Source organism: Numenius arquata, chromosome 5 (genome assembly GCF_964106895.1).
Source record: "Numenius arquata chromosome 5, bNumArq3.hap1.1, whole genome shotgun sequence".
NCBI classification, from domain to species: Eukaryota; Metazoa; Chordata; class Aves; order Charadriiformes; family Scolopacidae; genus Numenius; species Numenius arquata.
The window spans coordinates 51287165-51398241 of record NC_133580.1 but is presented as its reverse complement, the minus strand read 5'-3'; the positions used below and the strand labels follow the sequence as shown (position 1 = coordinate 51398241).

At 44.4% G+C, this 111077-nt stretch overlaps 5 protein-coding genes across 6 annotated transcripts; 2 read left to right on the top strand and 3 right to left on the bottom strand.

Moving 5' to 3' along the window:
* Nucleotides 1-2924: 2924 nt before the first annotated feature.
* On the bottom strand, nucleotides 2925-20409 carry RNF103 (ring finger protein 103). Its single transcript, XM_074147145.1, has 4 exons — nucleotides 20184-20409; nucleotides 17791-17930; nucleotides 7151-7266; nucleotides 2925-5037 (listed from the first exon to the last, which is right to left on the bottom strand). The coding sequence occupies exons 1-4, from the start codon at nucleotides 20407-20409 to the stop codon at nucleotides 3459-3461; spliced, it is 2061 nt and encodes a 686-aa protein (XP_074003246.1). The 3' UTR covers nucleotides 2925-3458.
* A 5607-nt stretch (nucleotides 20410-26016) lies between these two features.
* Nucleotides 26017-54314, top strand: RMND5A (required for meiotic nuclear division 5 homolog A). Of its 2 annotated transcripts, XM_074147425.1 has the most exons (11): nucleotides 26219-26360; nucleotides 26965-26995; nucleotides 28199-28212; nucleotides 30882-31024; nucleotides 38065-38199; nucleotides 38371-38471; nucleotides 43731-43897; nucleotides 45769-45934; nucleotides 48574-48676; nucleotides 51197-51351; nucleotides 52584-54314. In XM_074147425.1, exons 1-11 carry the CDS (start codon nucleotides 26219-26221, stop codon nucleotides 52645-52647), a joined length of 1221 nt encoding a protein of 406 aa, XP_074003526.1. In that variant the 3' UTR covers nucleotides 52648-54314. The 2 variants fall into 2 exon arrangements, with proteins under 2 accessions (XP_074003527.1, XP_074003526.1); XM_074147426.1 differs by lacking the exons at nucleotides 26965-26995; nucleotides 28199-28212 and having other exon boundaries at nucleotides 26017-26360.
* A 7602-nt stretch (nucleotides 54315-61916) lies between these two features.
* Nucleotides 61917-67973, bottom strand: CD8A (CD8 subunit alpha). Its single transcript, XM_074147097.1, has 5 exons — nucleotides 67598-67973; nucleotides 66905-66994; nucleotides 66200-66316; nucleotides 64559-64589; nucleotides 61917-62846 (listed from the first exon to the last, which is right to left on the bottom strand). The coding sequence occupies exons 1-5, from the start codon at nucleotides 67932-67934 to the stop codon at nucleotides 62792-62794; spliced, it is 630 nt and encodes a 209-aa protein (XP_074003198.1). The 5' UTR covers nucleotides 67935-67973; the 3' UTR covers nucleotides 61917-62791.
* Nucleotides 67974-82810: 14837 nt separating this feature from the next.
* On the bottom strand, nucleotides 82811-88853 carry CD8B (CD8 subunit beta). Its single transcript, XM_074148168.1, has 5 exons — nucleotides 88668-88853; nucleotides 85546-85896; nucleotides 83628-83723; nucleotides 82969-83058; nucleotides 82811-82851 (listed from the first exon to the last, which is right to left on the bottom strand). The coding sequence occupies exons 1-5, from the start codon at nucleotides 88711-88713 to the stop codon at nucleotides 82811-82813; spliced, it is 624 nt and encodes a 207-aa protein (XP_074004269.1). The 5' UTR covers nucleotides 88714-88853.
* Nucleotides 88854-98354: 9501 nt separating this feature from the next.
* On the top strand, nucleotides 98355-100976 carry LOC141465107 (uncharacterized). Its single transcript, XM_074148326.1, has one exon. The coding sequence runs from the start codon at nucleotides 98355-98357 to the stop codon at nucleotides 100974-100976; it is 2622 nt and encodes an 873-aa protein (XP_074004427.1).
* Nucleotides 100977-111077: the final 10101 nt, after the last annotated feature.

The following is a 111077-nucleotide window of genomic DNA, read 5'->3' as shown; positions in this document are numbered from 1 at the left end:
CAGGAAAGCACAGTGAAGAGTATTTATCAAATCTAGTCATGCAAGGTGTGACTCTAACTATGCTAAATTATCTTTCCCTTGCAGCCCAGGGAAGACCCGCAGGAGACTCAAAGAGAAAGAGAAGCAGCAGCTGCCAGCACTGATGATGACAGGGCCTGCCTCATCTTCAGCTGCCAGGGCTCTTTTGGAAGTGCCCCACCGGCAAGGCCTAGATCATCTCCATCCTCCACCGTCCCTCTCTGCAGCCAAGGGCACGTAAGCTGGCCAAAATTAAGGGACAGCTTGGAGCCACCCTGCTGGGTGCTGTGGGGTGAGCTCCAGCAAGTCCCTCCATCTCCTTGTGCCCCGATGCACAAACCGAGATGCAGAGGACTGGAAATAATCACCAATGCACAGAAAGAGTGCAAAAGCTTAGGAAGAAAAAAGGTGCTACTAGCTTAATCTAACTCTAATACCTTACAATTATACTTAGCCTCATTATTTAATTCCCAGAGAAAGACATTTTAATAACAGTTACAAAAATGTACAGTTCACCTTTGTCTTTTTTTCCTTCCAAGAGCTAGTGCAGAATAAAAACAGGTCTAAATACACTCTCATTTTGGACTGGGTACCAGCAGTGGGAGAGTCAGCATAACAAAACAGTAATTGTTCAGACTGGCAAAGACCTTCCGAGATGATCTAAATCCACCCTCTCTTACTAGCAGAACAAAAGACCAATTGCCTTAATTAAACCTACTGACATAAGTAACCTCAGATCAATCATCTGATATTTTCTATTTACAGTTGGCCGCCAGCGTTCAGGCACACAGAGAATAAAACACTGTGCTTCAAGAATGTTCAGCATCTCCACTAACTCAAGACACTTTACAAGTGCTCGCACAACCCAGCCCAGCGAGGCAAAACGAGCAGCAAAACTGCTGACCTCGTTACAGGCACGGTCTTTGCTCTGTTTTCCGGATTTTAAACTGTCAACGCGTTGGGTAAGGGCTGTCTGAGAATCTGCGTTCCGTAGAAAACAATCCTACTTGGATGCTTCTGCGTCTACTGACACGACCATTTCATAAAATAAATACATCCAACTGCTTTTCCTTTCCTGCTGGGACTAGCCATACACTACACCAGCTGCTGTAGATTTTGAAACAGATGCATCGCCAGGAACTGGATCACAACAATTTATATAACCCAGGCTAACAGACACAAGGGGACTGAACCTTCAACTCACAGCTATCTACTGGTCATAATTACCTGCTCATATGGATGTGCCCTCTGTGGCTCTCCTGCTAATTAAACAGCAGTTTGTGTCATTCATCAAAAGAATTGGACTAGTAAAGCAACTGAGGTCATTAACACAAGTCTTCAGCTGAAAACAGGTGTGTGCAATGGTTTGCAAATAAGGCAGCTCACGTGCCCAGGAGCTGCTGGGGCCCAGGCTTTGTATGAGGAGGTCAGCCTTCAGGAGCAGAGCTGTGCTCCAGGAGCACACAGTGCCCTGAGGACATGGTGCTGCTTGAAATTACTGCTTGCAGTGTCTGGCAAAATGCCGAGGTCCCAGCAAAAGGCTACGCTGGACTCTGATACAGCAGTTCATTTGTGTACTTCAGTGCATCAATTACTTATTTACATTCAAGGGTACTTATTTACGAACAGTTCTCCGTTTCTCCTTTTGAGATGGCAAGGCCTCAGTTCAGTGTGGGTTTCAAGACAGTCCTGGAACAATGTGGATTTCAGCCCCAGCTGCTTATGCTAAGCACATAGGCTAAATGTCACACTGCGGCACAAACTGGAAGCAGAAATGCTCTTTGCCCTCATTATGCCTCTCCACTGCTCTGCCACGGCTGTAATGACAGAAAAAGGGCATGTACTGACAGGCCTCAACTGGAATAAAAATTACTTTCCAGACCACAGGAGAGTTGGTGATATTATGCCCCTTCTACCTCCCTGCTTCAGTACTGCAATAGGAAAAAGGAAACGAGAGGAAAAAGTACTCACAATTAAAAACAGCTCTTCTGATAATTAGGAGAATATCCTCTCAGGAGGATGCCTGGTGACTGGAGGCATGAAACATTTGTTATTAAAAAAAGATAGTGCCCAGGTACCCTGGACAGATAAACCAGTGCCAGAACAGCTTTGCTTTGTGAGCACCAGCCTCCCAGCTCTCTGTGAAGACACAGAGAGATGGATCGTAACTGCAAGAGGGACCCGTGTTTACATTTTCTATTATCATCTTCATTTAATTATCCTCCTTTTATACCACACGGGCAAGAACGAGGAGAGAAATAAAACAATGAATGAGACTGTTGCTTCTACTGTGACACATAAAGCAACTGAAAACACCTTTCTAGTTTAGCCTTTTCTTCTACTTACACGTCACGTGCTTTTTTTTTCTTTTGCCTTTTTTTTTTTCCTTCCCAACCAACATTTGCTCTCTGGATTTTCAGCCAGATAATTTCTGAAAGGCACAACCAAAACAACAGTTTCATATTGAAATATAAAGAAAACAATAAACTTTTTTTTTTTATGGCATTGAACAACTATCACTTTTTTCCAAGAAATCAGAAACCACTTCAAAATACCAGCAGTTGGAGTCTGGCAATTTTTACCTTTACAAGCCACTTTTGTCACTGCATGACAATATTCTGCTACTTCACGATGGGTTATGTTGAGGCTGTAGGGAGGCTACCCAAAAGTCTTCCTAGATGTCTGCAGATGAGGGTGCTGGAGAGACGGCTGGTCTGATAAAGCAGTTTGTAATCAATGGAAAACCAGTGGTCAAGCAAAGACGCGCCTCAAGGCAGAGGACTTAAGAAGCAGGAAGTTCCCAGTGAAACACCATCACCTTCCACATGGGTTTACACTGGAGCAGTGAATTCCTGCATCACTAGGAGATGATTTATTAGTCACAAAAGTTGTGTTATATTTTTATTGTCTTCACAGATAAATCAGACCAGCAAGACATCCGTAACCATACACACAAAATATTTATCAAAACAATTAACATTACAAATCTCTTTTTAAAATAATTTATTTCACTGATTTCTTTTTAAATGGTACTGTCTTACAACATACATTATTCAACAAAGATGTGCTGAACAGACTCTAAAATAAGAAACACTTAAATTAAGCAATTGTCTCCGATTAGAATTTCAATTTCACCCATATCCTAACTTGTAAACGTTTGCTGGAATACGCTTCTGTTGTAGGCTTGATTTTTGTGCTTACAAAAACAGCATCAAGTTTCCAGATGTTGAAAAGAAGAAGTTATTGTACGATAAGTATGCGTTCAGTTCAACATACAAGGCAACCAAATGATTCTGTCGTTAACGTTAGCATCATGTATATTTTAGTTCACTGCACTAACATTTAAACTAAAACTTCAAACCACATAATCTTTTAAGTGACTAACATTTAAAAGGCAAGCAGTAATATCCTGAAAGCTTACAAAGGACGTCAGCACACAGCTAAGATGGGGTATCACTCGACAAAGGCTGCGGATGTGTATATGGCTGCTTTTTTTTGTACGAAGCCCACCTGCAGACAGGGCAGCAGTGTCGCCCGCCGGCCAGCCACATCACGATGCAATTCTGGTGGAACACATGGCCGCAGGGCAAGCCCATGAGCAGGCAACCGTTTGCAAAATTTTCTAGACACACCACACATTCTGTACAGTGCAACATCTCGGAGGGCCAGGCTGACCAATCCGGCTCCATGTCACCTGCGGTGCTGTAGGAGCCGTAGGATCTCGCCTTCCGTTCATATGGCTCGTGATGACAATATTTATTGGCACACGAACAGGTCTCAGCACCGCACCGAGGCTCTCCGGCACTGCGCCTATGAAATGTGTTTAGGTCATCGTCCTCCGAGACTTCTTTTTCATTGCTGATGACCTCTTTGTTTTCACTGTCAGAGTCACTTTCGCTGTCTTGAAAGGTTTCCAGCATTTCCTCATCAGAATGGACACCAACACATTTAAACCTCCACATCGGTAAGTTTTTGATGTAATCAGTTGGTATCAGAGGGTGAAGCCAGAGGTCGGGGAAGGCCAACCGCTCTAAGAACAAATCCGGGTCTTCATCCCAATCCGAGTCAAAAGGAAAGTGTTGAAAAGAAGCAATAGGATGAAACAAGTAGCTGGTGTACCAGTCCCACAGGCTTGACAGCCACTCCAGGTTATTAGCGTTTACTTCATCGGTGTTGTTATTGCGTCTTCTTTTCTTCTCAAAGTAATCAATTAGTAAGCCATGACCAAGGTACGTGCTGAGGAAGAGGGCTGGATGCGAAGAGTAGAACATCCAATCGGCTCTTACCCAAGAAGCCAAAGTAGTTGTGTTAGAGTACCTGAAGAGTTTTAAACTGTATTCATAAAAGCTGTCTAAGTAAGGTAGTTGCAAAAAACCTAACACAGGTAGCCAAGAAATAATTAATAGTGAATTATACGTCCCTAAAGTGCTTATGAGAACGACAAAACGCTTTATAGTAGCGCCTTGTGTAATAAACAGGTCCATCCAAGCCATCAGATTAACCAAAACTAAGCTTAAAACAAATAAATCGTTAACTTCTGGTTGTAACGAACGCAAAAATGAATCCATGGCACGTAGTGATATAAATTCACCAGTGTTATTCCCATACCTGTAAATCCCCTCGGGAGTCCTAAGTATGTACGAGGGTGTCTTGTAGACACCAATTTCTGCCATGTAACTTTTATTGTCCCAGTTTTCCACGTTCACAAAAATAAACTCTACTCTTCCAGTAAACTTTACACTCAGTGCAGAGAAGAACGCCGGAGGCTGGTCAAGGTTGGCAAACAGGTATATTTTCACACGGTACTGGTCACTTTTGTTCCATTCGTCTTTTAAATGTTCAGAGTTGTAGATGGTTTTGATCCGAGAAGCAGCATGGGCTGTGATCCATTTGAAAATGTGCTCCACTTCGATTTTGCGCCCGCTGTATTCCTTAAGCATTACTTTTCCCTTGGAGGTACTGGTCTGCGGAACGGACATAATGAGGGTGGATTTCAGCCAGCCCCTCCTCCTGCAGTACCTACAAAGAAAATGGCAAGTTAGATTACAGAGTTTCATACCACTGGAGCTGCAGTCCTTAAATTTCTGTTCCGAGCCTGAAAATCAGACACGCTGAGCACCTGGGAATCTCTACATATAATAGTAGGAAATATGGGCACCCAATATTCTCTGGCGAAGTGGATTTATTCTTACAATATATCTGTTATCTATCTTACAGACACATAGAGAGATGTATTCATAAGACAGAAAGAGGAACAGTGTTAATTTTCATGGGTTGTTATAGTAAACAAGGCCATACACTAGAGTCCCTCATGCTTTATAACTGGATTTTTAAAATACGCAAGCTGACTCTTCAGTATAAAGCGTTTGTAATTGAAGCTATTTTTCCACGGCCTTCCAGCCAAGAAGAAAACCAGTACAACGTAATTCAATGTGCCACAGCTTTCCCGAGCCTGCAGGTAAATTTCCCCGTGGTTCCTTTCATCCTAGTTTTGCCAAGCAGCAGTGAGGTGAAGTCAACAAGACATTAGTCTGTTTGCCGTTGCTTTAATGCAGCTGACAAGCGTCCACTTCCTTCTGGGGCCATTTTGGAAGGATGCAGACAGGCTAAGAGGTGTGGTGAGAGAGCTCGCCACAAATCTGGTGGAGGAGGAAGCAGAAACATGCTGCTGGAGGATCTGGGCTAATAGAATACCCCACTGCCTGAGATGGGATGAACTCCAAATCCGTATCTATAAGAAGAGGCTCTTCAAGGCTGAACCCTGAGTTATGGTCCAGACCCCAGTAACTATGAGATGAGAGCGTGGTGACTCTTCTCTTGGGCATCTTTTGTATCAGCATCACTATGCCACCCAGTTTATCTAGTCCTCCTTTTAGCAAATGTCTGGCAAGTTTCAACCATCAAAACATTACAGAGCCAACAGGCATGCAAACTGTCTCTGAGAACCCTGCACACGAAATAGAGGCCACTAGCGTCATTCACTAGCCATCTGACCTATGTCCTCCCTGGTTTTGGTCTATCAACATACATTTAGACAATTACAACTCACCGTCTCAGGAATCTGAATGTAACATTTTTAGAAGGAGCCGTAAGATATTACCCTACTAATAAAGGTATCCTGACTACTGTAGCATGCAGTGTTCTTCTGAATTTCAGCTGCAACCTGATGAAAACTATTCACAAGGGTTTACTCAACAAAACACTTCTTGTATTAGGTAAAAATTAATGAATCTAAAACATAGTGTTTGATCACAACATTATGACTAGTCAGGAACTATGCAAAGAGAAACACTGCCACGTTTTTAAGATGTTCAAATACCAGTGTTTTGATTACACAAGATTATTTTGCATAAGCACTGCAAAGTCTAAGAATTTTCTCTTATGATTAACTTTGAGATTTCTGTAAACATTTAGGACTTAAGCTGTGTAAGACACGTGCATATCCATACAAGCCACTGGAATTCTAGACAAAGTTTCCTGTCATGTGAAGCAAATGCTTCCAACAAAATGTTACAAAAGAATTATTTTTACAGCAGCACTGAATTATTAATAGCTTCTTTGGCTCCGCTCTTCTTCCTTGTTCGAAATTATATGCAAACAACAGTGAATGTTGCACAGCACACTGTATGTTGTCAAAGGGTGTGTGCAAGTTTATGTATAAACATACAGACATTTGCCAGGGAACAGGATTTGTCAGTAACCCTGAGAAGCTGGCACTGTTTGCAAGGTTCACGCTAACCTGCGTTTCTCCTTTCCAGATGGCAATAAAACAACTCTACAACTGATATACTTCTCTTACATGGGCTATATATATTCAGCTTTGTACTAAGCAAGCACAGTTCTTGTCCCCAAATGCCTGGACTCTTCTATTCATTCCCTTCCGTTGCCGTATTATGCTCCACGTAGTCTAATCATGTATTTCGCACATGATGCTTTAGGAAGCTGCAGATCTGTGGTTATGGTGCGGATAAATAGTGTAATGAAGAATTCTGAACAGCCTTCAGTAGAAATAAAAACATTAATAAAGCCACCTTCTGTCACAGCTACTTTTACAACACAGCAAGCCCTGCTGCCAGAACACAGCTGAGCCTTAAGATATTCTTGGGATTTAGATAATCCTTTAAGAATATACCTGGGGTCACTGGAACAGTTAAAAGTGCCAGTACGTATGCCGAATCTTGAAACTTTCTTCACCATTTTCTCCCAGTGGACTTTACCCACCAGTGGGCTTCTGTCGTTTGCTATGACCTATTGCCAAAAGGAAATAATAATTCAGTAAGTTTGCTTCCTGAAATAGAGCAAGTTTCATGAAAAACAGAGATCTAGTCACCCTTGACACTGGTTTCCCTTTCTCTTAGAACACAGAGTAGGTATATACAACTGGCAATCACACTATATGTCTTTGGAGAGTGAAGCTCTAAAACAGAAATACAGTTTCTGCAGAAAGACAAAAGTGTATCATCATTTTAAGTACCTGTTAAGATACTAAAATCACTGGTAGTTAACAAAAACTTGGGGCAAATAACAAAACTATCATTAACCAGTTCATAGTAAGGGAGAAAGGAAGAGGGTACCGCGGGTTCCTCTTCTTTGTAGTAAAAAAGACCATTATTTTATTACAATGCTCCATGAAAAGTTACATCACACCAAAAAAAGGTCTCAGAGGAAGTACAATGAGTTGGAATGCATGTACCTGGTACCAGATTAGACTGTCAACAACCATTTCTAAGCGGTGGAAACCAGTGATTAAACTCCCGGATAATGCCTAAAAATCTTGACTCCTTCAAGCTCTGCCAGTGACTCACTCTGTAACTTTACGTGACTGTTCCACCAACTCCAATGTCCCATCTGCCATTTCAGGATGATAATTCACTGTGATATATCCCAAGGTCTAATTTGTTCTAACCTAGTATATTAAAGTAGTACTTCAGGTTACTGAGACGTAAGCTTCTGCAGAACGAATGGCAAAGAATAAGCGCTCATCCTCTGACTAGTAATTGTACAGGAAAGAAAAAGGGGGGAAAAAAAAGGAAAAAAAAAAAAAAGGGAAACCTGCCTGCCTGCAGTTGACAGGTAATTTTGAATGACATGACTGATCATGCGTTGTTCCGTGAGCTGTCGCAGTTTCTATTTTAGAAATGCCTCACATGCTTCTGCAGGCTGACTGGCAACCACTTAAAATACATTTTTAAATTAAGTTTTGAAACTTCCATTTGTTAGGTATTTGTTTACCCACCATTAAACTTCTCCCAATCATTTTCTGACTTAATAACCTGAAATGTCAGCTTTCCTCTGGAAGTTAGGTTGTCACCATGATTAACAGTTCTCCACGTACAGGCTGAGACGCAGAGCTGGAAAGCATGTCTGGCCTTTGAGACTCAAAAATATTATCGGCTTTGTAGTTAAGTAGCATCCTCTCAGAAACTTAAAGTAAGAGAATTCACTAAGCAGACATTCCATATAGGGAAACAAATTTAAAGTGAAGTTATAGATTATAATCCCATCCCACTGAGGCCAACATGTTTAAATAAAAGCAGAGGTGAACATCTAGGTAAGAATCCCTCAAGTTATTCTCAAAACACACACAATCACAGAGAAAAGCCTTTTTGATTAGCTAAACGTAACCTTCAAGCACCGAGACAACCACCTGGGGAAATCTGTCATATTATTGAGGCTTCTTTACATCACCCAATGTAACTGAAGCAATTACTTTGAATATTTTAAACTTCCTTTCATTCACTTCAACTAAGAGAGACCACATTCCTAAAGACACCTTAACGCCCATATATCCTCAGACCTACTGTGGTATGATAAACACATCCAACATAGTAAAGAATCACCATGTTTTATTAGCAAGTATAAAACCAAAACGTTGGTAACTGGATTAGTCTTTGGTACAACTACTCGGAGATCGGTTGCTTCCAAAATTCTACGTGCCTGTTCTGAAAAAGCCTAGTACAGTTGTTGAGAATATGCTAATGTCTGATATTGAAATATTCACTTTAAGTGTCAAGAGAAGGAGAGTTGTCGCAAACACAGTCACCACTATGTCTTACTGTCATCTGACTGTTTGTACTGGCACATCTTTTAATATCAGTTTAATTCCCTTCCTATGAAAAAGTCTTTCCACTTGGAGAAAGTTATTTATGCTGTGGGACAACAACAGAACTTGCAGTTCTAGAGAACCCTACTATGGTTTGCACACTGAAGCTTTGTAAAATTTCTTGGGCTCATACTTTTTTATGTCATTATGGCAAAAAAAAAACCCAAATAAACATGCCCACTGCAGCTGCTCCTTGCAGACAACACCCACTTACGACATTGGGAATTTACCACATAGAGGCAAGGGTTTGTATTTTGGAAAGTAGTCATCATCTCCGGGGATGAGGGAGCCTGAGAAAATACCGCAGGTTAAGCAATCACCCTGTAATTCAGTATAAATTAAAGATAACTTGCAAACACTTGCAACAGATTTTATTTAAGAACTGTGAATTTTGATAAGCTAAGAAATCTAGTTTAAAAACCTGTGACTGAGGAGACCAGGAATATCAATGTGGAAGAGGCCTGAAATTCTTCAAGTCCAAGGTGTTAAAGCTATCAGGATTTTCTATTTCAAGCAAGGGGGGAAAAAAAGTTGTCAAGTCCTGCTCTTCTTCCTAGCAAGCGCTTCCAAGATGATGTTAGAAATAGCTTTAGAATCTACAAGGAATGAAAAAAGGTCAAAACAAAGAGCTAGCAAAGAAAGATAAGTGGAAAATCAAAAAAACATAAGGAAAAACGAGCAATTCAAGTTAGACCATTCAAAGAGTACTGCAAGCTGCCCCAAAAGGTTTTTCAGTCATACAAATAAGAATAGAACAGGGTGAAAAGGCGCAGGATCACCACACAATGAAGAGAGGATAGAAATGTAAGATAATTTTCTTTTTAAAATGAAATGAGTGCTCTGACTCAGTTTTCAATGAAGAGGAGCTGGCCACAGAGAGGTTATCGAGTTTCTGGGAAAAGACTGTATCACCTAAAGATGGAAACAAAACTCAAATAATTTCATGCGCTTAAACCAGAGTAATCTCCACCCCAGCACTATAATACAACAAGCACACAAAATTACACATAAACCTGCAAAGATTTCATAATAAAGATCCTTTCAGAGTAATTTACATTTTGGCAGGAGAATAACAAGCTAAGAACTATATTTAAGAGCAAATGAAATAAAGTCCCACCAGTTTGATCTCAACAGTATGCAAAACTGTAGAACAAATTTTCAAGGTGCAGAGATGGCTGAATTTTCCACCCCTTTCCAGCACGGAATTACTAAAGATGTTTAAAACCTGATTATGTTGAGAGCTAAAAGTCCATCTTTTCCTGGAGGAAAAGAACCGAGTTTCAAGAAAAGGGAATGTATTACCCATTCTGTACTTTGGTAGGGTATCTAGTACTGTGCCACAGGGAAAATTTTCAGGAGAACTGGAGATAAGTTTCTATAGTGAGTTAATAAAAAAAAAATTTAAAGTGACTAAGAAATTGGCTAAGGCAAAAAAACATCCAAATGCCAGAAAAGTGCTAACAGATAATAGATTTACCTTAGAGCTCAGTTCAGCATGTATTCCTATTAATGCCCTTCCTGAAAAAACCTGAATTCTCCCAAAGCCATTTGCAGATGACATAAAATTGGGAAGCACATCTATGTACAAAAGAGGATTATAACACTGTACAGGAAGAGCTGCACAAATCTTGTAATGCAGAGTGTCAGAAATGAAATTGAATTCAGTAATGAACTGGATGCTCGGGGAGTTCATCTCAGTTAGAAACAGCAATGAGAGGAAAAGCTTGGGTCTATTAGTTGATCCAAAAGAAACTATGAGCCATCAATATTAACTGGTTGTGAAATAAGCAAAGCCCAGGATATATTACGCCTGACAAAACAAACTGGTTGATTGATCTCATGTACTGGGAGTAGTGGGGTAGACATCAGGAGTCCAGGAAACTAAAGGGCGATGTCAATTTAAGCGCAATAGGAACAAATTAGCCATGAATACACTTAGGGCAGAAGTCAGACACATGTTTCCAAGAAAAGAACAGTCAATAAAAGTATTACAATCAGACAACTTATGATTTAAGAGAGACAGCAAGATATTTCATAAAAGCATACTCCACAGTCTAGCAGAGCGCTGAACTCGCTCATCAAGAAGGTCCCTTCCAGTCATATGCTCTATCTTATTTTAAAGAAATAAAGACAAAGCTCATCGAAGCAGGTTCTTTTACGAGATCAGCTAGAACAGCTGGGAAACAAACACCACATTTAGAGGAACACAAACCCTTAGCTCTTCTTTTTATTAGCTATGTTCACAGTCTGCATCACATCATATCATATGTCAGAGTGACAATAAGACAATGAAGATAACCCTATTAATCCATTAATCATCTTAATGGGCTGAGAGAATCCAATAGGATCAAAATAACCCTGCCATTTAACAATCCCACATCACGGAATAGATCTGCTCCCTGATCTACACCTAACCCAGGCCAGAGGACTGGCTCCGACTGCAGGGTCTGAATTACCATCTCTATCTATGAATTACCAGCTGCTTCAGCAGAAGAAGATGCTAGAGAGAAGGCCAGGCCCTCACTGAGCATCCATCCACAAACTTCCTCTGAAGTCTCAGACACTATTTTTTTCCTACTCCATCTGTGAATTTGGGAGGACCACACCATATCCCAAAAGGTCAGGAAATTCTCAGCCAACGACTGTGAAATACTGCAGGTAAGTCATGGCACTAAGATGTGCAAAGAAAAAAATGGAAAGACGGGGGTTTGGAAATCTCCTTTATTTCTACATTTCTGATTGAGTTTTCTTGTTTAGTTTCCATAAACACCTAAAAAGGCAGCTTCCAGAGAAAACAAAGTTAAAACAGAATTCATCTAGGGACATATAATACTGATATAATCAAAATCCTGGTGATTTCAACAGGCATTTGCATAGATAGCTTAGACAGAAAGATATAAACACTTGGAAAAATAGGACAATGTCAGCAAGACACTTTGCCTCTCTTGCTTAATCCAAACCAAAAGTGTCTCAGGTAGATGCCTAGATACTGCAATACCTACTTCATAACTGTCACTGATGCAGTTCCTTCTTAATTTCCCAGTTACTATTAAGGATTTTTAAAAATTATTTTATTAAACATACATACTTAAAATACCAGAAAAGATGGAACAAAAATTGAAGTGGCTTAAGGAAACACCACTGCTGTTAAAGAGTTTGCTGTAGCAATGTGATATGCAAAGAGAGATTCCTGCTCTGGTACTCAGCAGTACTTGAGCACAACATGATGGTAGCCTTATTTGAGCATTCTCCTATTTTCTGTTCATTTAAACCAGGTGTTGTTCCATCCCTTTTAGATTGCTATGCAGAGATTTCGAAACAGGTCACTAACAAGATTTAGTCTCAGTTTTTAAACTCACAACTAAAAATGTTCAAATATCACAAGGCATGAGAACGAGTCAGAGATTGACAAATGCAGAACAAACAACACTTCATGGTATTTCAACTCTCAGTATTTTAACCAATTCTAGCTGCTTCAGTTATTTTCTCTGCTTTCTCCTTTAGTTAAGGCATACACAGGAAAGAAACATTAACCATTTGATGCATAAGAAGAAATACAGCATGATGGAGGAAAGATCTTACACATATCCTGACAGCAAAGGTACTACAATAAGATTAACCAGTATTTTTTTAATGGTGAATAATCTCTAGAGTGTACCGTGCCCAAGACCAGGTAGACCGACTGGAATGGAAACGACACTCTTCACAAGTTGCCTCCACTCCAACAACTCGCAGCAACCCGAGGACTTCGCGGGCCACAGTATACACAAGGATAACTTCCCACAGAACCTGAACACCCTTGACAGCTTTTTTAAAGAGGACATTTTAGAAATTGGCCCTTTTAACTAGTTATTACCGCCTCTAACGGCCTCAGGAACCTGGAGCAACCTCAGTAACACTAAAGGGAAAAACACCCTGATGAATCATCTACTTTGCACGCTCGACAGCCCTTGTGCCTTGCTACTTTGATTAAGAGTCATTCCATTTGTGTTTGATACATCGCGCCAGAGATGGGAACAACACTAAAAAAAGAAAGCAAAGCAGAAAGGCAAAATTGTGAGATCATCACAATACAGCAGAAGCTCCAAGCTAAGTGATGCACGTGTTTTTTATATATATATATTTTTTTGTGATGGAAAAATATTCACATTGGCAGCATCTCTCAGCCTTCATGAGTTAGGAGTATGTACCATGAAAGGAAGAGAAAACAGTATCCAAATGAAAGCGCCAAGGGAAGCTCAGGCATTATCTAAGCTGGAATTCAGCCAGAACACCAGGTGTCAGGCACACCTGCTCATACCAAGAACACACAGTTTGGAATATGCACAAATAGTCAAAACTCGGTTTACAGATTAGCCACAAAGACACCACCACCAAGTGCTCATCAGCTCTGGGCACTAGGGCACTGTGACAGGCTTTAAACCATCAGGAAGAACAAGATCTATTAAATAAGAGACACCATGTTGTGCTGCACACACACACACGTACAGGTGGTTCTCTCGGGACACAGTCAATCCTCGCCCAGCCTCAGCAAATCAGTCTCCGCACCAAGAAGTACTGACATTTGAATCGGAAAAAAATGTGTGATTTTACCAAAGGCAAAATGGATTTCTAACTTATTTAATGAACTGGTAAGGTAGTATCTATGTGAGAATTCTAAGTCTGGTTTGGCAGTTTCCAGTTTGAGATATCCAGACCCCACAGTGCCCGCAAAGGAAGCCTCATACTAGTGTAAAGGGTCCATGCACTCGCTGGAAGATTTTCAAGAATCCACAAAGATGCAAAGGTTCAAAAACCCTGGTCTGTTAATTAAGCTTCTCATGTGCTTTTATAGAACTCTATAATCAACAGCTATGTTGCAAACTATCCTCCCACAGAAGTAAAAATATTTGGACAATTCTCAATTGTAGAAATACAATTAATTATAAATGGACTGGTGAGTTATTTATTAGAAGCATGGAAAAAAGCTCACTTATTCCAGTTAACGTCAATAAGTTTCTACATGACTATCTGTACTTTTATTAATTCTGAGACATCTTACTCTGTTTATTATTCGGCATTGTGCTGATGAAACTGAATTTCCGCATAGTGGCTCCTTCCTAAGAACTCACAACTGGTGCAGAATCCATCCACATGGATTAAAGATGTCTGGAGATTTTTTTTTTGTGCTTTTCTTTTCCAAGAAAGAGACTGTGAGAAATTAGATCAAAATAGGCAAAGACAGAAGACTACATCTAACATAGCATGCAAAAATTAACCACTTCAAACTTTACATGTAGTTTCTCAAGGGAGGTGAGGTGATCTACGCACCAATCTGAACAGCTCGGTTAAGCTGCCAGTTAAGTTAGAGGCTGAGAATAAACAAGCTTCAGTAATGAATTAATACAGATTTGCAGGCAATATGAGAACTATTACATTCTAGTTGATGGTATTCTGCACCCTTGACTGGATATGAAGACTCTCAAGAAGGATACTAAAAGTTAAAATCAGGTATCCTATGGTAAATGATCCTGAAGGGCTACTGGAAAAGACAAATATACTGAAAAACGTATTTTAAAAGAATTTTATGTTCTTACTTAATTTCCTTGTAGCGACAACAACTGATCACCTGGCAAAATTAAAAATGCAAATGTGAAAATTACTCATCCTGTATGCAAGAGAAAGCAAGAAAGAGAAAGAAAAAGAGAGAAGGAAAGAACCACCACCAAAATCCTGTAGGCACATCCCTTGCTCTGTGACTACACCACCTGAACAAGAAGCTGATATAGAATAGACTGTAACATTTCATATCCATAAAAATGCCCTTTGCACCTCTACCACACACGATCAAAGTGTTTGCTCTCCTGCTTCAATGCTAGGAAGAAAGTTCCCTTTACTTCTCTCTACTGCTATGTTACTGTAGGGACTTTTAAAATAAAAATATACATTAATGTAGACTTTTACTTCATTCAAAGAGGATTTTTATCTGTAGACCATTTACTGTATGCTTTTAAAAAGTCATAATGACTACAATATTGTTGGATATGACAGGCTTCTAGAGACTAACCAGAGAGCATGAGCAATAGCAGAGTTTGGAAAAGCAAGAACATTACGTGTTACTCCCCTACCAACAAGAGAAGCAGCTCTAGAAACTGCCACACATCCTCCTTGCCAGCCAAAGAAGTGCATGACAGCAACTGGCAAGCAAGAAGAAAGTCATAAAAGGAAAGGTGATGAGATCATGAGCTAATAGGAGAGAGAACATGCTGCCATCTGTGGCTTTACGGAAGCTCCATGTAGGAGCAGAGGGCACCTGTGAACAGCTACACTGGTAAACAATTTAACTCTGAACCTGGATGCTTTGCATGTGGATTTCCAGAAAATAAAGAAACAAAGCCACAAAACACTGTTTCCTTGTGTGTGGACTTTGGCTTTTCTTCAAGGAACTCATCTTGCTGGCTCCATGTGATAAATTCACATCTGAATTTGTGTCAAACATATCAAGAAATAATAATTGTTTCCTCTTTTTCCTTCAATTTCTCTGCATACAGTGATGGTTATCACATTACCAGTCTGTGCCACCCCAGAAATTTCATTTACATGCACTGGAAAATAAAAATCATTTTCAGAGTCCCCATCCTGCCATACATCATCATAAAGTCTTCAAAACCAACTCAACCAGCAGCCACTGTGCTAGCTGAGCCAGAACTGTTCCTTTCCCTCTACTGTTTTCCAGCAGCCACTGTGGAACAGAGCTTCATGGTCAGGATCCTGACAAGGATCTGGAGATGCCTTCTGCTTCACAGCCAGTAGCCATAACAGAGCAGGGAAATCCTCTGACCTTGTCTGTGGTCACCAAACCCACCCATGAGGCGTCCTCAGTCTCCTCCTGTCCCCTAAGCATCAAGCTGATTAATTAGCTGTAAAGTTTCCACAGGATGCCTAACGGTGGAGAAGAATGTACAAGGGAGAGTAACAAAGAATTAGAACGGGGAAGCAATGATAAAAAGCACCTTTGGAGGGATGAGGTCTAAGAAAAGAACACAGGAAAAACCTGAGAAAGGATATGAAGAATCCAGCACAGGACTTATCCAGGCAGGAATTATGGTGAGGAAGGGAGCGAATCAAAACTCAAAGTGATGAAAACTCAAAAGGCAAGAGTGAAAAAAAGAAATTTGACTTGTCTAGTGGTTTTTATTATAGAGAAACAGACAAATAGCATTCAGCAAGTAAATTATTCAGTAAATTCCACTAATTTTTTTTTTCCACAGCTATTGTGACCAATTGAATAGCTGTGCAAATATTCCCAGAACGATGACAACATTCATCACACTAGAGATACCAAAACACAGCCCATCTGATCTGCTATTATGAAGCTAGCTGAAAATATATTACAGTTAAAATTCTGCAAGCAATAGACAACAAAGAACTACCATATTTTACGCTCTTGAGCTGCATGGGGAGGAGGGAAGGTTTTTCATAGCATTTTCATGCTTGTATTTGTCAACTAGCTTGGAAACGTGTAAACTTCCTTTCAACGCTTGCTCTCTGCTTAAAGAATCGCTTTCTGTGTGATTTAAACCTGAAACTTACATTCAACAAACTCCAAATACATCTTTCCCAAAACACAAATGCCATTTCGATGGTGAAGGTAATCTGTCCTCTCATTGTCTATTTTAGGGTGAGATCTGATGTGGTGACAGTTCAGGTCTAATAACAAGAAATCATTAGATCTCGATAAGCTATTTAACTAGAAAACATGAAGTGAGGAGACCAGACAAACCAGGGAGGAGAGCTGTCAACTGAACAATTAATTGTCTGGTGGAAAATTTTGATTGCCCGATGCGGCTGTTAGCAGAGAACATAAGCCTAAAAAAAAAATTTAAAAAATCTCTCTTCTCAATAGAGATGTTGATGCAGAAGGGCATTTTTAGTCTAGATTACTTAACATTCTCAAGAGTGATGATAAATTGTTTCAGAATCCTATTTGCACAAGTCTTTCTTTTCCTAAACGTTCTCTTATTCTCATGCAGCCCTGGGGAAGCAGGCTCTAAAATCGGTGGGCCCACAAGTTTTAGAGGAAAGTTAACTTTAAGCTACCAGAATATGTTGTAGAAGCAGCCTGCTAGCCTGGGAAGTAGCACACTGAGATCTTGCCTTTGTGAAGAGGCAACAGAGCTTTAAAAAATGATCTAAGCCTCTTAGATAAACAAAAACTTAAAACTGGTTGGGTCTGAGCATGTAATGCAACCAAAAGGAAGAGCAACACCAGAGCCACCTCTCCTGTGCCAGCTGGGAGCATCTACGCTTAAGGCACCTACTTCACACATTACACAAACTCTTACAATACCAGGGCCAAGTACTTGTACAGTCTGTGTACTTAAGTGTGTGCTACTTAGCTTGTTTTCTGGTTCTAAAGTACCTAGTTTTGAAAAAGCAATCCACAGAATAACAGGGTAGGTTTTTTTCCTTCTTTTCTGTATAGGAACTCTCACTTCCAGCCTTTCATCTTTTTTTTTTTTTTTTTTTTTTTAACAGATTTATTCTTTATGATCTCCCTGATGTAGTTTATCTTTGTCACTATCTCTGTTACACACTTTTACTACTAGTTAACTACCCTCATAAACTCCTCCTTTGAAACACATTTTGGATGTGATAATATATAAAAATATATAATCAAATTTCTATACCTGTACCAGCCAGATCCCATCTTTTGTGTCTTCTACAAGCTCATAGAAGTGCATTTCACCACTAAAGTTTGTACTGGAAACCGATTCGGAAGCCTCTTCCTCCTTGAGAGCAGAATAAAGCTCTCCTTCCATGAGGTCTCCTGAAAAAGAGACAAATGGAGAAATTCAATTACAATGGCAGTTCAGAAAAATTGCTTCATAAATTCTAGTAACAGTTTCACTAACTATATTTTACATGGTTGCTCAGAGAACCTTTTCAGTATGAAGGTAGCTAATCTAAAGAGTTATTATAATTCTATCTATAGTGACACGACTATGAACAATTTGACGTCAGCTGTCAGGCCACAGAAGAGATGAACGTTATGCTTCTGATTACACAGATGTACCACGCATACAACCGAGCACACAAAAGAATAAATGAACTTCTCCTAAGCCTCACTCTCTGAAAATAACAATATTCTGTGGCTGAGAGCAATTTTAATTCCCGTATCTTTGCTTTCATTTCGCAGGATAGTAATTTTACAGCAACTAACTTCTTAACACTGATAATTCAAACAGACTTCCAGAATTTCCATCAATAATTTTGTACCAAAAAAACATGTTGACTGTCCCACTGCAAGTAAAAATCCCAGGCAGAATAATTTAGCTGCTGGCTTCTGTTTGCAAAGTTGGAAAAAGTTCCCATGAACTCCAATCCTGGTGACGTAAGGAGCTCACAGTAGAATCATCTGATAATGTTTCCTTTGTAATCTCATTTCCTTCTCAGGTTTTGTTTCACAATCATTACAAACGCAGTTAATGACAACTAGCATTCTAGTAACTAATCTATTAAGCTTGAAGAAATTAAGTCTTGTCCAAAAAGGCTGTTTCCTTCAAAATATAAAATAATAATTTAAAAAAGTGTTACAGCTGAAACCTTTTCCGAAAGTATTCATAGAATTTAGAAAATATGGAAAAATGCTGCAGAGCCTGCTGCTATGAGAAGTGTTTCCATGACATTTGAAGAAGTTGGTTAATACAGTTTGTTTGGAGTTAAACACTTCCCTGCAGCATTTGCAACCCAAACATCATGACATCATGGAAGTACCTAACAGCCAAGGAGTGAAAGTGATTGGAAACAAAAGTGAAATCGCCTAATGCTTTTTACTGTTGGAGCAGCACAGCAAATAAACAACATAAATAAACAATGAACAATAAAAGTAAATTAGATTTAAATGCCCAGCATTAATATCAATTATTTAAACAAGTTAGCATTTTTAAGATTATTGCACTCACTGTATTCATCCAAATCCTTCTCTTTTTCTGTTCAGACATTTAAACCCCTCACAGCCTATCCCGGTCACTGGGATTTCTCTCTCTCTCCTGTATCAGACGCCCTTTGATCATCAATATAAAAGCAGCCACTCACATTTTCCTGCTTGGCGGGCACCACAGCTATTACATCAGCCCCATCTCCCAGTCCTTGGGGCCAGCTCCCTCCGACTGCTCCAGGCCAGCATCCTTACTGCCAAGACACTTCCACCATTCCTTACACCTCCATTGCTCTTCACTCTTCATCGCCCCCCAAAATTCCAACTCTTTCACCTGGTCTTCCCTACTTCTGAAGCGCCACCCTGCCTTTTTCCAAGCTGTTTTTGGCATGTAGGATCTACTTCTGCTCCTCTTGTATAAAACCACTGCTCCCCTCGGTACCCATCCCCTCTGCTCCTCGGCTATAAAAACCACTGCTCCCCTCCGTGCCCATCCCCTCTGCTCCTCGGCTATAAAAACCACTGCTCCCCTCCGTGCCCATCCCCTCTGCTCCTCGGCTATAAAAACCACTACTTCCCTCAGAACCTCTCCAGGTAGCAGTAACTGCGATAAAATCAGCCACCGGGTAGGGAGAGGAATACACAGGAAAAGCTGGCCCCAGCTGTAAATATTAACTCACTGCATGTATTTGGATTTCTTCCTTCTCGTTTTTCACGGCCGACGACGTTCGCTCTCGTCTGTGCAACCGCCACCTCGCCACCCTGACCCCGGCCGCCCGCAGCGGCCCGGCGGAACTCACGGGGCAGAGCCATTTCTCGGTGACCCGTCTCACCGAGGCCTTTCCCTCCGCCCAGCCTGTTCGGGCTTAAAACGCCGCGGAGGTTTTTCACGTCACCATCCCCGAGCTTCCCCCTGCCTTCCTCCATTTAACCGCTCCGGCGTCTCCGTCCCTAGTGGGGGAAACCAGCTCGCTCCCCACATTCACCCCGCGAAGGCGAGCGTGGGAAGCGGCGCCCCAATCTCCATCCCAAGGGCGGCGGGAGCCCATGCAGGGGTCACCGGGGGAGCCACCTCCCCACGCGGGGGTGGCAAGGGATCGCCCTCCCTCCCCGCGCGTGGGTCGCCGGGGATGCTCCGCGTACCTGACTTCTCCACCAGCTCCCGCACATCCTTCTTCTCGGGCAGCCCCGAGTATCCCAGCCCCCGGCACTCCAGAATGGTCCGCAGCTTCCTGAAGCTCAGGGCCACCGGGTCCACCAGCTGCGTGGCGAGGAAGCCGCTCTCGTACCACGCCACGGCCTCGAACACCCTGGCCAGGACGAAGAGCGCCAGGAAGTAGAGCAGCAAACAGCACAGCTTCACCCACATCTTCCCGCCGGGGGCTGCCCGCCGAGGGGCCGGGGAGAGCCGCGCCGGAGGCCGGGCTGCCGCGGGGCGGGGCGGGCAGAGGGAAGGGAAGAGGAGAGAGGGGGGGGCTGTCAGCGACGCGGGGCCGCGGCCCCCCCGCCTCCCTCCCGCCGCTGTCCCCGCCCCGGCGGAGCCGCGGCCGCCGGCGGAGACATAACAAGTGACGTGGGCAGGCGGGGACGGGGGCGGGGGGAAGGACGGATGGAACGAACGGAGGGGGGGGGCCCCGGTGGTGCCCCGCCGACCGGCACCGCCTCCACTCCCCCCTCCACCACCACCCCCGGCGGTGATTCAGCACCGCGGCCCGAGCCCGCATCACCGGGCTGGGGTGTCCCTGCCCCCGGTGTCAACTTTGGACCCAGCGCTTGCTGAAATAAAAAAAAACCACTATACATATATATATATAAAAGAATAAAATACCTCGGATATCAGTTTCTGGGACGAGCCAAAACCCCAATCGACGTTTTTCCTGAGAAGAAGAAAAATATTTATCCAGCAGGAATGGAGTCACTGTGTTTGGGCAGCGCTAAGAGGGTTTAATGGACAAAGGCTGGCGTTTGGGGCCAGCGGTTGGGTGTAGGGATGATCCCTCCGCTCCCATTCCCTCCCACTGAAGCCAATAATAAAGTGAAATCCCTGGGATTCTGCAGTTCCGCCTTGGCACCTGAGCACCTGGAGCTTGTCGTGCTAAACCGACGGTAAAAGGCAACCAGCTGGCCAGAGGCACCACAACTTCTGACAAAAGGTTGGAATTGGGGCTGTTCTTCCCATGGGAAGCATTTGGAGCGCAGCGGGGATCCTCGTTTCAGTGGATCCACAACTAATCATCCCAGACCGTACAAGAAGTGTCAGGCTGCAAAGACAGGATGTAATTTGCTACGAAAAACCATACGAAACCCAGGCTTCGTCTTTGAGACGACGGCTTTCCTTCTTCTCTGAAGGAAACTCAACTTTTTTTTTTTTGTATGTTTAGTTATTTTAAGAATCCGTAATTTGCATGAAAATTGCCAACTCATACAGATGTGCGCAAAAATAGCACAGCTTAATTTTAAAAACACTGACAATCCCCCGGAGTGTACACGCTGAAGGAACTCTGTACTATCGAATTTCAAGAAGACACATTAAGATTGACCTGTAGAAAGCATTTAAACGGCCGTACTCCTCAGAGCCCTTAAAACACATTTAGGGGGTTCTCGATGCGCTGATAGGATTTAGAAAGGAAAAAAAACACAAACCCCAGGTTCAGCCCATTTTGTCACGCAGCCACCACAGCCCCTTAGAGAGGAAAAATCACTGTTTTCTTCAGCAATGGGTTCGTTTAGTGTCTTGAAAAGGGACGAGCAGAGGGGTTACAGAAGGAGCTGCTCACAAACGAGGCCCTTATGGGCTGGTAAACGTTGTGCCTCACACTGGGAGTCGTATAAACCTTTATTCTTCAGAATTTTTGTGTGGTAAAGATTAGAGGTGGACTGCAAACCCCAGCTGTGCTGATGCTGCTGGATTAAACACAAAGGGATTCCAGCAGCTCGGTTGGGTTTGCAGCGAGCCTGGGGTGGGAGGCCCAGCTGGGACAGAACGTACCGGGGGCACAGTCCAGCGAAGGGGCTCACGGGAGGCCGGGCTGAGGTGCTGCTCGCTCCTTCGCTGCCACTGCACGTCAGGAAAATCCCCCTTCAACAGAGCCAGGGCCCACCTCCCTAAAGAGAAAGTGGTAAAGCATCAATAAGACGAATCCTTTCCCCTTGGCAAAAAAGGAGAGAGCTGTTATCGCAGCTGGCAGAGCCAAGGGCCTTCCTCTCAAGAGAACACACACTTAACATCACCCCCAAGCCCAGAAAACACACCCCAGGAACACAGTTCCTTTTTTCAAAAGCTTGCTGAAGGCCCATTTCTTTTGTCACATGTACAAGAAGTTGCCTGATTTCTCTACCTTTTATTTCAAATGAGCAGCTCGAGCATATGTGAAGTGATGGGTGGGAGGAAGAGACGGGAGTCAGGTGTTTGAAGAGGAACCTCATATATTTACCTTTAGTTAGAAAACATATCCTTGGGGAGTTTTGTTGTTGTTTTGTTTGTTTTTAATGAGCGCCACAGACCCCACTCCACCCGATCCCTGTGTTTCTCCCCTGTAACTCATCCAGGGATGCCCTGGCTTCCTGCGGCAAGAAAGCACCTTAGCAGCAATTACACTGCTACGCTCACAGCCAAACTATTTGCAACACCAACTGCTGGGGAGGCTGTCACCAGTATGTCATTTCCTAATGCTCATGGGCTGAGTTAAATCAATTCTTAGCATTCCCCAGTGGTAACTGATGACGAGTTCCCCGCAGAGACAGAGCTAATCATCTGCCAAAACTCAAAACCCTGGAGTTGTTTCAAGAAAGTAAAAACCATGTTTCAACCACCACTCGGAAACCCCCACAACAACCGAAAGCAAAGCAGCTTCCAAGACAGAAGCACCCAGACAAGGAGACGGGGCAGGGGCAGAGCTGCACGTGAAGACCAGGGACAGGTACAACCAAGAACTGCAGGTGATGAGCTGACCAAAGGCCTTGCGGAAAAAACCTAAACCGATTCAGTTCCTCTCCGGGGCTCTCTGGTCCCGTCTTTCCCCCTTACCTTTACACCACGGACTTACTGAGCTGCCCCTACCAGGAAACGTTATACTTTTTAGATACAGTCGTCATTTGTTGGTTTCCAATTGCATCTCAGAACATTTTTTATGTGTCACCTGCAAAGAATTTTTCAGGGAGTTTTAATTATCTGGAAAATGTAACTATCTTAACAGTCAATTAAAATGTATTTGGACTGAAGACAAAGACAACACACATTGACACTTTTAAAGACCTCTACCTAATTAACAACATTAAACAGTCATCAGACAGTCAGTTCTGTGCTCATAGAGCAAATATTACAAACGTGAAGAGAATGAAGATCAGAAATTCCACCTTTAAACAAAAACCCGAAGCAGGGATCTGCTTTTAAACCATTTGGGCAGCAAAAATATTTCACTATGATTTACGAGAGAATGAGACCAAATCTTGAGAATTGGGATAGCCACCTTTTCCTGTCAGAGAGCCAAACCTGCAGCCTCTGCTGCCGCTGATAAATGGCAAGGATTCCCTCTCCTCCCTCATCCTCTCCTAGGAGCAGTTGCTGACTGCACAGCCTGGGAACACAGACAATAATCCACTTTGCAGACTCCTACAGGGAACATCAAGAAAAGTATTGTCATTTTGAAGGCACTAAAAATGAGGACTGAAAATCTTAATTCAATCCCATATTATCATACTTATGGACAGTTTTAATATTGCCATATGTCAAGATAAATTTCAGCAAACTACTACTTAAACAACCTGAAACTTAGCTTTCTGAAGAGTCAGCCAACTCTGTAAATACAGTTGTTAGGAGTTCACTAACAAGAGTCCTTTGATGTACTTTTAAAGCAATATAGGTGCATCTCAACACATTTTTATGTGTGGTATGAAACTGTGACTACTTGTAATTATCTGATCTTTATTAAGTAAACCATCAAGCCTGTACGAGAGTCTCAAAGCAAGATGACAGCAGCCCAGACATTATTTTGTTGTATATAGAGGAATTTTAAATCAGGTGTTTCCTACAATCTACAAACAGTCACACAGCAGTAGATTTAATATGTAGATGTTATTTTTGCACTACAATGGCCAGTACTTGACACCTCAGCTAAAGCACCAGCTTTTGGGGTGAGGCAATCCCGACGTGATCCGGTAGTGATTCAGACAGTAATTCAGGTTGGACAGGAGCTCAGGAGGTTATGAAGTCCAATCTCCTGCTCAGCACAGGGGCAGCTGCGATGCCAGAGCAGGTTGCTCAGGACTTTATACAGTCTAGAGTTTTACTAGTTCTATCTAATAGTCATCCCTTCCTCTCCTGTGGCAATTTTCCTTGCCTACGAACATGCAGTGCTTAACAGCCCAGAAATGTACATCAATCAAGGCCAAACCAACTTACAGGAACCAAATACATTAATTAAAGCTTGAAATGTAAGTCACTTTTTTCCTATGCAGTTGGTTTGGTGGGGGTTTTTTGGTTGGTTTTTTTTTTTTTGTAACAGTGAAAAACTATTTGTTGCCCCTTGGAGAAGACAGACTCTATTTAATGACAAAAAAAATATTAATAAAACAATCAGGAGACCTTTTTTGAATGTGCTAAGAGATGATAAAGGAGACCACAGTGGTAAATAACAAATTAAACCAGTGTGCTAATGACATAAGAAATCAGAAGATATTTGAGTGCCTTTAAACATCATTTATGATTATCTAAAGAGAAAGAATACAAACAAAAGCAGCAGTTTGGGCTTAAATCTGACAGAACAAGGGTCACTTGTAATCATCTACACAAGTCACATATTCCTCTGAGAATACAGATTTTGTTATTTTCTTGTCCTGTTCCAGCAGTATGGATGCAGATGAAGCAACATTGTCCCAGACTCAGACAAAATGCTGTTTTTGCAGTCAACTTTGTCCAAGTTTCTTAGACACTTCAATGGTGCTGTGCTCCAGAAAACAGAGTTGTATCTGGCTTGTGCTGGTGCTTCCAAATACTGAAGTTGGAATGAGTATGGTACACAAGTGTTATTCAAGCTGAGGCATTTATTTCAAGCCCACTTTTACAAGATGCTTGCCAGCGAGATGCAGGACTTCAGTCTGTAAGTCAACATAAAACTCAAGAGGAAGTTTACTGACCATGGTAACAACTTAATGACAGACTAAATGTTCTGTTTCCGGCACGCCAGGCTTCTTAATGCAGCTCTGACTGTTTAAAGCTGCTCTTCAGTTTGTACTTGTAAAATGTTTGGGGCGGATGCGAGATGCGTTCCCCACAGCCCAACTGGAAAACCCCCTTCTGGCCCTGGTGCCACACTACTGCCCTAAGCCCCGCCGCCGCGCTTTCCCGCCGCCCGGGGTTACCTCAGCGCTGACACTACACCCACCCACATCGGCCCTAGCGCAGGCTTCGGCCTGACGCCTCACAGCTGCCGAACCAAGGGGTCCCGCAGCCCGGCCCTGAGAGCGAGAGGAACCGTCCCGGCCCTCTGAGGCCTCCTGCGGGGCTAGAGCGGCCGGGGGAACCGGCAGGCCCGGGCAGGCCCGAGCCGAGCCGGGCTGGGCCCGCCGCCTCCCCCGCGGCCCCCACCGGCCTCCGCGTCGCCATGGCTACAGCGCCACCCAGGCCCCCCCCTTTAGCTGCCTACCTTCCTGCCTGAGCTCCAACACCTCAAGGATCCCCTCTCCCCAGGCTGATCTCCTCATCGCCTGCCCCACGGGCCACCTAACCGAAAAACCTAAAGCCCAGCGCCGCCCCGGACCTCCGAGGCCGCCCCGGAGAGCGGGGCACCGGTGGAAGTAACCCCCACCTCCGCCCCCAGCCCCGTCCCGCCGGCAGGAGAGGGCTGTCCACCGCGCTGCCTGCGCAATAATCGCTGCTCCTCCCCTCGAGGGCTGCTAGGAGGTCCCCGGCCAAGGTGTCCGCCGCGCTGCCTGTGTCGACCGCGGTTGAGGTCCCCGCCTGTCCGCCGCGCTGCCTGCGCACAAGTGCGGCAGCCTGAGGAGACGGGGAAGTTGGGACCGAGCGGCGCTCCGGGCCGGACCGGGCCGGGCTGGGCCGCGCCGGCGGGACGGTGCTGGCGGAGGGTAGCGAGGGTGGGGCGGGCGGAGAGGGGGGCCCGGGCGGAGAGGGGGGCCCAGTGGCGGCGACGGAGGAGGAGCGCGGCCCGGTGCCGGCCGCTATGGACCAGTGCGTGACGGTGGAACGGGAGCTGGAGAAGGTGCTGCAGAAGTTCTCGGGCTACGGGCAGCTCTGCGAGCGCAGCCTGGAAGAGCTCATCCAGTACGCGGGCGGACTGCGCCGGGAGATCCTCCAGACCGAGAGTACGTGGAGACACTCCCCACCCTCCCCCCCCCCCCTCCTCCCGGTTCCCCCTACCCCGTCCCCGGGAAGGCGGGGGTCAGGCTCCTTTCTCCGGGGTTAAAAGGCCCAAAACTTCGTGCCTTCGTGGGCTGCGGGACTCCGACAGGGAGAACCCCCCTCCTCAGCCTCGGGGCTGAGCAACGTTCCCCGCTCCCAGTGGGTTCCATCCCCGCTTACGGCCGGCCCCGAGGAAGGTCTCTGCTAGGGGGTTGCTGAGCTGGAGGTCTACCCTGACTTATGCCTTAGAATCGGAGCTTTTTGTGCGTTTCTGTCAGGGAGAAGTTAAAGGTAGGAACCAGGTATCGGCCCTCCCGGGCCTTGCCTGCCTTGGGTGAGCTGCTGAAGAGGAGTGTTTGTTCCTGATCAGCAGGTACGGCCTGACCCTGGTCAGCTTGTCCATACCTTCTGCGCCTTTATGTGGAGTTACAATGGGGTTAGTCCCCCCAGGGGAAATAAACAGCAGGGCTGCCCTGTTTACTTTTCTCCCCCTCTTATTTCTTTTCCTTTCCCCCCCCGCTCCTAAGTCACTAAGTTGTTTTCTTTTGATGTGGCTAGGTTTGGAAGTGTTTAGGGTAAAGCCACTCTTAAGCAGGAAGTAAACATGGCCTTCTAAGTCTTGTTTGTGTTTTACAGCTGATGTTGAGCCCTTGCGCAGGCGGGTTAGATGGCCAAAGCGCGCTATAAACACGAGACATTTAAACCTTGCGAAATCCCTGAGATGGAGGTAATGCAGTGTTTATTGATGGAGTGGGAGGGGATGGTGAGACAGCTGAAGTGATTTACCCAAGGCCATGCAGGAAGCGAGTGATGGCTCGGGGATTAAAAATGGGAACTTGCAGGCTCCTGAACCCAAACTTGAAAACAAACTGTGCTGTTTCACTGTGTTGCAGAATCTGCTTTTGTTTGGTTCAGAGAAAAATGTGTTTGCTGCAGTGTTGTACAAATACAGGTGCAAAGCTCGCTTACAAGTGCGTATAATTCCAGGAACATAAACACAAGTGTATTAGAGCTGCTGTGTGTACACAGCAATTTCCACAGAGAGCAAACATGAAACTCCGGTTCTGAGGCACTTATTTCTGGTGAAGTAACGTTTGGTCTTTTTGGCATTGTTTTGAGCTATGTTTCAATAGATGTATTTTGCGCTGTTCGAAACAGCTTGGGCTCGCGCATTAAGGACAGGTGATAAAATGCCTGTCTTCACAAACTGAGATGGTGACCTAGCCTGGAAAGCTGTGTGGCATAACCCTTACGCTTGTATTGATTTTTGTAGGACTCTGTGGGGCTGTAAAGATTTGTCAGTGAGAATCTTGTTGCAGGTCCAGAGCTTTTACTCTCCTCGTAATAAAATTAAAAGGTTCCAGTGTGAAGTTCCTTCAGGATCCTCATTGGGTTTTCCATCCAGACTTGGATTAAGAGTTTTGGGACTGTTCTGTGAAGGCCCCTAGACATGTTTTAAGCACTTAAGAAATAAGTTGTGATGCCGTCCCAGCAGAGTGCATCCCAAATAAAGCTTTCCTTTAGTAAGTACTGTAGAATAAAGCCGGTGTGTTACTAGTGTACCCTGAAATGTCTGGGGACTCTGTTCAGTTTTGGCATCTGAATGTAACCTGTCTTCATAGGTGGCAAAAAATATTTTTTTTTCTTTAACATGTTATTTAGAACTTTCTAATAAGAACAGGTATTTGCAGCTTTTACATAGTGTATCCTGAATATTTTTGAAAATTGATGGAAGTAGCCAGACATCTTAATGTGAAGCTCTGCAGTTCAGGGGTAGGAACTGCAGAAATAAAACATGCAGAGAAGAAAACCCTCGTGGCAGAAGAAGAAATTAATGCTGTAGGACAACATTGTAGAGCAAAGATACATGAAAAGACCTTAAATAGGCAGTGGATATAAAAAGGAAGTGGGTGGAGAAAAAGAAACCATTAAAAACTGCTTCAGCCTCTAAACTGGTTTTCTTTTTCCCTATTCATACAGTCTTTTAAAATTGCTTGAGCTGTCTTCATATTAAAGCCTAAGTACACAACAGCCCTATGATACGGCCTGTGAATAGGAAGACAAAGTTTGTTGTTCTTCTCTTCCCCTAATACATCTCACCTCCTAGAGTAGCCAAGACAGGATATTGCATATTCTTGGATGGTATAAATGTGTCTGGCTGAGTAAACTTGGCTTTGGACTCTACTCTGTGCCTAGTGTCTGCTTGCTAATGTTTGGGGTTTTTTTGTTTTTTGTTTTTTAAGTTGTGACATAGTACAGAATACAGAGAGAAGCTGTCAGTCTGTAGTGTTCTGTGAACACTGAATTACTGGGAGGACTGTGTGCAGGCTTTCTTCTCCTGATTTATTAGAAGTAGCTCATAGTTTAATTAAAGCTAAAAGAGATGGGTACAGAGGGGAAGTCTTTTCTCTTATGGCTCTGATGGCTTTTCCTGCGTAGATGCTTTCATTGCTTTACTGTAGCTGGTTTCTGCTACAGTGAGCGTTAGGGGCCAGTAATTCACTTATTTGCTTGGGGTAAAAACAGTTACACATGTAAGTTGTTTGGGTTTTAGCTTAATGGCTTTTCTTGCAAAAAATGGCTATTAGAGTGTATTTTAACCCTTCTGTTTATTGGGCAATTAATATTTCCATCTTGCTTGTTGCATAATCTCTGACTGATTGTTTTGTCTTGGCAAAAGTCATGAGTTAATTAAGAACCTTCACGTGATTTTAAATGTATATCATAAAAATTAAGTAGTAACTGAGAAATAATAATTATTCCTGAAATAATTTTAGGGGGCAAATTTTATGTAATAGTTGAGTGAAATTTTTGTTTTTAATTCAGGATGCATAGAGTTAAGTTAGTGAACACACACTGAAGAGCCTGTTTCAATCCTATTACTCCCCGCTCATTCACTAGAAAAGAGCATAGAGCCCTATTAGCTGTTTGCCCATGAGGTGATTGTTAATTTCATGGGACTGGAGGGAGGGCAAAAGTTAAAGCTTTTTTTTATTTTCTTAAAAGCTATAGCTGTTGCAAAAATGCTGTTAAAACTTCCTTAGCTGGGGCTTGTGGGACTGAACAGAAGCTATTTACTTCTCTAGAAATGAGCTAGTTTTAGGGTGTAGCACCAGAAGGTTGTTTTTGCTGTTGACATCAGCAGCAGGGTGGAGAGTTAGGATGCATAAAAGAAGGTCTTTAGAATAAGTGGCTGGTAAATTATTACATACCCCCTATGATTACAGACTTTTTTCTGGATTTCCTTTGCTCTCTCTGAGACATTACTAACGGTACGTTGTAAGAGTTAAAGTTCGTTTCTGTTGTTCTCATGTTGCCCGTCCTGCAGCAACAGTTCGATGCGCCTGCGTTTTGCTCTCCATGAAGTACCAGAAACTGGACTCTAATGTGCTGCTGAAACCAAAGGCGTGTTAAAATACGAAATGAGAAAGGAATAAACTTTATGGAAAACATGGTTCCTTTTTAAATCCTGCTTCTGAAGAGATATTTTTGGGGATTTTATTTTTTCATATGAAGGGTTTGGATACGGAGTGTTAGGGAAGCGTTTCTGGGCTGCTCTCCTGCTTAAATTAGCCTTCCCATGCAGTTGAAGGCTGCTAAGTCTGTGTGCCTAAAGAAAAAATTCTTCATGTAGAATGAACTTTGAGGAAGGAGAGAGACCTGTGGTAAGACTGGAAAAGAGATTCTCTTTGTATTTTGAAAGTGTAAACTGTTAGGTGTGATGATGTTGTCAGGGGCTTGTAAACCTTTCATATTTATTATTTTGCCCACAGAGTGGGTCATATAGCATTGCACCTGTTGATTGAACATCAGTTTAAAAATGTCACAGTTTCTAGAGAATAAATCTTATAACAAGGAAGAGTGGATCTGGTGTTCACAGTCAGGTCCTTTATGGGCTGTTTCTCATCCATTGAGCAGAATTGGAGACTGGTTGGCTGTACTATTAGGAGCTATTTCTGCAAGGCAGGAAGCACAAGTTTCATACAGCTCAAATGCAAACAGATTCTGATATAGCTGGCTAGCTTGCAGGGCAAGAGTGAATTGGGCCCAGTTAATCCAAATTTTGCTTATACCTTGTTGAAGTGAAACATGACGTACTGATGTATCTTCAGGAAACTGTCTAAAAGAAAACTGATCCTGTAGTAGGTTCAGTAGCTTCCTATGAGATCGGTGGGTTGGTGTGTTTCTTTGAGATGTGTTTATTAATCTACTGTGGCTTAGACACATGAGAACTTTACATTAATTTTTTAAACTGTTGCACTTGTTCGATGTTACTGTGTACCCGACTGGATTCCTAATTCCATGCGTCAGCTGTGTCCTGCACATCTTCCTTCATTTAAACTGTTATTGCTTTGCAAATACTCTCTAATTGCATTTCTTTCTTTTAATACCGTTTCTTGTCATTATGTGTTACTGCATATTAAGAGATTTAACGTTATCATTTGTTTGGAACAAAGTTAGTAATTTTCCTCTCTTTCGTCTAGATCAAGATGGAGATTTGTCGGGGACAATTTCGCTTGTTATGACACAGTGTTGTAAAAGAATAAAAGACACAGTTCAAAAACTGGCCTCCGATCATAAAGACATTCACAGCAGCGTATCCCGAGTTGGAAAAGCCATTGATAAGGTATTTATATTGTGGTTTGACTGTGGTGTCGCATATATTCTGTGATGCGTATCCCGCTTTACAGAATTTGGATTTATACTACAATTAATCTTAAATAAATCTTCCTGTCAACTACAGAAGCAGAGGCAAGACAGTGGGGTGTACAGTACTTGCTTTCAGAACTTGCTGTATACAGAGTAGTCCTCCTGGGGCAGCTCAAATCTCTTAATTTCCAAGAGAACATGCCCTGTAAATATTACTAGACGTAGTATTAGTGTGTGTTATATGAGTTTAGCAAAATGTTTGCTTCAGCATCAGTCTCAATAAGAAATACTTTTTTTTAATATATATTGCATTTCTATTTAATTGTCAGTAGCAAATAACTCAAAAGTGGCATTCTGTTCTAGAAGGCAGCTTAAAAACTGAGAGAAATTTTTAAGAGACATCTTGTACATGTTTCAGGTGTGTTGTCGGTTCTTAGGGCTTAATTTTGTAACACAGTGTTCTTAATATGAGTAGAGTAGATTCGACTTCTTGTAGTATCTGTGTCTGTGCCATTAATAATAAGGTAGGGCAGCTTATCTTTGAAGCTTTGCATATGGGGTTTTCTTATATGAATTCTAAGTTCAAGAATAACTGGGATCTGAATATATTTTTGTAGGTAGATTTAACAATTCTTTTAAGTTACTGCAAAACCCAGAGTTTTAGTATAACTGGTGCTATATGTATACTTTCAGGTGGTGCTTTTCTTCATATGCGTGTGTTTTGTATAAAGTAGTTCTGTATAGAAGGAATCTTTTACTTGCTTTTTTGGATGTTCTTATGTGATAGTTTCACAGCACAGTTATGTTGATACGGCCTGAACATTTGGTGTGGGGTGCACCTTATAATCTTACTAAGGAACATGCTAGTAAATGAGTCTTCATCTGGACAAAGACATTAGCAGCATTACAGAATACTCATTCATCCTTCGGGAAGCTCATTTGAACTTTTGTTAGTAGCAATGAACTGTTAAATCATATAACAGTACTGTGATGAAGAGACAAAGTGCATAATGCTGCCTTATCGGGCAGAATGTCTGTGCAACTATTATCTTTTTGTTTATATCTGATTGACAATTATGGAGAGCTCAAACTTGGTACTAATAGCTTTAATCCAAGCGTCACTGTTATCAAAAGCTTAAGGATGCATCTGTCTCTAATCCTTGCTGCAGTATCTAAACCAATTAACTAGAGTAAAATTCTATCCTTATTACTGGCTTGAAGCCTTGAAATAAATCTCTGTAATCTTTTCCTAAGTTTGAAACTTTCCTATTCTGCTTTAGCAAGTGGACTTTGTACAAATAAGCTTTCAGGTTTGTCTATGCCCTTTTAATTTAAATACTCTGAGGTAGAACAACCCTGGGTCATATATAGAGGGTATGAATATAGAATGGAAATCGGTGATAATATTTCTTAGAAGCCAAGAAAACAACACTTGCAAGCTTAACAAAGTTTAGAATTGAGTCCAATCTCCGAATAGCTGTTTCAATTGTCCTGTGCATAGTTTTTCCAGTGCTGTTTTAAGTTTACTACTATTTTTATTTGAAAAAGGATAGCTGTAAATAAAAACTCTTTTCAAGTGTCAAGTGTGTGTTTTTGCAAAATAGTAGAAAGGATACCAATAATCGGCTGAGTGTCCGAAGGGCTGTTTCAGTGAGGTGCTCAAAAATGAGCTCAACTTGTTGTATTCAGTGTGCTTCTTCCTCTGGCTTTTCAATCTTGCTTAGTCTCTGTGGTGTTTACATCAAAACACGGGGAACTGCATGAGCCCCCAGTTCTGCTAGTAATAAAGGATGTGTTTTTATGAAGTTCCGTATCAGTTAGGATTGTCTCCTTAAGTATGAACTTTAACTTTTTTTAATGCGAGTAGTCTGGATTTTATTAGTTTTCCCTGATTGTAATATCTTAAGGGAACTACTTTAAAATGTACCCTGAAGCCTTTGCCTGTTTGTCAGATGAATATGTGTAATGTTTAAATCCAGGTAGAATTTAATGATTCCCTGGACAGTGCCATTTGAAGGAAATCTTCCGTATGTATTTTATGTGGTTTCCCTGTCCTGCTGGAAAATACGCTTGAAACCTACCAGCAAAGTCTATTTTGGCAACGGAGTCCCATAGCGTATTGAAACTGCCCTTCCCCCATTCCTTCCCCATAATATACTTAAGCTTAAACCGATAGAAGTAATTAAGTGTAATTGATGTAGTGAATTGATTCTTAGCACATTCTGGGCAAAATACTACTGCTTCCTACATAAAATGCTTGTTAGAATTTAAAGAAGCGCAGCCCTTGCCTTGATTCATGAGATCTGAGTTTTGTTTCTGTCACATGTAAAGCCTCATTCCAGCATTTTTCCTGGTTTATTTTATAGACAGATTGACACCCCTAGAACACTGCTTATGGTCTTTCTAGCGGTATATGTTCAGGCACAGATAGATGTAACTCATTATTTTATTGCCTGATTTGAGATTGGGAAACATGCTAATACTGGTACCAATTTTACGTGACGCATCCGAATGACAACTGTTGTTACGTGTAGAATCACCAAACTTCCTACTTAACAAGCTTGGATTTTGAAAGAACCTGCTCTATTATCTGCTTGTGGCAAATCTCAGGTTAAATTTCTTTCTTCCGATGTTGAGGCAGGCTTATACCAACACATAAAAAACCGACTAAACTAAACTTTAAGTTAGTGTAGTCATTGCTTATTAACTTGGATGGGATCTGATTTGTCTACCTGCAGAGTTCACTCTGAGAACAAAAGCTCCTAAGCATTTGACAAATGAAATGTAAATTTGGCATCAAATATGAACCATGTGCTGAAGTACAAAATGCCAAAACTTTGTGTGGAAAGTTTATGTAATAAGCTAGACCTTTTTTGCGTTGTAGTTTTCCATGGATTGCATGCTTCTGATCCATGAAGGGTTACCATTTCTTCCAGAGCATTTTCTCCTTTGAAAGCAAATGTTTGCATCCAGTTTTTTCTTTATTGTACTAGCATTTGCTCTGCTTCCAGAACTAAATCATGTCACTGTTGTTTAGCAAGTTGTTATCAGGTATCTCACTCATCAGTCTCCCTGTAAATCAGTCGCTCTTCTGGAATGATTTGAATTCATCTCAAAGCATGTTTGGTGGGGCTAGTATATGTTTTCCCTCTGGCAGCGATCTGTCTGAGTAGTCGTTAAATGCCTTCAGGAAAGCAAGTGGAGTAAATAGTAGCTCCTTGCATTTTTTCCCTGAACTTAAAGCCTGTTTTTAAATGGCAAACATTTAAATCCAATCTTTGTTTTGGAAAAGCAAGCTTTTACCAAAGTTAGTGTTTGTTGCATGTGAAAACTTATATACAAACAAACTAAAAAACTTTACTGAGCAAGATTTAATTATGTTGCTGTGAAGAATATGGCTAGATAAATACAGGGTTTTTGCAAGTTGAGCTGTATCTTATGAACCAACAAACTGAACAGACAAGGTAAACAAATGTATTTTATTTGTAATTTGGGTCAGAATTTAGAAGAAGGAAGGAATGCACAAAGTAATCTCAACTTCGAAACTAAGGAATAAGACTGTCCTTAATCATCATCCTTCTTTATATCATGTTATTACTAATAACATGGAAGGTTAAAAAGTCAATATTTTATGTGTGTGCATCTTGAAATCCTTCTCACATTTCAACAATTATCAGTAATGTACTTTACATTGTATCATTTGTATATTTAACACATAATATTCTACATTTTAGTCTTAGGCTTACTAGTTAGGCTCTTAAAAAAAGGCTTGTTTCTCAGGAATATTAACCGACACTCTTCTAAGCTTAAAGCCTGAAAAGCACAAAATAACCTTTCTGGAGTTTGTAACTTAAGGAATTTCTTTCAACTTTTGACATCTTGTTAAAGCCCACATGCTATCAGTTAGCATACTGTTAGCATTTAGAAAACAAAACTGAGAGCAGTGTAGTCACCAGCATATCATGCGTGTGTGACAGTTATGAAATGTGTAAGCCAAAGGCAAGCAGTAATTTGTTCTGACATGTGACAGTCACTCACTGTAATACGTGCAGTCAGTTCTTGAAGCTCCGCAGGACCCAGTGGAGGCAGAGCTGTAGAACCCTACATCCTATATTCCTATAATAAAGACCTCAGAAATTGTTTAGAAGAAAAGGTACTTACTGAAATAAGAACCTGTTCAAGACTGGGTTGATTGGGGAATGGATGAGTGGGAGAAAAAAAATTGAGGTACTTGGGTTTTATGATGTGACTTGAATCTACAGCATATCTAGGTTAATATGACTCATTGTTACCATCTTTTATGGGTTTAAAAAAAATTTAATTTATGTTGGGGTTTTGAAAAGGTTCTCAAGGCTCATAAGTTTGTTGTTTCAGAACAAACTGGATTTTGTGAAGGAACTGGGGTAAGTGGCTCTACCACCTCTGCCCCCAAGCAATGAGAAGGATGTGATGATGTTTAAGGCAAAGGTTCAGCTCTAATGGTTGGTAACTGCCCAGAAGAATACAGTTTCTTATTATGGGGTTATACATTCATTTGGACTTGAAATTGCGTGAAAAGTAATTTAGTCGACTATTTTCAGATCACTGATGATTCCTCCCTGTCTTCCCCCAAACCTAAGTAACAAAAGCAGGCTTGTGTGTTCTTGCTGTTGTCTCTTCTATTTCTCTAATGCATTATTGTTGATGGATTTATGTTACCTGCTAGTGGTGCTTGGACAGTGGTACCAGAATCAGCAGTGGTGGTGCACCTTAAAGGCTTCGAAGGATTGGCACACATAAGAACAGTATTATTTAGTCTTCGAGATGCTTAAGTTTTTTCAAGATGCAGCTTAAAGACGAGCAGTGTGACAAGGAGCTTGCAGGTTAAGTGAAAATGTTGTTAAATGTGAGACTTAATCAATGGTAATAATTTAGATGCTCATCTTGCTCCACTGTCTCTGAAAGATGAAGAGACAATTTGCTAGCCTAAGGTTAATGTTTTCCTGAAAGTCTGCTAAGGGATCTGAAGGGAGTGGTGGTTTTGAAGCCATGCATGGTGGGATTGAGATGGATGCCCCTTTTTCACAATGACACAGGGCAGCATCAGAGGAGATGTGGAGGTGGCTGATGAAGGAACTAATAAGTGGCAAATAAAGGGAAGGTGGATTGTAAAGCTGAGCAGAGTGCTTGAAGGAAGAATGAGAAGCTTTACAGATTTATGTTACTGTGCCCCCTTTAACTTCTCCCTTGCCATTTAAGAGGTGGACATGTTAACTGTTGGTAAGGCTGCCCCTGAAGGGCTGATCCTCTCTTTATGGGAGGTGCCAACATGCATCTGCCTTTACTGTAGCTAATCACTGTGTGCTACTCCGGTCCTCTCTAGCCAGCCTATAAAGGCAATAGCTTCAGTCTTTTAGGCTGACATCTGAATTGTGGTTAGATACTTGATACCTCCTGAGGAAAAAGCAAAGAGGCATAACTGTGAATGGGAGACTTGTGCGAGGCAAAAGTGACCCCTTGGTCTGAAAGACTGAAGCTGCCATGATGTTCTCTACTTTTTTTTTTTATTATTATTTTTTATTTAAGAATCTCCTTCCAACTCGACTTAGCTTCTGCAACAGGTTAATAGTAGGCTCCCAAATGCTTTTGGCAATGTTGCTCTGCAAATGTCTGTTGCCTGGCATGTGTTTTGACAAAACAACATATGACTCTTTGGGCTCCTACTGAAGGTCAGCGATGTCGTGTCCCTGGGATGCAAAGTGCCAGTCTAACATAAACCAATCTCTCTCACTCGGATCTGTTCTGAAGTTGGTTATCCAGCTTTGCCCTGGCAGACCTTACAGCAGGTCGGGTATCGGCTAACCTGCCGCTCCAGCATTGTGCTGGCTGATGGGGAACTGAAAATATGTGGTTGGCAGATAGCTTGAACCAACTTTGTGGTGGTTGCTCTGCCTGCTTTGACAGAAGCGTGAGCTTATGCTAGGTAGGTGTTCCCATATTGTGCGGGACTGTCGATCATCACAGAGCTGCCGCTGAAGCACTGCTATTTTCACCAAACTTCTGATTTCTAATGTTCCTTCCTGGAAGAGAGCTGTAGTTACTAGGCCATCAGGTTGGGGAGCAAGCAATGCACTGACTTCTAGACTCTGTTTCTTTTGCAAGAGTTTTCTTTTAGGCGAGGATTTTTATTCAAATAAACCCGCATACCCTGACTGTAAAACATGTTAGCAGTTAAAATCCTGGTTTGTATCTTGGGTTAGAATAAGTGTTGCTCTCCTGCTGCCAAGAGGCGCGGTGCCAAGTGTTACTAAAGAGTCACTGTGACAATATTTTTACTTATTCTTGGAATATGTCCGTAGGCCACTGGCCTAAAAATACACATCAGTAGGATCATCGGGGTTAGATCTGTAAAAGATCTCTCAGATCTTCAAAGCTCATCCTGTTGCCTGGTATTTTAAGGTCTTCAGAGATTTGAATTTCATTGTCGTTTGGGGGTGGGAAGAAGTGACATTTTCTTTTTTCAGCGTTGTCTACCCTTCCAGCTATGTAAAAAAAAAAAAAAAAAATCATGAGTTGAAGCTTTTACTTCTAATTTGGTGCGTTATAGTGACAATGATGCATTGATAACGCTATTGTGATTTTTGTGTAGGCAATTTTGTTTTCCCTTCCTTAAACATATTCAGTTTTCACATATGGAAAAAGCCTATTCCGCAGATACTTCCTTCAAAAACGCATGATGATCTGGAAACCCCTTTATTAGTTAACTAGACTTCTAATTTGCTAGCTAGACCTGTAATTTGTTTGTGTAATTCCTTATAGTGGATAACATTCAGACTTGAAACAAGCAAGCAAAAGGATTTCTTCTGTACACAGGGGATAATGAAGCAGCTGACACATACTTCACTTTGAACAGGAGATAATTGAGGGCCAACTGAGTAATAGGCAGAAAGCATCAGGGTGGAGACATAGATGCCCTGCATAATTAAAGAAAAATGGCAATTTGTTCCATCCTATTAACTGTTAATTTGTACGTTTCAGAATTTTGACTCCGACATCAGCAGCGTGGGGATAGATGGGTGCTGGCAGACTGACAGCCAGCGAATCCTCAACGAGGTGATGGTGGAGCACTTCTTCCGGCAGGGGATGTTGGATGTAGCTGAGGAACTTTGTCAGGTAACGATAAGAGTGGATGTTGAATGTTATCAACCATGGAAAATTATGCTTTGTGTTAGTGTCCTTACTTGAATGTTAATGTTCCAGGTGAATATTTAAACTGCCAGAAAAACAGCAGTTTAATCCCATGTTTTCTTATGATTCAACTGAAAACTACCTTTGTTTTTTCAGGAATCTGGTCTATCAATAGACCAAAGTCAAAAAGAACCGTTTGTGGAGTTGAATCGAATATTGGAAGCATTAAAAGTTAGAGTTCTGAGACCTGCATTAGAGTAAGTCTACTCAGGTTTTTTCCTCCCCTTTTTTTTTTTGAATGCTTTTAACAAATCCTTAATTTTTCACTTTACATATTGTTTTTAGTAAATTTTGATGTGTCCCTATTTATCCTTTGAGAGGTCTAGTTACTGAGTGAATCCCTGCCCTCTCCTTTTGTCCCCTCTGTGTCCTACTCCTGGGCAGTGCTTACCTAAGGGTCTCTTTCTTAGATTGAGGATTCATTTGAATCATTTGTGATGCTGATTTAGGGTTCGGGGAAGAAACATTACTTGGAGAAACAGTTGTCTGCCATGATGGTACTTAGCCTTATAGTGAATCATTAACAAACCTTATTTTAAAAGATCCAATTATGAAGAATACTGGGACTTATTAAAGGTGTTGGGTACCACCAAATCTTTTGGCTTCACTAAGCCTTTGGGATGAGCAGAACTTGACTTGGGAATCAAAGTTCTCACTTTTCTTCAAGTCACTTTCTCTTCCCAGATAAGGGACCACAGGGTGGGAGGAGGAAGTGAAGGGATAGGTGTGTACTTTGCAGGCGGCTGCTGCTGCTGGATAGGTGCTTATTAATAATGCTGGGTGAGAGGTGTGTCCCTTTCCTTGGCAGGAAACACCTCTGCGGTAAGTGAGCTGCAAGCCTGGACTGACTGAGATCTGTTAGTGAGATTTCTTCTGAACAAAACGGTTCTTTTCACAGAAGCCAGTTGAGAATGCTGAACACTCAGAGGAGGATCAAATCTCGGAATATCTGAGGTCTAGCAACCAGCCTTAGACCAGGATATTTTCTTGACCTACTAAGGTCAAGACTTTGCAGCCATTAGATATGTATGCTGATGCTAAAAGTGACAGTGAAGAGGGAAATTTAATGAAATGTCTCCTGGGCTGCTGTTTTGATTTTCAGTAGTGGATATGTGACTGTGCTGTACCATTTCAGAACAGCTTTTATTTTGAAAACAAGAAAACCTCAGACGAATCCTTGGCCTATGTTTCTAGGGCTTTTTTGGTTAGGTGTTTTTTTTTGTCGTTTTTTTAGATTGCAAGAGCTTCGGTAAGCTTAGTTTGGTCTTAAAAGTAAAAAAAAATAAAATAGCTTTAAAAGTAGAAACAATGAAACAAAGCAAATTAAAAATTTCTGTTTAATTCCAGAGCACAATTCATGCATTCAAAATACCTTTTTTGCATTAGTCACTTAAATACATTTTCATATCAATGAATGTTTTCTCTTCCCTTTAACATGATCCAACATGGGTATGTCAATTCAGAGGTCATTGGCATCTAAACTAAGTGCAGGGATACTCTGCTCTTCAAATGTGGTGTTAAGAAACTAAATCTTGGATTATGCCTCTGGGTCATGCAAAGTTTGACCTAAATAGTTGATCTTTGAATCTGGTTACACAGGTGGAAAGCTCAGGTAGCTTATTGCTGTTGAATCGGCCAGTTGAGGGGAAGCAACGCTGAAATGCCTTATGTTACAACTGAAACAGGATTTACTGTCAGCTGTGCTGCTGTTTGAACTACAAGAAATGATAACATAGCTGTTGTGCAGGATGCTCTCTGTGGAACAATAACGTGCTGTTACATCCATCCATTGGAAGTCACTAAATTCATTTTAGCTCCAGTTAGCTAAGCCTTCTGCCTTACTCGTTGATACTTAGTTCTATCTTGTAGTTCCTGTAATGTGTTAAATGTTTTTCAAACAAAGGAGAAGGCGTGGTCCTTCTTGAAAGGAACACTTATTTCCAAGACAGCTGAATGGATGGAGAATAGGGTGTATTGTCAGCACAGTTTGTATGCTGGTCTCCCTCCCCCACCCTGTCTCATTTCTGTTTATAATGTTTGTTCTGTTTAAACTCTTCAGTGCAAAAGCTATCTGCTTCTCTTTTCCTGCTGCTGGGCACAGAGGGTCCTTGTTTATAGTGATGCTTAGTTAAAAACCATGGTTGCTAATGAGGACAATCAAAACATGACAGAACTATACAGTTTAGGAGGTAACTGGTGTCTTAAATGCCCAGTTATTCTGTAGATCTGCTAGTGCTAGTGAATGTATTTCCCATATTATTTCCCAGGAGTTGTGGGTGTTCAGGAGGAGGGATAGAAACCGCTTCTGAAGGGACAACCTCTATGAGAGAGGAGCTTTGAGGGGTGGAATTGTGCTCTTTGGACAAAATGCTAATAAATGGCTAAAATTGGCATCAGTAAATACAGTTTCAGGGTGCACAAAAGCCAGTCCCAAACTGGCCCGTTCTAGCATTAGGCTACTGACAGTGGTGTTGAAGCAGAAGCAGGTGTTACACAAGGATAATGAATTACAGTATCGTGAACCAGGAAGGGGAGCATAGCAGGGTTTACCCATGCAAAACTGCAGAAGGATGGGATGAAAACAATAACCAGTCTCTCTGGCTCTGCCAGTGCTCTGCAGTTGGTGCTTGGCTTAACTCCGTGTTGGAAACAAAGCAAACATGGGTGTCTCCTGGTCACTGCTATGGAAAGGGAGTTGTCAGATTAATGACTTTGTGAAAACACATTCAAAGCCCTGCTGTGGTGATAGAGAAAAGTTAGTGTTCCTATCTGATTAACAAAAAAAACCCCAACAAACCATCACAAAACTCTATTTATTATTTTTTTTTCAGATTTTCTTACTAATACAAATTTCAACACTTAAAAATACTACATTTCAGAATTAAATTTAGTATGACTGGCTATAACATTTCTGGGTTGTTTTTTTGTGGGATATGCCACTTTGTAGCTGCCCACTCTGGCCCTGCATCCTAAGCTGTGTAATATCTATACCTCTGCAGGATCCCATTAATGACTTTTTTTCATTGTAATTTGGTGGTGGGGGAGGGAAATCCATCTGGGCAGATTCTGGCCCTTCTGAGCCAGGTCTCCATGGGAAGGTCTGGTGGGGAATGACATGCAGTCTGGTGGGGAATGAGATGCAGATTCAAAGCTTTTGACTGTAATCTCCTGGGGAAGAGATACTGTCTTCTCTTCTGTCTGTAAAGCAGCAAGGTGCACAAGTCCTGGTATTTGCTGGGACCTTTGGGGTATGGTTTAAACTTAATTTAATCTTTGCTAGGCTTTGTGAACTTCTTTTTAACTAAATCCCGTGTGGGAACTAGAACAGAGCTCTGTGTGCCTATGGTTTGAATAGTATACTGTAAACTTTAAAAAAATTCAGATGGATTTGAGTCTCGGAAGTGAAAACACTCTGAAAGTATCATTTTGAGAGGAGGCAGGAAGACAGGTATTGTGATTACTAATGATTTTGGACGGTGGTAGAGAGTATGCGGGTTGAATGCTTTAAACCTCACTTGTTGGTTTTTTTGTTTTTCCATTAGAAATAGGAACAGCACATCCCAGACCAAACACCTCAGGCCTTGCTTCTGTGGCTGCTTTCTTCTGATACAAATCTCTGCTGCCACTCAAAGAGCTAAAAATGGAAAGCCTGCCTAAAAGATAATCTGGAAAAATAGACTCCATCACAGCAAAATGAAGTACCGTATCATATGGTTGTGAATATTGGCAGGGAGAGGATGGAGGCTCTTTTGATGAAATACAAATTAATATCTCATTAATGGGACCATGGACTAGTCTTATTGTTTATTGATAATAGTTTTTTGTCTTTGAGCTGCTTATTGGTTTACAGCTGTTAACTTCAGGCTCATGTTTTCTTAGTTGGGAGTGACCTTTATTGCTGTTGTACCCAGTTCAAACTGTGGATACTGGTCATAAAAAAAAAAAAAAAAAACCAAAAAAAAAACCCAAAAAAAACCCCAAAAAAAACCACAAACAAAAAAACCCACAAAAAACAAAACACCACACCAAAAAAAATCCCACCAAACTACAACAAAATGACCAAAGCAACCAAATGACCCCACAAACACCCTGTGGTTAGTGTGCCCTTCCCACCTGATGGGGATTAGTTTTGACAGTCTTCTGAGGCTGCTCATCTGAAACTGCTTGAAATTAGGGACAGTGGGCCTTGTTCTTAGCTGAAAAGCTACATTTTTCACCATTTCCCACTGAACGGTTACTGCTGTCATTACAAAGCCTTGCCAGTAAAGTCAGACTCCTTACACTTTCGTCACAACATATTGAAAGTAGATACTTGCTCATTAACGCTACGTCTTAATGCAGAAGGCTAACTTGCATTGAAAGCTTTAAAAGTACTGTAAGAATGCTTAATTTTCTTATTTTAGTGTTGGTTGAAAAGAACAGAAGGCTCACATACCCTTTCTTTTTAAGGAACAGAGACTACCTCACTGCTGAAAAGTGAAAAGCTCTTTGCTTAATGGGGCCCCCACAGTGAAAATAGTATAACTAATTAACACTAATGAGAAACAGATGCACTAAAGAACATTGAAACTTGAAGTTCTTAAGAGAAAGATTGGATTGATTTAGGCCTGACTTAATTGAATTAAGGCAAAAAAACCCCACCAAAACAAACAACAACAAAAAAAACCACCCAAGAAAAGGATGGATAAAATTTAAATAATAAAATAATTTTTTATGAAATGCTTTGAAAATTCCAGTTCATTTTACTTGGTGTGTGTTTAAGAATTATTCCATGCTATTTGGGAGCCAAACATTAGTGTTGTCATGGTGATGAGACCCAGAAAGTGAGAAATATTTTTATTGCCCAAGTTGAAAATAACACAGAAAGCAAAGTTTAAGCAGGGTAAAGTATGATATTTAAACTGATTTCCCTTACCCCCCCCCCCCATTGTAATGTCTTGATAGTGTCTATCTTCAGGGCCCCAGTAGACGCACTTCCTCTCTCCAGGGCAACATACACATGCGTATAAACATAGTGGCTTAGAGGAAATGTTTGGCAAATGAGCAAGTTGAAAAATATGTTCTTGAAAGGCTTGGTCAGACTTCTTCAAAATGCCACTGAAGACTATCTGTTAAGATTCAGAGTGGTATTAATCCAAATACAATAGGTTCTAGCTATTTCTACCTTATATTGTGCCTGATTCAGTCTTACCTTCCAGCCAGCGCCTGTTGAATTTTGCAGAGGTTAACATGTACAGCAGCACCAGGAGTACCATCATTCACGTGTTGTATGCTGTGTGTAGCTCCATTACTTGTAAAGGGTCTTGCCATTTTCTGTGCTGCGTATAGACTCATAGAAGCTCAGGGAACAGTCATATTCTCCTTGAAATAGGTGGTTAATTGTAATCATTTCACATGCTGTAGGCTGATGCTTAATTACTCATGTCGTGTCCCATTGTACCTCTTCGTTTCTCTAGGTGGGCGGTATCCAACAGAGAAATGCTTATGGCACAGAATAGTTCGTTGGAATTTAAGCTACACAGACTATATTTCATTAGTTTATTGATGGGTGGAACGGCAAATCAAAGAGAAGCACTTCAGTATGCGAAAAACTTCCAGCCATTTGCCCTAAATCATCAGAAAGGTAAGTTTTTTAAGGGGATTAAAGCGACATTAAGGGGATTTAAAGCATTTGGATGTGGCACCTCATAGTAAAATATAAATCATGTTCCAAATGTATTTTACTCCATTATATTCATTTTGTTAGAGGCTTCTTATTTTTGTATTTAACATGTATAACCTGAATCCTTACAATTTGAATTAACTTTTTTTTAGAGGGTACAAAATTATATTTTAATACGCCTACATATTTGCTTAAATTTGAGGTTTTTGACTCTTTAATGTGTAGATTACATCTACAGTAGGCCTACTGCCAGGATAAAGCGTTAAAAATGCACAGAAATATTCTTGGAATAGTCATATGCTATTTTCTACTGCGTGGGGTAATACAAAGAGAAACGAAACTTTTGAAAAATGAGGAATCATAGAATGGTTTGAGTTGGAAGGGACCTTAAAGATCATCTACTTCCAGGCCCCCTGCCCTGGGACCAGATTGCTCAAAGCCCCATCCAGCCTGGTCTTGAACATTTCCAGGGATGGGGCATCCACAACTTCTCTGGGCAACCTGTTCCAGTGTCTCACCACCCTCACAGTAAAGAATTTCTTCCTAATATCTAATTTAAATCTCCCCTCTTTCAGTTTAAAACTGTTATCCCTTGTCTTATCGCTACACTTCCTCATAAACAGTCTTTCCCCATCTCTCCTGTAGGCCCCGTTTAGGTACTGGAAGCCTGCTATAAGGTCTTCCCGGAGCCTTCTCTTCTCCAGGCTGAACAACCTCAAGTCTCTTAGCCTGTCTTCATAGGAGAGGTACTCCAGCCCTCCGATCATCTTTGTGGCCCTCCTCTGGACTCACTCCAACATGCCCATGTTCTTTTTATGTTGGAGGCCCCAGAGCTGGACATAGTACTCCAGGTGGAGTACTATGAGAGCAGATTAGAGGGGCAAAATCACCCTTGACCTGCTTCTTTTGATGCAGCCCAGGATGCTGTTGGCTTTCTGGATTGCGGGCTTGCATTGCTGACTCATGTTCAGCTTCCCATCAGCCAATGCCCCCAAGTCCTTCTCCTCAGGGCTGCTCACAATCTGTTCACTGCCCAACCTGTATTTGTACCTGGGATTGCTGTGACCCACATGCAGGACTTTGCACTTGGTCTTGTTGGACTTCATGAGGATTGCATGGGCTCACCTCTCAAGCCTGTACAGGTCCCTCTGGATGGCATCCCTTCCCTCCAGCGTGTTGACCACGCCACACAGCTTGGTGTCGTCTGCAAACTTGCTGTGGGTGCACTCAATCCCACTGTCCGTGTCACTGATAAAGATGTTAAACCACACCAGTCCCAGTACTGACCCCTGAGGAACGCCAGTTGTCACTGGTTGCCCCTTGGACATTGAGCCATTGACCACAACTCTTTGAGTGCAGCCATCTAGCCAATTCCTTATCCACCAAGTGGTCCATCTGTCAAATCCGTGTCTCTCAAATTTAGAGACGAGGATGTCATGCAGGACAGTGTCAGATGATCTGCAGGAGTCCAGGTAGGTGATGTCAGTCGCTCAATATGCGAGTTAGGCGAACTATATCAAACTGAATTGAGTAAAGCCTAACTTGTAGTGTACTCTGTGTGTCAGCTTACAAAAAACTAAACCTGTTTGAAGCAAACGAATAGGCAGCATGCTGTCCCTGTAGAGGGGCAGACGATCAGTCTGTCCGCAGTGGACTGGAGGTCTCGTAGCTGTAGACATCTGTTCTGTGATGGCTGTAATTGTACTTTGTGTAGGTGAGGATGTGTAATATTGATTTGGTGTGTCAGCCTATTTTCCACGTAAAAGTTAAAACTGTAGACGCTAGCTTTTATTTGCAGTATAAAATAACTAACTGTTCCTGCTCCCTCACAGATATTCAGGTTTTGATGGGCAGTCTGGTGTATCTGCGGCAAGGTATAGAGAACTCACCGTACGTTCATCTATTAGATGCCAACCAGTGGGCGGACATCTGTGACATCTTTACAAGAGACGCCTGTGCCCTTCTGGGTCTCTCAGTTGAATCACCTCTCAGTGTTAGGTATGCTCATTTTCACTTGCTTTTAACCAGGTACATAATGTTTTGGTTTCTCTTTCTTGTAAAGGATGAAAGAAACGGCTTTTGAGAAGTAGCCTCATTTAGCTTGTATTAAATAAAGAGTATGGTTACAATTAGATCTAAGAAGATTTGCAAAGATTAGAAATCAGGGGTTGCTTTGTGCTGTGCTTTACCCTGCACCTTTGCAGCTCAAGAGGAAGCATGCATGGATGTGGAGTTTGGCGTCTGTAGTTTAGACATCAGTGATGAAGATCAGCCAATTATTCGCACAGCAAGTGTGTGAAAACTGTTAAAACTGCTGTTTTAACTACAAAAAAAAACCCCTCAAACTGTGGCCATTCTGTCAGCATTTGATCATCTTGATTTTTAATCCACACGTTACTTTACCTGTCTTCTCCTTAGAAGAAAGTTTAAGAGTTATGTTGTGATTTCAGCTGCTAAAATTCCCAAATTGTTTGCTGGACCTCATTTGCAAAGAAGAAAGAGGCAATTTCAAGCTCAGTAGCTAATCTGACAAAATGCAAATCTGTAGGAGGCTGTTGGAAATGTGAAGCAAATACAATCTAATCTCCTTCTAGTTTCTCTGAAGATAAAACAGATTAGCTGCTATTTAGCCTTTGGATGTCAATTTCCCTGATATACTCGCCTGATGTTCTCATTTTCATTTCAGACATTAAATAGAAACCAAATTATATGTATCTTTCTGGGCTAGATTTGGTACTTAGCAGAAGCTTCACTACCTCTTTTTTTGGCTTTTTTTAATGTTTGCATGTTACTGTTATTAGACTTCTCTGCTTAGTTTAGAGCTCTTAAAATTGTCAGGCTGCCTACTTCTCTTTGCACCTCTGTCACAAAATGCAACAGAAGCAACAAAGGAGGCACTTTCAGATTAATTGTCTTTTGCGATTTAACTATGAGTTTCAGTTTAAGGGTTTTATAGATATCTAAAACTTCTCTGGTTTTTGGTTCTTCATCTTTTTCCTATTTCGGTCAAGTTAACAGCAGTCCTTTATATTTTAATTGCTCATGCTCTGATGCTATAATATGTTTTTCAGTGTGAGTGGCCAAGAGTGAAGTGGAAAATCCCTGTTATTGATGTTTGGATTGGTTGGACGCTTGCTTTGTGCCTGGTGTGAGATTGATTGCACTGAAAAGTATTTACTGTATAGGTGGTATCAATACTGTTGTTATAAACAAGACTGTTCTAAACTGACGTGACCTTTGAGCACTACAAATCCTGTAGAAATTAAACTATCTTGAAGTTAAATCCCTGCTATAAAATGTATTGCTTTCTAGAACACGGGTAGCAGTCACTTCTTTTCTTTTTTTTTTTTTTTAAGGCTGACTGATTTCTCAAGTGTTTATCTAATCCTGTACAGACCTCATGGTCTGAGTTACTGTGTGGAATCAGTGGAAAACTCTCATTATAAAAGAGGCTGTGATTCAGGGTCTTGAAAGACTAGGACACCACTTTAATTTATTTGAGTTGTTATACTCTTAAAAAAGCAGTGATGCTTTTATTTCTACAGATACTATTTATCTAAACTTTCTGCAAGGTTAGCACAAGTAATGTTCAGTAATGAAATAACCAAAAAGCAAAGTGTTAAGGAATAAAATGGCTGGTCAGAGGTGAGGTGTATGTTTGGTTTGGGGTGGGTTTTTTTTTTTGGTGTTTTGTTTTTTAGCTTAGGCAAGAGATCCATAGAATTCAGGCACATCCCTTCCACATAAACTAGCCAGAATATTGCTGCAGAAACATAAAAACAAGTATCTGGAGGGGCAGAGTGGAGAAGGAAGACTGTGACAATAAAACTTGCACAAATAATAAAAAAATAATCAGCCAAAGAAGCAGAGCAGGCTGATACCAAGGTCAAGTCCTGTTTCTGTTGCTGCTGATCTCCAGGCCTGTGGTACTGTCATTAGACCTAAGTCCATCAAAACATCTGTTAATTTGTGGAAACTCAGTGTCACACTTTCTTTTGTAACATAGTGAAATATTTCAAAATAATACGTTAAGTTCTGGTAATGGGTAGCTCTCAGAGCAGGCTGGACTGTTGGGACACTGAATTTGTTCAGTTGCGTGCTGCCATTCTTGTTACAGGTTGTGATATCCTTCCTTCACTTGCCTTCCTATGTGTTTTTTTTTCTACATTTGTTTTCTTGATTTAAGGTGAAGATGGAAAGATGTGTTTCTTCATGTGGTAATTACATGTAATTAAAGGGTTATGGGTTGTATGTACATGTGGGTTATGTGGAAACTCTTAGGCTGCGTGTGCTCTTCCATGGTTAAGAGAGCAACTACCTATATATGCTAACGTTACATCTTCCTCCTCTACAGCTCAAAATCAAAGTAGGCGGTATAGAAAATCAATTAATTATAAGATTAACTGTTGTTTTCAGTCCAGAATACAGTCCGTGAGGGTCCTAGCCTAAGATGCAGGGTAACTGATCACCTGCCCCAAAACTCTTGCTTGTTATACCTGAAGGGAACTTAGACGTACAGACAAGAACTGAATGAAGTAGTACAACACTCTTGTGTCCCAGGCAACCTTTAAAGTAAAAATATGAGAAATGCTGGTTTTCTAACAGGCACCTTGTGTTAACATTTACTTTTTCTGCAGTTTTTCAGCAGGTTGTGTAGCATTACCAGCTCTAATTAATATCAAGGCAGTTATTGAACAAAGGCAGTGCACAGGTGTTTGGAACCAGAAGGATGAATTACCGGTGAGTTGATGCTGAGCTATCTCAGGGCAGATTTCTAATGGTGGTTGCTGTTTTGGGGTTTTTTGTGCTGAACGTTAATGGATGTTATATATGGCTACCACCTCCAGCAGTCTGGGGCTTGGGGCTTCCTATTGTACAGAGACCTGGGGCTCTCCGTCCCAGGTTAGTGGAGGTACCTGCTGCTTTCCCGGTTGTTGGTTCAGCCAGTAGCAAAGCTGAGCATGAATTACAGACACCCACCCATGCACACACACAAAGGACACTGATACGACCGGCTACACAGGCTGCCACAGACAAGGCGCTGCCTTCAACAGCACCCACATACAGGACTTGCATAAAACATAAGTAGAGACAGTCAAGATCCCTTCCTCTTTGTCTGGTGAAGATGGAAATTCACTGGCAAAAGCACACATGCACCACTCTGGATTGCTAGAATCATAGAATAGTTTGGGTTGGAAGGGACCTTTAAAGTCATCGAGTCTCACCCCCCTGCCATAAGCAAGGACATCTTCAACTAGAGCAGGTTGCTCAGAGCCCCACCCAACCTGACCTTGAATGTTTCCAGGGATGCGGCATCTACCACCTCTCTAGGCAATATGTTCCAGGGTTTCACCACCCTCATTGTAAAACATTTCTTCCTTATATCTAGTTTAAATCTACCCTCTTTTAGTTTAAAACCATTGCCCCTTGTCCCATTGCCACAGGTCCTGCTAAATGCATGTTCATGGACCCTCAAATACTGGCATAGCCCTTCTGACCCCTTTTATACCCCTTCTGGCCATTCTTCCCCCTTCCCCTCCATGTTCCTCCTGCAGTTTGTATAGTTCTACTGACCGCTTCTCATCTGAGACCCTCAGGTTTGCATTTTCATCTGTTGCAAAGTCCAGGTTTGGTTGCAGTTTCTTGATGACCTACCAATTAGCATGACTGACAAGGTTGTTTCTTAGTACTGTCGCGATTATGTTTGTCTGTCAGGTTTGTACCTCTTTGTTTTATTTGTTGCTCCCTCCTTCATTTGTTATCCTCTTTTTGAATTGAAAAGGTCTTTGATCAAATTACCTTAACAAAACAGGTGCTCTCACCTGCTACTTATCCTTACACTGAACCTATGAGATGTTTCTCTGTAACTGGAAAGGAAATGCAGTTTAAAACGTTAACTTAAAAACGTTAACTTCCTCTAGCTAGGCTTGAGCTCTGTCCTCGTGTTGCTTTGCGCTGACTCTTCATCAGGCAGATAGGACGTGAAAGAATTAGTGCTACAGCTGGGGACATGGGAATGGAATTGGGATCCTGTGTGTTATGCTTCCAGCACAACTCATTTGTGTCAGTTGAAATGAAGTTCAGTTGTTGTGAAACCCCAGTTTCCTGTTATAGCTCTTACTGGGTGTGTGCAGCTCTCTAGTGGCCTGCTCCTGATTTGGAAAGAAAACCCATTTAGTGCAAACTGGGCATGAACTGAGTTAGCCTCGTTGATTGTAGCTGGAAGAGATTAATTTACAGTGTAAGTATGTGTGGTGAGTTTCTCCCAGCTGTGTTTTCTGTAACACTGAGCGTGTAACCTCCGAGTGTGGCAGATTCATGCCCTGCCGTCCAGACTGGAATGATTAGCTAAGGAGCATTTGGGAAAAGATTGCTGTCAGGTGCAGATCACTTAATAATACATATATGCCTCCTTGCATTTTCTGAACCTAAGTGTCTCTTAGGTCTCAGTACATGCTAAGAGTCTCTAGCATGTATTGCTAAGGCAGTACGGGGATGGGAAGCCTTATTTTCATCGTGCAAATACTGTGACAAGGTTATATTGTCAGATTTTGCTGAAGGTTAAACCTGTCAGAACTGAGGACTGATCAGAGCCAGGAGCTTCAGGTACAGAAGCTGTGATTTTTGCAGTTCTTAATTGGTTCCTGAAGTCACAAACTCATTCTTCTCTGTGAGATACTCCTTTCTGAAATCATTTGGTCCTGATGGCAAGAGTTGTGCTGTACCAGTGTCTTCTGTGTTGGTAGTGAAAAATGATTCTGATACACTGCATTATTGACAGGACATGTAGCTGTAGGGAGAGTCTTTCAAGAAGCTGTAGACCATTAATATAACAAATCCAAGGGGTTTTCTCCTTTTTTTTTTTCTTTTTTTTTTTTCCTTCCCTGCCCCCCCCCCCCCCCCCCCCCCCAAATGAGATCTATTATCTAAACCATTTTGGAAATCACTGGGTAGGAAATAAAGTCTTGTTGGGTCATCAGCTCAGTTTTCTTGCCAGGGCATAAATCTATGCTAAAATATGCACTTTTCCTTTGGCAGAATACTCTGCTTTGTTGGGGATGGGAAGAAGCAACATAAATCACCATTTTAAGATCACAATTAAGTATTTTTGGCTGGGAAATTGTCAGGCGTTCACGCGATGGCTTTTGCTCCCTCACAGCTGAATTGTGAAATCCGTTAAGTAAGGGACATGACCTAAAAGGGGTAGTTGCTGGAAATGTAGTTTCCCAAGATAAACTGTTATATTAATTTCTTTCACAGATTGAAGTGGACCTTGGTAAAAAGTGCTGGTATCATTCAATATTTGCTTGTCCTATTCTTCGTCAGCAAACAACAGATAATAATCCACCTATGAAGTTAGTTTGTGGTCATATTATATCAAGAGATGCTTTGAATAAAATGTTTAATGGCAGCAAGTAAGTACAATTTTTTTATTTCGAGCAACTTACAGACAAAGACAAATCTTAAGAATAGAATTGTGTGTTTTGGGAAAACATAATTGGTGGGAGCTTGTTAATCTTAGAGAATGACTTAGAAACCAGATAAGCCAGGTTGGTGCACTGGAGAAAAGCATAACAAACCCTCTGATCTTGTAAAAACTGAGGTTACGTGAAGGCATGCAATGAACAGAGTAATTTTCCAAGTTGTAAGTACCATTGTGTTGTCATAATTCAAAATAGAGGCTTTCTCTATTCAAAGAGGCTTAATTCAAAATCAGCGGGGTGCCTACAGGCTTTTGGGAAGGAGGAAATAGGAGGGAGAGTGAGCTATACAGATTTTCTTGAAGAAGAACCAGCAGTAATTTGAATTGAATATATGTAGCATCCATGGAGGCTGTCAGCTTAATTTAGAGCCATAAGTTGTTTTGCAAAATCCGGTGTGAAAATAAGTGATGCTCTAAATGTTGAGTGATGTTTGCATTCTTTGCCCTGCTAGAAAAGCCCCAAGGTATGTCTTCGTGGGTGACTTTTAGCCATTTTAAGCCAGCAAACTTGCAGCTATACTATTCCTGTCCCCAGTCACTCATTCCTGATGCTTTCATTGATCAGCTTTAGCGACAGCAGAGCTCTGACAATATTAACTTGAGGGGTGGGGGTTGAAAGGCCCCAACTTAGAGATGGGGAAAAATGGATCAATGCTAACGAGGTGGAATTGGATCAGTGCAGACCTCAGTGGGGAGGCCAGGCTGACCTCTTTAGCCATAGCCTGCAGGAGCCGATCTAAGCGGCTTGTACAACCACAGCATTTTGGGAACCAGAGAATAAAACTCCCTGGATGGTGAGGAAGTCAAAGTGAAAGCTACCAGCCTATTTAAAATGACTGAAATGCAACAACCTAATCCAGAAGTAGAAATAATAGATTAATCATGAAGAGTAATTTCTTGGTATTTAATAATTCAGGAATGTGTGGGCGAAAGGTGAGAGAATATAATTAGAAGAAAAAGCGTGATAATGTCTCTCTCAGCTAAAGGTGACTTTTAATGGAGCCAAGTAAAGCGTTATGCCTTAAAAGTACATTTGTTTCATGCTGGGGGGGGGGAAGAGGAAGGATTATTACTGCAAACTTGATACCTTTGTAACCGATGAAGAAGCGTAATGCTCAGTTGTTGCACATTGCCATGATTCTAATGCCTTGTCTTTGTCCTCAGATTAAAATGCCCCTATTGTCCAATGGAACAGAGCCCCGGAGATGCCAAACAGATATTTTTCTGAAGAAAAGTTTCATTATGCAGTTTGTAAGTGACACTCTGGATTTCAGGTGCATTTCAGGAGAATTAAAACACACTTGTTCCATTTTATGCAGCAGACTGAGGACTCCTATGTTTGTATAAGCTAATGCTACAGAAACTTTGCCAACATTTAGTATATACATACCAAGTGGAAATGCTACAGAAATATTATTACCATAGGGCTTTACTATACTCTTGGTCTCCATACCTGATCAAGTTACTACACCAGCAGTTGTCATTCAATGCAGGTTTTTGTACTTAATTATACGGTGACTTTTTACTTTTTAAAAGCAGAAATTTATCACCCCCATTGGTTTCATATTATTCCCGCTATTATTCTATCATTCTATTGATAACTGTCACCTTAGAGAATGTTTGTGGAAAAAGTTTTATTTCCTGTAATGTGTACATAATTAAAGGTAAATACTTCAGAAAAAAAAAAAGTTTGATAAATTGAATAGTGGTTACAAAACTAATTTGTATTTTTTTTGCTGAAAAAGCTGTGATATATTCTGAGTTTTTCTTTCAAACATTTTTTCAACTTTTACATAGAATTCAAAGTAAATGTGCATATATATAAAGTATATAAAATATATAGCCCCAAGGGGCTACCTGTTAAAATCCACCACTAATTTATAAGGGTGATGTGTGGCTAAATTACTACTGGAGCAGAGAAGGAATAGGAAATCCTGTTCCTTTGATTTCATGATCGAGAAGTGTCTGTGTAAGAGAACATTCAATAAATTCTGAAGTGGAAATGCTTTTAGTCGATGACATTTGCTCTCTGGCCTTTGTAGTCATGTTCTTTGAACTTTGTATTCAGGATTAGGCTATAAATGTCATGTTGCTGTATAGTTTAATAGTCATTATAGTGTGCTATTTATAAACAGTTATCAAAACCAAATAAATTGTAGAAGTATTCATTGTTAAATGGGGAAAAGCATGTTCTGATGCAACCTACTGATCACGACTCTGCACTTGGCGGAACTGGGCCCTACATCATATATTAGGAGGTAGCAAATTTTCTGTAGCTTGAGAACACTGCTTCTAGCCTTGTTTTTTGTAGTAGACTATTACTGCCATTGCCACTTTTTCTGCTAAATTTGTCATATTGTTGACTAGGTTAATTTGTACTCATAAACGAGATGTAGATCATGGCAGTTAAATCTTTTCTAGTGTGCATATATTTGTATTTATTGCACTGTCCTATAGTAGGGCAAGCAGCCATAAGGCATGCAAAGCTACATGTAAAATTATATTTCTGTATTGTGTAGTTTAAAAAAAACCAACAGCCCAAGCTTATATGGTTGAATACTGACACACTGGTTGAATGCACTAGCACAATGCACTACTACAGAGAAGACCGTCTTTGAGAAATCTACACCTTTTGAATTTCTATGTCACCTGACTTGAGAGACTGAGTTGGACTCTATCGGATCAGTGACAGTGGACATCCCTAAAGAGACATTAAAAGGAGCAAGTCAAGGCACACAAATTTTAAATTTTAAATGTGTTTGATACATGTGAAAAATGCAGGTGTGTAATTTTTCTGCAAAACTTGTATTCACACTGAGTTCAAAACAACCGCGTTACCAAGTGGTAAAATCAACAATAAACGGGTGAGGATATTATTTTCCATGTAGGTTTCCTAGTCTTACTGAAATTGCTTTTAATATTTTCTTTTGAGTGGAATTGCGTAATACTTTGGATTTAAATGAAAAGGCATATGGACTATTTAAAAACAATAATAACAAAAAAAGCCCCAAACCACCCTGAGGTGTAATTGCTACATCTCTTTGCTGTTACACTGCTGGTATTTTGGCATTGGTATGAACACTGGTTAGTGTTATAGTGCCTCTGATACAGTTGCTTAGAGTACAAAAATGGCACAGTTAGTAAACGGCAGCAGAGTACCAATTCAACTTACCTACTAGAATGTTTTTAATACAGTGGTCCTGTTTTCCCTTTTAAATGGTGCATATTATAGATCCACAGCTGTTTTCACCAGATAATTGCAATTCTTTTCCTAGCTTTCTGTATGTTTACTTAAAAATAATTGCTTGCAGTTTTGTAGCTCCACCAACAGATGATGCTAGCATTCTATAATAGAATGCTTATGTGCTTACAGTAATGGGATATTGTGCTGGGCGCTTGTGAAACATATCTGCGTTTTGGTTGTTAAAGCTATCCAGTTTGCCCTTTGAGGCGATGCAAGTTACCTTCTACTAATGCCTGATACACTTCTCGTAACTAGAGAAAGCGCTTGCATGGGTGAAAGTGAATAATACTCTGAGTTTTCATATTTAAAATACAGTTAGCTGCTATGCATACGTTTTCTCTAACAGGGTTTGGGAATATCCATAGTAAAAAAAAAAAAAAAAAGTATTTGATTTTAAAGCTATAGCATTGTCTGAGGTCTGGCTCTGTTACATTTTCGGACCAGCTTGTGAAGCCTTTAACTAGTCCCTTTGTGCAGCCAGTGCCTTTTAATGAGATTGCTGCATAATGAAAGTAAAGAGACTCAGCACATTTATATTTGTATCGAGATCACTGTGTCACTCCTGGGTGCTGCATTGGGCTTGCGACTGCTGCTTCCCCCCCACCCCACCCCCCTTCGCAAAATGTGTCAGAGCAGCAGCTCTGCAGCAGCAAGCACGCTAGCTAGTAATGTCGGTGGGCCTAAGCCAAGAGTTTTTTTGACCGTGCTCATATAAAACGTTTAGCTTATAGGTGCCACGAAAGTAATGGATGGTTATAAATACAATTTCCATAGCAGTGGCTTGTTAGTAGTGTTATTTCTATGTCTATTAATAGACATATTACCTTAATTCTATCTAAATAATAATAGAGTTTGAATTTTAGTAAATGTCTTTAATGGGAAGTCTGTTGTGATATGTTCTTGTGGGGTTTCAAGTCTGACTTGTGGTATAAAGCATAATCAAACCTTAAAAACAGATAGTAGGAAACGAAAATAGTACGCAGCCTTTTTGATCTCAAAAAGTGGTGATCACTTTTGTAGTGCTATGACTGTCATTAACACAGAGCTCATGTCCTCACCTCCTGTTAGTACTCTCGATGATCAGCTGCTTTGTGAAGTATTTTTGAATTGGGGAAAGTCTCTTCCTGCGATGACTACACATTGTGAGTATAGTATACATGGCTGAAAAACAAATCTTCCCCATTAAAAATCAGTTTTTCTCTACTGAAATACTGTATTGATTTCAGTCTTCTATCTGTAAGTCAGCTTAATTAATGTGTGTAGAAGCTGCAGTGAAAGCTATGTGTTACCAGTTACTTTCTCCCTAACATTTTACAGGGTGGCTGCTGCTAAAATTTAAGGCTGAAGTTAGTTATGACTACTGAGAGCCAACTCGCCAAGCTTAACATAGTAAGTTTGGGTTTGATATTCCTTGCAAGGTTTGTTTGCCTGCTGCCAGAGACTGTTTTTCTTTCTCTGCTTGTCACTGCAGAGGTTAATTTATCTCTAGGGGGTGGAAATTCATGCTCTTTAATCCATCCCAACTCTTGCACTTTTCTTTTTGTAAATAAGAAACTGCAGTGTAGGGAAAAGTGCTTTGAGAATAGAAGAAAAAAAAAATCAGTGGAAGCAATGATCTGTAGTGAGTAAAGCTGTAATGTAGTGTTACATTACTATGCTGATTTAATTCAAGCCCATATATATATATATATATATAAAGGAAGTGGTTTACAAAAGTGTATATATGTGAAAGAAGTGTGACTTAATATTCCTTTATGACTTCATGTTTGCATTAAATGAGGAGTCCTGTAGGGAAATATGGAAACTGGAGTTGTTTAGAGCCTACTGTAAGCTCTTACTGAATCCTGCTGGGTTTATATACAGGAACTGGTGTTTTCAGATCACACTGACTTGTAGTGGTTTTTACAGGTCAGCTGTATCTGTGTATTCAAATACAAAATCCCTGGTAGCGTTGCCCAGGTCCTATTTCACTTTAGAACTAAGAGTTTTTTACACTTTCTAGAGGGTTGTTTTAAATGTAGCTGAACAGCACAGTTCCAGTGCAGACTGGAACAAAGACTCAGTGCTGAAGCTGGTGGGTTCTGTGACCTGGACTGGAGTGAGCAAAGCTCACCTGAATTTAGCCTTTGAAATGGATATCCTCTTTTCTCCTGCGTTTCCTCTAACTTGTGTTTATTTTCAGACTTAGTGACACTGCTATTGGTCTCTTCCTTCTTACTAAGTGTCAAGGTATCGCTGTGGGTTTTTCTTTACTTTGGCTAAAGAAACAAAGGGATGGGGAAGATGCAAATAGTGTCTCAGTTCAAGTCTTAAGCATCGTCCTTGAGACATTTGCACGTGGGGGGAGGAACTAAATACACAAACACAGCTATTTTGACTGACAATTTTTCCTTCAGAACTGATGGTTAATTCCAGTATTTTCCAAGGTTTCTAAATTATGCAGGAGGTTTCCAGGAATGTGGAGCACAAGCAGATGTGATAGTTCTCCCATGACAAAAGTGGTACTTACCAGTTTATTCAGCACAGCTCAGGATGGGAATCCAGTGATGGATAGGTCATGCTGACCCTGCACATCAAACAGATTTGATTTCAGATGAATCAGAAGGAAGAAACCTAGTTACAAGAAGGTCATGTTTCACTATTTACTGTTCTTCCAGAAATTTCTGTAACTCTTTCCTCACCTTTATTCTGCTTTTCTGCCTTGAATGGTGCAGAAACAGCAGTAAGGGTATGGTTTCTGTGGGGTGGCTTCCAAGCACTTGCACAACATGCACCACAGCTTTAGTCTGAGGAGTCTGGGTTGAGCTTAGGTCTACCTTCACTGTGACAGGTCGTCTGTCAAATACTTGTGACAGTCACAAAAAGTGACTTTAACTGACCAGTCCAGTTACTGGCCCTTCTAGGGTCATCTTGGCTGTATTATTTATCTGGGGCTTGTTTAACTCATCAAAACCCTTTATCACTCTGAAAATATTTCAGAATAAGTGAAGCACTGGATGGGGGAGAAGCAGGTGTCTAACAAAGGCAACAAATGTGGGGGCATCTGAAGCCTCCCTCAGCTTCACAGGGCTTTCGCTGACCATCTTTTACCCTTTTTTCTTTATTAGTTGAGGTTATGCTTAAATTGTAAATCAGCTCTTACTCTTTCCACTATTAAGTGTTAACTCCTAGGTTGTTTGCCTTTAGCCCGTCAGCTACTGAGAGTTTTAAGCTACTTCCCTATTAGTTTTGAGCAATTCCACAATTGGGTAACCCTCAACCTCTGAACAAATTTATTCCTTCCACTTCTCTTTGAAAGTCATTCTATGTCAGACTCTTGTTTGCCTCGTATTAACCCAAAACAGCTTCCAGGCTTTGTCTCTGCACCCAGTGCAGTCGCCTCACCATGTAACCTAGAGCCTCCTCCACACCCTGTTAGCAAAGAGCTGTCAGGTCTGTAGAGCCTGGCCAGCAGCAGCTTCCTGTGTGGAGAAACAAGCACCCTTGAGCTGCTTCTCTAGACTCCAGCTCAACTGGTCCTTCTCTTTTTATAGGTGCAAGCACCAGGCCAGGGTTCTTGCCCAGTCATTGCTGCTCTACATCCACAAACTCAGCCAGTTTGCTCTGAACTTGCTTGATTTGTTGGAGGCATCTACATGCCTTCATGTTGTGTCAGTCATTCACCTCTACTGCAGGGCTGGGGTTGCTCTCAGCTCCTTCCCTTCTCACTGCTGCACTGATATTTGCATCTGGTTATTAAGGTTTTGGTGCAAGAGATGTGGTTTGGGTGTCACCTTCTATTGGTTGCTTATTAGTAGGAACGCAGAGGTACACGTTTGTCTTGTGAAGAAAATTTCAGGTCTTACTAAGCTGATTATAAAGAATATTGTTCCTCAGCAGTACATGTAAATAAAAAACTTAGCAGGCTTTCTTGAGCTACAGGTTTGAATCTGAGACGCAGTGGTGGCTACAGCTGACCTGAACTAGAAGATGAATCAATCATGGGACTGTGTGGGAGGAAGCTCAGTCTTGCTTTGGAGAGCTGTGCTGCATCACCGCCTCTGCTGGAGGGTTCCTTGGTGAAGTCAGTCTGGTGGTCTGCAGCAGACTTCTTGTGGATATGTCTGCCTGTGAGGTGTTCCTCATTTTGGGGTTATTCAACATGAAACTTGGGGTAGTGACTAAAGAAGAGTGAGCGCTTACTCTGGTACGTGCCCCAAGCTGCCTCCTCTTGTTCCCTCAGCTGTCTGTCCTTCTGCAGAGGTGATTTTGCTGGTTGTGTAGCAAATGCTGAATCACAGCAGTTCTGTCCAGTGCATCTGATGTATTTTGAAAACATATTTAAATTGCAGTGGTTCACAAATAGAAAAGCCCATGGAAAAAGAGGCAGATGAACAAGTTTTACTCCTCGGTATCCTGAGATGGACAACAGTCCATGGACATGTACTTGTAGTATCTTCCATAAAGTCCACAGGTGGAGGGTTGGAAATGCTTTTAAAATCAATTTCTTAATAGGTTTTTGTTAACTCAAGATATCTGTTACAGTGGTACAGAAGGATAATATTTCCACTGATACTTCATATGCATTTTACAGCCAAGCTTAATATGCAGTTTGGAGGGTACATCTCTGGTCACCTACAGATCTAAGAACCAAAATGAGACCAGTATGGTCTGTGTTTTAAAGAGATGCAAGGACATGAACAGAAGTAAAGAATTGAAGATGATGCCTGATTGATAACAAGGAAGAAGCTGAAAGCTGCTAATAGAGTTCAGTGAGCAGTCATGTATTTTTAATAGCTTGATTATACCCGGTAAAAAGCCTTGCCCTCGTAGCTTACAGCTGTGATGACATTGCCCAGAAATTGACAGGCAGGATTTGTAATGTATCTGTTAACTGGGCTTTCTTTTATGTGAAAGGTACCCTCTAAAGAGGGAATGTGCTATATAGACAGCAATATTGACATCAAAGTCCTTTCTTCAGAGCGTCGAAACTGCTGGAAACTTGCTAAGTTCATGAATTTATGAACGAAGTCTCTGATTATCTTCAAGGATGAGGTTTCCTCTTTGGTTTGTTTTAAGGCATCTGGCTGTGGAACCAGAGCTTGAACCGGTAGACCCTAGTTGCCACAGGCCTAGTTGTGTGATGGTCAGTGTTTATCTGGGATTGTGATACCTGGATGCTGGGTCCTGAGCAGGGTGTAGCCTAGGGCACTAGGTGAACTGTGGCCTGCAGAGTGTGTAGAAGGAGACGGGAGGCATCCCAGTGCCTCCTCAGTTTGGCGTTGGGGTTAAAAGAGATCGATGGTGCTCAGTGATTCTGAACTAGAGGTCAAAAGTCTGTAGCCTCCACTGTGCTGTGGATTTTGTGCTGTATTCAGAAGGTTAATTGCAACTGTCGGTGCTGTAATTTTTTTTTTCTAGATGTTGATTTCCTGTGCAAATGAAGACTACTGAAAAAAAAACAAAACAAACCAAAACCCGAACATACGCTGCTTCCAGTTCTTCACTAACTTCATCTGTGGTGTCAGGAGGGCTTTGGCTGCATCGATCTTGCTGCAGGATGGGGGTTCTCAGTGCAGCACTGCGGAGTGGAGCATCGCTATTAGTAACGCCAGTAGCTACTAATGCCCAAATAGATGTATTTTACATTGCTTAGGGTATTACTTTTCTCTGTTTATCCTGCATTAGGATTCCATGCAGTTTCTGTGGTGAGGAAATTGTTGTACATGTGTTCATCTTACTGAAATGCTTTTTGATTTTTAAATACCCATATCCTGTTTTACACTATAGGATTGACCTCTGTAGGCTCTCATAGCAGTAGAACTAGCAATAAATATTTAACCTGCGGATCATGAAATAATATTTCATTTGAAAGAATAGCATAGCTTACAGGGAGCAAAATACAGAAAAACACTTCTGCTAGGTTTTCTGTTCAATGTTTGACACTATGCGTTTAATCTTGGTGTGTGTCACATGCCACGTTCAACTATTGTGCTAGAGAAAATGCATTTTCAAGGAAATGCTTCTCGTGTATAATATGTGGCCTTTTGTGGGGAAACAACAATAGACATACGAAGTCAGATCATTTCACCACCTTTCTACAAAGCCATTCAAAAGAGCTGTAAGGTCACTGTGGAAGCGTGGAGACAATCTGTTGGAAGAGGATTTAGGCTTGGGGGGGGGTTAGTACCAGATCAGCAGGAGCATTGCCTGGCAGCCTGGGTTACAGGAACGTGGCATGATGTAGACCAGATTGAGAACAGTGAGGAAAGAGCTGTAGAGAATCCTACCAGTGAGGTAGTGATGTTCCTACCTCTTGTAAACTGTTTTGCAGAAATGCTTTTGAGTTAAGGCTTTATTAGTGAAAACTTTTAGCTCAAACTAAGTCAACAAGAGACTCTGGGACAAGCTAATGGTAAAATTAACGCTCTCACAAGAGAGAGAAAAGGTATGAGTTAGAGGTGACTGTAGGATGAGATCAAACTGATTTAGGTAACCATAACACATTAAAATGGGGCTAAAGGTTGGACATAGTGTGCCTCAAAACAGGTTGGTGAGTAGATCTGCTTCATGTTGTGAAAATGCAGCTGCACATTGGTGACGGCTGTGATGGGGCAGAGTCTGGCGCTGCAGGTGTGGCAAGACCCTCGCTTCTCCCCAGCTTTGCACCTGGCGGTTGAACGAGGCCACCCTTAATAGATTGGATGTGTCTTAAAGTCTGAATTCACAGACATTTCAATGTTAAGGCTTTTTTGTTAATTTTTTTCCTTATAGTGTGTGTAGATATATATAGTTGTCATTCAGTATTTGCTTGCTGTTGTTTAGATACACTTCTCTAGTCTTTTTTTTTTTTTAAGAATTACAAAAAGCTAAGTTTGGAAGAACTTTGTTTCTCTCTGAATTTCTCTCCTTCCCAGTTTGCAGAGGAAGAGACTAGCAAAGGGTTTCTTTCATTCCTTTTTTCCCAGGTTTTTATCAGCCCCTTGCCAAGAATACTGGAATACCTTCTGAGTCTTTATCTCATCCACCTTCTCACCCCCTTAGGACGGGGGAGTGTTATGGGGCCCATCTTGCAAGTCCCTGGGAAAATAATTTTAGATCATTTTAGGCAGTGGTAAGCTGGAAGCTGAGCTTTGGCATCTTAAAGCTCAGGCTGGTATGTGAATCACTGCCTTTTCCCTTACCCAAGACTTCCTTAGACCCTCATTTATTATTTGCATGAAGGATTTTAGTGTTTTTGAGTCTAGGAACTGAATAAAGAAATAAAACTTAGTAAGTCAAACTAAAACCATTGTTTTATTTTTTTTTTTCTCAGGTCATGATGTGCAAGTGTAGTAAGGAAATATTTACATCAAATACAGAGCAGAAAAAACAGAACTCATTGTAGTCAATGAACATGTCGCAGGAAGGTAGGCTGAAAGTCTTGCTTAAACAAAGCAAGTGACAAAGACTTTTTTTTCACTACTCAACCCTTTCTTCCAGAAAGAAAGAAAATCCCACCTTCCTTGCTCAGGCAAAACCTCTGAAATCTGTGGAAGTGGGGCTAGCAGCAGAACAAGGATAGCAAGAGGGAAACAGTAAACCTTAGCCCCCCGGGCCGTAAGAACTTTAAAAGCAAGGCCCTTTAATCAGTATTTACCTTCTCCGTGCAGCTTTGTGTTATATTAGATGAACCAGTAAAACTCCTAGCAGATACGAGGCACCAAGAAAAGAGGGTCTGTTAGGTGAGGGGTTTTATTTCTGAGTAATCTTGTAGCAAATTGAACATTTAGCTGCATTTTAGGAAGAATTACACACTCCTGAGGAAAGATCTGGCTAACATCCTTATTTCTCATCAGCTTATCGCTGGTACATGTCAGCGTCGAGATGGACCTGTTTCTTTTGCCTGAACCACAGAGCTCTGTCATTGGAAACAGAAGTGGCATTTGGCCTGGGGAATTAATTTGCAAAAACTGAGATTTTGGAAGGAGTTGTGCTTTAGCGTGCAGTTCACAGAAAAAGTGCCTGCTTGCTGTCCATGTGTCGGCTCCATCTTTCTTTTCAAATGTGTCAAGGCAGAGTGCATCAGAATTAGTAGCAGTATAGATAACGTAGGTGATGGACTTATGCAGTGACAGCTCCCAGAGGATGATCCAGAAGGTGCAGATGCTTATACGTGTCGGCTTGGCATGCTGGCTTTCGCATTGGGCTTCCCGTTGGCAGGTCTAGAGAGAGAGAAAGGTTTTGAGTTACTTTAATGTAAAAGGAACAAGAAGGCAGTTAATGTATGGCTGCTGATCAGCTTGCTTAGCCTTGATCTGCAGCCAGGGACCTCAAAGAGCAGGCTGCAAACTGTTCCTAAATCCCCTTTCTTAAGATACACCGCTAATCAATTGTTACACTAATTTTTAAAAAAAAAAAAATGTTGTTTGTTTGTTTTTTTAAATTTGCCTCTGACTTCTGCATGCTTCTGCCCTCATCAGGCCTTTCTCCACACTCAGGAATGCTGGGAGCTGAAATGGGAAGAAAAGCTCAGGGTTTTTTTGGAGTTCGGGAAGCTGTTACCAGTTCATAAAGACTTTTTTCTTGTTGCAAACCAGTTTCCTGCAGAGAAGTTTAAAAGGAGGCTTTCTAGACTACCAGCATGTTCCAGAAATGATGGAAGTTACTGGTATCCAGCAACTGATAGTTTTATGCTGATTTAATGAGTTGGAGATTTGGCATCCTTTTCACTGAAGATTAATTTGTGGTGGAAAATGAATCCTTCAGCTGCCAGCAAAAATCCCAGGCCAGATCCTGAGGCGCTCTTTAATTGGGTGAATTACGCTATTAACTTCCAAAAAGCTTAATTTCAATAACTGGGAACTGCTCAGAGCAGCAGGAATTTCCTCTCTAAATAAAAGCTTAAATACGTTACAATTGCTTAAACCAGAAGGCTGCCGAAGGAGAGCTGTCCTTGATGAGATGATTTCCTGAGGCGCTTGTAACCCAACTGCTCCATCAGGGCAAACCTGAAGAGCTCTGCAGCGTGTTTTTCTCCTTAGGGACAGAACATCTTTGCGCAGGGCTGGCAACAGGGACTGAGATAAGTGAGGAATGCAAGCATGGTCCTAAACAAGGCTGCGAGAGCACTTCGTTATCATTTAGCCGTTGGAAAGCCAGGTGAGCATCAGGAGAGCGCTGGGTATAATAAAAATCCGTTGTAAAAATTGACAGGCCGTTCCCTTTTTCAGATGGGCAAAAGAAAATGCAGGTCTGTAGGGGCGGCTGTATTCCCACATACACGGCGAAACGTTGCACCCGAAGGGCAGAAGGCATTGCCACTCAGTGCTTCTTCCCTGAATCATCGTTATTTTTCAGGCACTGATTTCTGATGTGTTCTGCCTTTAGAAAAAAAACCTTAAATTGTAGGTGTCCATTTTCTGTTAATGGAGGAGGAGGGAGGTTCTTTCTGAGTGATCATATTAATTTGGACAACTAAAAAACTATTAACTTTTTTACTATGAGACCCATGGATGTATAACAAGGAACACGAATTCATCTGATTTAAAAAGGTGGTTGATTTGCAAAGAATAAGGCTCCAGAAGTGGAACAATCCTGTTCCAAACTTTCTTGCAGCCCAGCTTTTCCCAGCACTTCCCTGCACAAATTTCTTAGGCTGCCACAAACACCTCTTGTCTTTCTGTTTAGTATCTGCTACACTGTCAGTGGTCTGTGATTTAAATTACTTAATATTAAAAAAAAAAACCCAACCCCACAGGACAAGAGACTCTTATCTCTCTTTTTTGCCCTTAATTCATTACACAGTCCCCTCCCATCCATCGTATATTGGATGAAGAATTTTTAGATGGCTTTTTGGCACCTGCCTGCTTTATCACTTGAGGGTGAGATGCTGCTGAGTTTAAGAGAAAAATGTCAGCACCTGCCACTTACTAACCTTTTACACCTGCATCTTCGTCTTCTGGTTCCTAAAATAAAAAAAGAAAAAGAAAACAGTTCAAAGATGCCAAGTCACAGCTCCGTAAAGAAACACTGCATTAAGGCAGGGCTGGCATTGGGTAGCAGCTTGCTGTCTGTAAGGCTAACAACGGGTAAACCAAGCTTATTTTTGAAGAAATCCATGCAAGTGAGCGGTGCTGCAGCTGGCGTTCCCCTGGCAGTCCACTTAGATTCTTTCATTAATTAAATTTTCATGTGAGTAACAGTAGCAGGGTCAGCCTGGGAATGCTGATGGGGAATTTTTTTTTTAATTTTTTTTTTTTTTTGCTGTCTCCGGTGACTTTGGCATGTTGCTAAAAATCCCTTGGCAGCAATCGATTTCTGCAACAGGTGAGTGGCAATGATGCCACACAGCACGCAACCAAGCTGAACGATGCTCTTCCCCATTTTAGCATCTATGTTGTTACTTTGGGATGTATTTGGCAAAATACAATGTCCAGCCGTTAGTTTTTGCACAAGGTGAAAATCCGTCCTTGAGATCTCGGGCTGCCTGCTGCAGAAATTAATTGCAGCTAATGGCTTTTTGCTGATAATTCACATCAGCATTAAAAGGCAGAACTAAATCATTGAGTGGCGTTTGTAGGTTAATGGTGTTGCGGGTCGCTGGGGAATCCTGGTGCACATGGAAGGCTCCTGGTGACTTCAAAGGGAATTTAGACCATCTCTGGGTATTCTGCTGCATTGCCAGCTACTTCCCTTAAGAAGAATGATTTTTTTTTTTCCTGTGGCTCATCAGTGTTTTTTCATGTATTCCTTCCTATTGCTGCAGACTATGCTGATTAGTATTTTCAAGGTGGAAGGATGCTGAAAAATTGTACTTTTTTTAAAACTGTGTCAGCTGGTAAATTCATCTCACATCGGCTCCAGGCTGTGAGGTCAGTGAGGATCTGGTTAGGTTAATTCAGCAGCAAAACACTTTGGTGTTCCAGGCAAACAAGCTGAGCCAGTTTCATGAAATCGGTGTAACTTCTGGGGGTATCGGAAAAGTTACACTGATTTCAGTGAGCATTAAATTGATTTAAATACATTTGCATTCGCTGCTTGCTCAGGGTAATTTAAAGACATCTCAAACATGAAATTTCACCAAAGGACTTTTGCCTACCCAGAGATTTTGCATTACTGCGTTAGCCGTAGCAGTCTCTGATCCTGTGTAATTAAGTTGCTCGTTTGGTTACAGCCCAAGCTGCCTCAGCATTTGAATTTGCAAGCCCCATGCTGGAGCATGTTTACCCTGTTTGGTCAGTGTTTCAGGTTCTGGTACTTTTACTGTCTGCTACACCAATTTAAGGATTGGAGAGCCAATACGGTTTGATAATGCTTTCTCTATTTATAATTTATTTTTCTTCCTTGTAGTGTAGAAGTTGATAATTATTTCTCAGCCTAAGCCTACTGATGAGGAAAATACATACATTGATTTTTAACAGTGGTCCTTCTCTTGTGTTGACCGTGTCCTGGTTATCTGGTGCCTACATAAAGGGGATAGCTAGGAGATCCATTCCTCTGAAGGACAGGGCTGCAGTTTCAGGCTAGAGGAATATTTGGGGGGGGGGGGAGGGGGGGGGCTATGGGTGAGTCTTACGTTGACACAGGGTGATGGTGACTGCCAGGGCGAGGAGGAGCAGGAGGCAGGCGCCTGACAAGGGAACCCAGATGAAGATGTCACAGAAGAAATTTGTCTCTTTTTCTTTGCTGGTCTCTGCAGGAATAGAGAAGAGGAAAGGTCCACCAGGTGCTCACGGCTGGTGTAAAGCTAGCTGTGGTAGAGCCAAGGGACCTGCCTGGTTTTCAGTGAGGCTGGCGATGAAGCAGAGGGGTCCCTCTGGCCTGCAAAGGCAGAGATGGGTACCGGGGGTGTCCACAAGCCCAGCATGGGTGTCATCCTCAGCAGTGAGCATTCATTAGTGCTGCTGCTCTCAGCATTTTCTTGGAGACTTGAGGGAGGACACATAGCCAGAAGTTTTCTTGTGTCCCCTACCAAGGCTAAAACCAGCACCAGCCCCCAGGGTTTCTGCCCTCCTTCCACCTCTTCCCAACGTACTAAGTCATAAGACATCCTTGTGCTTTTTAAGTTATCCTTAGTCTTTCCTACATGGGATGAAATGTTGTGGTTTAACCCTCCCAGCTCATGTACCCAGTTATTCAACTCTGGTAAAGCTCTAAGGATTTTTCCCTCTCCCCCCATCCCAAAATTCCTGCAGGATCCCTCTTGGTATCAGTGGACCAGAGCCCATCTCTCCCTCCCTCCCTCCCTCCCTCCCTCCTTCCCTCCTTGCAGCTGGGCTACCTGTATCTGGGGTCCTTGGGCAGGGGTCCTTTTCGGTGATGCCACGCTGGGTAGCAGGTGCTGGTGTAGTGGGTGCCGCTGTGGTGGTGACTATAAGTGAAAATGGGTGAATACAAAGGGAAATACAATAGAATAGCTCTCTCCTGCCCTTCTGCTCTCCCACCCCTGCCAGGGCATGGCTGCTCCTGTGGCCAGCGTAGGGCTCAAGTCTGGGGGGGACTTCGTAGAGCCCATTTTGGATGGTGACTCCCCCAAGGAGGGTCTCTCAAGACCCATTAAGGAGCTGCAGGCTCCTTAGTTATTGCTTTCCGCCACCACCCTCAGAAAGCCTGAGTACCCTGAAGTTGGTAGGACTTTTGGGACCTATGCAAGCTGAGGAAGGAGGGAGTGGTGGTGGGCTTTGCTTTAGTCTTATCCCTTCAGAGCCATAAATGGGATGGAAAAGTGGGGATGGGGAGTTGATGCTGGGTCTGCCTCATCGTTTTTGCCTTTCGGCAGGAGCAATACCATGAGAAGAGTCAGTAAGCAGGGAGCCTCTGGCAGGAGGACCAGTAGGTTGATCACAAGATGCCTTGGGCAAGCAAGCAGGGAAAACAGGGTTTGTGGGAGAGGCGATTGATTAAAAAAGGCACGGACAGGAGGTGCTGGGCATTTTGGCAGAGCTAAGCAAGGTTGGGTGGAGGTGTTGCTGACCTGGGAAGAAGGCAGGCTGGCCAGGGCTGAAGTACAGCACTTGGTTGCTGTTCATGAGGCAGAAATAGTTTCCCTCATCTTGCAGCATGAAAGACTTCACTACCAACCGATAAAACTTGCCGTCTTTGCTTGCCTCAAAGCGTGTGGATGTCTTCTCATTTCCATTGAAGGTGGTCCGGGACAGGGAAGAGATGAAGACGATGAAGTGAAGGCTCCCATCCTTGTCCTGGCGGATCCAGAATGCACCACTGTCCTCCTTAGGGGTCAGACACTCCAGCTCCAGCCGCTTTCCCACCTGGGGGTGTGTGGTGCTTCTCCCTCGAAACCTGACCGTCATCCCGTCCCTCTGGCCCCAGACTCCAGAGCAGCCTGCGGGAGAGAAATCTGTGTGGTAAACACTCAGGAAGAGCCACATCTCCTCCGGGCAAACCTTGTTCCCTGCCCATCAGGTGCAAAGTCAAATGGAAAGGGATGACCATACTGTCTGGACGACCTGAAGGTTTTACTGGAGTCCTTGCTGGGACTGTGTGTGGAGGGTGCTCAGCTCTCAGCCACTTGGGCTTTAAAGACAGGTGCTGCCTTTCAGCTGCCTTCTCGGGGATGGTACCCCTTCCCAAATTATCTGAAGTTATTCACTAAGAACACTAAATCTCCTTTTTTTTCCCCTTCTCCTCCCCTCTAGAACCACTTCTCTGACTGGGCTCCCTTCCCAGTGCAGCCGCCCCTCCGGCTGTCCTACACTGGCTGAGGAGAGACCACCTTTAACTCCACAATTACTGAGCAAACCTCAAAGTCAGCCTTTTTGACTTGCTTTTTGTTTTCCCTTTAACTATTTAGTCCAGTTTCTTGGATTCAGTGCTGCTCCCTGTGAAGGTGATGCACAACCCCATTGTCCATACTCACAGAATCCCAGAGTGAGCAGGAGAAGCACAGGAGACCTGGCCATCTTCTCCTAGAGGTGGCCGTCCACAGGGACGGTGTGGCAGAGCCAAGATGGTCTTTGTCGCTTGACTTGGGAGGCTGCGTCGCTCTTTGGAGAGGATGTGATGTCATCAGGACCCTCTTGAGTAAAGAGACGGTGTTCAGCATTGGTGGCAATATGAAGGGGAAAAAACCCAAGATTTCTGAAGAAATTCAGTTCTAATCCAGAATTTGGGTTCATTTATTGTTATTGGTTCTTAATGGTGCCTCTAAAGATTTTTGCCTCTGACTTCTGTAGGGATTCAGAGTGATGATGCTCATGCCTGAGGTAAGATCAGCTGCCGCAGCCTGCTGTCTCCCAGCCGTTTGGGGGTTCACAGCAGCTCCAGCTCTGAAGAAGTCATGGACAAGCCCCATGCTTTGGCTGCAGGCCCCAGCTTGTGTTTCTTGGCAGAGATTCTGCTGCCTTCTCTTGCACGCACTCAAGGGGTCTCGTGCGGATGGCAGAGCACATGGTATTTTATTACTCAGCAGGCAAGACGGGTGTTTCATGGCATGAATCCATGCATATGTTCTATCTCTGAGCACATGCATTGCTGGCACGCAGCTGAGTGCTTCAGGTGTTCGATTGTTCTCTTTGCAATTCTTCTTTGCAATTGCTTTGCAAAAGCTGCTTTGTGCAAGGCAGGTGGTCTGTGATCTGAAACCCACCGAAAAAAAGAAAAAACCATGCCCCAGGGATATGCCTTTTTTTTTTTTCTTCATTCTTTCTTTTTAACATCTCGTGGTTTTCTTCTCTAACCACAGGGGCTTCCGCCCTGCCAGAAAAACCCTTGCATGCTTCAACAGAGAGGGCCCTTGCTGCTGCCTCCAGGTGACCACTTGCACACGGATATGGGTGATGCTTCCTGGAGCTTTTCACATACAACGGCGGCAGTTTCACCAAACTGTGAGGCAGTGGGCTACTGTATTATTTATTTCTTCGTTTGTCACTTCCTGGATTTTCTGCTGTTTATTTTTCTGTGTGAGGTGTTTTTCTATTACTCCTTTGCAAAGAAAGCCCCCTTTTCTTGGGCATGTCAGAAACCAGGTGCTACTGACTTTGATGCCACTGCTATTGTGGCTGCTACTTAGAGATGAGTTATGGAAAATGGCTTAGGAACTGGGTTTATTTCATTGGGCATCAGAGTGTGTTGGTGAGTGAGGAGAGCTGCTGTTAGGCCTGCTGAGATGTGTGAAATCCATGCTTTCATGAGGCTGTGAAACTTGTGATGTCTACCTGAAATAGAGCAGATAAAGATAAGCAAAATAAAGGGAAATTAGGTTTCATCAGTTAAATAACATTACAAGGATCTGGGTCTCAAAATACCGTCAAACAAATGTGAATGTCAGACTTGAACTAAATGTCGCCTCTTAACACTCCAGCCGTGTCCAGATGAGACATCAAGTGATGTTACTTGCATAGGCTTCCTCTGGTTTCAGTGGGCAGTTTATTCTCCTTATCCTAAGTAGAATTCATCCTCCCTTTACAACGGGATAAGCTGCTCTTGGGAAGTGCTTGTCTTCATGTGCTGATGGAGGAACATAGATGAGGAACTGAAACTATGGACCTGCCTTGTAGATGACTACAGTCGAGTCTCATGTTTTCTGAGATGCTGAAGTGAGCTGGTTCCTGCCATCTATCAGGATTGTTGTGTGAGTGCCCCCCCACTTCCATCACCATTACAACTCAGTGACAGAAAATGAAATTTCAAAAGCATTTTCAAAAGCACAACCCTCCCAAGACCAAAGTAGGAAAATTCCTGATTCCCGTTTTTCAGTACAATTCAAATGGAAGTGAACATGCTGGAAAATGACGATGGATCAAATGTTTGTCAGGACTAGGTTCTCACTCCTCTGTAGAGCGTGGATGCTTAACTACGGCGTGTAGTGCATGTCCTCAGAGACGTGGTGATGGATGTGCTGGGAGAATCTATACAATTAAAGGATCATCCAGGAAGGGCTACTGCCTTTCTTAGTAGGCACATCTTACTTCGCTCTTGTCTCTAATTAATGGTAAATTTTATTATGAATCAGTCTGGGGTACCAAGCTGGAGCTCAGAGATTACTCTTCTGGGTGTAGAGATGTCCTTGATCTTGGTCCTCGTAGCTCACAGATTGAGCTGGTTTCCCTGCTGTTTCCTTTGTCGGGTTCATACCCTGCGTCACCATTCAGAGGTCTCCTTTTTCTCTTCATACTTTCATTTGCTGAAGTGCTTTGTGACTCACCACTGTGGAAGATACCACCAGCCCCTGTCTCTTCTGACTCTTGCCCATTGTGCTGGGCAAGAGCGATGTTGGGGAGTCACAGGAGACGGCTTCAGGGGGAGCTATTCCATTCTGCCGACTGCAATAAACTGCTAATGAATATATTCTTCTAAGGCAAGACAAAAGCTTTTTGTCAGTGGAGAGCTGTAGCTGCAAGTGGGCTGTCACACATCTCTTTTCAGCATGGGCACACTTTGTTGGCCATAGAGGGATTGGATTCAGGGAAGCGTAGCTCTGATGGAGACGTCTCTGTGATCAGATGAAAACTCCCCTTTCCTGTGTCCCCATCTCATGTCTCCTAAATAATAAGTTAGCTGGTACAGGGATCATTTTTTTTCTGGCTTCGATATTTAGGTATCACTTAGCACAAAGCTGTTTCTGTTTCCCATAGTAACAAATAAGACAATTAAAACAGCTGCAATGGCAATTGTTTGATTACAAAAAGCTCCAGGCCCAAGCAGGAGCTTCTGAAAAATCTCTAATTTAAATTCAATACTTGTATAAATAATTTGGATCAGTATATGTAAGTTTTATATTGATGACCTACTCCAAAACGAGGAGGAGTAGCTCATTTATTAAGGAATTTCTTTGACTTTAGCATGCTCTGGTTTGGCAGTTTGTCCTCTAGATGATATTTTGCAATAGAGTTGTCGTTATTAGACTGAGGACCTAAGTCAAATCAGTGAAACACTAGCATTTAATAACGTTTTATTAGCAATTTCTGTTGTAGTGCTACAGTTATGACATGACTAAGGAAGAAGAAAGGACTCAGACAACCACTTACTTCTGCGGAGCATCGTACAAGAGATGTCAGGAGACCAGACACATTGGTTAGACTGTAGAAGGCAATTTCTTTTGTCTCCCAAACCTACCAGTAAGTTTCGTTTTGCTTATAGTTAAGGTTGCAGGGCTCTGATTTCTAGTGAACTCCAACCTAAGCTGCTCGTGACTAAGGTTTATTGTTACATGCTAAGGCCAGCCTAGGTCTGTATTTAATTAATTAATATCAAACAATTGAACAGAAGGAGACAGGAGCAAGGAGAGAAGAGACAAAATCACACAGGGAAGAGACAGACTGACAAGGGTCCGCCTTTTTTGAATGGGGCTTGGCAAGAGGTGAGTTTAGGATTAATTATGTCTGTGCTTACATCCATCTAACAAAGAAGACATGGGAAATGAGAGGCAGCTTGGGGCATCAGAGCTGGAGGAGCTGCTGAGTTTTGGATATGACTGATTTCTTAGTCATTGTGTGGAAGGATCTCAGTGACTCTTTCATGGTGGTAAGAAACTCTTCAGCTTCAGTAATATCAGACATCTCACGGGTGTCTCCCGGTGTTGCGTGACTGGCAGCAGGAGCACATCTTGGGACGTGGGAGTTATGCTGTGATGGTTGGTAGACCAAAAGGAGCAGCAAGATGACCATGCTCTGTCAGGTCCATGTTCCTGTTGCCCATGGTATCTCCTCATAGTGCTTCAGAAGGACTTCCCATTGAGAGGCAATGATGCAACGTTGCTGATGATGAGCAGGAGATGCTTGATCCCTGCAAATGATCAGTGATGGTAACTCTGGCTGTGACACCACATTGTTTCTGCTTCATTGTTGCTGATTCTTCCTGTTGTTAACCTCTGAAGGATCTCTTTCCTAAGGAGGAATGGAAAGTTTTAATGAAGATTTCAAATTTTAGTCACAAATCACAAACTTTTGTTTCAAACAGAGGAAAAACAAATGTTGAGACGATCGCGTACAACTTTTCCGGTGTGAAATGGAGCTGTGGTTTATGAGCAACTTGCTGCCCCCCCTTTTCTTTGCAAAGCTGGGGTTTGCTTTGCAAAGGGGCTTGTAGAATGTCAAGTGCAACTGTCACTCACCAGATACTCACATGCTATTTTTCCACTGTAGCTGCCTGTTTCCAATTCAGTGGCCAACACTGCCCTCTCTTCTGGGTACTCTGTGTAAACATCACATACCTCAAAATACAGTATGCAAACCACAAACACTCCCGCGCTCTCATCTCCCCGTGGTGTAGACCTTTAACCTGATCACTGGCTTGAAAATCTCCATAATCTCCGTGGCTGTTGGTACTTCAGCTGAGAGTTTGATAAAAGAAGACCTGAATGTGTTACAAGTTTTTCCGCACCTTCTCTGTTGATGCTGCAGAGCTCACTTGTACAGAGATTTGGCAAATCAGCAATCCATGATGGCATCTTCTGGGAACTTGCGACAATTTACTCTGCCAGTGCCACAGCTGGAGTTAGCAGTGGACAGGTTGATTTTCTGCAGCTCCAATCTCCTAAATACCACAGAGATTCAGTCCAAAACTACAGAAAGACTTCATTTTTTCTAATGCTGATTATAGACTTTCTTTAAGAAAAGGAAGAATATCTGTATAGCTTGAGTGCATAATATTTTTTTTTTTTTGTCTGAACAGCAGTTCCAGTAGCCTTTAATTGGTGAACTGGGCTCATTTATCAATTCCAATTCCCACAATCAAATTTCTGTTGGGTTTTAAGGCACTGTTTGGTAGTTGTCCTCCTAGTTCAGCCCCCTTCCAGGGTCTCATAGCTTTGGAGTTATCCCCACAGCCCTGAGAGCTGACTTCTCCTGTCTCTGTCAACCCAGACTTTTGTCATGTCTGGTCTCCTTCCTTGCTGCACAGTGACCTTCTTCCCTGAAGACCTTGGGCAGGAAAGCCTGTTGGAGGTACCTCAAGGAGTTTCTGGGCCCATCTGTGTGGCGCAGGAGGTCTTTCCCAGAGCACAGGGTATTGCTGTGCATCTTTACTATTAACATCTTTGAGAGGGAACTGTGATTTCCATCGTTGGTTACAGCTACTGGAATGCAGGAAGTGTTTCCATTCTGATTATCCTCCCCTCTTGCTGACAGTGCTGATGTATAGAAACGCCTGCTTGAGATTACTTGCTTCATCCATTTTGTGGTCCTATTAATAGCTTTTGCTGGCTCGTACAACTTGTTATTTCTTCCTGATTTTGCATTTACTTGAGAAAAAGCCAACCCTCCCTGTAGAATTAGACCTGTAAGATGCAACCCTAAGCCACGATACCTTGTTCAGGAGTGGCAGAGGGGAGGAGAGAAGGCTGCATCAAAAACCAGCAGCTGGTTTAATGCTTTCCTGTCATCAACAAAGCAAACTAAATTCACTGTTAAGAGTTTCACTTTTAACAGCCTGATCCCCACCATTACCAATAAAAGAAGTGTGTGATTGCTCTTTCCACACCTGTTGTCCTAGAGGTACCGCTCCCACCCTGTTTGAGTGATGGACTCCGTAGCCATATAACAATTCATGTTTAAAACATATCCTGCAAACTTTATTTTTATGTACATTAATTTACTTGTATTTCCGTATTGTGAATATGGAACTGCAGAAGGATCTTTCAGAGACTGATCAACACAGGGACAGGTGAACTTTGGAGTAGGTGAATGTGAAGTGGTGCAATGCAAGGAAAACCAGTCCTGGCTTTGCTATAAAATAGGGAGCCAGATATTGCCATTCAGGGGTGAAAATTTGGATTAAAACTAGTACTACCACGGAAACACCAATTCAGCACCCGGCAGGAAAAGCAAATCAGATATTAGCAGTTAGGAAAGAAATGAGATATAAAATAGAACACAGCTATGTCATTTTATGGTCCAATGGACCAATCCATGGTCAATGCATTGTCCAATGCATTGTATAAAACCTTGAATGCTGTGTGTTGGTCTCACCCCCTCATCTCAAAGAGGAAACTCAAAAAAGGAGTAGTAGAGACAGAAAAGGTTCAGAGAAGGGAAAAATGGAGGATCAGAGGTCTGAGATGGGTTTTGTGTAGGCAGTCTGGGACTCTTTAGCTTGAAAACATGATTTAAGTGGATATATACTAAAGGTGTCCAGAATTGTGAGTGGCTGGGAGGGAGTGGAGAGGGATTAATTATTCCAATACAATATGCCTTTTCCAATACAGAAAGTAAGGGGCAGGAGATGAAGCTGGTGAGGCTGAAAGCAAATTAAGTCGTCCTTCACCCATGGGTGTCCCTGCCGAAGGACACTGGGGATGCAGAGCCTGGACAATGCTCGGAAGAGAGGTCTATTGTGGGTTACTCGATAGATAGCAACAGACTCAGGAAATCTTTTTAGTTAAAAATAGTCTGAATATTAAGGGAAAGTGTCACACATGATTGTCTTGTCCTTATTATTCCTTAGCCATCAGCTCATAGCCAGTGTTGGAGACAGAATAGTTGTCTGGATGGACCTTTGCTCTGAACCAAACCAGTCATTTTTATATTCTTAACTATGAGATCTCATTACAATGTGTCATTTTAAGGAAGCCATTTACTACAAAACTCCATATCCATTTCCTCTGAAACACTATTAATTTTCCAATTTTCTCATTCTTTAATGCAGCACACTTAAATCTTCCTTAGCTGTTGGCCCTGAACAAGGACATTTATCCCAAGAACGGGTCCTGTGGTTCTCCGTAGCTCTCCCAACATCTCTGTCCTCTGCACCACAGATAGTGAGAGAAAAGGGCAGGGTCCAACACCTCCATGTAGTTACCATTGCATAGAGAAAGAAACTTTTCTGGCTGTTTATGCATAGATTCAGGATACAGGAGAGACATACACGTACACAAGCCTATGGCTTTCCAACCTGTGTCTCCAGTTACGTGAGCTGGAAGGTGATGGCCTGGAGATGGTCTGAGCTTCCTGTGGCTCCAGCCCTTCATGGCAGCAGCACCTAGTCCTGCAGGGCCTGTGCCCACGTCCCTGTCTGCTCGTGGTAGGACAGGAGTCTTTCCACAGCCCTTTGGGACCCTCCCTTGCTCCCTTCGCAGCCGTGAGCAGCACAGGGAAGGGAGAAGGGGCTAGATCACCAGCTCCTCCATGGTATGCTCACCCATAAATGACACCACTGAGGATGCTATGGCCTCCTTCGGTGCATCACACCCCTTCATCCCTCCAGCACAGAGCATTGCAACAAATCTGTGGTTACCTGAGACTCAAGCAAGACACTTTTGGTGCTGAGAGAGGACAGAGAAGGTAGCTGGGTTTTTCCTTTCCCTATTTTACAGTCTGGGGCACCCTGGATGCCTCTTGGAAGAGGAATAATGGCCAGGAAAGATGTTTGACTCTGGCCAACTATCTCAATTTATGTCCCAGCTTTGGGGAGGCAAGGAGGGACCCAGGTTTGGGGACCAGGGGAATTTGCATGGTGGCAACTGCCTTTCCCCAACATCTCCTTGGGGATGGCAGCTTGGGCTCTGAGCAGTGGGATGTGACCCACGTTTCTAAATTATATCAAAATTATCCTGGCTACGGCAGCGATGGGTGAGTCGGTTTAAAATGAAATGACCTGAGGAAAGACATTTATTTCAGTAATGGCAGTTCCGCTGCTGCTCTGACTCATTTTCTCCTGCATCGAGATGACTTGAGACATATATTTTAATAACAGCACTGTCACTTGCAGCTTGTTCCTCAGGGCAGGAATACACAATTGCAGCCCTCAGGAATATTTTGTCTCAATTTCTTTGAAGAGGCTGATAGGAAATATCCCAACTTGAATTTTGCATTGGGTGCTGATGTTAAGGCATAAAGTTTAGAAGCCCTGTACCTGGGTGTCAGCGTAGCACAGCACCTCTCCAGCGACATCAACCAGCAAGTTCACCTCATGCTTACGCCAGATGACGATTGCACCTTCAGCTTTGCTGAGGAACGGCCTCAAACTGCCTGTGACCCTGCCTGCAAGCTGGCTGCAGGGCCCCCAGTAGCCAAACATCTCCTCCCATGCTGGTACCTGAAGAGATGTCAGATATGGCGGGACTCAACTGTGGTTTCTGCAATGCTGCAACCTGGAAGAGCAGCGTGCACTCAGCTCCTCTGAGGATGCCCTGCCTGTCCCCAGAGGCAGCTGCCCAACACCCAGGTTTTGTGCTGTGTTTCACACCGCCTATATGGCCTGCAGCCCCAGCTCTCCACACTGGGAGGGAGCAACAGGAAATGTGGTGGGCGAGATCACACATGTAGCTCTGGGGACAGAGATGTCTCCTAAGCCACAGCTCTCCTCCCTGCCCCAGCCTTGCAGGGAGGGAGGTTGGTTGCACCCCATATTTTGGTGCCCAGCCTCCCAGCTGGACATTTTAACCACAAGCAGAGAAGAAGAGCAGAAAAAACAACATGGCTTGCACCTTGGGTAAGGTAAGGCTTGCTCCATCATGCAGGGTGGAGGAAGGTGTGGGGTGGGACCCAGGGCTGACCATAGCAGGCAGGGTACTGGTGGTTGGCACCAGCTCATTGCTTCGTTTTGGAGGCATCCATCGCTCCTCATGCTCTGCAGGGGAAATCAGGCATTTTTTGGTGTTCCCCAGCAAAGCTCAAACCCTTGCAAAACTCAACATTGCAGAAGTTCAACTGCAGACCCCCGTGATTTCTGCAGGACCAGGTTTTCTGCTGTATGATGCAGAGCTCAGGCCACTTTGGGCAAGATGAAATTTAGCCCTTACTTGTTGCCCAACCCCCAAAAAAGCCAAGGAGGTTGGGCGCCTGTGTCAGCCTTGCTGCCTGAGGGCTCCTGACCCCTCCAGGGAGCTTTTCGGAGAGGATGTCGAGGGCTTTGCCATTTGGGCAGGTTTCCTTTTCATATTGACTGCCATCTGCTTTCCATGAGTGACTCGTCTTGGGGTTTTTTGGGTTTTCATGCTAAATGAACGAAATAAGTTGATTGTGTGAAATCCCTCATGCAACAGCACATAAATACGCTGTACCTGGCAGAGAAAAAAATCTGTGCTGATGCCATCATTGGGATTTTTTGGAGTGTTTCACATCTGTTTTTAATTTATTAACTAGATCAGAAAGAGCAAATAGTAATAATGATATTCCTTTGCTTAAAAGCGTGATGCATTTCCCCTCCATATGCCTAAAGGCTAAATGAGAAGTCAAACTTTAGCAGAAAAAACGAATGTCTAGGGAAGGAAAATTAAACCTCCTGTCCTGTTGCAAATGTTTAAAGCACAGGGAGAGTTTTGTTTCATGTGAAAGAGCCACTGGTGTATAAACTCAAAGTAATTTTCCCATAGCAAGGTGGTGGAGAACCTTATACAAATGTATTAACTTGGTCTGGTACGTGTTCCAGTTAAATGAATGCTGGAATAACGAATATTTGTATATAATTCCACAGAAGGTGCAGATCTCACCCCGAGTACATGCAATGTAGTTATATTGATATACATAAATACTTGTTATTTCAGCAAATAATATTAAATTTAATAACCAGAAATAATATTAAATAAAATTTACAGTAATATTAAAGAAACCATCGCTTGTCTATATAAACCAGAAATTTAATATATTGGTATTTCTGCTTTATTGAATGAAATTCAATGAAGTCCAGGGAAATACAAGCAAGAAGTACTTATGCTGCCTGAAAGTAGTTTTTCGTTCCCCAGAGTTTTTTTTTTTTCTATAGGTATCTGTCAATCTATATAACTGTCAATATATATGTATAAAATAACATATGTATATATTATTTATAGTATATAACACATAATATAAAAAGAATGTCTATAATATGGCAATTAAATATATATAACCATATAGAATGTTATAACGATATATGATAATATATAGTTATAAAATTGTCCGTATAAATAACTGTCAATATATATGATACAATATTTCTATATTTTAGTTTCCTGTAAATTGTTTGACATATGAAATAGCAGAGTAGCCAGGTGAGCTGGTGTGGGCTATGGATGCAGGAGGGCTTCTGTGCATTGGATGCTTCTGAAAGATGGGAAAGAGAATTGCCCGTGTCCCTGCTCAGGCGTGTGTAGGGCTGTATCTGTGCACTAACGGATTTCAGGAACAGCAAGTAAAAGTTGGGATTGCTTTCTTTTTTTTTGCAGCTTCTGGGACGTATCTGGTTTTACACAGCGGCAGAAAAAGACATTTAGAAATTACCACTTAACAAGTCTGGTCTGGATGCCTAGAAGTCCTGCTGTGAATCCATTCTTCCCGTCAGGAGGAGATATTTAATAAGCAGTTACCGTGCACAGAGATGCTCTGGCCAAAGATAAATCGGAAGGAATTTTAAACAGCACCCATGGATAAACGTATCTCCTTTCCTTTGCACAGATTTCAAGTTTAATGGTTCAATAGAGATCTTACTCATCCTTTCTCAATTAGCGTGCCCAACTCAGCTGTGTTTATGACTCTGTAAAATTAATTTTTATATATTTAGGAGCTTTAAAATCGGATATAACTTAGAATCTCATGTCACTAGCTTGTTTTCAATTGAATGTTTTCGGCTGCACCTGATTTATAATTCCTTGTTTGTATTATAAGGTCACAGGCCCTCCACGTAAAAATGGCTGGGTATGTTAAAAGAATAAAGAAAAATTGGGCACTGCTGTTATTAGATCAGCATCCGAGATGTTCTGGAAAGACTGGCAATTTTTTTTAAATTCATCTACAGAAGTTTTATAAAAACATGAAGACTATTTGCAACAATGCCCGAAATACCTGTATTTCTGCTCTGCTCTCTGTCCCTCAAATATTTTAATGCTTTCAAGATATGCATGCGCTGTTTATTGAATGAATAACTGTAGCCTTTTAAAAAATATATAGTCTATATTCTATATCTATATGAAATATATAGAATAGATATAGAATATAAATATAAATATAGAATATAAGAGAATACAAAATAAAAAAGATAATGGATTATTGCAACGTAATTTTTGACCTCTTTTACAATTCCTTGCCTGATGATTCACAGCAGTGGGCACAGGAAAGGTAATGCTTTGTACTTAAACCCATAGATCTGCAAAACTCTCCTTGTCCTATTTAAAGGCCTTTTGCCTGTCTTCAATTTTTTTGTGGTGTCTCCATTTATTACTTAAGGTGACACCATTTATTAACCATTCAAATGAGGGTTTGGGTTTATATTTAAAAAACCTATTATTTCCCCTTCTAGGTACGGATGTTGCTTGCTGCGGGGAGGAGGGTGGCAGTGGGAGAGAGCAAAAGGCTGGTCCATCCCTGGAAGGAAACAAGGAATAAATTAGGGACTCTCATTTGCCAGGACGTGGTGGCAGTGGTGACATTGTGACAGGTGATGCCCTTACCCCTATCTCTCCCTCCATGGCCATTAGCAGAGATGCACAGAAATATTTTCCTGATAGTTTTCATGATTTCCCTTTCCCCCCACGTGCCGCAGCGCAGCGTCTCTGACCCTTGGCTGGTACCGTCATTGTGATCTCAGCACAGTGACAAGGTGGGAAAGAAAACCAAAGCAGTTCCAGGTATCAGGGGACCAGGGTAATTTCCTCAGACACGAAAGTATCTTTTTGCTAGTGTTTCTATTTCTTTCTTAGCTATGCTCTAGGGAAAACATCTATGAAATGGAAGGTGGTTGGTTTTTTTTTCCTACCAGTTCTCGCAGTTGTGAAACCTGCTGCTAAAATCTCTCCGAGGCTTACAATCTTAAAATGCCCTATTGATGATTATAGGAATTGCTACAATTTTTTCACTGTTTCCATTGCTAAACTGCCCAAACCTTTGTTTCAACAGGACACGTGGCATCCTTCACTGTTGCTGTACTCTCCTGTTTTCATTGCACGCAGATGATATTGAGGATGGGGGTGTGTGTGTTTCAGTTTACAAAGGAACAACAGAGCCAAACTGAGGAAATCAGAGTTGAGCAAATCCTTTGCTGTTACAGTTATTCACTGGTGGGGAGAGAGCCAAGGGTTAAGCCATCCTTTGAATGGGTATTATTTGAGCTGGGGTAACCAGGTGGCTGACATCTATCAAGGCAAGACGGTGCCATCCTGCGTGGTTTCATCAAGGGTCGGACACTGAGGGGGTGGCCTGAGCATGGGGATGGAGGGAGGAGGAGCAGACTGGGCAGGGTTAACTCTGAGGCCACTCAATTTCCTATGGGAGAGGAGTATTGGGTGGTCAGAGCCTGCCTTTTGCTGCCCAGCCCCATCTGCTTGGCCATGGGAGGTCATCTCCTGTGCTGGCCGAGAGGTGAAGCAGGGATGGACATTAAGGTCAGGATGCCTGAAGCGTAGGAAATGGACCTGGCGTTTCAAAAGCAGCTGCAGAGTGGGAAAACCCCTCTTTAAATAATTTTAAAATAATAAACCTTTGCCCACGGGAAGTTTCAAAGGGGTTTCCTTACAGCTCTCCTGTAAAAAATACATCTCATAAAAATCATCTGCTGCTGGGGCAAAGATCTGCACCCCGAGTGCTTGCAGGGTGGAAAAAGAGTGGGTTTAGCTCATTTGAGCTTTCACAGAGGCTGGTGTGATATGTGGGAGGCAGAGATGCTTGGGAACCCCTCCCTACAGCATCCCTGGTGGGATGGGGTCTGGGGTTGCCTGAGCACCTGGGTGAGTATCACAGCCCAGGAAAGCCAGCTCAACGTGTACCACTGCTGGCTTTATTACTGCATCATTTCAGGGAACCATCCATCTCAATGAGCACCCATGGCCGGGTTTGAGACCAAGACCTTCAGAAAAATTTTTATTGAAGTGGAGAGCGGCAGCTCCCTGCATCTGGCAGGGGAGGGAGGGTAAAGCTAGAGGGGTGCTGCTGTGTGACTGCGGTGCTCTACACCCACAGAAGCTCTTCCCATGCCTGTGTTTCCCCTGGCCCTGTGGACTCTGGAGCCACGTGAGTCCTTGGCTTATGGGCAGCTGTAAGAACACATGCAGTGTGCAGGACAGGAGGTCTCTGCTGTTTCCCCAGCAGTAAAAACAGCTGCTCACCTTCCCATCCATGCTGGGGACAGGAGGTGTCTGGACCACCTTCCCCTTGCACTCGCCACGGGTGATACAGCCTTGCACTGGTGCCCATGTTTCAGCAGAGATGGGAGGCTGGGGATGCACCCAAGAGCAAGCTGCCCACTGCCCGTGCTCAGCAAGACGCAGAATTTCTAGCCCCGAGTCAGCCTTGCAGCTCTGGGCAAGCAGCTGAGCCGTGTTAACATCCCTGGGGAGACCTGCTCTGCCTATGGCATCACTCGGGGCTCAGCACCCATGGGCGTCACTTGGGCCTGAGCGCACACAGGTGTCACTCAGGGCTCAGCACCCATGGGCATCACTTAGGGCTGAGCACGCACAACGTTTCTCGGGGCTCAGCAAACTCTGGTATTGCTCCGGTCACAGCACATACGGGCATCGCTCAGGGCGATTCTCACTGTCTGTGCCGTGCTGCTGGGCTCAAGGCCAGCCCTTCTCTGCCTCCGTTTGCTATCAGAGGTGATGTTGGCCTTCAGGCTGTGCCAGGTATTTGGCCTTGGGTACATCGCTTTGTCTGGCTTTCCTCTCCCACTCTTGGCTGTTTGCAGTCTCCTGTGGGAGGAGATGCCCTCCCAGACCTGCTTACCCTGGAGCTGTTTTGCTGTTTTAACTCTTGCTTGGGCAGAGGTCGTGGGTCCTCGCTCGCCATGCGGCCATGCCCCACACTGACTGCAGCCACAAGACACCAGCCTGTAGAGCAAAATGGCTTAGCAATATATTCACTATTTCTGACAAACATGCCTCTACAGGGCCTTTACAAGCTGCAGTGACCTGCCCCTGCTGGTTGCTCGCAGAGTGTTCGTTACCAAAGCCTTATCAACCAGCATCAGCAAGAGCAAACCAAAAGCAGCCATGTGCTGTCCCATGGACGAACAGAGAGGAGAGACAAGAAGCTCTCAGAGCATCTTTACAGGCCATCTGAATCCGTTTGGTACACCAGCCCTGGTGCCCCTGGTGCTCAGCGCGCTGCAGGATGTGGCCCCGTCCTTTTGCCAGCCATTGCATCAAGAAAAAATACTAAAGTCATGGTCCATCACAGGAAAGAAATGTCTGTCTTGCAGTGCAAGCCCACGTCTGCTCCCTGTAACATCCTTCCTGGGTCACATTCAGACAGGACTCAGCACCGTGCAGGGGAGGGTCCGCAGTTTCTCCCTGCCTGCTGGAGGTGGGGGGAGCTGGTGGGATTTACTGCCTGTGGATGCGAAGCCACAGCCTCCGCCGCAGACCTGGGGAGAGATGGTGTCTGTCAGCCCCAGCACCTCCTCCCAGCTCCCCATTCCACTCCTGGGTTGTCCCAGGGCCTGATACCCCTCATCATCCCCCAGGGCTGGCAGGATACTTACGGTGGAGGCGGTGGGCGGTGGGGACCAGGCTCAGCAGGAGGATCAGGATGCTGGCAGCCAGTGGGACCCAGACCAGAGGGCTGCAGGCACCTGGAGAGCAGAAAGGGACATGGTGTGGAGCTGCTCATCCCCAGCTCAGCACTCAGCATCATCCTGCCCTGGAAGCTTTGGAGGATGAAGAAGGAGTAAAGGAGAGTGGAGAAGGGAGTAAAGTGAGGCAGGTCCTCAGGAGGGGTGGAGGACATGACCGCCACCCTGGGGTGTCCCCTGAGGGATGTGCTACATTCAAAGGCATTGCAAGGACCTTAGCTATGGGCCACAATGTCCTTTTTCGTGGTTGTGACTCTGGAATTTACCACGCCTGCAGGACTGATGCTGCACCCACAGGGGCTGCACACCCAAAGGACACCAGAGTTTAGGCAGAGCTAAATGGAAGTACATCCTGGCCCTAAACCCTTGTATGTTCCAGGAAACTGCTCCTAAAGTAGGAGGTCAGCTCCATCCAGAGCAATGGGGTCTAGGTATATCTGGATGCCTATCCCTGCAGGGTCACGTTGTGGCTGCCCCCACCCCAGGACAAACTCCAGCTGAACCCTGGGGACCCCCAGGAACTCAGCAAACCCCTTTTGCAAAGTAGTCTGAGCCAACCTGGTCTGTACCTTTCCTGCTGGCAGCATTTCTTTTGGTTACACACCGCGTGGGTTTTTTGGAGACTGGTGCCTGAGTGGTCTTCTGAGGCAGAGGTAAAACATCAACTGGTGAATGAGGAGGGGAAGGAAATGGTCAATATGGCACTGAGCGCAGCGAAGGTCTCAAACAGCAGGCAGGAAGGGCTGGAAATTTTGGCTTTTAAAACTAGCCCCATCTGGGGACCCCCCACATCTGGGTCATCTAGAGGGGTCAGGAGCTTGACCTGAGCCTCCTGGTGGCCACAGAAATTCCCAAGAGCTTGTAAAAACACTAATAAAACAATGTACCAGGCAAACAAGGGCAGAAGGTTATGGAAGGGAAAAGGGAAACTCTCTTAAACTACATTTACTGCCAGGCACTATCTCATCAGCATTGCAAGAAATCATGGGTAGCAGTAGATTTCAGTGGCCCTGGGAGATTTTAAGGGACCCCCAGATCTTTTCCATATTCTGGTTGCTCCAAAATGGATTTTGGTTTTGGTTTTTGTTTTTTTTTCTGATAAAACGAGGGCAGGATTTCTTACAGTGTATCTGAATTATAATGGACCACATTCATCTCTCTGTAAAGTTGCTCAGGAAAATATCCCAGCAATGTAATTAAATAACTGTAGAGCTGACTGCTCAAACTCCACTTTCTCAAAATTTTGGGTGATTCGAAACTATTTTTTTCTGCTTCTATCCAGGATTGAAATTCCTACAGAAACCACCATTCTTTCACAATGAAAAGTGAGACATCAAGTGCCTGGGATTTATCTGGACAACTGCTCCCTTACATTACGATAGATTTAAAGAAAAGGAACTTAAAAACAATTTGTTCTATCATGAGTACTAAAAGGAAAAAAAGAAAACATCCAGCAAAGCCTGACTCCTCCCAGAGCACCTGCTGGTGTTTTGTTTTAAATTGGAGTGTCCTTGATCATGTTGAATTTCAGCCCTGTTTTTCATGCTTTGCTTTCCACGCAGATATGTGCCCAGTTGATAAAAACCAGTTCTCCTTTATCTTAAACCAGGTTTTAATTGAGCCGGCAAGAATCCAAAAGGGATTTCTCAGCCAGCTCAAGGTGCAGGGCGTATTTGCAAAAAAAAAAACAACCAGAAAGGCTGGGACACGGGGACTGCTTTAGAGCCAGCAGCCATAGCTGCATTTTGGTTAAATACATTATTTGTCTCCCTAGAAGCCTGCAAAGAAAGGGCTGAATCCTACTTCAGACACATAAGTTTTTCTACATCACCTCCTGCTCTGTGGTCAAGGGGAAGAATGGGCTGAAAAGAGCTGCTGTATGATCCAGGGTCTGTAAAGCATCACTCCCCCAATGCCACCTGCAGACACCGCTGATTTCTGGTTGGAGCTCCCCAGTGATAGTGGGTTGTGGGCTTTGAGGAATAAATCCCATTTCGATCCTTTATGCAAAGGACAGGCTTGAAACCTGCCGTCAGACCCACCCCAGAAATGTGAGGAGTGATGTCCTCTGGCCTTGATGGAGGAAGGGTAAGGAAGAACCAGGACGCGGAAGGACCCAGAAGCGGAGCAGGGCACACATACAGCCTCTCCTGTGAAGTACCACAGGGATGGAGAAAAGCACAGGGCATGGCAATAACAGGGGCTGAGGGTCTTCCCAAGGAAATCCTAACACACTAGGACCGATGCAATGCTCAAGGCATGACCACAACAGAGAAACTGCTGTGGCAAAAGGACTATCACACACAGCTGACCTAAAATTTAGCTATTATTTTCTGTATTTTCTGCCTTATCCGGTCTCATAGGTCTCTTCAGAAAAACCCCAGAGCCCCGACCTTGCATCTGGGAAGGGTCTACCAACCCCTTACCCAGGGGACCTCATCACAGCCTACCAGTGGCACATTTTGGAGTCCCAGGGGTGATGCTTACCCACACCGAGCCGTGTCCCGCTGCCCAGGAGGAGCTGGGAGGACTGGGAGACAGAGCAGTAATAGGTGCCATTGTCCGAGACGTGGAGGTGGCTGATGTGCAGGCTGTAGGAGGTGCGGGAACTCACCCCATGGACACTAAACTTGTCCTTGCTGATGTTTGTGCCATACGTGGCTTTGCCCAAAGAGTTGGAAAATACCAAGAACTCAAAATTTTGCCTCTCCTGGCTCCAGCGGTACCAGTACACCCCAGCATGCTCCTTCTTCAGCTCACAGAGGATTTCTGTTTTATTGTTAGTTTGGGCTAAAATATGCTCTGGAGTCTGGGACAAAAGTAGATTTGTACATAAACCTAAGAAAAAAGAGACAAGAATACACAGTTATTTTCTTTTCATTATTTTTCTTCCATGCTAAGTATAGATTTTCTTTGTGGGCCTAATAAGATCAAGTAGTCACATATCAGGGGACCACATGAGCGAGAAACAGGAGAATCTTTATCAGGAATCTGAGCCCATATTGCCCCAGAGGCCTTTTTGGGTTTCCCAGCTATTTTCTGGTCAAGCCTAGTTATAAAGGTAGAGTTTGGCCTGTAAACACTCATCTAGGAAGGAGGCTCAGTGGCAGGGAGAGGGATGGAGGGGTGATTTTGAGGGTGTCCTTGGGGCTGTATGTGCAGGGAAGGGCAGCCCCACCTGCTCATGTGGATGCCCCTCTCCTGCCCTCCTTTTCTCTCTCATTTTTCGGAGAGGCTTCACCCGCCTTTCAACAGATGTTTTTTTTTTTGAGCCTCTTAATTTCTTTGCCAGATTTTTGTTCTAACAGACGCAACACCAATAAACTTCACCTCAGGTGCGGAAAAAGACCAAAAAGGCATAAAACATCTCAAAATGAGCCAACTTTCTATTAGTTTTCAGACAAAATTATTTTTGTGTGAAATTTGAGTCTCGGGGAAGGAGAGGGAGTGAGGTGTAATGGTGGGGCTGAAAGCTTTGGTTTGGCATCGCATTGCCCTGTTTGGGCTTTGCAGCTTTTATGGAAATTATCTGAGTCGTGTTTGGCCTGGGCAGATGGGAGCGGTGTCTGTGTGCGAGCGAGGATGCGTCCTTGTGAAAAGGATAAGCGGTGACTTGTGATCCTTTCTGTTCAGCAAACAGTCCTTCAAAGCTGCAGATACTCCGAGACCGAGTGAAAAACAGCCCTCCGAAGATAAGGATGGTCTCGCTTCCCCAGTCTGTTTCCCAGGCACATTTCAAAGCTGTGCAAAAAGCTCAACAAAACATGTTTTTTGGCCCTTTTTACCTTAAAATGTCCCTATTCCTTCAAAATCCCAGCGCTGCTTACAGTAGTTGTTGCGAACATCCTCGTGCAGCCCAGCAAACCCACCAGTGTGGGAATGGGTTTGCATGACCACAAGAACACCTGAAGCCATCCCTGTGGCCCATGATCCCAATGTCCCCCGTGTCCCCGATGGGGACAAGCAGAGGAGAGGGCTCTGCTGACTGACACGATGACCCCATCGCAGCTGGCACGCTGCAGAGACGAGCACGCTTCAGCCCTAATATTGCAATGCCGAAATTCGGGCGTTGCACAGCAGCCGCAGCATTTCACTGCATCCTCTGGTGCTGCGACAATATAAATGTCTCCTTATTACTAAAACATATCATTTTCAGGTTTTCCGGGAGTGCAATCCTCCCAAACTGTGCTCTGGCAAACACTCCTGTGGCTTCTTTAGGGAATGAAATCTGTGCAGCCAAGGGACCTGCGGGCTTCAGCGTCCCCTTGGCTGCCCTGAGATCATGCTCTGCTGGGCATGGGAAACTTAACCCCTCATGAAAACCTTTTGCTCGAGCTGTTGGAGAGATATTAGATGAATCAGAAGAGATAAGATTGGATCCTGGAAAATGCTCAGCTCTGCTCTGAGCCAGAGGTCAAGCTCCAGTGGGGTGAGCTACTATGGAGCCAGAGCAGAAAAGCTCATCTTCTGCTGCACCTTCATCCCCCCAAACCACCCTGTTCCCTTTCCTGGTGTATATTCTTGCAGGGGACCACTGGGAATCAGGGTGGGACAGGTTTGTTTCCATGTGCTTGGCCAGACCAGCCTGCAGCACCTCAAAACCAGTCCCTGTTTCTTTTGCAGCTCTAATTTATTGGGATTTTCTCAGTGGGGATCCCACTGTATAGATCTATAGGATATTACTACCTGTATATAGGCATTGATAAAGTGTCTCAGCCACTTTATTTGCTGATTTTGCTGCCAGATTGGCCGTGTTGTCCTGCGGCCAGATGACCATTACAATATGTGAACAAAACACCCAGCAGTCCTGAGAGCCTCTAGTGAGGATGCTGTGGACCCGGGCTGGGCAATGTCTCGGGGAGGTCAACTTGAGCTGCCACCCTAAGATATACATTTAACGGGTGTTTCAAGCTCTCAATACTTTGCACCTAAGAACTGATGGCACAATTTGTCCTGTAAAGCATAATTCTACCACTTTGCTCTGACATCGACTGTATATATTTGGTCCGGACCTCCTGCAACCTGTTGGCAATAAGCAGAAGGCAGCACGATTTTATAACACACCGATTCCAGCTCTGGCCCTTGGGAAACATTCAGTTCTGCGACAGATTTAGAAGAAAATTTGATGGGACATTTATCGTCTTCGCGTTACACAGGCAATGGAGATAGGTGCTACCTTAGCTTCTCCACCAGCAGCTTCCCACAGTCTGTCTGCACTAAGAGAGTGCAGTAAAAACAAACTCTGTGGTGTATATACCATTATATATTGCACTATGAATAGAATAGAATAGAATAGAATAGAATAGAATAGAATAGAATAGAATAGAAGACTAGACTATTTCAGTTGGAAGGAATCTACAATGATCATCTAGTCCAACTGCCTGACCAATTCAAAGCTGACCAAAAGCTAAAGCGTGTTATTAATGGCGTTGTCCAAAATTATACGGTGATAGGTACTAATATCCCGTAAGATCTATACTATGCCTATATATCTAAACTTCCATCATCCACATGCTGCACAATGCATCCCACGTGCTGGAGCAGGGTGGAGGAGAGGCTCCAGCACGATTTTCGGTGCCCTCAACCCTTAAGAGACATGTGCCTCTTACCTGGGATCTGGAGGCAGATGCAGAGATGGAGCCACGGCCGGGCCATGGTGGTGGAGTCAACGATGGAGGGGTTTTGTGCCAGCTCCCCCTTTCCACACACAGTCACCTCTTGGTAGTAGGGATGGTTTCACCCCAGGAGGTTCTTCCCTGTCTCGGCGCAGATGTCTTGCCGACGGCTGCCAAAGAGCATCTGCTGTGGCAGCGCCTGGAGACTCAGCCCGGCAGCTTCTTCTGCACCTAGCCCCCAAACCAGGTGTGCGTGGCAGCCCCACGCACTTCTCCAGCACCGCACTGGATCCCCTGAAATCCCCTTTAGGAAGAAAAAAAAATGAAAACTCATTGATTTTTAATTATGATTTCTTCATATTTCATCACCTAGCTTTTCCTCCTTCTTTTAATCTAGGTCCAGGCAATTAAAAAATGACAAATGTAGGAGCTTGGCATTAAAAATAAAAGCAGGAAGGGATGAATTTTGGCTGTTTTCTCCTCTGTCGAAATAAAAATTCATTCAAAATAAGGAGAAGATGCAATTTTGAGCCATAGAGTTGTTTTCTTCAGTAGAACCTTGATCAGGAGGTGTTTTTCACCAGGCCTGGAAAATGCTGAACACCAAACTAGATCGCCATAAAGCAGAGGCAAGAGGCATCACAGAAAACTTTGAAGTCAAGAGCAAGAAACCTCAAACAAATTTAGTGGCTGAAAAACCACAAAAATATGGAAATTCTGCTGGGGCTCCCCACCTCGCTGCTTTGGCAGCTGCAACACTGCGCAGCTCATACACAGAAATATTTAAATGATAGATAAAATATCAGTGTGGCTTTGAAATGTCTTTGGGAGGGAGAGATTTGAAGCACTTGGGGTTTAGGGTTCGGAGAGCGAAATATGTGATGTGAAATTACAGGGGTGAACCGGTGTCAGCCTTCAATATTTCCATATTTGGGAAAAATCCCCATAAATTATTTATTAATTTTATTTATTCACTGCCCCCTTGGCTGCCAAGCGGGGTTCGGTTTTCTTTTATGCCCTACTTGTCCAGATACACATGAACCTTACAAAGCCTCACTGGCTCTCTGGTGAGGGGGGATTTCCTGGAGGGGGGGTCTCACGTGGGGGCACCGAGAAACCTTCCCCTGGGTTTGAGTTGGCGGACGAATAGGAAAAACGCTTTTGCATCTCGTGCAGTGCAATTTTTTGGTCCACTTTGCACCAGATTTTTCCATGCTGCTGTAACACATCCCCTCACCATTTCTGTTTAAAATCATTTCCTGCTCAAAGCAGGTTACTAACCACCAAAAGCCGTGCCACCAAGGGCTCTGCTGCTAGAATGTAGGGTGGGCTGAAGCGTTCCTTAACTCCTTCCTGTCAGGAGAAAGTAATATCAGTGTTTTCACAGGCATTTCAGCGCTTCTAAGGGCTTGTTTTTGGAGCTGAGCTCCCAGCACAGGGTGCAGCAACCCTTGCTTCTCCCCTCCTTGCCTCCTTCTTGCCTTTCCCCTCACTCCCAAATTGGGACCTCTCCAGAACTGAGTGTAGGCACCTCTTTTTTGGGGGGGAGTGGGTGGGCTTAATATGAGAAATGCAAGTGCATTTTTCCCTTTATCCCTGTGGTGAAGCTGGTGAGCTGAGCCCGACGTCCCTGGCTGCTGCAATGGCTGCATCCCCCTTTTCTCACTGCTGCTGTCACCTGGAGCATCTTCTGCCTCCTGGCCAAGACCAAAGTGCTCCCAGATGTGGCTTTTGTCACCATTACAACCTCAGACATAGGGCATGTTACACTGGGCTGCTGCAAGGCCGGTGACACTGGGTTGTCTAAGCAGATATGTTGGGTTGTCTAAGAGATACTTCGGCTTGGTAGGATTCCCCAGGCCATCATAGCAGCTTTAGAGATGCTCCCCTGCAGTGCTTTTACCTATAGGATGTCTCCTATGGAAAGAAAAAGGAATATTTACAATGTGAAAGCATAGTATGCGTGCTGGAACAGGGGTTAATTTTTACTTTTATTGGAAGCTGCTGTTTTTATGTAATTTATCTATTTACTGTCTGCCAAACTGTTCTCAGGACTGGGTGTTGCTCCTACAAGAAAACATTTTGGAGGTGGGATGCTTTTGTCTGGCAGCCCATCTCCAACCAAAATAAAACCACTGTGGAAACGTGCAGGAGAGCAGCTGCTGTTTATACCATCCCCACATTGTTTGGGACTGCTGTCCTGGGAAGAAAAACGGGGAGGAAAAAAGAGTGTGAGTTGAACTGATCTGTTAACACAAACAAGAGCTGTTGGTGACTTTGCTGGGGTACAGCGGCTCCTCATCACGAGTGTCTGGCTCACGGCTGGGGCAAGATGGGGGGAACATTGAATTTTGGTGTATTTGTGTTATTTGGCTGCACAATTTCCAAGCGGAAATTTATTCTTGTTCTGAAATGAAAGACAACCATTCCGATCCCCAGACCAGCAACCTCCCTGCCCCATCTGGGTGCTTGCCCTGTGGGTCTCCTCTTGCCTATCCCAGAAGGAAACATCCCCTTTTCTTTTTCTCAGCCCACATCCCATGTACCTCTCCCCGCTAACACTAGTTCCCTGCGTTTTCACAGCTTTGTTACATTTTCAACTTTTAACCTTCTCCCTATGATGGGTTTGTTGCAGCAAAATGTTTGCTCTTGGGGGGTTGGAGCAAAGCATCAGGGTAGAAGAAAGAAGCAGAGGAGAAGCAGGACCTGGCTGGGGTTTCATCGGTGCTAAACTCCCACATTGCAGGCAATTGCAGCTGGGCTGTAAATGCCAGGCTGGAGAAACAGTTGCCAAGAAAATAAGGAAAAGTCCATTTCCTCTGTGTTTTCTGGGATACAAGGGCTGACTTTTAGGATCAGGGAGGGCTGCTCGGCCTCAGGCCTGGTCCAACAGGGCCAGTATCACCAAACCTGGAAATAAGGGTCTGCTGGGAATAAGGGGCTGCTGGACGGAAACTCAAGCAGCTGTGGGTGAACTTTTCTTGCCTTTTTTTATTTCTTTTTTTTTTTTTTTTAATTCCAGAGAAAGGTGCAGCTTCTGGAGTATTTAATTAGGGGTAAAAAGCAGCAATGAAAACAATAGCATTTTCACTGAGTAAGATGAGTACTATCCTTTTCTTAGTGTAATAGCAGAAAAAAAAAATCAAGTGGGTCAAATTTTCTTTTCTAAACTGCTCTGAGCTAAAATGTGGTTTGTAGGGCAAGGTTGGGGGGTGTGTGTGTGTCCGCCTTTGCAGGTGCAGATGCACAGCGGTACTTCAACTGATGCAATGTTGTGGTTGAGGCTCCTGACATGTCATGGGGTACCCCCAAGGAACATGCCAGCATGTGGCAGGCTGGTTTGTAGCATGGAAAAAATGCTGCTTTTGAAGTGCAGAAGCCAAAATGGATCTGAACTACTAATTGTATGAATTTTCCTGCCATCTCACCTCCCCCCAGCAAACAGATCTGTGCTCAGAGGGGAGGCCGTGTGTGTAACAGCCCCATTTGCGATCTCCCCCCAAAACCCAGGTGCTAACGCGGTGTGCAGCAAGCGAGGAGGCCACTGAGGGAATTTGTGACGATGGATGCTGCGGGGACAGGCTCCAGCTCTCCCTCTTCAGGACACTTGGTGCAAGCAGAAGTTAGCATGAGCGGTGACTAATCCTGGCCCCCCCAAAGTAGATAAGGGGCAGAGTAGCTGCTCCCGTGTGATTTCAGCTTCACTAATCAGTGCCAAAAAGGATAAGGAAAGACAAGGAAAGTGTCCTTGGGAAGACAGGGGGAGGGGTGCCGCACCTGCAGGAGGAAAAGACACCAAGGAAGTAAACAGGGGTGTTATCAACCCCAAACAACGACCTGCCATGGCTATAAAAAGCCACCGGGGTGAGACCCTTCGACCAGCTTGACCTTACAGGTGACGAATCCACCGGAGCTCTGCAGTGACTATCTCCAGGTCCCCGGGACTGCCAGGACATCCAGCCAAGGATTGGTGAGATCTTATTATCGCGGTCCTACTGCGCCTCTGCTTCACTTTGCCCATTCCCACATCCCTTCCCCGTCCCCTCCCCGGGAGCCGGCGGGTAGCGGCAGCTGCCTGCTCGGCCACAGCCACCCGTCCTCACCTTCCCCTTCCCTGGCTACTGGGTTTGGCATCCCCCTGGGGGGGCTTTTCGGAGAGGCGGGTCGCAGGGTCGCAGCCTTCCTCTGCGGGTGGGTCGGTGGTGCTGGTGTTATGGTAGCTTTGCCCTGAGACAGCCATCTCAGATCTTGTTCCCCTCACCATGATGACCGACATCGTTAGCAACTGGAAGCTGGAGCAGTTTGTGCTCCAGAAGTGTCTCCCCCCAATTTGGTCCCCAGGGGCCTTCCAGGGCCCCGAGGCGTACCAGCAGCTGTGCCAGCAGTGGGAGAGTTGGTCAGAGGAGACCAAAAAGCCCAAACCCACAAACAAGTGCAAGAAGCGAGCGGCTTTGCAGGGTTTGTTGATGGTGGGCAGGGAGTTGTCCAAATTGCTGAAGGAGGCTCTTGAGAGTGTGCAGACGCTGGAGCAGGCCAAGGGCGAGCTAAAAATGCAGGTGGACAACTTGCAGGCAGAGGTGCAGGGTTTGTGCGGGGACTCTCTGCGGAGCGCAGTGGAGATCACCCGGCTGGAGAACAAGCTGGGCTACGAGAAGCTGAAATCAGAGGAGCTGCAGAAGGAGGTTGGCAAGTTGATCGGGGAGACCCACGATGCTCAGAGCGCTGTGCGGGCGGTCCTGCAGGATGTCCAGCGGGACCGGAGCACCGGCCCCGATCACAAGGTATGCCATGCCAAGATCCAGGAGCTGCAGGCAGAGCTGGGGGTGTCGAGGGGCATCGTGGCTGCCATTCAAGGCAAGAGGAGCCGGTTTGGGAACGGTGAAGGGGAGGAATCCCTGGACCCGCACCCACCCCACTACGACTACGAGGATGATGTGTGGGGTGCCAATGGCCCCACCAGGCCATCCCCCTATGCTCCTCTGCGGGAGGAGATGTGCCAGCTGCAAGGAGGGGAGGTGGAGTCTTCCAAAATTAAAAAGAGCCCCCCTGATGAGCCGGCTGGCCCCGGCCCACTCCAGGCCATAGACACCAATAGGGCTGTACTCTGGTTTAGCCCTGAGCAGCTCAAAACATTGGGGAAGACTCTGGGGCCATTGACGAAGGAGACAGCGGTCAACTGGCTGTCCAGGGCCCAGTGGCTGCCCAGGTGCCAGAGCGGCAACTTGGTGAGTGACCTGATAGATGTGGTGAGAAAGTGCATGAAACCAGATGATTTTGCGGCACTGCCGGGGGATGTGCAGATGGGCAACGTCCAAGACATCAGAGACATCCAGTCGGCTGTGCTGAAGGTGTTCTTCCCAGAGGTCAACCCCTTAGTGCTCTTCCACCAGGAGAAGCAAAACCCTGAGGAGCGTCCAGATGCCTATGTTAACCGTAAGAAGATGCTCTACCAGATGACTGGGCTGCCAGGCTCAAAGGACTCTCCCCTCGATTTTGACAGGCCCGAATTCAAGGAGCCACTGGTGGTGGGGCTGACCCCTCCATTGCGGGTGATAGCTGGTGGGGATGCGGCCAGAAAGCCACTGTCAGAGCTGGAACAGATCCTGACCCAGAATTTTGAGCTGCAAAAGCAGGCATTCCCAGGATACATGCTTGGGGGGAAGAAAGGGAAAACCTCGGCCATGTCCTTTCAAAATACAGGGGTGCGAAAAATGCAAGGAGACAACCGTAAAGATCCTGATGGCAAGGGTGGTTCAGGGAAGGAGAACAAGCAAGGGATGAGATTTCAGAAGTCCAACTTTTGGCCAGCTGAGATGAGGAAGCGCTTGATAAAATACGAGAAGCAGGAGGACATTGACAGCTTGCCAGATGGGGAACTCTTAGACAAACTGCTCCTGCATGAGGCCAAAAAGCACAGCAGCTCCAACCCGATTGACCCGGGGTCTAAGGCTCAGCAATAGGGCTGCCAGGCACCCGCATCGCCCCTTTTTGTGGCACCGATTAAGACCGATTCGTGGGGGCGCCTGATAGTTGATATAACTATTGGAGGAGGGGTGCTTGGACAAGTGATGTTAATTGATACTGGTGCCTCTTATTCAATTCTGAATATGGCCCCTGGCGAAGCTGGGGTCTTCCAAACCTGTGAAATTATTGAAATGACAGGGCTGAACGGCCAAAAATCCTCAGTGCCGTTCACAGGGCCCATACCCTTTGAAATTGGGACTGCCAAAGGGTCTGAAAAATTTGGGAAAATGGAAATAAAGGGAAAGCCGGGAACTTTAGCCATCTCTGCGCTGAAAAAGATGGGGGTGGTGGTGGACCTTGCAAACCAAGCATTGCTACATTGCCCCCAAAGTGACACACCTATCATCCCGGCAAGTCACAGGGTGATGTCAGTGAAAGCTCCTGAGCTCCTGGTCCACCCTGAGTGGGAGCCCCGAGTGAAACGGGTCACAGAGCAGTTCCCCCAGGTCTGGGCAAGGACCAAGCTGGACTGTGGGCAGATTGACGCTGTCGTGGCAGTCAAAGGACCAGATCCCCCTCCTCAGCCGCAGCCCCAATACCCAGCTGAGGCTGAGGATGGCTTGTGGGATACTGTCAAAACCTTGCTGGAGCAGGGGGTGCTGGTGGAGCAGCAGAGCACCAGCAACGCACCGCTGTGGCCCCTGCGGAAAGCTGATGGGAAAACGTGGAGGCTGACAGTCGACTTTGGCGCCTTGAACCGTGTCATCCCGCTGCGGACCTCTGCAGTGGCCAAGTACCCAGACATGATGGCGGCCATCTGCCGGGGATCCCAGTGGTTCTCGGTGCTCAGCCTGACCAGCCCGTCCTTTGCCATCCCCTTGCACCCTGAGTCCTGGCACAAGTTTGCCTTCACCCTTCGAGGACGGCAATTTGCCTTCGCCAGAGTCCCCCCAGGCTTCCACAATGCCCCCGCTATCTGCCACATGCATGTGATGAGGATGTGGGAGAAGCTCAGCCACCGGGAGAGCGTGCTGTCCTGTGCTGGTGATGTCCTCATCCACACCCGGACAAAAGAGGAGAACCTTGTGGTGCTGGCGGAGGTGTTGGAGGCTGTCCAGAAGACAGGCTTCAGGGTCAGCCCCACGAAGGCCCAGCTGTGCTGGAAGGAGGTCTCTTATATGGGGGTGACCCTGGGGGAGGAAGGGTGCTCTCTGGAGAAGCAGAGGGTTGAGTTAATACAGAAAGTGTCAGCGCCAGCTGATACTACTACCCTGAGGTCCTTCCTGGCTCTCCTGAGGTTCTCCCGGGAGTTCATTGAGGGCTATGCGGAGAAAGCTGCCCCCCTCTGCCACCTCCTGAAGAAGGACACCGCCTGGGAATGGGGGCCGGAGCAGGATGAGGCAGTGAAGACCTTAAAGGAGAGTGTGGCACAAGCCCCTGTGCTGGCACGTCCCCGGGGGGACAGACCCTACATCCTGCAACTGGCCAGCACGGGGAGGGGGCTGAGGGCCACCCTGGGCCAGCAGCATGGTGCCCACCTCCTCCCCATTGCCCATGCCTCGCGCCTCCTGACGCCAGCCGAGCAGCAGTTCACTGACTATGAGAAGGAGGTTTTAGCCTTGACCTGGGCCCTGCAGCACTGGGAGTACCTGGTGGGGTTGGCCCCGGTGCTGTTGAGGACCTCCCGTGCCCCAGTGAGGTACCTCTTGTCGGGGAAGGGGGAGGAGGTTCCCCTGTGCTGCCCCAGGATGGCCAACTGGGCGTTGGCGTTGACCGACAAGGAGGTCCCCAGGGAGGTGGGGGAGCCCTCCCCCTGTGCTTATGAGGTGGTAATCAGCGGAGAGAGGGACAGGGAGGAGCTGGGGAGTCCCCCAGCTGAGCCCAAGCTGCAGCAGGTGCCCCTGTTTGAGAGTGGCCTCAGCCTGTCGGAGGCCAAGGAGAGCGGCTATGTCGTGTGGTTTGTAGGCGGGTCCAACTACCATGAGAAAACAATGACCTACACGGGCTATGCCGCCATCAACCAGGGCACCGGGGAGGTGGTGAAGGGGAAGTGCCTGCCACACTCCATCCAGGCTGCTGAGCTGGTGGCTGTGATGGTGGCCCTGGAAAACACGCCAGCAGACCAGCCGGTGGCCATATTTTCAGACTCAGGTTGGGTGGTGCGAGTGGTGCTGGAGTGGCTGCCGCTCTGGAGGGAGAGGGACATGCAGTCTGCTGATGGCAACCCCGTCACCTATGCCAAAAAGCTGCTGTACCTTGTGAGGCTGGCGGAACGGAGGGCGCACCCGGCCCAGATCATTAAGGTCAAGGCCCACAAGAAGGGAACAGAGGAGGCCAAGTGGAACAAGGAGGCAGACACCAAAGCCAAGCAAGGTGCAAAGGAAGGGCTGATGTGGAAGGCCAGCAAATCCTCAGAGAATGGCCCTGTGCTGGTGGCTCCCACCAGAAGCTCTGAGACCGTGGACCTGCTGGGCTTGCAGGCGCAAGACCCCAGCATCTGGGAGTTAGCGAAGGGCAGAGAGTATAAAGGGTGCAAGGTGTGGAAGGATGTCTCGGGGCTGGTCCTGGCGCGGAGGGAAGGGGCAGACTTCCCTGTCTGGGTGGTGCCTGAACTCATCCGGATGGAGCTGGTGGCCCTGGCTCATGAGCAAGGGCATTTGGGGGCAGACAAGACCATGGTGAGGCTGCAGGGTGCTGGGTGGTGGCCCGAAATGAGAGAGGACGTAGAGAGGTATGTCAGCAACTGCCTGACGTGCGCGGCCAACAATCCTGATGTCAAAACAGCCAAAGCCCTCCTGGGCCACCAGAGGATTTCTGGGCCGTGGAGCAAGTTGCATTTGGAGTTTATTGGCCCCTTGCCCCAAACAGCCCAAGGGAACAGGTATTGCCTGGTGATCAGCGATGACTTCACCAAGTGGGTGGAAGCATTTCCGGCTCGAAACAACACGGCCAGCGCAACCGCAAAGATTCTGGTAGAGTATGTCTTCTCACAGTGGGGCGTACCAAAGGAGATCAACTCGGCCCACGGCCAACGCTTCATTGGAGAAGTCACAAAAGGGGTGTGTCAGGCCCTGGATATCAAGCAGAAGCTTCACATCACGGGGCATTTCCAGAAGCCCGGCTCAGCAGAGGGGCCCAGCGAACCACTGAAGGCGGCACTGAGGAAGCTCATGAAACAGCAAAAGAAAGACTGGGATCAGAAGCTCCCACTGGTCCTGCTGGCGTTACGGGCGGCTATGGCATCTCAAGCGCCTTCTCCCAAAAAGCTGCCTCCTGGAAAAGACCTGAAGCTGCTGGGACCCTGGTGGCAAAGAGGAGAGCCACCAGATGGACTGCAGCCCCGTGTCCTGATGGACAGGTGGGTCCAGGATGTGCTGAGGGCAGTGTTGGCTATATACCACCAGCTTGCCTCGGTGCAGGGGACCAACATCTCCAAGATGGATAAGCAGCTGGGAATGCTGCTGCGCCCTGGGGAGTGGAACACGGGGGACCTGGTAATGTATCGGGGGGTTAGAGAGAAGAACCAGGTGCTGGAATCCCAATGGATGGGGCCCGTTAGAGTTGTGAACAAGGCCAGCCCCTCCGTGTACCAGGTAGCAATCAGAAAAGGGGCAAAAAGGCAGGAAAAATGGCTCCATTCTTCACAATTAAAAGCATGGAAGGGAAATTAACGGGGCTGGAGAGCCCGTCTTGCTTATGTTTTGCAGATAAAGGAAAATGGAAGGCGACTGTGACCAGCGGGAAGGGCAAACTTCGCGGCATCACCAGCCTTGTTTGCGCTGCAGGGAAAATGCTTTCAGATCTCTGGTTGCAGGATTTGCTTTGCTTTCTGGTATGTGCATAGTGCTGAGCACCCAACACGCCCAACCAAGCCATCAGCATCTCAGACAAAATGTCAATCGTTCCCGCTCAGAAAGGCACCCTGAAACACGGGCCACAGCCCAGCACAGGGTTAGGAGGTACACAAGAAGTGGGACTGATTGGCCCTGGTCTCAAGCTCACATAAAATACACGGGAAGCATGGGTTTAAATTCTAACAAAGGCTTAAATTTGTCAACGGTGGTTATGCACGGGACGGAGGTGTACTTGGAAAACGAGTGGAGCTGGGATAGCATAAACAGACTCCCACAGCTGCTGGGGAAGGTGGGGCAAGAAATAAAGGTAGGGTGCAGGGTAATTAATGGATCCACTCACCAGCGGGTAACTCAAATCTCTGTAACTGAAGTAAAAACTAAGAAGAATCTTAAAAAAAACTGTGCTGTGGAAAAATTGGACTGTTGGTGCAATTTTACTTTGGTCCAGCCAGTCTTTGTGGTCTGCCTCTGGGCCCACAACAGCGTGGGGCTGTCTTTTAAATTCAAGATTAGCCCCATGATGCACTCCTTTGCTGCTGTTAAGATCTCAAAGTGCCACTTTTTGGCCTGGCATGCAGCCCCATACGCTGAAGTTGGCAACCAAGTAAAATTGGAAATTAGATACTCTCAAGAAAGTGTGACTGACCCAATGCAAATCGATGGCACCACTGTGACTATCGCTGCCCCTAAAGGCAAGTGGGTCGTGCCAGTAAACTGCCTCCGCGAGAGCAAAACACTTAATAGATCTGAATTAGGCATGGAGGCTTCGTGGTATAATCAGGATTATGGACGCTGCCCACACCCGGCCATAAACCTCCAGGTATGGTGTCGAGGAAACCTGAGCGTAGAAATGTCCCCTGAGCTTGGAGGAAAGTGGTGGATAGGAGGCCCTGAAGGATTTAAAAAGGAGTTTACCATCATTGCTGTCTTGCGCCCTTTTGTTTCCAAAATAGGCCCTTATGTAGTCAAGAAAAATCATATCCAAGAGCTGTTGACTGGGCCTGTCCGGTCACTGAAGAAGGTGGTGTTGTCCCTGTCCACTGTTAATATTTCATCCGTCAGACCCCACTGTACCCCCTTCCTGTCCACCCTCCACACTGGCTGGCTGGCATGGCTCCACAGCCGCTCCATCCAGGAGACCCGGGCCAGGAGAGACCTGCTGGCCACGGCACTGGGAGGAGGAGGTGCTGGGCTGGGAGTCCTCAACAGCATGAATGTTGAGGTCTTAGCCAACAAGTTGGAGGCTGTCACCTCAGGCATGCAGGGCCTCCTCAACCCCCTGAATTCATCCCTAGCCAGCCTTGGGATGGGGCAGTGGCTCGTGTCAGAGGTGTTACCCACCTGGGAACAAATAAGTGAGAAAGACCACCAGGTGCTGTTGCGAGCACTGGGTATTGAACAAAATAACGTCTCCCTTGCTCTTAGTTGCATCCAGGCCCAGATGTGGGTGCAAAGTGTTGTTGCAGGTATCCTGAGAGACGGCGACAATGGCGTCCTCCCCACTGAGATCCGAAAGATCGTGTGGGATGCGGCCACAGAGAAGGAGCGGCAGCTCCAAGCCTGGTGGAGGCTCGTCAACTTCACCCACGACCAGGTCCTCAATGCAGTCATCGCCCACGTCCTGACCGTGGCAGAGGCCCGCATCGAAAAGGTCTACCCCATCGTGGCCCTGGGGGTTAACACAAACGGGTCCGTGGTCTACCCCCTGGACCACCGCATGTGGGCGAGGGTGTCTCATGGGAAATGGCAATCGGTCGATTTGGAAGCCTGTATTTTGGAAAGGGGGCTGGGCTTCATATGCGAAGATGATGCCCTTAAGGCGAGCGATGTTTGCTTTGACACCAGAGAAGGGGTGTGTCATTTTGAGATCAATCCCCTGAGCAGTAACAGAACCGTGTTAGTGTACGTAGGGAAAGGGTGCGTGTGTTTTAGAACGATGTGTGAATACGTGCAAATTAATGACGTTTATAATCAGACCGTGTTTAATGACTCGAATATGTGTGCTTGCAATGTAGCTATTATTAGAGGCTGTGATTTTGTGTATAAACCGCCCGTGTTTACTAGCCAGTTGCTAATCAGAAACTATACCTTGTATCGTAGTATAACCCCGACTCCCATCGGTATGGACTTGTCACTTGTAAAAGAAATGTTAGAGCATGCAAATTTACAGCAGCTGTTAGAAAATGCTAAGGCAGAAGCTAAAAAGATCCTAATAACTGTACATCATGATGGCAATGTTATAAAACAAGTAATGGAACGAATTAAGAGGGTGGGAGAACACCGCTGGTGGGAAATTTTCTTCGGCTGGTCCCCCACTGCCACCGGCATCTTCAACGCGCTCCTGCACCCTGTTGTAGTTATACTGCTAATGCAAATCTGCTTGTGCTTTGCCATGGTAGCAACTTGTTATAGGATAAGGCAGGTGAAACTCTGCATTGACAACCAGGTGAAAGGACTGGGGCTGGCCAAGAGCCTCCTACCGTAGTCAAGGGCAAGACTGGGTTGGCCTCTGTGTTTGCCACCAAGAAGAACTTTTAGCTCCGCTGTTGGCTGCAACCCAGTAGGCGTTGAGCGGTGGGGACACACGCCATACCAGACCTTGATGTGAGGGATGGTCTCCTCTGTTATGAGGGCCATCCAGGAGGGGAGGGCAGGCCAAGAAGCCTGCGGTTGGCATGAATCACAGAATGATTGAGGTTGGAAAGGACCTCTTGAGATGATCCAGTCCAACCCCGCCCTGTTCAAGCAGAATCACCTAGGGCAGATTGCCCAGAACTGTGTCCAGGGGTTTTGACTATCTCCACAGATGGAGACTCCACAACCTCTCTGGGCAACCTGTTTCAGTGTTTGATCACCCTCACAGTAAAAAAGCAAGAGTTAGCATAAGTAACTTGCCTTTTAACCTCCCATCCCCAAATGCTAATGAGCAGAAGCTGCTCTTGTGTGATTTAAGACTCCTTAAGCAGGGGAGAAGGGGATAAGGAAAGCCAAGGACAGTATCTTTGGAAGGAAAGAAAAGGGACTGTAATGCCTGAGCCTGGAAAAGCACCCACTGAAGATGGCAGAGGTGTAACCAGCCTCAAAGACCTGGAAAGATGATAAAAGATGAGCAAAACAAAAGACCCCGTAATCACCTTGGACTTAAAGGAGCTGAATCCACGTGGAACTTTGCAGCAACTATCTCCGGGTTCTCGAGACTCCCAGGCCGTCTGGCCAACGGATTGGTGAGATATTATTTTCAGAGCCTGGACATCACCGCTTTGCTTTGCGTAGTTGTGCATGTACTCAATAAAATTTGCCTGTTAGAGTATGGACTGTCTATTCAATCCCCGCCTACTCAGCTGCTCACTGCCCAGGCTTGTAACTTTGGATACACTGGTAAAGAGAAATTCTGGTAAAAAGAAAAGATGTGAGTGGTGGTTTGGGTTTTTTTCCCCTTTTGTAGGCCAAAATCCCTCACTTGCTTTTTGTTTGCAGCATATTCACTGAAACACAAAGATTTCTGCCTTGGGCTAAAGAGTGGGGGGTCTGAGTTGGTGCATAAACACACTCCCCTTCTTCCATTCTGCCTCTCCCGACCTGCATCACCCCCCTCCTTCTGAATCCAGAAGGAGTCTCAAGATATACATAGGGGGTCTCAAGCAACTTAAAAACATTGAAAATGTCAAAAACTAGAATAGCCACCTCATTTCCAGGCCACGTGTCTGATCTCATCTTGGAGGTGCCGGTCCCTCTGAGAATGGGGGGGGGCGGGAGGGGCGAGGGGGGGGGCGGTGGGCCGGGAGGGGGCTGGGAAGGGGCCGGAGGGGGGGCGGAGCAGACAAAAAGCCTTTTGCAATCCAGGTTGAAATAAAAAAGTTAAAGAACTGGTCTTTAACCCAACAGGCAGCTGCTGGGCTGGCTCAGGAAATGAGTTAAACCCCCCACTTTTCACAAACATGGGGCTGGGAAGCACCAAACCCCACCGTGTTGCCACGGCATGCTTTTTTAAAAGAAAAGTGAAACTTACATATACGGGCTTGATAAAAACACTTCTCTTTAAGAAGCACGCATCATAACCGAGCTCATGAGAACGTGGATAAACAAATCACTGTCTCAAGAGACAGGAATCCTTTTTCCCCCTCCAAGCACCACGAAAGCAGCCCCTTCACCCTTGGCACGGGGGGCTGAGCTCTCCCACCCACCCCTCTCTCTCCCCTCTGCGCTCTGCTGATCCCTTCGTTTTACCCATAACAAAGCCTCACAGAAAACACCTGGTTATTTTGGTTAAAGCCCTCTTCTTACTTGCTAACACCTTACATGTTTCATAAGAATTAATTTTCCCTGTGAATACTTACCCTTTTGTACAAAGCCTTGACCCCTCTAACCTGTTTTGGGAGCACAAGGGAACGACAGAAAATTCACATTATCCACTCTTCAGTTCCAAACTTGCACGGGGAGAGTGTGGCACAGCAGGGGTTAGCCCTGGGATGATGGTATAGCCATAGGGAAAGGGGTTCCTACATCTCCAAGACAGTTTTAGCTGGATGCAGGCCCCTGCACATGGCAGCAGCATCCCCTGGAGCTGCAAGGAGCTGCTGCCCTCTGCAGAGCACGTAGGTTTGGAAAGTTTGCAAAACTATGAAGTTCCCCCCTGCCCCCCACCCCTTTTTAGTGTCACTTGTATTATCACCACAAACCAAGGAGGGCAGTTTTCATGGTGGCACCAAAATCGCTGCTGCTGCGACAGACTTCGGGTGCAGGCTGGGGGCAGGACCTTGAGACAGAAGTTTTTCCTCCTTTTCCAGTGATTTCGGTACATCCCATAAAAGATATTACACAAACTTGCCTGCTTTTTAAAGCCAAACGGGTAACACAATCATATTTATTCCCTGGTGTTTTTGCCCCTGTCCTCTGCGCTCTGGAGTGGAGGGAGCCTGTCTGCGCAGAGCATGCAAGCTCTGGCCTGTGGAAACCCCCAACCTATCTGCAGTGCTCCAGCTTTCCTTGGTTCCCACTTGGAAGATTGAAGAGGCAGTTCTCAGAGCTGGCCCAGCCTGAATGTCTCTGCTTTGGGCTGTGAAGATCCGCGTGGGCAGCTCAGTGACCCCACTGGTCTAGTCCTGGTGGCAGTAACTCAGATTAACTTTTGAAAAACTAGGGCCTAAGATGTGGAATTTTGATTCAAGTGGAACAAGTGACGTAAAAATAAGCTTTGGTGGTGACAGCAAAAATATTGGGGTCCTCCTGAGAGTCTAAAAAGAGCCCACAAGGGACAGGAAGGTACCAAACGTGTAATTTAACCTGAGGAGATTCTCCGTGTAGACCATCTGCTTATCTCTGGATATGTCTCGTGGGACTGCAGGGATACTCTATTCTTTCTCTGGGGTACCTGGCTTGCTACTGTGTTGTGCCTTTCGTGATGCTGCAGGGGATCCTGCCAGTTTTGGGACATGCCCTGCAGCCACATGGAAAGGACACAACAGGTCCTCATTCCATCTGAGCGGGCATGGAGAGTCTCCACGTCCTCCAAAGTAAAGGTGAGGGGCTACATGGGGAGATCTGGCTTGCAGCATCCTGGGGTCACCTGCGGACCCAGTCCTGGGGTAACGCCTCCCCTGAACCTGTACATCCCACACTGGCTTGAATCAAACTCAGAAGGAATTTGAGCCTGAGCTTTCTCATGGCAAGGCTTGGACTTGAGCGTGTTGCTCAGAAAAAGCTCAGACTTTGATTTCACAGCCTCAAACAGATTAACACCATTGTATTTTCATGAAACCATTCAAAAGAGCTTGGAATACTTTTGGTTTGTTTGTTTTGTTTTGTTCTCCCTCTGAGGCCCTGAAGACTATCAGGGCTGATGAAGTTCATTTCGTACCTCCTCGGGCAGGTCCAGGCAGATGCTGGCAGATTTCTGTCCATCTGTCAGAGCTCTCTCTTGGAGTTGCCTCCCCAAACCCAACATCATCATTTTGACCAATGTCACTCTCCTGCATGACCTTTGTCTTTCAGGCTCAAGGCTTGGCCATGGCTCTCCTTTTCCTATTCTCTCTCCCTCTCGGAATTTTCCCTCTCTCCCACCTCTAACTAACTTTATTCCCCTTCCTCTACCAGGTGCTTTCCACCTTCCTTAACACCAGTTTTCTTGCTTCTTGTGCACGAATGATTGTCCTTCAGGGCTCCCTGCTTTGAGCAGGACCTTGCAAAACTCTCTTCCTTCACCCAGCACCTACAAGGTGCCTGCGCATTCACAGGGAGGGGATTCATCTGGCTTAGATCCTCCCGGTGATGATGTCCTTCAAACCTCATGCATTTTGTAAGCCAGTGTGCATCAAAGGAATCCTATAAAAGCAAAACTAGTAGCAGGTGGATTGATACCCTGGAGGATTCAATCTCGACGCAGCACTGGACTGCATGCTGCAGTGCTCCGGTTGTGACCCCTCCATGAGATACCTTTAGGGCTGAGAGCAAACCTTTTATTCCTACCAGCCCTGCTTGGTGGCTGGGCAAGCTACCCCCCCCCTCCAGCTCCTTTCCCTCCCAAGGGTTTTACTCCACCCCAGAGCACACCAGGTGATTCACAGAGAAGCTGGGTACTAGCCCCAACTATTTACAATCTGTAAATTTGGTGTAGACCCAAGCTGTAGAGCAGAGCAGTAAGAAGGGAAGAGGGAGAAAGCCCCAGGGACAGAATGATACAATCAGAGGGCGATGTAGCACAGCGTGCTGTATCCTGGCTGATCATGGTTTATGACGTATGGGCAGGATGGAAGAAATTACTTTTAGGAAGCAGAATAAAGAAGAGCATCAGGGCTCAGAGGCACAACGAGGAGAGCTGGTTTGAGAGCTAAAAAGCCGGGCAGCTCATCTGGGTCGTGGGACGGATTCTGGCTTGTGTTGGCTTTTTTCTGCATTGTAGAGTCCCAGAGAAATCGTGTGATGTGCCAGCACTCAGCGTGGAGGGAGATGCTTGATTTATTCCTCACAGCAGCCTCAGGAAGCCATCAGATATACATCAGCCTGGCTGAGAATGGGTCATGAATAACTCAGTAGGGAGTTAGTTTACTCTTAGGAGTGGTGAAATGACTGAAGTTATATCCCGCAGAGGGAAATGCAGGAAATTCTTATGGGTTCACTCACTTTCTTCAAAAATAAAACACAATAGAAACAATTTCCAATTTTGAGAGAGATCTATCATTAGCATGACTGTGGAGTTTGGCAAAGCTAACACAAGTCAATGTAAACAAGAATTAGGCCTTCTCCAGCACGGGGCAATCAAATGCCCTTGTTCCCCAGCTGCTCTCAGTAGTTTCACCAATGGATGAGAGTCACAGGTACCTGGAAAGGGAAAAGAAAGACATGAGGTTAGTTGGAATAGTGCAGACTAGAAGGTATGGGGGAAAAACGCCCCCCTTAAACTTTCAACTACATTTTCCTTTTTTCTCAGCATCTCTAGAAGTAATGCAAAGCTTTGCTCCATGGAGAGGCACTGGAAGTCAGTGATATCTGCACGAATGGTGGTGGATATACCATTTGACCTGATCTGAGAGCAGGAAGCAGCTGTAGAGCACAGCTCTACGAGGTGAGTTGTGGTGTGAATTTACAGCACGTGGGCTACTCACGGAAACTGCTCTCCCCAGGCTTGTACCGCAGGGTGTACAGTGACTTCTCCCTCAATCAAACGGAGGGATTATTATTCATACTGGCCCTGGGACAAAAGCACACATTTGGCCAGAAAACCTATGCCCTATTTTGTCTCCTGATAACTTGCTTGTGCAGCTGGACACAGATTTGCAGGCCTGGCCCAGATGTGCTCTGTCCCCTGCACGCCTGTAGGTGCTGCACTGATCCACGCATGGTCACCAACTGTGCTGGGACACCTGCAACCTGTGTATGTCCCCCTTTCCATTCCCCTAACAGATGAAGGCTTGTCCAGCAACAAAGAACCTGGTTGATACCAGCACAGTGAGAAAAGAAAATGAGCAGTAAAAATTTCCTATTGTTGGCAATACACAATCAGTATTTCAGTATAACCCTTTGTTTAGCTTTTTCATGCAATTCCAGCAAATTATTCTAGTATTATCCTTCCAAACACATTCAAAGGACACGGGCTGGCATGGCAATATTCTCTGCGCTTAGTATATTTTCCGTGAGACAAACGTGTTTTGCCTGTGTATAGAGGACTGACACAAATATTTTCAGAAACCCAGATAGGATCAGGCATTTCTGGGGACAGAGGAAAGCAGCAAAGACAGACTCATCTCACTGTGAGATCCAAGTGTCCTTCAGCGGGGAGAGAGATAAGCCCCCACAGCTTGTGCAGCAACCGCTCTCAAGGGAGAAAGGGCAGACACCGACCTTTACAGATTCCCTGAGGAAGTAAACAAATAGTTAAGTGCCGTCAGATAGTTTAATGGCTGCAGCATTTCCACAGCCACCCTTAAATTGATTAAACATCAGAAGTTTCAAACCTGGAGGCCTAACACAAGGCACCCAAACCTCTTTTTAGACAGTGTGTTGGGCTGTCTTTGATTTTTACTGCTACTAAGCAGCAGGTAGTCAGCTGTTCTCAAAACTAAACCACTTTCTGAGGTGCTTACAAGGGGATGTAGGTGCTTTACTTGTTAACGTTTTTCAAGACTCCTTGGACAACCCTGGATTAGGCTTCCATTTGCTGATCTCCTCTGAAGTCTCTTGTATTTGTCAAATGCCACACGAGCACATTCTGAAGCATAAAGACAACAAACCCACTTTTCTGGGGGTCTCCTCTTGCATTATCCTTGCTCCTTGCTGACAAATGTGGCAGTAATGTTGCAAAGAAGCCTGCTTGCCTAAACAAACGGCATCAGAATACCCTATAAACCATTGCTAAAACAACAAAAAAACCAGACTTATTTGCTTGAACAGCACATCCACCAATGAAGAAGAAAGTACCGCCACACCAGTGGTGGTATGTCTGTCTGCACTTCCTTCATGCTTGTTCACAAACCTGACCGATAATCTTAACTCAGTTAGTTGCCAGGGCTAATGCGGAGCAGTAAAATCATAACGAGAGATGACGTAGCTTTGAGACGCGCGTTGGAGAGCAGATAAGGCTACACAGCGGAGGTCGAGATGGACACCAGCTTGCGGGAACGGTTGTCTCAACCTCCTTTCCTTCACCAACTGTGTCGAGCGTGGAGCGGCAGGATAAAAGGCAAGCTGTGCAGGGGCGCACGTACCCCGTGAGCCCCCCCGTTTGCAGCTGCTCGGCAGGCAGCGGGCTCTGCTCGGGCTGGGCGGCACAACACCTTCACCGCAGGCAGGCGCAGCGCTGGGGTCGGCACGCCAGCACTCCTGAACCGGCACGGCTGCTGCCTGTGGTCTGAGCCCTTCACTTGCTGAGCTAGAAAAAAGAAGAATGAAAAGAGACGTAAACAAACCAGAAGGCAGGCAGCGAAGCAGCCGGCATCACCATCTCCCTCAGGTTTGAGAGGGCTTTTTCTTAAAACAAAGCCCTTTTCATACAGTCCTCTCATTTTGAGGGCAATTCTAAGGAAACAAGTACGTAGCACCTGCTTGCTTTAGGCTGTGAGCGCAGATACCCCTACACAGTGACATGAAATAACTCAGCAGGGAAGAGACACTCATCCTAAGAGTTTTCAAAAAATATCACAGATGTGTAAGCGCTTAAACAGACACAAACGGCAGCAACGCTAACTGCTGACCATTGGCAGAGGGTCCCAAACCCCAGGCTTTCTTTTAAACCGAAGGGGAAGGCTTTATGTCTGATGTTGCTTTGTAGCAACAATATTTTTCAAATATGAGAAGAAACTTCTTTACGGTGAGGGTGACAGAGCCCTGGAACAGGCTGCCCAGGGAGGTTGTGGAGTCCCCTTCTTTGGAGATTTTCAAGACCTGCCTGGATGCAGTCCTGAGTAACATGCTCTGACATGCTCTGGGCAATCCTGCTTCAGCAGGGGAGTTGGACTAGATGATCTCTATGGTCCCTTCCAACTCTAAAAATTCAGTGAAATTCAGTGACATTCAGTAGGATGCAACTCTGCTATCATGGTCTTGGTTTCACATTGGCTTCCCAGGTATCCTCTCCCACCTTGAGCATGACATCGCGGAGCAGGGAAGGAGCTCACGTGTGAAGGAACTGCTGATGCACATTCAAATTTGAAGGCTACAGGCAACAGAGGTGCAAAAGGTGCCTCCCCAAGGGGCCCTGAGGCCCCTGCGCTATGGGCACCGCTGACATGAGCTATTTGGCTCAGGAACCTCGCTCCATGTGCAGATGTTGTTGGTGAAGGGAAACCCAGGTGCTGTCTGAGAGAGACCCATGTGAGCCGAGCGCATCCTGCACAGGCTCTTGATCGGGACTCGCATAAAGCTACAGCACGAAAAATTCTATTGGCCTCTAAGAAGTGAGAAAAAGAGGGAAATCTCACAAGCTGCTGAGAAGTCTCACATTTCAGTGGTCACACGCTGCCTTGCCCAGGTGAGTCATTTGCCCAGACAGCAATGCAACTGGTCTCTTGGTGCTGCAGAAACATGGGGAGTGGAGAGCAAGAGAGGCAGCATTACTGGGGTGAAGCTGAGCAAGGCAAAACGATATTTTATTATCATCTTTTTAAGCACAAGAGATGGATTTGAGAAAGGCTTCTCCCTTCGTGATCTTGAGGCACGGACTTCATTTGCACACGAAGTCAGATGAATCTAAGGTTACAGACTTCAGAGTTTTGATTAACGCTCCGAGAAGAACCTGTGTACGTACCATGGAACTTCAATGTTCCCTCGCTGACAGGGAGGAGCAAAGAGAACTAGAAATCATGATTTCTACTAACTACAAAAGGGAAGGTTTTGCCACTGTGGCTCAGAAACACCATCAATACAGACTGATATAACGCAGTTCCAAAAGCAACATTTTGAGGGGGAAAAGCTTAGCTATGAGCAAGAGTCACAGTCAACGTATTTCTCGTACAGCACGATGTTATCGATAACTGTGATTCAGGCTGTGGAGCTTGAATTTATAATACAGGTGGTTTGGAAACACCTAACACTTCACTTTGGGAAAAACAACTTTATTTCAACTGTTTGTTAGATTAGTGCTCAGAACACTGGTGTGAACAGTTTCATTGTTAATTCTAAGAAATCCCACTTCATTTTAAAGGTTTCCTTCAAATCTCCCCTCCCTCCCCCACACAGCAATTTTCAGTTTTCCCCACAGCTCTCAGAGAAAAAAAAAATTACAATATGTACCACTTCTTTCACATTCCGCCCCCCCCTCCTCGCCCCCCCCCCAGCCCCGAGATTCTGGTTTTATCTCAAACTTCCATATCTTAAGTAGAGAAATAGCAAGGACCCGAACCTGTCAGTGCAAGAAGAAAAGGTCTGTGACCTGAGGGTCTGTGTTTTTGCCCGGTGTTGTTGAGCATCCATCCTACAACAAAGCCCAACTGTGAGACAGGTGGCCCATTTCTGTGATACCTCCATTTGTTACCGGTTTAAAGGTATAGTCAACAACTGCTATAGGTGGTCTGGGTTACAAAGACACTGTGCCTACCTGCTCACCATCTCACTCTGAAAATATAAGCAGGATAGGAAATGGGTACAGCTGGAATGACACCAGCAGATCTGACAGGGCTGTAACGTCCTCCTTTGGGTCATTTCTATCAGTGGATGTGAAGAAGAGCCAGAAGCTATAACATGTTAAGGTTAAAAAAGCTGCAGCTGGAAGAATTCATTTAGTACCATGTTCCTGGCAAGTTGTAAATCACAGGAAAAACTTGTGGAAAGGCTGGAAAGAGAATCCAAATCTCCCAGTCCTCCCCCTGGTGCTTTCATCTTGGTGTTCTGGCTGATAAACACAGCCATTAAGAATCAGCTTCCGTGTTGTTGGATGGCAAGTGCTGGCCAACAGCTCTACGCTGAAAAAAAATACCTTAATTAAATTAAACCACAATAGTCCTCTAACTCAAGCAACAGTTTTACCCTGTAATATGATTCCATAGATACATGGGAAATGCGAGTTGCAGCTCAAGGCATTGCATTCAGGTGATTTACACTGATTTCAGTCGAGTGCCTCTCAGGCTTTAGAGCAATATACTCGGCACGTTAGCAGGTTAGATAGGAGGAGGGTATGTCTCCTAGGCCAACTGCAGGGTTAACTTGCCAGGCGTTAGTGATCCCAGTGTGCCTCGCTGAAACCACAGCCTGAGCTCAGGGCATGCAAGGCGACTTCGGTGGTTCTTCCTTTTGTCGTAAGATTTCAAATAAGACCCTTCCACCGCAAAAACAACTTTTTGCTCACTTCACAGGACACAGAAAGATATCTCCTGTGTCAGTTGTGGCCTTTTTCAGACAGACCTCACACTGGGATCTCATTACAAATTTTTCACACGCTGTAGCCAGTCATGAAAACAAAGTATAAAAAGTCATACAAAGGAAAACAAACTATAAAAACCTGTCAGTATTTTGCAGAACAGCACATTCATGCCACTCTTCATAGTGCACTGAAATCACAGTTGCTTTCAGAGCTGACCATCTAGGCTCTCTTACGTGTTCATTGAACAAGCAACTCCAACGCTTTCAGGCATTTCTTGTTATTCCTGCACCAGCAGAA

Bases quoted from the DNA above. Each gene is read 5' to 3' on its own strand.
- CD8B (XM_074148168.1), bottom strand. From the start codon at position 88,713: ATGGCCCGGCCGTGGCTCCATCTCTGCATCTGCCTCCAGATCCCAG. The intron at 83,724-85,545 runs GTAAGCATCACC...CTCATTCACCAG, and splicing joins CGGGACACGGCTCGGTGTGG to TTGATGTTTTACCTCTGCCT. The intron at 82,852-82,968 runs GTAAGTATCCTG...ATCTCTCCCCAG, and splicing joins CACCGCCCACCGCCTCCACC to GTCTGCGGCGGAGGCTGTGG.
- CD8A (XM_074147097.1), bottom strand. From the start codon at position 67,934: ATGACGGTCAGGTTTCGAGGGAGAAGCACCACACACCCCCAGGTGGGA. The intron at 66,995-67,597 runs GTCAGCAACACC...TTTCACTTATAG, and splicing joins CCAGCCTGCCTTCTTCCCAG to TCACCACCACAGCGGCACCC. The intron at 64,590-66,199 runs GTAAGACTCACC...TTTTTATTTTAG, and splicing joins CACCATCACCCTGTGTCAAC to GAACCAGAAGACGAAGATGC.
- RMND5A (XM_074147425.1), top strand. From the start codon at position 26,219: ATGGACCAGTGCGTGACGGTGGAACGGGAGCTGGAGAAGGTGCTGCAG. The intron at 31,025-38,064 runs GTATTTATATTG...TGTACGTTTCAG, and splicing joins TTGGAAAAGCCATTGATAAG to AATTTTGACTCCGACATCAG. The intron at 38,200-38,370 runs GTAACGATAAGA...TTGTTTTTTCAG, and splicing joins TAGCTGAGGAACTTTGTCAG to GAATCTGGTCTATCAATAGA.
- RNF103 (XM_074147145.1), bottom strand. From the start codon at position 20,409: ATGTGGGTGAAGCTGTGCTGTTTGCTGCTCTACTTCCTGGCGCTCTTC. The intron at 17,931-20,183 runs GTACGCGGAGCA...TCTCTTTTTCAG, and splicing joins GGAGCTGGTGGAGAAGTCAG to GAGACCTCATGGAAGGAGAG. The intron at 7,267-17,790 runs GTATAGAAATTT...TTTTGGCAATAG, and splicing joins ATGGGATCTGGCTGGTACAG to GTCATAGCAAACGACAGAAG.
- LOC141465107 (XM_074148326.1), top strand. From the start codon at position 98,355: ATGGAAGGCGACTGTGACCAGCGGGAAGGGCAAACTTCGCGGCATCAC.